General features: G+C 38.7%; 1 protein-coding gene and 1 long non-coding RNA gene across 2 annotated transcripts; one reads left to right on the top strand and one right to left on the bottom strand.

Annotated features, from left to right (window-relative positions):
• Positions 1-23,007: 23,007 nt before the first annotated feature.
• On the top strand, positions 23,008-128,803 carry LOC309797859 (uncharacterized protein; the record flags this gene model as incomplete). Its single annotated transcript, XM_082646252.1, has 6 exons — positions 23,008-23,184; positions 70,030-71,124; positions 71,883-71,938; positions 121,790-122,011; positions 123,528-123,616; positions 127,190-128,803. 4 exons carry the CDS (start codon positions 23,008-23,010, stop codon positions 121,857-121,859), a joined length of 1,398 nt encoding a protein of 465 aa, XP_082502378.1. The 3' UTR covers positions 121,860-122,011; positions 123,528-123,616; positions 127,190-128,803.
• On the bottom strand, positions 55,311-70,246 carry LOC309797860. The gene is made up of 3 exons (XR_014292829.1): positions 70,180-70,246; positions 62,648-62,772; positions 55,311-55,435 (listed from the first exon to the last, which is right to left on the bottom strand). It is a non-coding gene; the product is annotated as an uncharacterized lncRNA (long non-coding RNA).
• Positions 128,804-137,067: the final 8,264 nt, after the last annotated feature.

Below are 137,067 nucleotides of genomic sequence, written 5' to 3'. Positions count from 1 at the left end.
TCTTCTTTTCAAAGTGTACTTCATGTTTCCAAAGTCAAACGAAAACCTCAGCTCTCTTTTTCCATGTCTAAAGGCTCACTAAAGTTAGAGGTATATTAAATGTATATTAACACTAAATACTGACTGTTGGGCACAATAAAGAGAATTAGCTAATACATAATTAAGATATACTTCTGCTTACAATCACAGGAATATGTCAGTTGTTAATATTTACTTTAACCCTCCCATTTAGCTTCTGAGAATGTACATCCTACACACACACATACACACACACATACACTCATTTATGCACTATATGTATTATATCATTTTTATTGACCCTAAGAAACATAATTTCCCACATTATCTCCTTTCTGATATTTTAATGCTTCTTATCATCAGTGGAGTCTTACATTTGCAGGCAGATGGGTAGGCAGTAAGAATAATGTAGTTGTCATTTCCTGACATTTGGCTTATATTTTCCACTTTGCATACACACCAAAGTATGTATTAAATATAAGTATATTCTTTGAATTTTATTTTATTTATTTTTTATACAGCAGGTTCTTATTAGTTATCCATTTTATACATTTTAGTGTATATATGTCAACCGCAGTCTCTCAATTCATCACACCACCACCCGATGCCACTTTCCCCCCTTGGTGTCCATATGTTTGTTCTCTACATCTGTGTCTCTATTTCTGCCCTGCAAAGCAGTTCATCTGTACCATTTCTCTAGGTTCCACATATATGCATTAATATACGATATTTGTTTTTCTCTTTCTGACTTAATTCACTCTGTATGACAGTCTCTAGGTCCATCCACGTCTCTACAAATGACCCAGTTTCATTCCTTTTTATGGCTGAGTAATATTCCGTTGGGTATATGTACCACATCTTCTTTATCCATTCGTCTCTCAAAAGGCATTTAGGTTGCTTCCATGACCTGGCTATTGTAAATAGTGCTGCAATGAACATTGGGGTGCATGTGTCTTTTTGAATTATGGTTTTCTCTGGGTATATGCCCAGTAGTGGGATTGCTGGGTCATATGGTAATTCTATTTTTAGTTTTTTAAGGAACCTCCATACTGTTCTCCATAGTGGCTGTATCAATTTACATTCCCAGCAACAGTGCAAGAGGGTTCCCTTTTCACCACACCCTCTCCATCATTTGTAGTTTTTAGATTTTCTGTAGATTTCTGATGATGCGCATTCTAACTGGTGTGAGGTGATACCTCATTGTAGTTTTGATTTGCGTTTCTCTAATAATTAGTGATGTTGAGCAGCTTTTCATGTGCTTCTTGGCCATCTGTATGTCTTTAGGTTCGATATTATACACAATAAATACATATACTCATTTGACCTTGAATTCATTTCCAAGAATATTTCCTTTCAACTCAATTTCATTGAAAAGTGGTTTGTACTCATTCTCTCCATTTCCTCCCTTCCCATTCATGGTTCAAGTTGTTTGACTTTTATTCCCACTATTGGATAACACTTTCCAGTAAAATGTAACCAATGACTTCTGGATATTTAGTTCTTACTCTTTGTATCTTTCCTGAATTTCAAACCTTTGACTATTTTCCTTAATTCTATCCAGTATTAGTTACCATTGTTTCCCAGTCTTGTAAGGAAGACTGCAATGTCTTCCTTCAGACACTTACATCTTATGATTCCACACAGTTCTGTCTTCAGATTTCTTCTCATTCAACTTCTACTCACTTCCTCTTAATTTATCTAACAATATGGTTTCAAAAATCACCTGTTTGTCAATAACTCCCAAATCAATACAGTCTTCTCAGACTTTTCTCTTGAGACTCAAAATATATGTATCCAACATTTTATTATGTGTTCCCCTGATAATCTCATACCCATATCAAACTCCAAATATCTAATAATGAATCATAACTATTCATTTACTTAATCATTTTAAAAGATTTTGCTAGGAAATATGCTTTGGTCTTCATATTCAAACAGTATTTCATCCTAACTTCTATTATTTTATTTGTACCATAATCAGCATAGTTTCTTGAATTAAGAATTGGGATCATAGGCAAGACTTTACTTCCTCATGTCCTCACATTAAATTAATAGATAATTAACAAGGACCTACTATATAGCACAGGGAACTCTACTCAATACTCTTAATAACCTATATGGGAAAAGACTCTGAAAAATAATAGGTATATGTATATGTAAACCTGAATCACTTTGCTGTACACCTGAAACTAACACAACATTGTAAATTAACTATACTCCAGTATATAATAAAAATTAAAAAAATATGTTTAGGATCAGCAAATTCTGCCTTCTAATTATATCTCTGATCCTCTCTCTCTGTTCATTCCTGTTGTCTATTAATTTAGATGTTTTCTAACATAGTTCACCTTTGGAAAGGCCCCCCTCGCAGTGTTCTTTCTGACATTTATTCTTTAACCATCCTTCAGATTGCTTCAAAAGTGATAGTTTGGAAGAAAGAAAACCTGATTATTATTTTCTTAATTAATTAATTTATTTGGCTGTGTCGGGTCTCGGTTGTGGCATGCGGGATCTTTGCTGCGGCACACAGGTCCTTCATTGCCATGCACGTGCTCTCTAGTTGTGGCACGTGGGCTCAGTAGTTGCAGTGCATTGACTCTCTAGTTGTAGTATGGCAGCTTAGTTGCCCAGCAGCATGTGAGATCCTAGTTCCCCGACCAGGGATCAAACCCTTGTCCCCTGCATTGGAAGGTGGACTCCCAACCATTGGACCACCAGGGAAATCCCCAAAGCCTGATTATTTTTTTCTCTTAATTAAATCCCCTTAATAGCTCCCTGTTCCCTTCCAGAAAAAGTGTAAACAACCTAGCATGTTTCTTAGCAAGTTTGATGAGTATAATACAATAGCGTTGTCTATGTTCACTATGCTGTGCATTAGATTTCTAGGGCCTATTTACTACTTATTGCAAATTTGCATCCTTAAACAACATCTGTCCTATCCCCCACCCTCATCCCCTGGTAACCACCATTTTACTCTCTATTTTTACTAGGTTGGCATTTTTCGATTCCACATATAAGTGATAACATACATTATTTGTCTTTCTCTCTCTGCCTAGATCTTAATTATTGCAGCCACTAAAAATAAATGGAAGTTTTATGACATGATAAAGAAGCTAATTATTGCTACAATGGCAATCGTATTACAATATATATGTATCACATTAATGTGTTGTACAGCTAAATTTGCACAATGTTATACATCAAATAGATTTCAATTTAAAAAATAAACAACCTAGCTGCTATAACCTGGCCCTGGTTATATCACCAAGATTATCTCCAGCTATACTTTACATTCACAATGAATTATTCAACAGCTCTACTCTTTTCTAACTGCCCACTACTATCACCTACCCTTTCCTAATAGTCATTACCTTTTATTTGCTTCCTGGAAAACTCCCATTCATCTTCAAAATACAGGTCATAAATGACTAAAGAAGATGTTCTCTGATGCTTTTACTGTTATATTAAAGAAATTCCACGGTTTGTTTGCACATCTGTCTTTCCAACTAGCCTGTGCATTTCTTGAGGAAAAAAAAAAAGTTTCTTCATTTATCTCTATGTCTGCATTGCTGTGCACAAGGCCCAGAACTTAATAGGAGCTCCATCCATGTTTATTAAATGATGAGTGAGAAAATAGTGAATAAATATATGGATAAAATTAAAAATGAATAAATGAATACCTTTATAAAATTAAAGTTAAGAATAACTCTGTTTGTTTTGAGCCTGACTTCTTTATGTACTGGGTTAAGATATATCCCAGGCATTAGCTTCAGTGATGTTTTCAGTCTATAACTGTTATACCTTAATCTGTCTCTTTCCTATTCTGTACTAAGTTGCAGTGTTATTAGAAAAACTTGGTTGAGAATATCAAGGAGAGGAGGACATTACAAAGCAAGTTAAATATTCTGAAAGAAGTCTTTTAAGGTAAGGTTCATGATTGTCTAGAAAGATTTAATGAATGAAACATAAGGAGTCTATGGACTTCTTGAAATTGTACACAGAAGGTGAACTGCATATGTGAGGAAAGAATCCAAAGACAAAACAAAATTAGGAATTGTGTCCCAAAGGAAGCGTACAAGTATGGCTCTAGAAATTCGTCTACTAAATCAAATCAATAAGCTAAAACCTGAAAATTTCACCAAAATCTGTTCTGATTATTAATACTACAGAGAAAAATACTCTGAAACTTCCTTGACTAACATAATTTAATACTGGCTTTCACATTGTGTGAATTAATAGGGCTCCGATGGACAGTTCTTGCTTCGAGTTCTTGATGCAGTTGCCATACAATAGGGGCAGGTTAGAGTCAGATGAAGGCTTACCTGGTCTGTTCATCCAATGCGGAGTACTCACTTGGCTAGGAGACTCGAAGATCAGCTGTCAAGCAGAGCATCCAGAGAGCCTTTCCGTGTGACTGGGGTTTCTCACAGCATGATGGCTGGCTTCAGCATAAAAGCATCCCATGTACAAACGTCCCAAGACAGGATACAGAAGCTGCCAAACAAGCTAAGGATACACCTGAAATAAGCAAAGCATCCTTTCCCACTGTATTCTATTGGTCAAGGCCATAAGAGGACCCTCCTAATAGTTTGTTCTTAAAAAAAAAAAAAGAAAGGAGAAATAGAGTCTATCTTATGATGGAGGAGGGGCAACATCACATTGCAGAGCAGAGTGTGAGATGGGAGATATTGCCTTGGCAATCCATGGAAAATAAAATCTTCCATGCTGTTTACCAAGAAGAAAGACTTCAGGAAAAGTAAATGAGGATTTTGGAAAGCTTATTGATGCCTTACAGTGGTTATTTACACTGAGACAGGTGCAAAGAAAGAGGAAGGCAAAATAATGAAGAGTAATTTAATGTGAGGTGAGAAGAAAATCAAAATACTCAGTCTTACAAGCACTATTAAGGATCTTGCATCTTATCAAAAATTAATGGTAATCTATTCTAAGAGTTTTAATCAGGTTGATGAAATTAATATGTATATTTCCAATAATTGTGCAAAGTTTCTGTGAATCAGTTATGTTATCCTTGTGACAACTGTGTCAGAGAAGTATTAAAATTAAGACCCTTTTACAAATGAGGAGATTGAGGTTCAGTTACACTAAAAACAAAACAAACAAAGCAAAACAAAAAAAATTGCTCAAAGTTATGAATTTAATAAATGTCAGAGCTGGCATATGAGTGAGTCCTGGACAGATGGCTGCAGCACGGGATCACTGAGTGACCAAGCTAGAATTGTTGTACACAACACTTGAGTTTGCTTTCCCTAACCACACCTCAAATTAAAACAAAGATAAAGTCTTATTAGTCAGAAAAGGAAATGCTGGGATGGTGAATCATCTCTAGCTCTGAGATGGGGAAATGCCTCAAGCAAGAGTTAAAACCTTAATAGGCCCTCTAGTTCCCAGTTCATATATTGTCTCCTGGAATAAACTTTTATAACCATGAAGAAGCTATTTAAAACCTTCATTAGGATGCTTCAGCATCTCATCACCAAGGATAAATAAAAGCAAATTAACCTGAAGTAGGAGTGAGTAATCTCTTGAATAGAATAGTGCTTTGCTCCAGACACAAGTATTGCTGTACATAAAGTGCTGAACAAGAGGAAGATTACAGGATATCCATAGTGGCAGCACAGCTTGGAGCAAAACAGAGCTAAAGCAACACTTCTGTCTTTGTGAAGGTGCCAGCAGGAATCCACCAGTGGTAGGACTTGCTAAATTTAGATATAGAGCTAACAGAAGACCAATCTGAATTTAGGAATATGGTCAATTTATGAAGACAGAGGCCCTGACTTTAGTGCACGGTAACAGAGATCATACAAGCCATCCTGGAACCAGTGCCCTAGAAATGTCAGGGCAGGGAGAAGGAGAGCCTAAAACATGCACTGCCCTTGATTGGAGGATTCTCAATATAGACAATCTCTGGATTGTTTGCTTTGGTGTTTGTGATGCTAAAACTCAGCCTCTGTGCACCGGTGCTGAATCAAATCTCTGAGAAAGAGTTTTGGGTGAAGTAGGAAAGAATAGCTTTATTTCTTTGTCAGGCAAAGGGGGACACAGTGGGCTAATGCCCTCAAAACTGTATGTCCCAACCCCGGGAGGATTTGGTGAGGAGTTTTTTTTTGTTTGTTTGTTTTGTTTTTTGTTTTTTTTTTTTGCATTTGTAACCTATATTTGAAAGAGAGTTTCTAGAATCACAGCACAATTACGACAATACATTTGATAGCATCGTTATCGTAAATAAACACAAAGAGTCTAAAATATGGCAATGCCACCAGAAGGGAAAATGACGTTCAATTCACCCTCCATCCAGCCCTTTTGAGAAAATTACACCAAAAATCTGTCATATTTTCAGTTCAGAAATAAATTTTAGAAACTGTAAAACAAATTTCAGGAAGTTATGACGTTGTTTGAAAAGGCAGAGTTGCAGTTATTCTTCAATACGCTCAGACTCCTGTGTGGATTCTAACACGGAAGGCACTTTGTCACTGAGGCAGGTCCATTAGGGAGATGAGGTGTCCACAGGGTCCATTTCCCAGCCCACATTGTGGCACCAGGGAGCAAAACACCGTGAAACAGTAGCTGAGCCTCAGATCACAAAATGTTCAACAGGCATGCTCGGCAGCTGTTCATTTCCCATGGGTATGCCATCCAAGTACGACAATAACCAACTCTGACCAAATAAACACATCACGCCTGGGGCCATTATGACTCAAGACTGGACGGCTGGAGTTGAACTAGAACCATAAGACAAAAGGTGATGCTTGCATGGTTGGAGCTGGGTTGGGTTAGCATAGTTCGCATTTGTTTTCCTTCTGTGTTTATTTCATGTATTTGTTTTGTGTGTATGGTTAACAATTACAGAGTTCACTCTACCAAACATATATATCAGTAACTGCAAGCTAAAGGAATGTAACGAAAATGTACGCATGCTGCAATTATGATAATACCACAACCCAATGAGTAAACGCAAAGCAGTGGGTGTAAATACAAGCACAGAAATGTCCCATGCTCTGGTGAGGAGTTTTATAGCAATGGTTCAAGGGCAGGGTTGCTGATAAGGATCAGGGTGTGAGAGGGGCCTGCATTCCTCTAATCTGGCCTCAGCTGGTCTCCTGGTGAGCTTCTGTTGCATGGTTTTGTTGCCAGGGAAGCTTACTTTCTAGAGTGATCATTAGCTTACAGGGGTCTCCCATACTTTTTTCTTTAATTAGAATCCCCTGTGGGATTAACTATTTAATCACCTCCTTTGTCCCTTTACTCTGTCACTATCGATTTTGCCTGTAAATGTAAGATCAGAACTCGGGAGGTAGCGTAAATGAAGGTCCATCTCTAAATCAGCCCAGCTCCTTTTTCAAGGTATAGATGCACAGGTAGTTCACCTAAGGACTACGGAATTAGAAGTTAGTGATGTGACAAGCCATATGTATTCTGGTAAACTTCCCCTAGATGACACTGAAGGTTAAATGCTTGGTTAGAATTACAGCTTTTAAGATGTCAAAAGGTTGAGGATTTAACTTTGGCCATCAGATATAAGCACGTTAAAACAATAATAGGCTCTATTCTTTATTTTTAATTTTTTTAGTTTTTTAAAAAATTATGATACATCATGTTAGTGAGTTTTAGTGAGTGTATGGGGGATACAATTTTATAAGCAGTAATGTGAAATTATAAAACTATTGTAGAAGATATTGTGGCATTATGCATCAAAATGCTTAAAATATTTATACAACACTGACTCACTAATTTTACTTTGACAAGAATATTACTAGGTTTTAATCATACAAGAAATACAAAATTGCTTTTCAATAATAACAATATGGTAAAGCCTCTATGTTTCAGTCAAGGCAACTATGTTTCTTAGAATATCCACAGTTCCTTTCCATTATGGAAATAAGAGCAGATGTTGTACCTTATTTATCTTTGTAATCCTTTTGTAATTCCTTGGAACAAGATATTTCCTGAGTGAATGAAAATAATAACTACATCTGATTCCTTAGATTAGGAAAGTTATATGTCAAAGTGGTTTACATATTTTCTTTCGCAGAGGTTTATCATGTATATTTTATTTTTGAATTAAAAAATAGGCTCCCTGTTTTTAAAAATGAATACCTGCAGTGATGTTTGAAATGAATTTTCAATAGTAGTTTATATTTTCTCTCTTGCATATATTACTTGTACAACTTTGGGCCTAAGAATAAATTCTCATCAACGCCTGAATATGTCATATGCCAAGGATGTTTACTCTCCAAGCAATCACTGAATTGAGCCAACTTTTCTGTTTGATTATTTGTTTTTTAATTAGCCTGGTTGATATATTGTCAACAACCTCCTGCCTCTTGGAAATGGCTTAGTGAGTTCATTTGGTTTTTATCTTAGAAGTTAAAATTTTCCAAAATTACTTAGGGATTAATTAGTTAGTTATTTTTTAATTAAAAATTTGCTGTTGATTTTTGGGATAGTGTAGGAGAGTTCTTAGCTGCTTGAGGCCACATCCAGAATGGTGATGGAATTTGATTTGCCCAAAGGAGTGCAATTTGGGTACGTATGTGTCTTTTTTGATGGTTTGTGAGTTCATGAGCAATGAGACAAAAAAAGAGGATGAAAACAAAGTAGCCCTGCCAAATCTTCTGCTTTAATTATTTTTATATCCAGTCTAAATGTTTATTTGAATAATCTTTCGAGACATTTTCAAATGAACATAAAAACATATAATTCAGCAGGAGATATCATATCCCTACATTGTGCTGATGTAGGAAATAATCCCAAAACACACACACACACACACACACACACACTCACACACACATGCAACTCTCTCAGAGTTGAAGGCAGGCTGACAAGTTACCTGAGATTGACTGCCATTTTTGTGACTGCTTGAAACAGAAATGGATCAATGGACAACATTTCAGAGAGGTAGTTTTCATCTCTGCAAAAGAAATATCTCCCAACATGCAAAGCTGTAGAGAAGGGAAATGTGCATTATTGGGAAGTGACCACTGCTGATTGGAAATTTGTGCAATTAATCTTTAAAATTATGTGCAGTAAATTTCACTCTTGGGGTAGTCAGATGTGTGTTTTGACAAATGTGGTATTGCTATGTTTGTTATTTTTTAGCCATGGTAACGCATATGCAGTGATGACCCTGGGTTATAATTTGCATTTCTCTAATGACTAATGACATGGAAGTTGAGCAACTTTTCAGGTCCTTATTTACTGTTCATATATATTCTTTGGTCGAGTTTCTATTCAGATACTTTGCCTGCTTTTTAATTAGGTTGTTTGCTTTCTTATTGTTGAGTTTTGAGAATTAAGTATTCTGGATACTTTTTACAAGTCTTTTCTCAAATATGTCATTTACAAATATCATCTCCCAATCTGCTGCTTTTTTTTAAAAAATATGTTTAACAATACACTTCACAGAGCCAAAATTTTCATTCTGATAAAGCCAAATTTATCATTTTTTTCTTCCGTGGATAGGTTTAACTGATATATCTAAGACCTTTTTACTTATCCCAAATTCACAAAGATTTTTCTCCTATGTTTTCTACCAGACATTTTATAAATTTATGTTCATAGTGAGGTTTGTGATCCAATTTTAATTTTTGAATAAATTCAAGGTTCATTAATTTTTTTAGCATGCAGACCTTCCATTTTACAGCCCTTAAAAAAAGACACTTCTTATTCTATTGACTTGTCTTTATACCTTTGTCAAAAATCAGCTGATTATATTTCTGTGGGTCTATTTCTGGACCCTCTACTCTGTTCCACTCATATATGTATATTTTCCTTGACAATCCCCCACTGTCTTGACTGTTTGATTACTGCAGCTTCATCATAGCTCATAAATCAGGTAGTGTGAATCCTCTTTTCTTTTTGAATAAATTATCTTTTCTAAATTTATTTTTATTTTATTTTATTTTTTTTGGCTGTGTCGGGTCTCAGTTGTGGCATGTGAGATCTTCATTGAGGCATGCAGGATCTTTTCCTTCTGGCACAAGTTCTCTTTGTTGCCGTGTGCAGGTTTTTCTCTAGTTGTGGTGTGCAGGTTTTGTCTCTCTAGTTGTGGTACACGGGCTCCTGAGCACATGGGCTCTGTAGTTTGCAGCATGCGGGCTCTCTTGTTGAGGCACACGAGCTCAGTAGTTGTGGCGCATGGACTTAGTTGTCCCTCAGCATGTGGGATCTTAGTTCCCCTACTGGGGATCAGACCCACATCACCTGCATTGGAAGGCAGATTCTTTACCACTGGACCACCAGGGAAGTCCCTTGAATAAATTATCTTAGTTAGTCTTATTTCTTTGTGTTTCCATATACATTTCAGTATTAACTTGTTGTGGTCTACAAAAAGTTCTGCTACATTTTATTAGAATTGCATTGAAACTATAGATTTATTTAGAGAAAATTGACGTCTTATTAACATAGAGTCATTCAATTATGAACACAGCACATCTCTCTATTAAATGGAGTTCTTTGGTTTCTTTCATCAATGTTTTGTAGTTTTCAGTGTACAAGTCTTGTACATATTTGATTGCTCTTTACCTGTTTGCTTCATTTTTCTGTGCTATAATAAGTGATACTCCTTCTTTAATGTCAAATTATAAACGTTCGCTGCTGGTATATAGATACGATTGGATGTTATACTTTGCAACTTTACTGATTTACTTATTAGTTCTAGGAATTATCTTTAGAGTCCTTTGTATTTTCTATGTGAATAATCATGTCAACTGTAAATATTCAGTTTTATTTCTCCCTTTATTTCCTATATACCTTTTATTTTATTTTTTCTTGTAATATTCTTCTGGTTATAAATTTCAGTATAATGTTTTATAGGAGTGCTGATAGAGGACATCCTTACTTTGTTCCTGATCTTTGGAGAAAACATTCTATCTTTCACCGTTAATTAAATTATCTGTATTTTTGTAGATACTATTTATCAGGTTAAGGAAGTTTTCTTCTATCCCTAGCTTGTTGTTGGTATTTATAATGAAGTTTATTGAATTTTGTCAAATATGGTTCCTGTATCTATTGAGATGATATAATTTTTCTTCTTTGCTTTATTGATTTGGTGACTTACACTAATTGATTTTTCAATGTTGAACCAGCCTTGCATTCCTGAGGTAAACCCTACACTAATTGATTTTTCAATGTTGAACCAGCCTTGCATTCCTAAGGTAAACCCTCAGTCTTAGCCAAAATGAGTCAAAGATTTAGTGAAAAAAAATATTCTAAAATAGAGACATGAGTCAAAGACCTACCCCTATTTGAACAGTTGTGATTATGGACAGTACAATCAAAGAAATGAAAGAAATTAAATAAGAAGATATACAAAGGACAACCAGAAAAAAATCTCATTTCTTATCACTTGTAAAATTTTGTTTAGTTTTTTCACTCCATATGTCTTCTAAGTCTACATATAAGTTAAGATCACACTAACTACTCTTGCATATATCTCAAGCACACACGTGTGCGGGAGCAGACACACACACACAAAACCCTAAAATATAAATGTTTCTAAATATGAGAGGCATTTACTTTGTTTCCTTACAAAATTAAAACTGCTGTTTATTGCCAGTAGTCATAGCTCTCCTGATTAGTGATATAATACCTCAGTGTTCAACCTTAAGCTCTGCCATACTGAATGCTTGGCTTCTAGGGTCACTCTGCCTTTCAGCAGCAGGCTGGCAAAAGGCAAACAGAATGGAAGGGCACATGTAGAAAGTCTTTATGTGATGGGCCTGAGAGAGACAAGTGTTCTGCCCTTTGCTTCCCAATGGATAGCACTTAGTCACGTGACCTTACTTCACAGTAAACTGGTTTAAATGTATGTCTAGGAAAAAATAACAGGCAGGTTGAATTGGTCTCTCTCATAGCCACTGATGATTTCATAGTTGATTGTGAATATTCATATCTAGTAACCATATTTATAAAAACATAATGTAAATTTGGGGGGTAGTTCTTTGTTTCTAAAAACAGCATCCTTCAAACACACACATCAATAGTGTTAAAAAAAAGTAAAGCTTCCATTTTTAACATGAAATTCTGAATAATGTTTGAAGCAATATCAACTTATATTTATGAGTTATATACTTATACATACTTATGCATTACTTTAAAAGAATATTTATTTATTTATGTATTTATTTATTTATTTATTTATGGCTGTGTTCGGTCTTCGTTGCTGTGCGTGGGCTTCCTCTAGTTGCAGCAAGCGAGCACTACTCTTCGTTGTGGTGCACGGGCTTCTCATTGCGGCGGCTTCTCTTTGGTGCAGAGCACAGGCTCTAGGTGCACGGGCTTCAGTAGTTGTGGCACATGGGCTCAGTAGTTGTGGCTCGGGGGCTCTAGAGTGTAGGCTCAATAGTTGTGGCACACGGGCTTAGCTGCTCCGTAGCATGTGGGATCCCTTACGGCCGCTCCATGAGTCACTCTCCCGCCGAGCCCAGGAGGGAGGGGGCATCAGTCACAGACCCTAAGGCCTCAGCAGCATTTTGAAACAGCCTATGCATTACTTTTCTTGTATGAAAATGCTTAAATTTTTCTTTATAATTGCATAGTTTAAAAAACTAACATAGAATGATTGCCTCTTTCATACATTTAAACATTTATTTTCTCATATGTGAGGATATAAAACATGTACATATACATTTGGTATATTCTTCAAAACGCCATATATGTAAATATAGCAGGACATATAAAATATTAGTTTTTATGCTTGATTATTTTTGCTCAGTGTTGTAATTTTTTTTTTTTAAGAAGATGTCGGGGGTAGGAGTTTATTAAGTTATTTATTTATTTTTGCTGTGTTGGGTCTTCGTTTTTGTGCGAGGGCTTTCTCCAGTCGTGGCAAGCGGGGGCCACTCTTCATCGCAGTGCGCGGGCCTCTCACTATCGCGGCCTCTCTTGTTGCGGAGCACAGGCTCCAGACGCGCAGGGTCAGCAGCTGTGGCTCACAGGCCTAGTTGCTCCGCGGCATGTGGGATCCTCCCAGACCAGGGCTCGAACCCGAGTCCCCTGCGTTAGCAGGCAGATTCTCAACCGCTGAGCCACCAGGGAAGCCCCAGTGTTGTAATTTTTGGAAGTAAATTTTAAAGGGTAGTATAATTCAGAATAAAATATAATTTTGAGATTTTATTTTATTTTTATATAATATCAATCAACAGGCTGATGATAATATATTCACACCTGTCCATGTACAGTTTTACAAAGTTTTAACCATTAACATGAATTCATTTCTTTAAGACTAAGTAACACGGAAAATGATTCCCAATTTTTTTCAAAGTACTTTGGGTCCTTCACTCCTATTGTCAAATAAGAAAGAACTAGAAAAAGTACCAAAGATAAGAATGAGTGGAAGTATGGTTTAGTGATGAAATTTAGTAAACTAGAAAAAAAAACCCTCAAAACAAAGATTTAAATATTCAGATATACTGAATAATTGAGCTATTACTAATATTACTATAATATAAATTAAATTGCATAAACTTATGCTTAGTGGAACTAAGTGATTATTTTCTAAATCATAACTCAGATAAAATATTCGGCCTCTAAGATGAGCCTAACATATTTGTAGGCAGTGCTCCTAGGGAAAAAAATAAAATAGCATCATTTTCAAATTATACATCATGCAAGATTGGATTTTAATGTGCTTCAGAATACCTCAACAATGATACCAAATGCAGCAATGCTATGGTAAAAATGTTATGTTAACAGGCATCCTATTTGTGCTTCATAATAAAATAATATTTACATTGAGATTTGAATTTTATTATGTTGGTGTTTTATTTACACTTTGAGTTGTAACATTAATAACACTAGGTTAAATCAAGTCTAGCCTAATTTCATTTTTTACAAACTTGCTTCTATATACATTTGCATAATTCTAGCAAACAGTAATCACAGTAATTCAGCTCCCTATAACCTCCTCTAACCATGTCATTCATAATTGCAGAAAATAGAAATTAACCTTTCTGAAAGCTGAATAGCATAATACTCTTTGCTGTCATGGAAAAGGTAGCAGGTGTGGCCGTGGGCTGCAGTCATTTGTCAAGTAAACCATAATGGTGGCATCAAGACAAAAATTATGCTAACGTAAAAGTAATGCTTCTCAACACTATTATTAGCACTCTGTACCAGCAGAATGATAATGAGACTTAAATCACTTCTGAGTTTCCAAATTATTTTTTTCATATGGTAGAGTGTTCCTTAGATTCTTTTTTAGATGCTGTGCATGCAGAAGTAAACACACTGAAGGTGCTTAACAAACTGTAACTGGGTTGAATGTAACCTAAAGCTCAGTTATAATTAGCTAATATTAATATAGTCTCTCACATGATGTTTACTAATTTTTTATAAATGTAACAGTTTTCAGTATTTATGTTACTTAGAAGTTTACTAACACATTAGGGTCTCTTCTCTCCTTTACACACAAGTTTTAAGTTTCTCAGTAAACGACATAAAAAAATATTGTCTTCTTCCTTGTGACTCAAATTTACAACCTGAGTTTGAGGCCTGAAGCTGCCCTAGCAATGTGAACTTCAGAAAGTAAATTAATCTCTCTTGATGTTTGGTTTCTTTATATGTTAAAAAAACAAAATAGTAACCACTCATTGTCATTGTAAGGGTCGATAGTATTATGTGTATAAAATCACTTAGTGGATTTTAAAGCACAATATGTCATTAAGATACAAGTGTTACTTAATATTGCTTGACAACATTTAAAATCCTCTAAATTAAGTAAGTCAATGTTGGGAGAAAATAGGCAATCTATCATTTGAAGATTCCAAATATTGAAGTCTAACTGGTTTTGTATTTTTCTGGCTAGATCTGACACCCGATAAATCAAAAGGATATCAAGTAGCAGAATAATCTGGTTAAGTGCAGAAGCCTCCTCTGTACCACTTTTACTTGGCAAGAGATTAGGCTGAGGATAAGCAACATCACAAACAAAATTAAAATGTCTGTGGCAGGCATATGAGCCCCATGATGAGGAAGCTGTAGAGGAGACAAGTGTCTTCCTCCATCACAGAGCTAAACATGGAAACAACTGGGATTTTCACACTGACTACTTGACTGCCCAAGGCCATGTTCATCATTTCTAAGCAGATGGGGTGCAACTTCTCAGCAACCATGAATCTATTAAATTATATTCAACAAAATTTCTGTGGTAAAATAAAGATGGCCACAAAGTTTTTGAGACTCTTTCTATTGAAAGGGGGATTCTAATTCTTCTCCCATTGAATCTGAACAGGTTTCTTAACTCATTTGTCTTACAAAATTAGGCAGTGGTCCAGATTTGGTCTACAGATCATACTTTTTTTTTTTTTTTTTTGCGGTATGCGGGCCTCTCACTGTTGTGGCCTCTCCCGTTGCGGAGCACAGGCTCCGGATGCGCAGGCCCAGCGGCCATGGCTCACGGGCCCAGCCGCTCCGCGGCATATGGGATCCTCCCAGACCGGGGCACGAACCCGTATCCCCTGCATCGGCAGGCGGACTCTCAACCACTGCGCCACCAGGGAGGCCCCAGATCATACTTTTTGACCCCTGATAAGAGTGGGTTGGGTTTAGCCTGTAAGTAAAAACTGAGTGGTTCTGTATGCTATAGTACTCTTTACTGAAGCCTTAGAGAATCCCAACAAGTACTTCACATTTTCCAAGTGACCTTTAAGATACTCCTACTTTTTAGTTATTTTAGGAACATACACTAAAGCCCATACACTAGGTTACATTCAATGCTTGTCGATAGACATCTGACGAACAGCCATAAGATTTCCTAAGTTGCAAGCATTGTGTTTTATTCCTGCACAAAGTACCCATTTTCATGGAGACATACAACCCAGTCATTTGTATTTCTACTAAAATACAATAATCATGGAAAGAAATGAGCCAATTATGTTTAGGTTACACAGATAGAGGAGTGAAGTGGGGAGTGAGAAAATGAGAAGAATCAATGATGTCTCCTAGCTTTCAGACTTCATCAACTGGGTGACTTGCAGTATCACTTAGAGATGGAGAATACTGGTGTGATGATTGTAAACACAGCCACCCTTTTCCATTTCTCCCCTCAAGAGGTGGAATCTATCACCCAGTCCTTAAGTCTCGTTCGACCATGTGACTTGAGGCCAATGGAACATTAGCTAACGTCACACCACAGAGACCTGAAAAGTACTTGTGAATTTTAATTTGCTCTCTTAAGAACTTAGAACCCTCCTGCTATCCTGAGAACAATTCCAGAATACCCTGTACACATGAAGAGAGGACCAAGTGGGTAGTCATTCCAACCAACTCCTTTATGAAACATCCACGGTGGCTGACCTGCCAGCTGGCAGACACATGAACCAATCAGAACAGACCAGAACTCTCCAGTAGGGTCAAAACCCATTGCCAAACTGCAGAATTGTGAGCTAAATGACTAGTTGTTGTTTTAAACCACAGTTATTTGGGGTTTGTATTAGTTACCTTTCATGTAACAAAGTGCAACAAACTTAGTAACTTAGTAACTTAAAGCACCATACATTTCTTATTTCAGTTTTCACTGTTCAGGAGTCAGGGCATGGCTTAGCTGGGTCCTTTGCTAGGGGTCTCTCAAGGTTGAAATTGTATCAGTAAGGCTCTGCTTTTATCTAGAAGTTTGAGTGGAGAAGAATGTACTTTGAAACACACTCAGGTTGTTGGCAGAATTAGTTTCCTCGCGGTGGCAGGACAGAGGATTCATCTTTTTGCCAGCTTTAGGCTGGAGGCTGCCCTCCACCACCAGAGGTTGCCCACAGTTCCTTGCCATATGGGCTTTGCCAACATGGCTGTTTCCTTACTCGGCCAGCAAAGAGCATCTCTGGAGCGAATCTGCCAGCAAGACCAAGGCTTCCTTAAATAACATCCTTTTGTTTCTGAATCAGAATTTCCAACGACTGGGACTCCCCTGGTGGCGCAGTGGTTAAGAATCCTCCTGCCAATGCAGGGGACACGAGTTAAGGCCCTGGTCCAGGAAGGTGCCACATGCCATGGAGCAACTAAGCCCGTGTGCCACAACTACTGAACCTGTGATCTAGAGCCCATGAGCCACAACTACTGAAGCCCACGTGCCACAGCTACTGAAGCCTGGGCGCCTAGAGCCCCTGCTCCACAACAAGAGAAGCCACCGCAAGGAGAAGCCGACGCACTGCAACGAAGAGTAGCCCCCACTCGCTGCAACTAGAGAAAGCCCTCACGCAGCAATGAAGACCCAACACAGCCATAAATAAATAAATAAATAAATAAATAAATAAATAAATAAAATCCTCAGGGAAGTGACACAACATCACCCTTGCCATATTCTGTTGGTTAGCAAGTCACAGATTCTACCTACACTCAGGGCAGGAGATTATACAAGGTCACGAATAGCTGGAGTCTATCCACCACAAGGTCATTTGTTACACAGGAGAAGTTAACCGATATGACCAGGTATGAAGACATTATGATTTTTGTGCTTAAAAGACAAGGTTCTGTGGGCTTCCCTGGTGGTGCAGTGGTTGAGAGTCCGCCTGCCGATGCAGGGGACACGGGTTCGTGCCCCGGTCCGGGAAGATACCACATGCCTCGGAACATCTGGGCCCGTGAGCCATGGCCGCTAAGCCTGCGTGTCCGGAGCCTGTGCTCTGCAACGGGAGAGGCCACAACAGTGAGAGGCCTGCGCACTGCAAAAAAAAAAAGAGTAGGTTCTATAGCTAGACTGCCTGATTTTATATCCTAGGTCTGCCACTTAGCTATGTGATATGAGACAATCCATCTAACTTCATCCCTAACCACATAAACAATTTCTATTTTAACAATGTAGATTTTTGACCTATGGGACTTATTAATAACAACTAAACAAGTCATAACCATACCAATACCTTTTACTCATATCATATTAATAACAAGAAAAAGAAAATTGGAATAAGATGTATCTATCACAACTTTATACCCAAACACAACTTCCCAGTAAGAAAAAAAAAAAAAAATCTGTCAGCATCAGCACTGTGGAAAACAGCAAAATGCAAATCTGCCTTAGGAAGCTTTTAGTGACTTAAATATTGAAGCCACTGAAACATTAATTTGAATTTAGGATTCATGCTACAGTGATTTTACTGTACTGTGTAGTTGGCTAGGACTTCCCACCTGTTCTTCCACAAAACTGAAAGTACGAAACAACTGAAATTTAAGTAGGCTTTTACTTAAACTTTCTCATTTGTAACATCTAAAAAGGCAGGATGTAACAGCTAAGAGGATAAACTTTCCATTTGGATGTTAACAAAGTAATTCCTTTAAACTTTATTCTTCTGTTTTAAATGGAAAATACTGTCTATAAACGCTCTCCTATTGCACATATTATTTACCCATATGATTTTTAATATATATTACCAACATGATTGGCATGTGATATTGCAATTTAGGCTGAGCATTAAGTGGCATATATAAAATAACATAAAAATAAGACATTTTATTCTTGCATTTTTATTTTTATTTATTTATTTTTTATTATTTTTTTAAACCACCTAATTTCCCTTTCACATTTTTATTTAGCAGGTTATTGAAAAGAAAAAAAAAAGCTTTCATTTTAAAGTCCAAGAACCCTGGAGGTTTTTTTTTTGTTTTTGTTTCTGTTTTTAGTTTCTGCTTTATAACAAAGTGAATCAGTCATACATATACATCTGTTCCCACATCCCTTCCCTCATGCATCTCCCTCCCTCCCACCCTCCCCATCCCACCCCTCCAGGCGGTCACAAAGCACCGAGCTGATCTCCCTGTGCTCTGTGGCTGCTTCCCACTATCTATCTACCTTACGTTTGGTACTGTATATATGTCCATGCCTCTCTTTCGCTTTGTCACAGCTTACCCTTCCCCCTTCCCATATCCTCAAGTCCATTCTCAAGTAGGTCTGTGTCTTTATTCCTGTTTTACCCCTAGGCTCTTCATGACATTTTTTTTAAATTCCGTATATATGTGTTAGCATACGGTATTTGTCTTTCTCTTTCTTACTTACTTCACTCTGTATGACAGACTCTAGGTCTATCCACCTCATTACAAATAGCTCAGTTTCGTTTCTTTTTATGGCTGAGTAATATTCCATTGTATATATGTGCCACATCTTCTTTATCCATTCATCCGACGATGGACACTTAGGTTGTTTCCAGCTCCGGGCTATTGTGAATAGAGCTGCAATGAACATTTTGGTCCATGTCTCTTTTTGAATTATGGTTTTCTCAGGGTATATGCCTAGTAGTGGGATTGCTGGGTCATATGGTAGTTCTATTTTTAGTTTTTTAAGGAACCTCCGTACTGTTCTCCATAGTGGCTGTACCAATTCACGTTCCCACCAGCAGTGCAAGAGTGTTCCCTTTTCTCCACACCCTCTCCAGCATTTATTGTTTCTAGATTTCTTGATGATGGCCATTCTGACCGGTGTGAGATGATATCTCATTGTAGTTTTGATTTGCATTTCTCTAATGATTAATGATGTTGAGCATTCTTTCATGTGTTTGTTGGCAGTCTGTATATCTTCTTTGGAGAAATGCCTATTTAAGTCTTCTGCCCATTTTTGGATTGGGTTGTTTGTTTTTTTGCTATTGAGCTGCATGAGCTGTTTATAAATTTTGGAGATTAATCCTTTGTCAGTTGCTTCATTTGCAAATATTTTCTCCCATTCTGAGGGTTGTCTTTTGGTCTTGTTTATGGTTTCCTTTGCTGGGCAAAAGCTTTGAAGTTTCATTAGGTCCCATTTGTTTATCTTTGTTTTTATTTCCATTTCTCTAGGAGGTGGGTCCAAAAGGATCTTGCTGTGATTTATGTCATAGAGTGTTCTACCTATGTTTTCCTCTAAGAGTTTGATAGTTTCTGGCCTTACATTTAAGTCTTTAATCCATTTGGAGCTTATTTTTGTGTATGGTGTTAGGGAATGATCTAATCTCAAACTTTTACATGTCCCTGTCCAGTTTTCCCAGCACCACTTATTGAGGAGGCTGTCCTTTCTCCACTGTACATTCCTGCCTCCTTTATCAAAGATAAGTTGGCCATATGTGCATGGGTTTATCTCTGGGCTTTCTATCCTGATCCACTGATCTATCTTTCTGTTTTTATGCCAGTACCACACTGTCTTAATTACTGTAGCTTTGTAGTATAGTCTGAAGTCAGGGAGCCTGATTCCTCCAGCTCCGTTTTTCGTTCTCAAGATTGCTTTGGCTATTCGGGGTCTTTTGTTTTTCCAAACAAATTTTGAAATTTTTTGTTCTAGTTCTGTGAAAAATGCCAGTGGTAGTTTGATAGGGATTGCATTGAATCTGTAGATTGCTTTGGGTAGTAGAGTCATTTTCACAATATTGATTCTTCCAATCCAGGAGCATGGTATATCTCTCCATCTATTTGTATCATCTTTAATTTCTTTCATCAGTGTCTTATAATTTTCTGCATACAGGTCTTTTGTCTCCTTAGGTAGGTTTATTCCTAGATATTTTATTCTTTTTGTTGCAATGGTAAATGGGAGTGTTTTCTTGATTTCATTTTCAGATTTTTCATCATTAGTGTACAGGAATGCCAGAGATTTCTGTGCATTAATTTTGTATCCTGCTACTTTACCAAATTCATTGATTAGCTCTAGTAGTTTTCTGGTAGCATCTTTAGGATTCTCTATGTATAGTATCATGTCATCTGCAAACAGTGACAGCTTTACTTCTTCTTTTCCAATTCGGATTCCTTTTATTTCCTTTTCTTCTCTGATTGCTGTGGCTAGAACTTCCAAAACTAGGTTTAAACTTTCGGATACCTCAAGAGTATATTAAAATAAGCCTGACATTTCATGACTTGAGAGGAATAATTGACTCATTATCTATGAACAAAACCGGGGAAAACATAACTACATTGTTTTAATTTATTAATGGCAAGTGTGTGGCATCATAGCTTTAGAAATCCTTGATCCCCTACAAATTTTTGTATATGGAATTCTTACATAGTTCTTGATCTTTTCTGAAGCAAAATATATTTTTCTTTATTGTCTTAGGCTACTTGCTGATTCAGAAAAATCACTGCATATTCATTGCCCTACACTCTTTTAATGGTTCATTGCCATTACTTAGAATATGTGTTAATGAAAAGATGTTATGAAGAGTATCTGAAATTTAACTTATTTAACTGAGAAAAAAAAAAGCAAATAAGCCTTTTAGGTCATTGCAAACTTGTGAGTTGGAAACAGTAACTTGTAGAATCATTAGGATGCTAAGATGGAAGAAAGAGAGAAAGAAAAGCCCTGAGTATTGAGCATAATGATCTGCACCTGTTTTCAATCATGACTTTCTGTGGAAGCATCGACCGCATTGGAATAAAGATTTCAGTGTTTGCACAGCTGGAATACAATGCTACTTTCCAGATAGTGGAAAGTCATTAAGGGCATATAAATAGACCACACTATGATTTTGGAAGATTGAACTATGAAATTTACTGAGGGGTAGGATTGTTTAAAAAATGTTTGGTTTGTTCAGAACTCCTTTTCTTAAATAGCCTAAAAATAAATACAGAGAGGATCGTGTTATTGCCAGTCTGGGATTGATTTACATGAAGTCTATAAATACAAGAGTGATTACCATCTAATGTGGGAGCTATCGCTTCTGTCCAAAAATAAGCCCCTCTCTATGGCTCCAAAGGGTAGAAATTCTGCTACCAGGGGAACAGACTTGATTTTCCACTTATCTTTTAATGACTTCCTGCAGGCAAAAACCGGGAGCCAAAATCCTACTGACATCTGTTTGTTGGTATGGGTCTTGTTTAGAACCCCAGTACTAAGTAATTATTCATTTTTTCTTGGCATTAGGATTGCATAGCTCACAATGTTTCACAACATGTAAGCTGTAATAAATAAAGGAATAAACAAAACTCTTCTCCTAAGTGCTCATTTATATAAAGCATCAGCAAAACAAACCGGAAAGCTTATACCATTTATTGCTAGATTGGCACTGTTTACAGTTCACATTTATCATTAACAAATGGAAGAAAAGGAAACTGCTAGCTTTTTCATCTTAAACCAGGTCTGATATTTTAATGATCAAGGAAAACTTCATGTTGAAATTTATGCTATTGTGTAAGTCATCCTGTGGAGTATTTTCTTTTATCCTTAGTATTTATTTTTAAGGCACTATGACTTCACTGACTTAGAAAAATGTGGATTTAAGCCTGAACCTGACCTTAGAGATATTAGGAAAATCTCTTAACCCTTCTAAGCATCTTTACTCCCATACTACATGGAGATAACAATATTTATTTCATAAGAGCATAGTGGAAAATAATTTAACAGACATAGGGTATATGACATCACTATCTTAGTAATGCTTTATTTTCTCCCTAAACTCTTCTGCTACTTGCTTTGAAGTATTTAATTTTAAGCACAAAGCGATGCTGACCAAGTTGTTTCGCATGGAAAGACAGCCCTCGTCAATTCAATTTAAAGATAGGTAAGTTGTGAGCCAACCACATAATAGAACTATTAGTATGGCACTTACCAAAGTGAGAAAGATCCAAATGGGGCCCATGTTTGCGGGAAGCTAAAGAATGTCCCCAGGAAATCAGGACCTAATTTCCACAACCTGTGAATATCACCTTATATGACGAAAAATATGTGATGATTTCTAAGGATTTTGAGATGGGACATGATGCCCGGTGATGCATTGCCTTAGTGTAGGCCTTAAATGCAGTCACACATGTTCTTATAAGAAAGAAGCAGGGGCGGGGCTTCCCTGGTGGCGCAGTGGTTGAGAGTCTGCCTGCCGATGCAGGGGACACAGGTTCATGCTCCGGTCCGGGAGGATCCCACATGCCGTGGAGCGGCTGGGCCCGTGAGGCATGGCCACTGAGCCTGCGCGTCCGGAGCCTGTGCTCCGCAGTGGGAGAGGCCACAACAGTGGGGGGCCCGCGTACCGCAAAAAAAAAAAAAAAGAAGCATGGGGTGGGTGAACATAGAAGAGGAGAAGGCACACAGAAGATGGTATGTCCCTGGAAGCAGGTGTGGGAGTGAAGTGGATGCAAGTTAAGGAAAGCTGGCAGCCACCTGAAGCTGGAAGAGGAAGCGGATTCTCCCCTGGGGCCTCCCAAAGGAACACCACCCTGCTGAAACCTGGATTTCCAGACGATGACACTGAATTTGGACATCCTGTGCCCAGCACTGTGAGAGAGTACATTTCTTTTGTTTTACATCATCAAGCTTGTGGTCATTCATTACAGGAATCTCCATGACTACTAGTACAATGCTGCTGATTGTTTAGAAGTAAGTGGACTGACTCACAAATGATCCATGATGCAGGAGGAGGTAAACACCAGACACATAACACATGTGCTAGAGGACCAGGATGGAGTCATCACACATGTGATATCTGAGGGGCACTGAAGGTTGTAGAGTGTTCATAGGAATGACAAAGAATGGGAAAAGAACATTCCACATGTATTACATACATGAGGCAAAAAAAGATGACTGAAAAGTCAGATAAGCAGTAGTTGGTGCTGATCCTTTCTTAAATGTGAACTTCCTCTGCTGAGATGGAGGAACCATGTGGGGAGAAATTTAATTTTGAAACCCAGTAGTAAAGAACACAGGCAAACAGCTCTTGGGATTGGAGTGAGCTACTTGCATGGGTACGTGTCTGAGCAAATATCCATACACTAAAGAAATACAGTTGTTAAGTGTTCTTCACTTACATATCTGAACCCTAATGCATTACACAGACATCTTCATAATTCTCTTCGTGTAAAAATATACCTGCCCTAAAAGAGGAAAGTAACTAGTCTGGTCCAAGGTGCACTGTAGGGTACAAAATGAAGTGAGGTGCATGTTGAAGAAAGAGACATATCCCTTAGCAAAATCTGGTTAAGAGTCCCAAACACTCGTTAGTGAAAAGAAATTAAAGGAGCCTCAAAATGACGTTAATTTTAGATGTGTATGTTAACAGGTTTTTTTTTTTGATGGTCTAGCTATGTGGTGGATATGAATGGGTCATCAGATTAAATTAAATGTTAAGTACATTATATTTATTTAATTGTTTTGTGTATGGTTCATGTATCTGAAGTGAAATTTTATGTTGTTTTTCCCTGAGTTAAAATACCCATTCAGGTATTTTGGTAAAGAACAGTATTTCTAAGGGAATAAGACATATAGCCAATATTTTGAATCCCAGCCTATGAAAATTAGGTAGGTAGGTATTACCATTTTAATAAAAATGTCCGAACCACTTTCATGTCTTTCTAAATTTGGAGGAGTTTACTCACGCAGAGGAAGAATACCTGCCACAATATCAAGACATGAATAGTCATGGCCTTTTGGGAAAAGTGGAAAGAGTTACCAGTGTTTGGAATGTTGGCTTAGTGGCCAAAGTAACAATAGAAAAGGCTCAGCAGGGGATTTGCAGAAATATTGAGAAGATCTTCTATGGGGAGCAGAAGAGTTTAGAGGCAATGTAACTAGGATGCAATGAAGGAGAAAATCTGGAGCCAGAGTAACCATGGAAGATAAAGGAAACTCAACTAGGAAATGATTTTAGACAAGAGAAAATGCAGGCCTGAACTAAAATTACAGCGATGTCACAAAAACAACATCTAACGACTCAGTACATAGGGTTCATTCTGAGCACCCCACGAAATGACAAAATGAGGCAACAAATTCATATCCTCCTTTCTTCCCTCAATATACTTTCTGATCTGATTATTGTGACAGTGCTTTGACTATGTCAAGTATTTATTATGCCATTGCATTTATGTTTAATATTTAATATGCAGTAATACACAAAGGAACAGAACTCTGAATGATAATCTGTGCAGAGAAGCAAAAGTAAAGCTTTTACTGTTCTCATCAAGTTTGTGAGCTGTCTGAAATGAGTCCATGTTTTTCAGATAATCTTGACTCCTGCAGTAGTTAGCAGACATCAAAAATTGCATTTCAATATAAACCAGTCTGGGTTAAAAGGAAACTTCTGCCAGTTAAAAAATCAGTCATACTGATACACATATAAGTGGGAAGAGTTACTTAAATTTGTGTGATTATTAACTTATCACCAGGGAATAGAGTTTTACATAAAACAAATATTGGGTTGGCCAAAAAGTTCATTCAGCTTCTCCCAGAACAGCTTACCAAAACCCGAATGAAGTTTTTGGCCAAACCAATACAAAAAGAACCTTGATCCAAGACTGAATGAGGAACAAATAGAAAAGATGAACAGACCAATCACAAGTACTGACATTGAAACTGTGATTTTAAAAAGTCCAACAAACAAAAGTCCAGGATCAGCTGTCTTTACAGGCAAATTCTATCAAACATTTAGAGAGGAGTTAACACCTATCCTTCTGAAACCATTCCAAAAAATTGCAGACGAAGGAACACTCTCAATTCATTCTGTGAGGTCACCATCACCCTGCTACCAAAACCAGAGAAAGATACCACCAAAAAAATTACAGGCCAATATCATTGATGAACATAGATGCAAAAATCATCAACAAAATACTAGCAAACCAAATCCAACAATACATTAAAAGGATCATACACCATGATCAAGTGGGATTTATCCCACAGATGCAAGGATTCTTCAGTATCTGCAAATCAATCAGTGTGAACCACTACATTAACAAACTGAAAAATAAAAATTATATAATATCTCAATAGATACAGAGAAAGCTTTTGATGAATTTCAACACCATTTATGATAAAAATTCTCCAGAAAGGGGGCATAGATGGGCACTACCTCAATATAATAAAGGCCAAATATGACAAACACACAGATAACATCATACTTGAGGGTGAAAAGCTGAAAGCATTTCATCTAAGATCAGGAACAAGACAAGGATGTCCACTCTTGCCACTTTTATTCAACATAGTTTTGGAAGTCCTAGTCACAGTAATCAGAGGAAAAAAAAAAGGAATACAAACTGGAAAAGAAGAAGTAAAATTGTCACTGTTTGCACATGACACTATACATAGAAAATCCTAAAGATGCCATCAGGAAACTACTAGAGCTCATTAATGAATTTGATAAAGTTTCAGGATAAAAAATTAATGCACAGAAATCTCTGGCATTCCTATACACTAAAAATGAAATATCAGAAAGAAAAATTGAGGAAACAATCCCATTTGTCATAGCATCAAAAAGAATAAAATACCTAGGAATAAACCTGGCTAGGGGGACAAAAGACCTGTGCTCTAAAGACTGTAAGATGCTGATGAAAGAAATCAAAGATGACACAAACAGATGGAAAGATATACCATGTTCTTGTATTGAAAGAGTCAATATTGTCAAAATGACTATACTTCCCAAGGCAATCTACAAATTGAATGCAAACAAAATCAAATTACCAATGGGATCTTTCACAGAACTAGAACAAAAAACTTTAGTATTTGTATGAAACACAAAAGATCCTCAATAACCAAATCAATCCTGAGAAAGAAAAATGGAGCTGGAGGAATCAGACTCCCTGATTTCAGGCTATATTACAAAGCTACAGTAATCAAAACAGTATGGTAGTGGCAAAGAAACAGAAATATAGATCAATGGAACAGGAGAGAAAGCCCAGAAATATACCCACACACCTATGGTTAATTAATCTATGACAAAGGTGGCAAGAATATAAAATGGAGAAAAGACAGTCTTCAATAAGTGGTGCTGGGAAAATTGGACAGCTACATGAAAAAGAATGAAATTATAATATTCTCTAACACCATGCACAAAAATAAATGCAAAATGGATTAAAGACTTAAATGTAAGGCCTGAAATTATAAAATGCCTAGAAGCAAACACAGGCAGAACACTCTTTCGCATAAATTGCAGCAGTATCTTTTTGGATTCTTCTCCTAGAGTAATGGAAATAAAAACAAAAATAAACAAATGAGACCTAATTAAACTTAAAAGCTTTTGCACAGCAAAGGAAACCAGAAGCAAAATGAAAAGACAACCAACAGAATGGGAGAAAATATTTGCAAAGGGACAAACAAGGGATTAGTCTCCAAAATATACAAACAGCTCATGCAGCTCTATATCAAAAAAAAAAAAAACAATCAAAAAATACACAGAAGACCTAAATAGGCATTTCTCCAAAGAATTCATACAGATGGCCAAAAAGCACATGAAAATATGCTCAACATTGCTAATTATTAGAGAAATGCAAATCAAAACTACAATGAGGTAGGTATCACTGTACATGGGTCAGGATGGCTATCATCAAAATGTCTACAAACAATAAATGCTGGAGAGGGTGTGGAGAAAAGGAAGCCCTCCTACATTGTTGGTGGGAATGTAAATTGGTAAAACTACTATGGAGAACAGTATCGAGGTTCCTTTAAAAACTAAAAACTGAACTACCATATGATCTAGCAATCCCACTCCTGGGCATATATTCAGAGAAAACCCTAATTCGAAAAGATACATGCACCCCAGTGTTCACTGCAGTACTATTTACAGTAGCCAAGACATCAAAGCAACCTAAGTGTTCACTGACAGATGAATGAAGCAACCTAATTGTTCACTGACAGATATGTGGTACATATATGCAATGGAATATTACTCCGCCATAAAAAAGAGTAAAATAATGCCATTTGCAGCAACATGGATGGACCTAGAGATTATCATACTAAGTTAAGTAAGTCAGGCAAAGAAAAATATGTTATAACTTATATGTAGAACCTAAAAAAATGATACAAATGAACTTATCTGCAAAACAGAAACAGACTCACAGGCTTTGAAAACAAATTTATGGTTACCAAAGGGGAAACATAGTGGGAGGGATAAATTAGGAGTTTGGGATTAACATATACACACTACTATATATAAAATAGGTAATGAACAAGGGCCTACTCTATAGCACAGGAGCTCTACTCAATATTCTCTAATAACCTCTATGGGAAAAGAATCTGAAAAATAATGTACATGTGTGTATGTATAACTGAATCACTTGCTGTACATCTGAAACTAACACAACTATACTCCAATATAAAATAAAAAATTAAATTTAAAAAACTTGATTTTTGATCTGGAACAATAATAATAAACAAGCAAACAAAAGTGTGAGGTTTTCTTCCCAAAATAGCAGTGTTTTACAGAATAAAATTATTTTTTCTGAATTTTAAAATGTTCTATTGATTTTAATATATGGCATATGCAGTAGCTACATAACACTCAATTCATTAAAATTAGATGAGACTGCTACCAATCACAGTAACTGGCAGAAAAAGCAATTGGTTTTGGAAGTTAAAATTATTGCCTAAAAGAAGCTATGTGTAAGTTATTTTGAATAACTATTGAGGCAAAAGAATTTAAAATTACTTTTCATGTGCTACAAAAGTACTAGATAGAAGAGTTTGTATTTATTGGTTTTGGCTAATAATAATTTCTTTATCCTTATGGAAAAGAATTTAAAATTTCTCAGCCGATGAAAAAGTGTGGAGTTTATTTTTCAGTTTAAAATATTTGTATAACTATATAACTATATTTCTCCACCAACTTTAAAAATAATATATTGAAATTAGATTAGCAGTTTCTATATTAGATTTTTTTACACTTTTTAAAATATGATAGTAGTTTTCAAATACTTATCTTATTATTCTATAATTATATTAATATATGAGAGTGTCCATAAAGTAGATCAAGTGTGAGTTAAGATTAGAAGCTATCTTCAGGTTTAACTGTCTCAGAGACTATTACAGTAAGTCCCTACATACGAACCTTAAAGTTGCAAACTTTCAAAGATGCGAACGTGTCCAGAGAAAGGATGAAGAGTGACAAGAGGAAGAAGAAGTAACTGAAGAACTGAAGAGATTCACGACGCAGGAAATAACAAGGGGACTTTCTTTATTTGAGGAGGCACTGTTAGTTTCTGAGGCACAGGACCCAAAGGTAGAATGGTACACAAAGGTTGCAGCAGCCTTTCAGAATGCAATCCAGTGCTACCGTGTCATCTATGATGAGAAAAAAAGAGCTACTACCCAGACATCGCTGGATCTTTTTTTCAAGAGGGTACTATGTTACTATGATAATTTTCAAGGTACTATACTGTAAGATTAAAAATGTTTTCTTTTTTTGTTTGTTTTTTTTTTAATTTATAATTTGTGTGAAAAGTATTATAAACCTATTACAGTACAGCACTATATATCCGATTGTGTTAGTTGGGTACCCAGGCTAACTTTGTGGGATTTACAAACAAACTGGATTTATGAACGTGCTCTTAGAATGGAACTCATTCATATATAGGAGACTTACTGTATAAGCAACTTTCTAGTGACAGTGAAAACTACATTAGTGGTTTTAACAATGTACTTTAAATATAAATATTAAAGGATGATGTCTAATATTAGGAATGAAGATTTCACAATTGAAATGGCATCTGTGGAAGAGAAGTAAGAGTCACCGTCTTTCAAGTCCACTTTGAGAGAACTTTACATATACAATGTATCCTTAAAGCCAACAACTGCCTACTTTTCCAGGTACTCTCAGGGTTTAGCATATTTTATGTTACATCAAATTTGCTGGAAAAAAGTATTTAAGAAAAGAATAAATGAGCATTAAGCCAGTCACTTTTCCCCAGCAAAGAATGTATTTCCCAGGGAGTTGCTGTCCCAATAAGAAAAGAGGCAGGATTAGACTCCGGATTGGTGTGCTCTGCCAGGCAGTATCGTATTTCATAATTATAGGCGAGCCAACTGATAATAACGTGAAATGGAAAAGTTCTGGTCACAACATCTCCTACATACGTTTTTTTCCCTAAGCATTGTCAGTAAATTAGGGGGAAATGAATGAGTGTTCAGGGTTTTAAAAAGGTTCATGTCGCTATAGGAATTAAGTATGATTTACATATCAATTATAACTTGGATATTACAATAACTTTTGGTTGACCTTTGCCTTTTGCTAAACACTTATGTTTTCTTTTACCTGTGGACTTTTAAAAATATTATTAGAGAGGTTGTTTCAGCACCTTATGTTCATCAAAGTAAGAATTTATGTACCAAAGATGGCTAGAAGATGAGGCTATGTACTTAACAGTTGTCACAGCAACTCCTTAACATAACACATATTATTTTTCCATATTTTGACTCAAAATAATTTTATGTTTTCTTTTTGGCATCACAACAGCCAATTGTTTGGATTATTTAGAGAAATGATCATATTACTTTATAAATTGTATTGAAGGTGAATATTTACATTGTCTGAGCCACTGTTGGAGAAGAGGAAATTTCCCCCTTTACCCTCTTGAGGTCTTGTGGCTGGACTAATAATAAAATTGACACAAGACAGATTAACAGGAGAAAAGGAAACACATTTTAATCATGCCCACAGAGGTCTCATAGAAATGGGACCTAAGAAGTGACCAAAGCAGGTAGCTTTTATCTTTTTAGACAAAGAAACAATAAATTTGTAAGAATTGACAGGACAAAGAAATGCAGGTGTTGGGTGTTTAATTAGTGAAGAATCTAAATGTAGTTTGGGCTTGGAGTAGTAAATTAAGGAAGTCACAGGGTTTGTTTTTATGGGCTCCTTGGCCCTGAATTCCCTGTCTCTGGTGATAAGGATGTCCTCTTACCTCCAGATGCAGGAAGTGCACTTTTCACGTGAGAGTTTTATTTTTTGCTTTCAAGGAGACAGAAATAAGGGTCAGGGTGTCCCTCTTGCCTTGGCCATTTCTTAAGTAGATTTAATTTAAAGTAATCAATATGCCATTGAAGCACATTTTGGGGTGGCCAACCCTGGAACCCAACACCACCTATTTTTTTTTAAACAAGTATGCATTAATCAGCTATACTTTGACTCTCGGAATCTGATTCCTGGAGGTAGGACTTGGAAACTACATTTTAATTTACTACCTGAGATTCAGAACTGCTGCTATTGGAGCATCTCAGGCCCACTTCACACCTACCCATGATTTTGAGAAGGAAGAAAACCTTGACCATGATTCAAGGACACAATTATTACACTGTGGTAAGGAGGCTAATGGGATAAGTGAAGGAATTCTAAATAGATTTAAACTAAGACAAGCAATCTCTTGGCCTCTCCTCTGAGATGTCTTCCGCTTTCAAATTGATTCCTCTTTGTATTGGATCTTTTTTCTTCATCTTCTCATGCAACCCATACAATAAAACAAGTCTCATGATACCTATCACTTTGAAAGGATTTCCTTCCACTGAGTTGTGTAGTTTGTAGCAAAACCAAGTGGGGCCCATAAGAGGAGAAGGCTTAGACTGCAAAATAAATTCTTTTCTAGAATTTATTCTAGAGAAATGTTTTAATTTTGGTTGGGTTTATCTTACTATCATTACTCACCACTCTTTCATTTACACACTCAGTTAGTTAACAAGTATTTATTGAGTTGTTACCATATTCCAGGCAGTGTCTAGGCACTGTTGGACAGGCCCTAAAAGTGGTCAAAGAACCTATTCTCATAGGGATTATCCCATCGAGGTAGTGGACAAATTATAAGTAGATACACAATATTTCAGTACTTAACATACCTATGAGGAAAAAAATAAGCAGGTCTTTAGGGATTGGAATTTAAGAAATTTTGAAATGTAAAAGAGCAAATCATGAAACTATTCAGGAAAAGACCAGTCCAAGCAGAAGCCACAATATTTAAGATGCGTCTGCAGATAGAGTGTTTGGTCAGAAAAGATCAGTTAAGGGGCCAGTGTGGCTGAACTAGAGAGAAAAAGGGAAGGATGACATGAAATGATGCCAAAGATAGCTTGAGGAACAGACCATATGTGGCCTTTGAGGTCAGCATGCAACATAGAGTTTGGCTTTATTCTTAATGATGTGAGAACCCTCTGGAATTACCATGTCAGAATAGAGAGACACCACACCAAAATCAAGTTAAAAATGCTCGGTCAGACTCCAGCATATGTAGAAAGAATCATTGCTTTATCCAGCCCAGCTTACCACACTTAATGTGCATTTTCAAATAGTTTAATTAGTCAGCTGAATGTCAAAGTTATAGCTTGTAATAAATATCATTTCCTTGTCTAAAGGTCTTCTTTGATAAAGAAATATAAATCATCTTGTACTTGACAAAAGGAAAATAATTCCAGTCTTAACGCTTGGCCATTGTATTAGTGAGCTTTTCAGCTGGAAACAGAATCAAACCCAGATGTTACTAGAGTCTTCAATGAAGATAGCATTTACAGAAGTGTAAAAATATTATAATGAAACAAACAAAAAACCAAAATATTGATGAACCCAAAGAACAGCAATGACAGTAAGCCATTATCTCTCCTGGGGCTGAAGGGGTCAAGGAGCCAGGGGAGTGGTGAGGCCATGAAAGAAGAGGTGCTGCCTGAGCAGTGTGCTGGAACATAGCCACTACCTGAGGATGGCTCAGAGGCACGAGAAAGCATAGAGGAACAGACCTAGCTCCTATCACCCACTACTCCTGTGATTTCTCTCATTGGTGGATTTATGGTGCTTTACCTAAATCACCTCTTAAAAACTTAGGTACCTATCCCCCTGCTCTTATTCTTTTAGAAGAAACATTTTTTTGGAGCTTTGTTGAAACTTTGTACACTTTCTATTTAATTATTTTTCTCAAAAATGTTTTCTTCTGTCCACTTTTTAGACCCAGGTTGCTTTTCATTTTGCAACTTTTTCAGGTGATACTTTATTTCTAAGGTATACATTTAACATTACAAATTCCTTAAAAATGTTGTTTTACTTTTTCAGACAAGACTTGATATGCATTATTTTGTTATCAATTAGAATCTTTTCTTAATACACTTGTGTATTTCTTAATATCTAAAAATGTGAGGTGAGGGGTATTTTACTTGTAGTTTGCCATTGATTTGTAATATAATTGCATTGTATTTTTAAAATATCTTAATTTCACTTCTGAAAGGTTTTGTGATTTGCTTTTGGGTTTAATATATTTGTAAATGCAATGCTTACAGTGCTTATAAATGCACTATATATGCTTAAAAAATAATGTAGGGCCTAGAGTTACTTACTGACCTAATTTTGTCCACTTTCTGCTTTTTAAAGTTATCTATTTTTATATAAAATAATCATTTTATTTTTCTAACGATAAATACAATTTATAGTGCAAGAATATATTTTATAGTATCTACTTTAAAAAGACCTTATTTCTATCCAAAGAAAGTTGAATAAAGTAGATATTTATTAAAATAAGGCAAATTCTCCTACTGTCCCATAAGCACATCTCACCAAGTTATAAACTAGTTTTTAGAGCAGCTTCAAATTAAAGAAGAGTGAAAATATTTGAATGTACTGAAGTAGATTCAACCAGCGTTTACTTCCTCCCTACCAAAATGTTTATTTACCACACAGCAGTGAGAGAATTTCTTTAAAATACAGGATACCCTGTTCTTCTGAATTTTAGAAAATGAATAAAGTATGTCCCATGTAATATTTGGGACATGTTTTATTTCACATTCATTCATTGTTTATCTGAAGTTCAAATTTAACTGGGCATCATGTGTTTTTTGTTTGCTGAATATAGATGTTTCTCTTCTGCTCAAAATTCTCCAATGGCTTTCCAATCTCATACAGAGTAAAAGCCAAAGTAAAAACCAGTTTTAGACACGACAACACAAGCTCTGACCTGGACTAATTCTCTGATCTCATTTCCTATAATAATATCCAGCATTGCTCCAAAATACCTGCAGTGGCCTTCTTGCTTTCCCTGGACAACACAGAACTTCTGCCCCAGGGCCTTGCTATTCCCATCCTCAGTTTCTTCAGGTGCTTGTTCAAATGGGTCACCTTTTGAGAGAGTCCCTCCCTGACCAGCTTATGTCAAACAGCAACAATTTCCACATGCCCTGTTCCTTGCACTCATCTTTCTTTGGGATACTTATCACCATCTGATGTTATCTAATTTTGTTTTCTGACTCTCTCCCAAATAAATACATTTAAGCTCTACAAAGCCAAAGACTTTGTTTTACTCACTATTGTATACAAGATGCCTAGAACTGTACCAACATGTGGTAGGGACTCAGTATATTTTTGCAAATGGAATAAATGGGATAAACCATTGCTTATCCAGAAGGTAACAGAGTTGTTTTCATTCATAATATTATTCTCCAGTGTACCCTCATAGCAAACATTGTGTATACAAGTCAAATGAATTTTATGTAGAGTATCAAGGTGATTTAAATGATCATTTCAACCCAAATTGTATTTAGCCTTCAATTAGAAAGATTAATATTTAGATGAGAGAGACATCATCTATTTTCATGCCCTCTTATGCTTTACTTAAAAATTATTGAAGCAAATAAGTAGGAGACATTAAAATTAATGATGTTATCATATTACTAGATATAGTGTTGAAAGCAATTAAGATTTTTATGATTTGGCTTTAAATTTACCTATGCAATTATTTTGACTCTTCTCAATATTTTTATAAAATGGTACCTAAACTTTTATGTTTTTATAAAAAATATGATTGCAAACATTGCATGTGTTTCTTTTAAAAATTTGATGTATTAAAGAATAATAAAATACTAAAAAGTCAGATATGCATATAACTCTACCCCTACAAATAATCAAAACTAGCCACGCAAGTCCAGTGATACTCGATGATTATGTTTCTAGAAGCTGCTCTGAGATCCGGATTGGAGCTCATTCAGATCACTCTCTCATGCTAAGGTATAGTTTGTAAAGAATGATATAGTGCCAGAGTGGTTGCACTCAGGGACTTAAAACCTCAGCTGTAACCTCAGTGCCAGCCCCCTACATAAACAGTCAGACCATTGTGTTTATCCATGGATGCCACAAAGGCCTCCACTTCCCTCCAGATGCTTTCCTCTTAAGAACCTGGAGAATTATCTTTCCAGAGGACATGAATTAGAAGCTTTCCATCCCATTATGGAGGTTCCAAAAATATTGAGGGAAAAGAGGTCCTGAGCCTAATTGTTTTCTTCCTAAAAAGCTCCTTGAGCATGTTGGCAAAGGTGCCTATAGTTCAGTGCTCAGCACTCCCGATCCAAGCGTATTTAGAGAGACTAGCGCCTTCACTGGCCTACAAATGTATTGTTAGTTTGTTCTACAGGGAAATGAGTGGTTACTTGCTTTACATTTGCACAGCTATAAAAAAGGCCATTCAGCAGTTAACTCTGTGTAAGGAAAGGGTGGGCCTTGCTCTGGTCTGCTCTTTACGCAGAAACGGTGTCTCTCTCCTGTTGTTCCCTTACATCATTATGACAAAATAACTGAGAAGACCTGGAAACAGAACTTTATTTTAATTTTAATTTTATTTAAAATTTTTTTTGGCTGCACCGTGCATCTTGCGGGATCTTACTTCCTCCACCAGGGATCGAACCCGTGCCCCCTGCAGTGGAAGTGCAGAGTCCTAACCACTGGACCACCAGGGAAGTCCCCAGAGCTTTATTTTTTTAAATAGCTACTACATTTTGATATCTTAATTCAAATATTCTTAACATTAACTCTAACACTTGGTTGAAAATATGTGTATGAGAGTAAAGATTAAGGTTTAGATCAGGCTTACTAACAAAGCAGAGACTAAAATATGTTGAAAATATTTCTTTAAATTTCATGCAATTCAATGATCATAATTACTACAAAGCTGCATACACTATGAAAGAGAAAAACCAAAATTGTCTCTTAACACAGAGACTCCTCCCAACTATAGCTAATATTTATTCTAAACAAAATTGTTATTGAAAACTTTAAGTTGCTTGGAATTTTATAAGATGCCTCCAACGAGCATCAGACTGGAATGGCTGTATTTTATTTCATCTGTGCCTCTTTGTTTTTGGTGGAAAAGGCCTTTGAATTATTCTGATTTGAAGATGAACCCAGTGGCTTAAATTCTTACAATATTTCTGAAGGTACAAACAAATTATGTTATTTCAAGTTAAAGCAGTAGAGTCATTTCCAAGTTCTCCCTCATAATGAGTTTATTTCAGAGAGAGAGCACAAAGAAATAAGAAAACAAAAGCATTTTTCAGGAATTACAGATGCAGGCTTTACCAACAACTTCAGTTCAGGTATCAAATTGGGGCTCCTGTCCTGGTGACACCCCCATCTTACCAACCCAGCTCTCTCCTCCGTCTGTCTCTCTCCCCTCCTCCTAGGCTCAGTACCGATTCTACTTCCTTGCTTCTGGGCTTTCTCTCTGGGTATTATATTTGAAACTCCCAATCAGAGAGGATGTGGTTAAACTGTTTTGTCACTATCAAATTGAGACCATCCCTATCGGGTAAGTGTGTGTTTGGGCTCGACATTATCACACTAATATATATATATATAATAGATAACTAATAAGGAGCTACTGTATAGCACAGAACTCAGTTCTCATCATTTCTGTCTCCTCGATGCCTAGTATGTGCTTCACATATAGTTGACACAATAAATGTTTGTCAGAGAAGTTAGTTTCAATATAATTATTATGAGGTTCAAAGTAGACTAGAAACCTGTATAAACAAATACAGACATAACTGAATACAACAATTGTGTTAGACCAGAGAATGGGCAGAAAGAAGACTTTAATAAAACATTTTAAAATCGAGATATAATTGACATATAACATTATAGATTTGTGTCAAGTGTACAACATAATGGTTAGATCTTTGTATATATTGTAAAATGGTCACCACAATGAGTCTAGTTGACGTCCATCTTCATACATAGTTACAATTTCTTTCCTTATGATGAGAACATTTAGAATCTACTCTCTTAGCAGCTTTCAAATATTCAGTAGCGTATTATTAACTATAGTCACCATGTTGTATGTTGCATCCCCTTGACTTATTTATTTTATAACTGCAAGTTTGTGCCTCTTGACCCCCTTCACCCATTTCACCCCCTGTCAACCTGCCTCTGGCGACCACCAATCTGTTCTCTGCATCTATGAGCTCAGTTTTGTGTGTGTGTGGGGGGGGGTATTTTACTTTATTTTTATAGACTTCACATATAAGTGAGATTATGGAGTATTTGTCTTTTTCTGTCTGACTTACTTCACTTGACCTAATGCCCTCAAAGTCCATCCATGCTGTTGCAAATGGCAAGATATCCTTTTCTTATGGCTGAATTAGAGTCCATTGTATGTGTATATATATATATATATATATATATGCCAACACAGTTTTCTAGTGAAGGAAAACATTTTCATTAACAGAAGAAGTTCATTGCAGTCAATAATTATTATAACATCAGTAAGAAAATGTTGATTTGACAAGTAACATACATTTTTGTATTTGTAAAAATTTTAACAAATTAATTTTTACTTTTATGTAAGTGCAAATTGATAATGCCTATGGTACAGTGGGTCTCTTTCTAAACCAGACCCTTATACAGTAGATGCCATTTTGACAGGCTGGTGTACTGTGACTTAACCGTCCCTGGACTTACGTGCCTTTGAAATCTGAAGGAGTCCTTGAGCATTTTTTATAAGACCAAGATCTTCCTTGGTTCCCTTCTAAGATGGTGGGGTGGCAGTGCAGTTTTCCCAGTTCTTATGGGGCCTTTCCAATATTGCACAGAAACAGATCTCACTAAGAGAATGTTAAGGAAACCCATGCTTTAAAATGTCTCGGCACAATACAATAATTTTTAATCAAATAATATGTCAGGGCTTCCCTGGTGGCGCAGTGGTTGAGAGTCCACCTGCCGATGCAGGGGACACGGGTTCGTGCCGCGGTCCGGGAAGATCCCACGTGCCGCAGAGCGGCTGGTCCCGTGAGCCATGGCCGCTGAGCCTGTGCGTCCGGAGCCTGTGCTCCGCAACGGGAGAGGCCACAACAGTGAGAGGCCCGCGTACCACAAAAAAAAAAAGAAAGAAAATAATAAAATAATAAAATAAAATGCCTTAAAATATGATAAAATAATGTATCCTAATATACTAATCAATATAAATTTCCTTATAGTATATATCCTATTACTAACAATGAATTTAAGTCTTAATGATTATGTATTTCTTCCAGCAATTTGTTCTAAATTGTATTCTGAATAAAAATCCAGCTTCAAAGAACAGTGGTTAGTTAACTAACTTCTGAAATTCTTAAAGATCTCAATTAGCATCTCCCCTTATTCCAAAGTAAATACATAGAGATAGGCATTTAAAACCTAATGTAGAAAAAAATAATTTTTTGACATATATAAAATCAGTGAATGAATCCAAAGCAGTCCAAATTGATGAAAAGCAAACTGGCATAAACAGTAATTACATTTCAGGCAATGTTCTGCAAGGCATGTTCAGCTTCTGAAGAATAGAGCAGCTGCTTGTAAAATGTGACAATCTCTTCCACTTAAGAGAGGAGCAGAAAAGTCTCATAAAAGCAGAAAATCACATGAATGGAATAAGTGTTTATTCTTTTAAATCTATGGATGGATAATAAACTTTAACTTGAATAAGCAGGAAAAAATGTAATACTGGTTTCTACATGAATATTATAGAATGTTAGTATTTTCATTATTTCTTCTTATAAATTTTCAGATATAGCACAAATCATTCAGATATTTTAGAAACTGTAAACTCTATGTTTTATGCTATCTGTCACAAAATGTAATCTCAGAGTAGCCGATATTCAACATAAAATCTGAAACCATTCCTGATACAGCTCCATAGGTAATGCTCACAAATCGTTAAACTGATTTTCAGATTAAATCTGCTACAACAGTTTCAAAATTAAGTACCATATCTGAAATCTTAGCACATCTTTTATTTGAACTCAAACTACTTCAAACTGAGTCAGTTTTCTCTGATTAAAGCCTTGGCAACCACCAATGAGAGCTTGCTTTTAACATGTCAGTTCACAGACTTCAAGAATTCTACTTTTTCTAAAGTTCACTCAGGAGTTAGCAAATAATTTTCAGATTTCAATTCAGGGGAGAAATGGTACCCAGAGGACCTATTTAAGGATGACAACTTTCCCCCCTATTCACTACTCCCTGTTGAAAAACTTGTAAATATAAAAATTACAAACAAGTATGATTCAGAGGAGTTTATCAAACTGGATTTGACTAACCCATCTAGTCTTCTGATGCCAAGATAAAGTAAGGGTGCCACCACCAAAATAAAGTAGCCTAGCATAAGTTTCTCATAATTTCTGGTATTTCCCCTTTTTGCAGAAAAAAACAGTAATTTCCTACACCATTTTAAAGTGCAACTAACAGAGTGAGGAAACTTGCTTAAAATTCAGCATCGGAATCTAAACACTTGACTCTAAGGAGGATTCCCCATGATGGTTATTCAGAATTTATTTACTTTTTTACTTATAAAACATGAATAACAGCTTTCTTGTAAGGCAGAAAACACAAAAAACAAATTTAAATAGGATGTTTTGTAAAATCAGAGATAACTACAAGGATGGAAATGGGCAAGTACAGTTTTTCAGTATAACACCATCAGGTCAAAATGATAGCCTCAATTATCAAAAGGGTGCCGCTTCTACATTTTATTTAAGAAAGCAAGGAGGCACACACTAAATGATTTAGAAATGTTTCAAAAATTGCTAATTTTTAGACTGTTATCAGCGGGAAATGGGCAGAAGTATTTACAACAGCAACAAACAAGAATGTTACTTCATCCTTACGGTTGCTTTTTAAATGAGCAGTGATTCCCTGTGGGAGATACCTTATTGGAAAAGTTTGTGTTCTTAAGTAACCTATGGGATATTTAGGTCGTAAAGAGCATTGCTTTAGTGCACTTGAACCAGACTAATAATAAGAAATAATATCAATAACATATTACTCCCTTAGATCATTAATTTAGTCACTAGTCAACTGTAAATTGGGTTGATTTCTCCCACTTTGTAGAAGTACTTGAACCAAGAGATGAATAATTTCCTGGAATGGATTAAGTTAATTAAAATATCTCTTTTTGGTAATTTGGCATTTAAAATATAAAGCAGTGAAATTCAAACAAGTAGAGCTCAAATTGTGAGTAAGATACCCAATATATTTTCCAGTTTAAATAGATTTAGTCATAGTAGAAAGAGAAAAAAATGTCCTTTTTCCTACTTCCTTTCTCTACCTGCCATTACAACTGCTGGTCTCCAGTTTGGCTCCAAAAGAAGCTGCCAGTTCACAGTGGCAAGTTAATCAAGGCAATCTGATGAATATATAAACACAGAACACAAGTGTACCTTTGTACCACTAGCCAGGGCTTTAACTTTTAAGCACATTGTGGGTAAATTTAAGAGTGCCTGATTTTCAAAACTTAGAACCCAGGAAGGCAGAATCAGTGACTCAACACTTTAGTAACATTCATCAGCCCATAGAGTTACAAAATTTTTTTTCTTGTGATGAGAACTTATTTATTTATAAAATTATGATCTCCTGATATCTCAAAACAGAGGAGTCATAATATCAAGATTAATAACTGTCTCAGGGTATATTCTCTGTTCATCAAAAGAAGAATATTTGTAGCTACATGTTTTTCTTTTGGAAGCAAATGTTCCAAGTAAGATTCTTTTTTTAAATTAATTTTTACTGGCGTATAGTTGATTTACAATGTTGTGTTAGTTTCTACTGTGCAGCAAAGTGAATCAGTTATACATATACATATATCCACTCTTTTAGTCTATTCCCATATAGGTCATTACAGAGTATTGAATAGAGTCGGATTCATGCTTTGTACATATTGAAGGAAAGAAGATTCTGCATTGCTTTAAAAATTCAGTGAAACCTAAGTAACAATAACTTTAAGAATTACACATTCTAAAGTGAAAATAGTTTTTGACCTTCTACAACGTTGTCAGATTTTCTGTATCAGGAAGAGATCATTCTTCTCAGCAGGGTACCATATATATTGCAAAGTGCAGTGTCCAAATAATTTTTTAGAAAACAATTTTGTCAAATTATGTGCTTAGCCCTCAAATTAGCCCTTTGAGATGGAAAAAACTTTGGCTTATGAGTTAACCCTTCGTTCACTTGGATTCTACATCAAAAGTGAATGTGGAAAAGAGTGAGAATAATAGAACTTCATAAAATTCTGAGAAGCCAAATGAATTTCTTCAGTGTGGAAAGTATCTTGAAAAGAACAAAGCACTACAAAATAGCTTCACTTTGTGACGATGATCACTAATAATAATTAAAAAAAGTGTTTTCTTCATGATTTTTACTATTGCAAGACATGGCCAATTTTCAGAACTTTAACAGTTACAAGACTATCTGAAAATATCAAGATGTTTAAAAGGAACAATTCACTTCACTACAGCCAACACGTAATGATCAGGCTCCCAAGAATCGGCGTCGTGAATTAAATCATATTTAACACAAAATAAAGGTAACAAGAGATACATCAAGTAAGATAAAACAACTTTCAAGTTTTTTTTTTCATATTGCAGTAACATAAGCAATTAAAAATTTTAGGAACTATATATAAATTTACATATGCAATAACAAAATGATTCATTGCAATGTTGTATTTAAACTCTGATGGTATTAAGAACATAATATCCCAATTTACCTAGACTTATAGAGGCCTTTAAGAAAACATGTTTGCCTTCATCCATGATGTCACAGAATTCATGCTCTCTGACCTAGTAGACATTCTTATATTTTATTAAGTGTATATTATTTGAGCAGTCATCAGTTTTCTTTTGAATGTGTTTAATTTAATGTACATATTTATGTGGCAGGCAGCCTCTAAGTTGATCCCTGATGATCCCAGGCACCTGGTATGGTATGGGTTCGTTGTACTGACCAGAACAGAAAAGAGTAGAATATGGTGCAAGTGATGGGGTGTCACTTCTGAGATTATGTTACAAAAAGACTGTAGCTTCTGCCTTGGGTGTTCTCTCTTACTCTCTTGCTTGCTCTGAAGGAAGTCAGCTGCCGTGCTGTGAGTTGCCCTGCTGAGTAGCTGCCCCGGCTGAGTACAAGGGTTGGAGTGCTGATCAAGGAAAAGACAGTCAAACACTTGACTAGTATGCTCCCAAAGGTACTTCATCAAGGTCATGGAGAGCAAGAAAAGACTTAAAAATCATCATCGAGGAGCCTGAGAAGACATGGTGACTAAATGCCATGTGATATCCTGGATTTGATACTAGAATAGAAAAAGGGCTTTAGCGGAAAAACTGCTGAAATCCAAAGAAAGTGTACAGTGTAGTTTAGAGTAATAGGCCAATGTTCCCACTTGAGTTTTGACAAAGGTACCATGGTTATGGAAAAAAATAGCATTTGGGGAAATTTGATAAAGTGTAAATAGGAACACTGTACATATTGTCTTTGCTACTTCCCTGTAAATCTGAGTATACATTATGTGTTATACCTATAATACATACTGCATATAACATAAAATTAGAAAGAGAGAACACTTGGACAATTAAGGTTTATTAAATGTCAGCTACTTATCAATTTTAAGAGAATGCTATAACTGTCCTTAATAAAATGTACTTTATGTCTCTTAAAGATTAATTCGTGAAATGTTCTTCCATAGGGATTTCTCCATTTTAATTTGAACTATGATAACTGATTTTAGTCCTGGGATAAATCTGCTTCAACTCTATGTACTTTTAAATAGTTTTTATATGTAGAAGCTCATTTTATCTTAAAAGTACCTTGTTATATCAGCAGCAGATGTTTTAATAAGTCCATTTTAAATATAATAAAACTGAGGCCAAGAGATTTATAAGAAATAAAGACCTTTATGTGCATCCTCCTATTTCAGTATTCTCTTCTCTATGGCAGTGACTTAGGAGTTCTCTTCTTTAAAGCCTAGGGCTATACATGGGGTACAGAGACACTGATAAGCATGTTTTGTGTCTCTGATTACCCCTGATTATAATGTAGATGTATCATGAAACTTTGCTTTTAGATGATTGATGCATTTCAAGATGACTAGGATTAAAAGAGTTTGTTTAGTATTTTACTGAAATTTAAAATAAATACATGCTTAATTAGCTTCTGTCAGCTACAGGATTGGAACTGTAAGTATATTTTGTGTAAGTATTCATAAAGATTTTTGACAGAGAACCATCCCTTTGAGTCCTACCTAACTTTCAGCACAGACTTAAATGATGATATTGTTTATTCATGTTTCATTCATTCTTTATACTTCACTGCCTTTAAATATGCAGGGAATCACGGAGTTGAATTGTCTTGATAGACTTATACTAATTGCCCTATTGCAGATTTGTTGAGTATGGATACATATACAAATAGGATGCTGTTGGGGAGTTTAACTATAATTAACAGTGGGTTATTATACTATATGGCATATAAATAGAGAAAATATGCTAAATATTATATTATAATATATTAAATAATCCTTATATGCATATATATATATATATCTGAAATGCAAATATATCCATATATATTATATATAGTATATATGAAATTGATAATTGATGCTGATAAATATCAATTGTATAGCTTGCTATAGATTTGTATAGTAAAATACAAATTTCCATAAAATGTGTGCTCTTATACTCATTACTTTGGAATAAATTTCACATTTTCTTTTATGCTCAGAAGTAAAGGAAAAATATTGATACAAAAATCTAAAGATACTCATTTCATTTTGTTTGAAATCATATTATCTTATTCAAGAAAATGTCATAGATAAAGGATATGCAATTTTTCATGGTCCTTAGTATTCTAACAAAAAGAAAGGTAAGTAAGGCTCCTTGATACTCAATAGTGAATAGATTCAGAAGAATGAAAATACTGAACAGGTCATGAGGCGTGACTTGGGATCTAACCTATACATAGTACTGACTCCTAACTACAGTATCCATGAAACACTTTGTATATGTCATGATCAAGTTCAGACAGAGACCCCTTTGTCACTCATAATTCAAGGATTATTTAGAATTGTGTTGGGAGATCCCTGAGACAGAAGATTTTTGATATGCATGGTGGTTAAAGTAGTTCTGAAAAAAGTGTGTGGGAAAGGAGATAACAAAAAGTTAAAGAATATTTTTTATAAAATATTTTAAGCATACCATTTCATTTCAGATTTCAGAATTAGAGAATATTATTAGAATAAAACTGAAATCCCAAACAACTAAAAGCAGTATAAAAAGGTCAAAAAAAGAATGTTTTGATCAATAAATCAAAAGTTTTTAGTGTATATTAGAGAATAACTTTGAAGCATAATTGGTCAAATTGCAATAGGCAAGTTTTTGGGTCTGTTTTCAAGCTCAGATACAAAGTTCTGAGTAATTCCAAATGAATTAACCAGTTAGTTAGGAACTATGAGGATCAGCATGAATGCTTCACATGTTTCCTGTACAAATATAGTTCAGAAGCTTGGATAAGAGAGATTCAGAGAGAAATAAAATAATTACCTGTCTTTATGATACTACTGACAAGGATATAAAGCTTTATATACTTATAAATAATTTGCCCAAAGCCCAAAACATAATAATTGCTAAAGTCACTTCAAGAAAAATAAGGAACTCTAAATCATTTAACTTTCAAAAAATATAGGTCATCTAAGTAAGCGTAAAAGACAGTGTGATGGAATAAAACAAATGTGAGAGAGTCGGAGGGGGTGGGGAGGTGTGTGAATTTCAGACTGAAATTTGACTTTTAGAGTTTGATTTTTAGTTTCTCTACTTATTTATGTGGCACTAGGAAAAGTATTTACTTTCTTTGGGACACAGGTTTTTCCTCTCTAAAATAGTATTGAGAATACTACTTTGTAATATTGTTGTAGGCATTCATGTTAGATGTAAAGTCCCTTGCTCAGTGCTTTCTCACATAGAAAGACTTGATAAATGCTATCAATTATTTTGAACATAGAAAATTACTGGAAAAAAAACTAAATAGTAAACTTAGGAGATTTTCAATTCTTAAACACTCAATTATGTAATCATTTGCATTTAGGAAAATCTTGCTTATGATTGATTTATCTCCTCAATGACCAGGGAGATAATTTAGAAAGCCATAAATAATATTCTTTTGTCAAATATTTTCTGAATGTTTCATACCCATAGGAAATATAAATACTAAGGCAAGATAAAGTACAAGACGTGTCACATGGCAAAACTGCATATGGTTACTATCTACACTTAGGTACTCATAAGTTCCATAGTAATTTAGAATTTTTAAAGATGGTTTCACTATATGTGTAGAATGATCACATAGTACAGTTCTGATATGCTTCTATTCTTCCTTTTGCTTCCCTCACCCACATATACGCTATTGCAGTCTTATAAATAATATTTCACTCTGAACACCCCAAGTTATTTCACAACTTGTGCCTTTAATTATGCTCTTCCCTTGGCCAGGGATTCCTGTCTTTACTATAGACTGTAAGCTACAAATGCGCCAGAATTGTCCTCTCCTTTGTAGGGCTCTACGTTCGCTATATGTCTAATAGTTGTATCATAAAATGAATGTCCCTCCAGAGAATCCCTCCTGATTTCTCAAGACTCGTCTCAAGACAAGGTTAAACGTCTTCACTGCCAAATCCTTCTCTCCTACATTTTTACAGCTCACTGTAGAATTATATACCTTATCCTTTGAGCTTTTAAAACATCCCATGTTTGCAACTAGTATAAAATTTAAGATCGACAGAATCTATTCAGAAGTGAGGATAGAAAGGGAGAAACATCATTAACCTCTTAGAACTCTCTCTAAAATAATTTTTAGTGATACACACAGCAGTTCTCAGATTCATAATTCTGTAGCCCTGAAGATGTAGTACTGTGTTGTTGACCTGTCTTTAATAAATCATGATCCTCCTTGAATTAAAGCCCATGTAAGGTAAATTATAAAAATATACCAGAATGTTTCTACATAGCTTTTGATGAAACCACACTTTTATAATAAATTGTAATAATTTAAATAGACCAGTTACTGTAGAATGCAAACAATAAAAACAGAATTATTACCCATGGAGTTTGAGCACTGCCATCTCCAAGTATCACAGATTTTCATGATTTTTTTAAAAAAGAAAATACCACCTAGTGTCCATCAACAGATGAATGGATAAAGATGTGGCACATATATACAATGGAATATTACTCAGCTGTAAAAAGAAATGAAATTGAGTTATTTGCAATGAGGTGGATGGACCTAGAGTCTGTCATACAGAGTGAAGTAAGTCAGAAAGAGAAAAACAAATATCGTATGCTAACACATATATATAGAATCTAAAAAACAAACAAACAAAAAAACTGGTCATGAAGAACCTAGGGGCAAGACGGGAATAAAGACACAGACCTACTAGAGAATGGACTTGAGGACACGGGGAGGGGGAAGGGTAAGCTGGGACAACATGAGAGAGCGGCATGGACATATATACACTACCAAATGTAAAATAGATAGCTAGTAGGAAGCAGCTGCATAGCACAGGGAGATCAGCTTGGTGCTTTGTGACCACCTAGAGGCGTGGGATAGGGAGGGTGGGAGGGAGGGAGACGCCAGAGGGAAGGGATATGGGGATATGAGTTTATGTATAACTGATTCACTTTGTTATAAAGCAGAAACTAACTCACCATTGCAAAGCAATTATACTCCAATAAAGATGTTAAAAAGAAAAAAGAAAAATAAAAAAGAAAATACATAGCCAGTTAATGATTGCAAGTTGAGTTATTAGTAGGAAAAAGAAAATCCAGAGATTATAGAAATTCATCTAGTGAAAGGAAAATAGCAAAATAACGAAATTAACTAACTTACAATGTAATAGCAAACAGCTTAAAGTTTATTTTAAGCAGAATTTAAAACAGAACAACAAATCTCCATGTTTTCTGTTTTTCTAGAAGTGTCATTAAAAAAACATAACTTAATGCTTTTCTAGGTATTGAAAATGGGTCAAAAGTAGTTCTTTTGAAATTTATGGACATCACACATTGTGCAAATAGACCTGCTATTCCCCACTTGAGAGTAGAAAATGGAAGTAAAAATTCCTGGCTCTTGAAATCCTCTCATTCATTCTCTGGTTTTGTTCTTGACTGCATTAGCAACACGTCCCAGTTTATTATCGTCAGCTTCTATTTTTAAGATCATGTTGGTCAGAGTTTGTCACCGTTGGTCTCGGGGTTTTCTAAAGTGATTTACATCATATTTTCTTCCCTCCTCTGACTTTTATGGTTGTCTCACTCTCTCACTGTGACTTTTCCAGCCTGTGTAGGAAACAGCCTCCAAATAGTTTGAGAAGTTGTACTTCTAGAGGATTAGTGGGTCATCATAGCCATGTTTTCCTTCTTTGCCTGAAATTATATTTTTGACTGTAAACCTGTGGACATGGTGATAGGGATGACAGGAGAGAAGAGCCAATATTTATCAAAAACTGTCTGTGATACACACGACTTTTCCTTGGAGCCTCTCTTGATTTTCCATGTGAAAACAGCTTTTCTTTTATGGAAGTGAATATTATAGTTTGAACACTGTAGCAAATCCCAGATCTGTTCAATTCAATAAGGTCCTAAGCTTGGCTGTTTCTGAATAATTTTTTATTTAGTCCACTGGTGCACAAACTTTACACCATTACAGCAATTTCCCTTACTGTTTAAAACACTAAACTTTAACTATCAGCTAGTGTCCTATACCTTATATATTTTCTATAATTGATGCTATATGCTGTAAGTATTAAAATATAGAGTCAGCCAATTGGATAACAGTGTTACCTTCGTTTAGTATTTCTTTTTTTACTTCAGTTTTGATTTTTTTTGTTTTTGCTTTTTCTTTCCATCTCAAATTTTCTATTTGTTTTTGTTTTGTTTTGTTTTGTTTGTGATGGGTATTATGGCTTTGATGCTAATAGATAAAACTGGAATGGACTTGATATTGATAACTACAAATGATTTTATGCTTGCCATGAGCTAAATTTAGCCAAGCTGATTGATCATGGATATCAACTAGTTACGAGAAGACAATAATTGGTAAACACAAATAACTTTTAAATCAAGTCCTAAATTATTATACCACTGTAATCGTTAGCAAAAGACTATGTTCTCCAAGTCAATCATTCATTCATTTATTCATTCATTTTTTCATTGAATAAACATGCTTTGAGCGATTTGACCAGTCACTGTGTCTTTGAGTAATGGCCTGAAAAGAATTTTATTTCACTCATTTATCTCTACCCTAAATTTAGTATTTTAATATGTGCAAAGTTTAGAATAGCAATTTCTTATTTTTATATGAAATGCCTAAATATTTAGGGTTTCATTAAGTAAGGGTTTACTACAATACACGATAGGCACTCCTAGTTTACATCACTTATTTTTTTTTTTACAGAAGATGTTGGGCGTAGGAGTTTATTAATTAATTAATTTATTTTCGCTGTGTTGGGTCTCCGTTTCTGTGCGAGGGCTTTCTCTAGTTGTGGCAAACGGGGGCCACTCTTCATCGTGGTGCATGGGCCTCTCACTATCTCAGCCTCTCTTGTTGCGGAGCACAGGTTCCAGATGCGCAGGCTCAGTAGTTGTGGCTCACGGGCCTAGTTGCACCGCGGCATGTGGGATCCTCCCAGACCAGGGCTCGAACCCGTGTCCCCTGCATTAGCAGGCAGATTCTCAACCACTGCGCCACCAGGGAAGCCCGTTTGCATCACTTTTGTGTTGCCATAGTATTAACCTAATAATCTAGACGTTTTTAAACTCATTAGACTTAAATTAAGTCCCCCAAACTAATCAGCTATTTCTTATTTGTACTCATAGCTTATATTCAGGCAGTCTTACTCACGTTATATCCATTAATCTAATTTTTCTTTAATGATACTTTTATTCTTGATTTTTAACTCTGAAATTTTCTTATAAATATAGAAGTTTTGACAGGAAACCAGAAGAAAATTTAAATATCTGCAATCTCATGTACTAGACGTAAAACACATCTGTATAGATGCCCAGCATATGTTAGTATTTTGCTTACTCATAAAAATTTATTCTGCCAGGCAAAACAGTGAACATTTAGATGCATCCCTTTATGAGAATTTCACTACCCATAAATAAGCATATATATATAAAATTAAAAATTGGCATCCTCTTACATGTAGATAATCTGATGTCTACGTCTTAGTATTAACATTATAATAATATAATTAATATATAATGTTATTATAATATATAGTATATATGATATAATAATATAATGATTGTGAGCACTTTCCAATTCACTAAACATTCTTTGAAAAGATTTCATTATCACCATAATACTAGTGTCCTGTACTCTAAGTGCATCTGTCCAAATTTTATTACAATTTTTATATAAAAACCTTTGCAGTTATCTTTGTCCACAGTTCTGATTATTTCCTAGTTTTGTCTACGATAATATATTGGGTTAAAAGTGTAACTTTAAAAGCTTTGGTAGGTATTGTAAGAATAATTTCAAGTTATTCCTATTGTTTGTGCCACACTGAACACTGTTTCCTTTCTCACATTTCATGATACAACAGTAAAATGCTTATAAGTTTCCCATATATCTTGCTATGTTTTTTCTTTGGATTTTTCCCTCCTTAAATTTTATTCAATAATCAAAATTTAATTCAAGAGTTACTCCAGAAAACTTTACTTAACATCCCCAGGCTGGGCGAGATGGTCTTTATTGACTCTCATAATAGTCTGTGCATATCCCAAAGTAAGACTTGTGTATCTGTGCGTATTTGTGTCTCACTTAAGAATGATGATCATATCTCTCTTTGTAGCGCCTGTGACCAGCACAATGCCTGGCCCATGGTTGACATCAAATAATTTTTTTAATTAAATAATCATCTGACTGATATACTATTCAATCAATAAATTTGATTCTCACAACAAACTTTTCATGTGGGCAAGTACTATTTTCCACTTCATATTGAGCAAAGAAATATAAAATGCATTACTTTCCTGGAGTCAGACAACTAGAAAATGTATGCAGTGTGTTTCTGGAGCCAGAAACAGACTTTATGAATCCTATTATACTATTATATTAATTTTCTCAAATGTGACACAGGAAATCTATGATGGAAATAGCCAAAAGAACTGGAAAATCAGCTTGACAGTTAGGAAGTGTTAGGTTACAATAAATATCATTATTTTTGCCCATATGATATTAATAGTGGATTTATATTACCTTTTCCATCGTTTTTTATTTCCACATTTTAAATGTCTTTGTAATAAAAAATAACATGAACTGACTGTCATTAAATAATGTATGACATGATAAATCATTCTTAGTAATTTTTCATATAGGAATCTATTTAAAGACAGAGGATATGAGACTTACAGTGTGATTTATAAACGTGCATCATTAAAATATTTGAAATATGTTTTTTCAAAAACATCTGGTAAACATTTTATGTAAAATTGTCCTTTTTCTTTTAACTTGGCCTCAGCTAGAGGAGTATATCTAGGAAGTCCATTTTTTTCCCACCACAATAACCTACATTGCTTTAAAACAGCATTCTTTATCGGTAAAATGGCAGAGTAGAGATAGCATGAGCTTTGGAATCAAACATACCATATGTTTGAGCCCCAGGTCACCCCACTTCAGGATGTATGATGTTAGGAAACTTATTTCACTTTCTGATCCTCATTGTAAAATGGAAATAGAAATAAATGTCCTGATAATAAACATCAGAGTCATATATTGTGAATATTCAGTATATGTAAGTTTCACTTTGTTTCCATCTCTCTAGGAGGAAAGATGGTGTTGCTGGACAAAAGGCTGGGGAAATAAATGTTGGGTCTTTTAGACCCCATATAATGAGTTTTCCTTCAGATGGTAATCAGATTTACAATAGAAGATTCTAGGGCCTTAATTTTGCTATGAATATGTAAGGTTGGTTTGACCTTTGAATAAGTGTGATTGATTGGTTGTGGTATAAAGCAGTGAATTAGCTTGGCCTGTTTAGAGGCAGCTGATAAAATCCACAGCTTTACCGAGTTTGCCTCACAAAGTTGCTTGTCTTCCAAACTGACTACTGGCCGAAAAGTTCTCTCTCTTCTGACTAGGGAAAGAGTAGTTCTTGGCAACTGAAGTGAGCTGCAGGCTGCTAAAATGAGTTCCAATTATTCTATAGTTTGTTGAGATTTCATGGGGCCAAAAAATAATATCATATAGGCTTACCGAAGCCCAAACACACTGAGATAAACACAGTAGTAAACTAAATATCAGTGTTATTACTCAAAAACAGGATTGGAGGATGTGGTGAAGATAAGGAGTCCCAACGGGCTTCCGCATCTTTCTCTCAGAATTAGACTTGCTCACGGAGTCACTGGCAGTCCTGGGAAATCACCGACCACTTCTCACAACGGCAAACAGCCGACTTCAAGGCCATGAGCAGACCAGAATGTTCCCAGTCTGCAGGCTGGCAGAGCCACAGGAATGAGAGCAGAGAACGGCTTTAGGAAGGTCAATTCCTTCTACCGGTTTCTGCAACCAGGTAAGTTATTTTTCTTTCCTTAGGAAGGAGTTTCCGAGAGGTGTGAACTGAGGCAAAGAGTATTATAGTAAAGCAATAGTTCTCGCAATGTGGTCCCCAGATAAGCAGCATCAACATCACTGGGAACTTAATGGAAAGGGAATTTCTCAGGTCCTGCCTCAAACCTATGGAATTAGAGACTCAGGATACAGAACCCAGCAATCTGTTTTTTGTTTGTTTGTTTTTTGCAGTACGCGGGTCTCACACTGCTGTGGCCTCTCCTGTTGAGGAGCACAGGCTCCGGACGCGCAGGCTCAGCGGCCATGGCTCACAGGCCCAGCCGCTCAGCGGCATGTGGGATCCTCCCAGACCGGGGCACGAACCCGTGTCCCCTGCATCGGCAGACGTACTCTCAACCACTGCGCCACCAGGGAAGCCCCAGCAATCTGTATTTTAACAAGTTAGACAGGTGCTTCTGAGATGTTAAAGTTTGAGAACCATTGAATAGAGGAAGTCTCCTGTGCTAATTTCCTATTTATTTCTCTATAACAAATTACCACCAATTTAACAGCTTATAACAACACCTATTCAATATCTGATGCTCCACAGGTCAGAAGTCTAGGTGGACTTAACTGTTTTCTTTTCTATGGGATTCAAAAGGCCAAAATGAAGGTGTGAACCAGGCCAGCATCTTATGTGGAGGATCTGTGGGTTGGGGGCAGGTATCTGATTCCAAATTCAGTTGGGTTTTTAACAAAATCCAATTCCTTGCTGTTCGTTTCCTACAGCCTGAGGTCCTCATTCTGTTGCAGGCTGTTGGCTGAGGATTCCTCTCTGCTCATAGGACCAGCGCTCAGGTCCTTCCCATCTTACCTCTTCCATCTGAAAAGCTGACAGTGGAATATCCTCTCATGCCAAAATTTTCTCACACTTCCAATCTCTTTGATTTCTCCTTCTGTTACCAGCCAAAGGAAACTCCTTGCTTTTAAAGAGCCCATGTGATTAGATTACATCAACCTGAATATCTGGTACCTTTTATTTCTGCATTTTAAAATAATTTTCTGCATTTCTCAAACTTTCTATAATCAACATATTTATCTTCTAATAAAAAAAAAACACAAATTCTTGTTTTGGAACAGAGTTTGGTCTTACTTTGTATAATTTTTAATTGGGCATTTAAATGAACAAAACCTTATTATTCCTGTGTAGCAAGAGAAAACTGATAATTTTGTAGATGCCCATCACATGAACTACTACTTAGATGCATGAAAATGTCCCACTATCCAGGGCTTGTTGAGAGACAAATATTTCAGATACTTAATTTCTTAGCACCCACCTGGAGATAGACAGTTGCACCGAACTTAGGCTCACGTTATCAGATGCCCTGCCCTAGATATTATATCCAAATATCTAACATTTTTAAAGCTAATTATGGAGAGATAGAATAGATATTTCACTCTGGCAACACAGTATTAACAGCAACATCTAGTCTCCAAATAATCAGATGTAACAGCAACTCCCCAATTTTCTCCCCAAAGTGTGACAGTTTTAGAAAAGTAATATCAAAGAATTTCTGTAGAACCAGTTCAATGAACAGGGATTTTACTACCATTATGACTATGTGAAAATCATTTCTCCAAATATAACACCTAAAAACTCTTCACAAGATTTTTATAAATTGCCTGAAAATACTTTTCAGTAACCATAGCCATTCTAGTGAAGAGTGGAAATTCTGGAAAACAGAAAGGACAAGATGGTGAAACCCAAAATACATCAAACTCTGATGATACTAACATCCATATTAGCAAATCAGTCCCTATAGAGTAATTTCAGATGCTTATCAAAGAATGGAGTTATTTAATATCACAAATTTTATTTAAAATAGGATATTAAATATTAGAATTGTTCAAATGAGCCTGTAATTATTGAATTAAAGTCTAACTTCAAAAGTCACAAGCAATCAGAGTATTTCTATAGCTAGTTCTCACATTTTTTTCTTTTTTCCCCGTTAATGGTAACTTTTACATTTTATTTTTCACTGAACTCTCTGTCTCCCCTGTTGGAAGCCACTGACTCTGTCCTATCTCTTCTCCTGCAAGTACAATTTGGTCTAAAAATGCCTCGAGTATTTGTTGATGTAAAGTCAACTTTACTGAAATTTCTTCTTAATATGAAGTAAATGAAATTTGGAAAAAAGTACCCTGGATTTAGGTTTTCTTTGTCTTCACACTGAGCTGTGTAATATTAATTGGGATGCCTTACCTGTCAAATTTTACTCCGTCATAAAATGGGAATTAAAACAGCCATTCCACAAGCTCACTGTAATATTAAATATATATGTCAAATGTTTTTGTACGATAAAACAATTTTTGCCTACAACAGACTCCTATTTGCCATTGTGTTATTTGATTTTAAATGACTTTGACTAACCGAGTGGACAGCAATTGCTTATTTAAACCTGAGTAATAATCCTAAGACTTAAATATTGTGCTTTCCTATTTAGGAGTGAATGATGAAGAACCACACTAGTTTATCAGGATTCAATTCACAGGGTTCATTTACCTTACAGTTTTAAAATTGCAGCCTTTTCGCCATACTGAACACCAAATAGGAAATGTTCTTAAATAAATTATTTAGATCTCTAAAGAAGTTTCATGTCAATTCTTAGAATATTTGTAAAAGAAAAGAACCGACTATCTGAACTGAATTGTTCACCTCCTGATATGTCTTTATGAATAGGTTAAATCTTCATTTTTAACCTTCTTAGAGATATCTTTACCTCCGTTTAATATTAAATAGATGTAAGATGTATTATTCCTACAATTTTAGCATGGTTACAGTTTTTAAAACAAAACTATAATTCTCTGGTCTGGAAACATGAATAAATTGTGAAAACACTTCTTTTACATGACCATAGTTACATTCAAGAAGTTAGCTTTATATATATATTTTTTAAATTTTTGCTTCATTCATCATAATTGTTTTAACAAATAATATTATTGACAAATATCTATTTCCTATAAGGTGACTACAGGTTGCAGTATTAGCTGACCTAATAGCATTTTGAACTCAGAGAGTTGTCCCATATTATTCTAGATCAAGTGAAATCATATTTCTAAGTATCCACACACCACTCCTAGATGAAAAGCACATTATCACAGTTCTATCTACGAGTGAACAGGATTCTGTTCCTACTGTTTGGAATAGACCTCCTGCAGTTAATGATTCTACACAGGCATTAATCACATCCTCTATCAAGTAGCCTAATGATGCTGAGGAGGTGGAATCATTATGATGCTAAATTATATTTTGCCTGACAGGGAATGAAAATTCTCTTTTAGTAATTATTAAAGACATTGGTAATAAGAACAAGAAAATGACATGTCAGAAGTATTATTTTAATTTTTCTTTAGAGAAAAAGAAATTATTTACAAAAAGCGAGCTGTCCTTTTCATCACTTTTCCCTTATTTCTTGTCAAGTTATTACATTGTCTATGTTACCAAAGTTACCTGTCCTGTTTGAAATATGTTGGAGTATTATACTTTTCTTACACTAAGCATCACTTGTAAAACTTAACTGGGTCATATCCTCGTAACAAAGGAATATTTTACTGTTTTATATATGTGAAAGGCTTTCAGAGCTACAAAGCCCTGTATAACTCGTCTGGAACTCACTGCCAATTTTAAATTTTACCTCACAAGTAACTGAAGGCTGGTTATAAAAAAAATAACAACCAAGAGAAATAAATTAACTAAAATAGTCTTCAGAAGAATGTTATTCAGAAGAGGATGAATACTGCAGATTAAGAGTTCTGGGAGATAATTATAAGTGGGAATTAGCAATAGGTTGTCTTTGCTTTAAAGTGAAAGAATAGTAAAGCTTCTATTTTAAAATCCAATTAATTATGGGAGGATGGTAGAGTTTTATGTCTTCCTTTTTTTCCCCTACATCCAATATACAATCATTTACCAACCCTTGTTAATCTTACTGCTTTTCATCCTTCAAATCATCCACATAGTCCTCTCCACCAAAACAAGAACAACGCAGTTTATCTCTATCATCTCTGATCTTTATTCATTCATCCTCCTCCTAGTGACATGTCCACCTTCATCCGTGCTCTCTTTCCGATGTCCTTCCATTCTCCAAAGATATCTTCTGAAACACAGGACTCATCTTGCCACTCTCCTGATTAGAAATTCAACATGACAGTTAATTTTATATGTCAGCCTTCTAGGATATAGTGCTCAACTGTTTAGTCAAACAATAATCTAGATCTTGCTGTGAATGTCTACTTAAAGATGTGTTTAACATCTAAATCAGGAGACTTTGAGTAAAGCAGTTTATCCTCCATAGCCTGGGTGGGATTCATCCCATCAGTTGAAGGCAAAGACAGATTTCCTGAAGAAAAGCAATTCTCAAGACTTTAATATAGAAAACTTGCCTGCAATCACAGGATTAAAAAGAACAACTTCTCTTTGAAAAAGAACTTTTCCAATTTCTTAAATCTATGTTTTAAATGGCAAAAGAACCACATGTTCATTGTAATAAGTCTGAAAATATAGACTATATATATATATATGTAAAATACAAATAGCATCCCCATCTCCTACAACAAAGTTATACATGTTAGTAATGTGTTCTGCAGGGTTCCATACCTTTCCTCTAGTATATTTTCAATGTTGCACTCTGTAATTAGATTTGTGATTGTCCAGATTGTGACTGGTAGATCATTTCCAGATCATTTGCTACATTTTTACAGCAATCAATACTCGCAGAATTAGTACTTGTACAGTAGTATTCGTGATAGTCGAAATATTTCTAAGATGATAATTTTCTAAGAGGATGGTGTTGATAAGTAGTAGCAATAATCACAGGTCCATAGGTCCTAGTGAGCAGAAATTTTCTGATGCCAACAGCAATCATCCAAGACTGTGGCTAAGTATGTCATGTGGTGCCTTTTTGCAACTAGAAACTGAACCGGCAGATGATCCAGAAGAATACTTGGAATCTTTTCTATATAATAAATGATAATTTCTTGAAAAGCCCTGTCATTCTCTTCTGAAATGGAGTAATACAATTTTTGAAAATTATTAACTCAAGAAAATACTTTGGACACTCAATAAATTATCCATTTAGCCAAGTGATTTTTGAAACTCTATCACAAATGAGAAGGTTTGGACTACTAGAGAAATCAAAGATGAGATTTAGAATAAAATATATATTAGATGCTCAATAAATGAATTTTGATGTCATGAATAAATGTATATGGACCAGAATAATGAGTAAAGACTTTAGCTATCATGTCATCAAAATCATAACTTTTATTTTGAAGGTATAAGCAAGAAACGAATACTTGCTAGCTTAAAAAAAATCAGAGATGGAGGCAAAATGGGAAACGCATTAGTTAGGGTTTAGTTTCGTGATATATATCAAAATAAAAATGACTGTTGGGTTGAATTTTTACCAAGTATATTAATTTCTAAGGTGGCTGTAACAAAATGCCACAAATGACAGAAATTGTATTCCCTCATGGTCTGGAGCCTAGAAGTCTGAAATCAAGGTGTCAGCAGAGCCATGCTTCTTCCGAAGGCTCTAGGGACAATCTGTTCTATGCCTCTCTCCCAGCTTCTGGTTGTTGCTGACAATTCTTGGCATTTCTATCTGTATCACTCCAGTCACTGCCTCTGACATCACACGGCCTATTTGCCTCTGTTTGTGTCTGTATCTCTGTGTTCGAATTTCCCTCTTCTTATAAAGACACCAGCCATTAGACTTAGGGCCCATGCTAATTCAGTATGACCTCATCTTAACTAATCACATCTGCAAAGACCCTTGCAAACAAGGTCACATTCACAGATCCTGCACGGACATGAATTTTGGGGGCACACTGTTCAGTGCAGCACCCCAAGTCTACCTTGTAAATAGACAGTGGTTTTCAACTGGACTCTATTACCAAAGTTCCTTTTAGGAGCATTTTGTTGTCAATAACGTTTCTTTACAACATAAACTAGGTATATTTTAAAACTGTTGAAACTCTTTTTCTGTTTCTTATGTTTAAATGCTTTCCTCTGTTAATTCAAGTGAGGTTTATTCATCACAAGTAAATCGAAGACATATTATTTGTTAATTTTAAGTTACTAGTTATATAAGGATTATGTGTGTGTGTGTGTGTGTGTGTGTGTGTGTGATTTCTTTTCTTTTTAGTGTCTTTATGGTAACTCTTAGACAATAACTCATGTCCTCCTTTCTTTGTAAGTAGATAATTTTGTTCAAATTGCAGCCTCATTTTCCCCCAAAGCTTTTTAATACTACATCATCTTCAGATGATTTGAGTATTTTTCTTCTTTTATATTGATCCATCTTTAAAATAATGTGCTTTTCAGAGTGCTGGAAACCATGACTTCTACCGCAGCCCTACATTTTCTATGACTGATAATGGATGTGCAGTTGGGAATAACTTTTTAAAAAGATTTGAAGCTACTGTCTCTTATTATTATTGCTTTTTTTCTCATTCTATTTCTAGAGAGAGGAAGCTGGAGTGTGTTAACGCAAACTTATTTTTACTGATTTTAGTAAGATGACAGAAGTAATACTTAGAGAGTCTCATAGTCTTGTCTGTGGCATTTTTAACAAAATGTTCAATAGTAATACATTAATTTCTTTTGGAAAATGTAAAGGCTTTTAAATGTCTAACTGATCTTAAACTAAAATTCTTACTTCATTATTACTGTATGAAAATAAAAGACCCTTTTTCATTTTAGGTATTTTTCTGTATACCCAGTAGTTATTTTAATTTTTTAAAATGTCTTAAAATGCATGTCTTTTTATGGCTTGATAGCTTATTTCCCTTTAGTGCTGAACAATATTCCATTGTTTAGATATACCACAGTTTATTTATCTAGTCACCTACTGAAGGACATCTTGGCTGCTTTCAAATTTTAGCTATTATGAATAAAGTTACTATAAACATCTGTGTGCAGGTTTTTGTGTGGACATACATTTTCATCTCTTTTGGATAAATACCAAGCAGTGCAATTGCAGGATTTAATGGTAAGAATATGTTTAGTGTTGTCAGAAACAACAATTTTGCAAAATTTTTAATTTTAATGAAGTCCATGGATTGTGCCTTTGGTGCTGTATCTAAAAAGTCATCGCCATAACCAAGGTCATCTTGGTTTTCTCCTATTCATATTCTAGAAGTTTAATGGTTTTGCATTTCATATTTAGGTCTATGATCTACTTTGGGTTGTTTCGTTAAGGGTGTAAGTTTTGTGTCTATATTCATTTTCTTGCATGAGAATGTCCAGTTGCTGCAATATCATTTGTTGAATAGATACACTACTGTTTCAAGTGGAGAGAAATTATTTTAGTTATAAATATAATTGTAAGCATTCACTGTTTATTTGTGATTTGGTAAAAATATTTCTCTTAACTAGTTGGGAAACACAGGGTCTAACTATGCCACTCATGGTGAAACCTTTCTACTTACCCTATTTTCCAGCTTCCGTGTTTATAATGAATTACATAATCTCCAATCTCCTAAGAATCTTTGTCTCTAAAATTCTTTGAACATGAAGTATCAGATTTGAATTGATTCATACAAGTACTTAGGAAGACTCAATTATTGGAAACTTAAAATATCCTTTAGCATAGTGTAGACACAACCTTAGAATCAGTGGGACATATTTTAGGGAAAAGTGAAGAAGCCCTCAGTGAAAAGATGGTTCATTTAGTTCTACTTCTGCCTTTTTCTTGCATTTTCCTATTGTATTTCGGTTTATTCCCCTCTGTCAATATTCTAATTTGAAAATTATCTTAGCAATGGTGAAATACAAATCACCACTGTTTTTATTACTTACAAGGACTATTTGAGACATCTATGTAAAATATTCAGGTAATTAACATAGAATTTTGAGGCTCATAAAAAATCACTACACTCAACAGAACTTCCTGACATCACATAATAGATTGATTTTTAATGTAGTGTAATGTTTAGTCTCAGTGAGTGAGATTTCTGACTATAATTAGCTTTGATGGCTCAGAAAAAATATTATCTATGGTGATTGATGATACTCTAGCTATGTATGTGAGAGTCAATAATTAAATTACATTCAGAACATAGAGGTATTTATGTCATTTTATTTGTGCTTCATGAATTTACTGTCCTTATCTCAGAATTCTTCAGTAATGTTTTGGCCACTCCAATTTTATTTCCATGGATTTATATAAAATTTTTACTTGCTATTAATTATTTGGAAAATTTCAAGTCTGAGGTGCAGTGCTGCTTTACATATACGTTTTTTGCTAGAATATTTCCAAATGACTATTCTGATTAAGGGCTATTTTACAAAACGTTTTCTATTGCAAACAATCTTGTTATTTTTTTTCCTCTGAGACCGTGATAATGTCAGTGCTAATTTAATAAACTAGTAACTTGATCCTTCTAATTTCCTTGATTCATGCTGTAGAAGCCTCTGCCTAATAGAGAAATCATACAATTTGTTATCTTGGTTGACTCTACATTCCAGATGCTGAAATAATGAGCTCAGGATATTTCAAATTTATCTGAAAACAGTTTATATAATCTCCCTTAGTTAAAGAAGCTACGAGCAGGATAGAATGATTAAATTATGATATTCCAAAATATAGATATGCTCCTGTCTTCTCCTTCCCAGATTTCTTTTCCTATGTCTCCTTTTCAATTCTAAGAAAAGGACACCACACAAATTTTGCATGACATGTAGAGTCCTCACTGAGCTGACCTCACAGGTGTTTCCATCGAATCCTAGAATATGTGTCAAGCTCATCTCACACTAGATCAACAACCTCCAACAGTCTATGTACTTTCACATTCTAATGCCCTTACTTATGCTTTGCTTTGTAGTCATAACAGGGTAATATGTGTTCTAGTTCCCCTTCTTCTCCAAGAAAATGGTAACACTGTACTTTTCTGCTCCATTTGAAGAGTGATGTGGAAATAGGATATAGCTTGACCAGTTAAACATGAGCAGAAGTCAATTGCAGGAAGGAGATGTAAGACCTAGTGAATTAATATTTATACCCTCTCCCTGTGCCATAAGGATCTTAGATGCATGGGTGTGAAGATGAGTCTCCATCAGCGTAAATCCTAAGTGTCTACAACGGGCAGAGCTTCTGCATCAGTCAGCCTTCTGGCAGGAAAGAAAATTCAACTCACTGGGTTCAAAGAAGATAATGTAATGAAGGTACGACTTGGAGAAGCGGGGCCAGGGTTAAGGGGAATCACCATAGATGTCAAGGCCCCCAGAGGTAAGGGGGGGAAAAGAACATTCCAAGTAGAGGAGGTAGCAGGTACAAATGAAAGGGAGAGGGGGCACTGAGCATGGGTTTTCAGCACTAAAGCAAATTAAAAAACTACAGAGATTGAGCGTGAGATAATCATGAAATGAGAAAGAAAAGTAATACTAATACTATGGTAAATTCATGTCTAATTGAGTGAAAGCCACTGCTCAAAGTATTTGATCTGTGTTAGCTTATTCGAGTTTTTAAATGATTATATGAAGTAGGTACAAGTAATAACTTCTCTGAGAACTGAGGCTCAGAGAAGGAAACATCTTGTATAGTTCAGCCGGTTAAAGTGTGAAGGTGTTTAGGTTTGAACCCAGGCAGTGTAGCTCCACAACTCTTGTCTATAACAACTACACTACACCCGCTCACACAGCTGGGTGAAAGATCGTGCAAGACTTGTGTGGCAAATGAAGGATTTCTTTTTCCCTTCCTCCTAAGAGAAATAGGAATCCACTGTAGGGTTTTAAAGGATAACCTGAACATATGTGATTTCTAAAATGGCTATTCTTTTTGTAGTGTGGAGAACTGGATGGAGAGCAAAAGGTACACGTTAGTGAAACTATTTAGATAGAATCAGTATTAGTCTAAGCAAGAAATGGTGGTTTTTGGCTTAGAGTGAAAGTGGTACTGATGTTGAAAAATATGAATGCCTTTGAGACAGATTTAGAGAGTAAACTTGAAAGATCCCAATGTGAATTATATACAGAAGAGAGGATTAAGGACAAGCATTAAGGACAATGCCTATGTTACTGTCTTATTCAACTGGATTTACTATGGGGTTGTTCATTAAAATGAAAATAGTGAAGAAAAAAAACAGCAAAAGAGAGAGATGAGTTTGGTTTAGGACTGGCTGACTTGGAGTTGGCTTTTATTTATCCATATGTAGATACTGATTAAGCAACTTTTGGTGATGTCTGATTCTCACTAGGGCTACTAATTTGGAGCCTATTTTTCTAGAGATGACATTCACAGCAATAAACGTGGATCAGATTACCAGGACAGAGAATGCAGAGTGAAAAAAAAATGGGGTCTCAGACCAGGTCTTAATTGCTCCGACATGTAACAGCTCAGGAGAAGAGGTAGGATTTTAGCGAAGAAGAGGTAGATCCCCAGCAAAGAAGAATATGAGAAAACACTATAAATAGTGCTGAGAAGAGTACAAAGATGAACATAACCAGATACTTAGGATAGAAAGCAGGATGAAGAGCTGTCAGTGAAACCAAGAAGAGATTGTTTGAAAAGAAAGGCCACAGTGTTGAAAGTTGCTAACAGTTCAAGCAGTTAGAAAAATAAACGAATGGCTCTTGGTGTCAGATATGACCTTAAAAACCAGTTATTCCAAATTTATTGTTGTTAGTGGGATCCAAAGAAATTGAGGAATATGAAATATGTATTTTATGCCATGTTATACATAGTGGCCATCATTATTTTCTCATTTAATTATCTAAAACAGTTAAAGTGCTTATATAATCACATCAGGAGGCATATATTGTCCTTTATTAGGAAAAATTATCCACAATTTGCAAATAAGACAAAGGGAATGTGGTATGTCCTTTCAATGTCATGCAGGGGCATTGCTTAAAAGAATCACCCAAAGATTATGTAATTCTCCAGGAAAATGTACTTGAGTTAGATTTAGCTCTTTACTATTTGATTAGTGCCCAGACACCACTGTAAAGCCACGTCTTAGTTTACAGGTTTCTCACCAGCAAAAAAGAAAAGAAAAAAAAAACAACATAAACCCAAATTTATGATTTTATTGCCCCAGAGAATTTTAATTAGTGTCATGTCTTTCATGGTATTATTTTTGTTATTTCTTATTCCACTATTTATAAATGCCTTAAAGTGTTCTTTGAACCAGCTCTACTATCTCTCTGCCCCCCCAATAATGAAATAATTTTTAGTTACATTTATATTTGTATAAGTAAGATAATTTTTAAATTATACTTTCGCATAATCAATTGGTTTACTAGATTAAATCACTGTTTTACTGTAGCAAATAGCCCAGTGGTAGCCTGAAAATTATTGGTTCACTACAGATTATGTGATGAAATATCAAAAAAAGCTTACCTGAGGGCTTCCCTGGTGGCGCAGTGGTTGGGAGTCCACCTGCCGATGCAGGGGACACGGGTTCGTGCCCCAGTCCGGGAAGATCCCACATGCCGCAGAGCGGCTGGTCCCGTGAGCCATGGCCGCTGAGCCTGTGCGTCCGGAGCCTGTGCTCCGCAACGGGAGAGGCCACAGCAGTGAGAGGCCCGCGTACAGCAAAAAAAATAAATAAAAAAATAAAACAACTTACCTGAAAATATTTTTCTAGAAGTTACACTTTATTATGCATAGTAGGATAACAAAATCGAACTATTTCCTTCTCAGACTGAGACGGCAGCACACTAAATGCCAGTTGTTCCCACATCCCAAGTTGAATTGTGATTCGACTATTTGAAACGGAGTAAAAAGCAAACTTTTTTTTTTAAATCTAAAGCTTCTCAACTACATAGAGACAACAAAAGTGTCAGGATTTAGAGATTAAGAGAAGATTTTAAGGGAGAGTTCTTGAAGTGCTGTGAGTCCCAATCGCAGTCCTCAAGGAAACAAAGTGGAAGGTACTTCCCTCTTCATATAATGTGAAAAAATAACAAGTTTAAGAAGACCACTCAGATAGCTTACTATGGCCCCCCCTTGAGCTTGAGGCGCACAGTGTATTCTTGTCTGACTCATATCCTCCTAAGGAACAAAAGACTGGATAGCTAGGTGATATTAGGTCAGATCAAGGACAGAGGTGTCTGAGTTGAAATCAGCCTTCTGACAGTTTCTTCACGCTGCCACTCTGGAGGCTAGAGGCTTCCAATGATTAGAGCAACATGAGCGCTGTAAATATCCTCTCTCAAAATCGCACAACCAGGTGAGATGTTACAGTGAAAGCAAGGCTTAGACCAAATTCTATCACTCGTAGAAAAATGAATTGGCAAATAGACCCCAGACAGTCCTGAGCTGTACTGTTGCAGCCATATTCAGTCCTATATCCCATAAGTTCATCGCTATTCAGTTCTACATTTAGTACCTTTTCCTCTAGTACGATGACAGATTCCTTCATATCATGGTGGCACCGAAGGAATAAACACCTGGGCTAAAACCCCCACTTGGGAAAATGTTACACCTTGAGTTCTCTAGAACTTGTCCAAAGGCCAAGTATCTGTACAAATTTGCTAGTCAATAAACATATCTCAACCACTACCCGTTTAGCAAATACGTACATATTTGTAAATTCCCTTAGGCTGTTTAACAAGTCCTCTATTGCAGATTGAGGCAATGATAGTTCAATCGTTTTTAGTTGAAATCTACCTCTTTATGATTTTTCCAGGGGTTCCTTATTTCTCTCAGTAGAAATCGAAAGTTCCTAATTTTCAAATGCTGACTCGCTACCCTTAGGGTGAATATTCCTGATTAAAGTATTTCAAGTGTCAACCAAATACCTAGAGGGTATAATACAAATATGTATTCCCTAAATGTCACACATGTGATGATGAGTTATTTTTAAATAAATTACTGACATTATAAGACCTAAATTTCTATAGGGTTTCCTGGCAATGGATTGGGTAGGCTGTTTGCATAGGACAAGATATAGGCAATGGCTAAAACTAACCATCCGGAATAGAGTTGCTCTTGGTAACCCTAAAGGGAACCACGTGTGAGAAATTCCCAGTGATGGGGCAGTGGGCTCGGAAGAACCCACGCACCATAAGAGAAAGTGTCAGCTTTAAGCATCTACCAGGCACACACAACATTATTAATCTAGTAAGAGCTTTCATGCCACACTCCAACAACTAGTGTGGATTGAAAACTTCTCTCTTGATGGGGGATGGGTGGAATTTCAACTTTAAATGAAATTCATAATGTTGAAATTAATACAGTGGATTGAACAAAATAATTATTGAACTGAGACTGTGTGTGGAGCTGGAAGTTACTGGTGGATTCTTGTTACCTGAAAGTGACCATGGCAGGTATGGGATGTGCACTGCTTTTCACCCAAGGAAGCAAAGGCAAAACAAGTCTCACAGCACAGGGGGAATGGACAGTGGAGGATAAAAATAAGGCTCCTTTATATATCCTCTCAGTGAGTCCCATTCTTCAGTATAATGATCCCTGTCATTCAGATGATTCAGAGTGAGGCACCTTTGAAATAAACTTATTTTTTTATCACTCAGTCTTTTATAGCATAACCATAATGAGTTAAAGGGAGATTCTCTTCCTGTAAGAGTGAGAAAAGGAAAGAAAGATAAAGTAAGTGAGGGAAACTGAAGACACCATCCTGCCTCGTATGTTTTAGGACATTTTATCTGCAGTTGTTCAAAATTTCAGATTTAAGATGATGTATCAACTTGTTGGCTGAATAATGTCATTCAATAAGCCTGCCCCTAGCTACCTATTGCATGTAGGTTTTCTCTGGGCTATAATTCCTCTCTCATAATCTCTAAAATGACCATTCTAAGTGCTTTTGGCTTAAAAGACTATATTCCAGAAAAAATATAATTGGAGAAAGGATTGCAGATGGGGTAGGAATTTGAATAATGTTATAATTTCTATATATTTAATTACCTTTTCTTTTTGCATCAGCTCCAATCTTCCACTATTTAACATCATTATGTTCACTTATCATGTACATTTCTGTGCAAATTATCAAATGTGCCAATCAAATTATGGGGAAAAAATTGTCAACTAATTTTAGAGTAAAATAAATGATTTATAAAATATTATACTTAACGTATGATCCTTGATAAATTAACATTAGTTTTTACTATCCTCAGTGATTCTTTTGTTCACATAACATAGAACTACCTAGAGTGACCTGATTCTGCCATGGAACTAAGAGAATCATTAGATTTTAGAGGATGAATGATGGCTGTAGGGAGACACAGTTGACTGGCTAAGCTGCTCAGATGTTCACACTACCTCCCAATAGGTGAAAAATTGTGCCCTGGAGTTATCACGTCAGAGCTGCCTAATGCCATCCTGACGCTGTCATAAACCAGTGTCATCAATGATCAAGTTTCCCTCAGTTAAGTATAAAACCCCCAGCTCCCCTCCATAAGCTTACTGAGTCTCACTGTACTCTCTCGCTTTGATATCTGTGATGAATTTAAAACCTTATAATCAGTAGAAAAGTGTGGTTTTGGTTGAGTGAAACAAGTTATAACTAGAGCTGAGTATAAATGCTGTTATACTCAGGATAGCTATCAGTAATACATGAACTATAAATGCACACATGTTTCCTTTGAGATCAACTCAAGGAAGAAAGGAAAAATGTAAATAACCAGATGATGTAATCTCCAAACAGTGCATCCTCAATTAAAATGAATATAGTACATAGCTTACCTTCAGTATAAAAGGATAATCAAGTTCCCTTAAGGAAGACTGCATGTCAACAAAAGCAAAAATTAAAATTGCAAACAGAATGAGCTTTCTCATGAATTTGTAAGATATAAAGGGAATGTGTGTGTGAGTGTGTGGTTGAGAAATATTAAAGGAAAAAGAAGAATCTGTGACCTTCTTGTTTTCCTTTCTAAAAAGAATATATTCAGAAAGTTCTGAAGGTTCTGCACTTTAAAAATAGATTGATAGAAAGAACTAGTAATACTCCCAGTTATAGGAAATGTAATTTTTAGGAACTTCCCAGCAGGAACATAATAAGTAGGCGAAAACTTGCAAAAAATACAGAGAGTCAGTCTTGAGGATTAGTAATCATGTGATTTTTCCATGAAGACTTTGAGCTGCTGAAATGAGAAGGTTTGTATTTGTTGTAAATAAAACAAGTAAGTACTTATATTAAAACTTGAGAGAAAAATCACTTTTTCTTACAGCCTAGTAAGTTGCAATCAATAGTCTGCTTGCCTAATTGAAATATTTTTACCAATTTATCTGCAATTACCAAAGAAATATCATGTAGAGGTAATTACGTGCTGTTCTCACTTTTTGAAAAATATGTTTTATCAAATAGTGCTTGTATGTATCAATTGACCCTGCACAAATTCAAAGGGAATCTGGAGAAACTACTGAGGGAAATGCATTGTACTTTGCAGCTCCATTTCAAAGTTATAGAGAGTTAAGGATCCAGCTGCTAGTTATAAAACAGTTATGTGCATCTATTTGTCTGACATTTATTATTTTAGCAATATTTCTGTGTAGAAGCAATATCTCTATATTTAAAAGATACATTATTTTACTTTTATTAACTAAGGTCTTTACTCCTTTTTTTTGGTTAATTATAAGCCTTGTCCTTTAGATCCATATAGTTTCATAGTTTATTGGCAAGCACAGAAGACAACATTATTATGGGTAATATTTATTGAGCATTTGCCAGGTGCTATGTGAAGGACTTTACATGAACTAGCTTATTTAATCTACAAAACAAATCTTGGAAGTAGATATTTTGTTATCATCTTAGTTTTTCCAATGAAAAGAAATAAGGCACAGAGAGGTTAAGGCATGCTGTTGGTTGCAGAGCAGGCTGGGAGCAGAGCTAGACTTTGAAGTTAGTAGTTTTCTCTGAAGCCTGATGCCTGACCACAGTGTCATGTTTCCTCTGTTACAAAATACTCAGCCAAATAAAAGGAGAAGAATGTTTCTTATCAACAGTCAGCCTTTCAGGCAAAATCACCAGCGGCTTACAAAAGATGATATTATTTAACATAAATATGTAAAAATTACTACAAAGCAAAATGTTTCAAGTACCTTAGGAAAAAAAAAAAGGACAAGAGTATAAATAAAAAATTTCTGTAGATGTACCATATACTGAGATAATGCCGAAAGCTCACTAATGGTGTGCTCATAAAGCATTGTTTTAAAACACAATGCATGGAGAACTTAACACATTAGGAGGTTATTGTTCCTTGGACTTGATGGCTGAGGGTAGGGCGGGAGGGTGACTTTATCCACAGGCAAACCATTGTTTTCCAAAGACTACAGAATTATTTGTTTCCATGTTATGGCATATAATTATTTTTAAACAAAAATACTCTATTTTTAATCCTGTGTTTGAAAAATGTTGGCACATTTTAGGACTTGAATGCTTTGCAAACATTGGAGAAGTAAGTGTGAGAGCACCTCTCTGTGGTGGGAAGTTATTACTGTTTTAAAAAGAGAAAAACGTTTTTAAAAAAGACTTTTTCAGGAGCTGACAATTATTTTGTGTCTTTTCCAAGCCGTTTGTCTTTCTCCTGACTGCAAAGTTATCCCTCTTTTTCTCTGTTAAGTATTGCTAGCAAATAAGTAACATTTAGGGTGTTATGCTACTTCTGACTTTCAAAGAAAAAGGCACAGCATAATTCTGGATCTTTAGGAAAGTTAAGGATAAGTTAATGACATCATATTTCTTTCTTCTATATTTCTAAGAAAGAATGTATTAATATTCATTTCCAGAATACAAAGGGAATATTTCAGTATAGGTCCCCCAGAAGAAGCAGAACTACTAAGAAATGAGGCCCATCTGTCTGTCTTCTCTCCCTGACTTCATGTCCTGTGGACTCCAAGCTCCAGGATCAGACACAGGCAACAGTCTGACCTAGACAATTGTGTAAGGCTGAATTCTTAGGACTGTGTCTGATCCTGGAGCTTGGGGGTCACAAAGTAGGCCGCGAGGGAGAGAATATGGATGTAAAGTAAAGTAGCAACAGTCCGGAACCCATACACCAAAAAAAAAAAAAAAAAAAAAAAAGCTAGAGGCCACGAAAACAGAATGAAACCTATGTGAGCCCTTATTGCCTCTGACCTTGACTGTGTAGTTTTCCTGCAGAAGTCAAGCCCCTTCCTCATGGAACTAAATACCCACACTGGTCCCAGAGTAGAAGAAGCTGAAGGAAGGCCCAGTGGAAGGTGGGCAATGGCAGACCTGGCCACTGTCTCTCACCAATGAGATGAGCCAGCAGACCAGTGAGGACATAAGATGACTGCTGCTTCATTTCCCCTCCAGTCCCCTGTAGGAAACTCTGCTATATCCCACCCTAACCAGAGACATACAGAAAAGGAATGCTGGAAAGTGTGGTAAGGCCTAGCCAAGTGGCCACATCAAAAGGCCACCATAGCTCACCCCTTGTCAACCCATGCAAATCTCCTTAAACTGTATTGCTCTCCAAATATTGAAAACAGCCAAGTCGTGCTTCCACCTAACATGGTACAAATATCCCAGGTCCAACTGAAAACAGATGAATCCCTTCCTCAGAAGGGATACAAAGTCCCTTTTTTGTCTTTGCATGCTAGTCATTTTCTATTAATTCGTTCATACTCTCTCATTGATATCCTGCAGCTTAAATACAGAGATATAGTTATGTGGCAGTGGGTCCATTCTCATGGAATTAATTAGTCTAACCATGGTTTTCCTTACAGAGCCACAGATGTAATGGTGGAATGGTCTAAGGGAGACTCAGTTATGGTGCCAGCTAGATGGCAATACCTTTCAGGGCTGAGGTGATATCTCCAGAGTGTTCTGTATGATCACCATTCCTTCACATATAGTGCTATATCTCCCAGAGTCAGAGTTCCTGGGTCAGGGAATCAAGGGAGGAAAATGGGAGAGGCTCCTCCACTATCACTGCAAGTGATCCACTAGCAAAATATTTGCTTCTCATCTCCATGATGTTAAGTCCAGTGAGATCTTAGTACCAAGGAAAATAATGCTTCTGCCAGGGAACCTGACAGTACTTTCATTGAAATAGAAGTTGAGAGTTTGACCTAGCCAGATGGGACTTCTGAATTAACAGGCAAAGACTGGGGTTTCTGCACTAGTTGGAGAGATCCTTCTATCAAGATGAAATTGGGTTGCTACCAAATAATGTGGGTAAAGGAGGGTCTGTATGGAATGCAGAAGATCCTCCAGGGTGCCTTTTAATACTTTCATTTCCTATGATTAAAGTCAGTGGAAAACTATCATAATTCAGGTTGGGCTGCTATGGTCCAGTTCCTTCAGGAATAAAGGTTTGGGTAAGTTTAGCAGGCAAGAATCTATGACCAACAGGAGTGCTTGCTGAGGGTATAGGGTGTACAGGATGGTAGTGGAAGAAGCTTGTTATACATACCAGCTATGATCATGTGATCAGCTGGAGAAACACAGGCTGTAATAGTTATGAGTACTTCTTCCTTATTTTGATATGAATATGTTTGTGTGTATGTGTGTGTGATAAATCTCCCCCCTCCCACATACACACATCACATCACACATTTTTTTTCTTTTTGTTCTCCTCTTTCTCATACTCTAATCATGTAAAATAAGATATGTTAATAATATCTAACTCTATATAACACAAAGAGCTATAAATGAGAATCCATAAAAAGTAGTATTTTATTGGCAAATATAAATGATGAAGAAAATTGAATGTTGACGATTTAGCCTATAAAAGAGAAAGCTAAAGGAACTATGTTTTGAAGAAGATGTAAAATTTCTTCTAAAGTGAATCTAAAAGAAAAAAAAGGAAATAGAAAGGAGGAAGGAAACTCGGTCCAAGCGGGGGAGGGGAGGACAAGGGGCGAGGGGGACGCCACCCAAGTGGTCTGGGGTTCGAACCCAGATAGGCGAAACGCGCCGGGAATCGGCTGGGGAAACTCGGGCAAACCTTTTTGGGGAATCACCGCTCCGACACCCCACCGCCCAGGCGCTGCAACGGAGGGTGAGCGGAGGCTGGGGGAGCTCAAACTTGCGAGAGCTGGAGGCGGCGGCGGGCGGGCGGCTGGCTGTCGCCCGAGCGCTGCGCCTGCGGGGGGAGGGGAGGCGGCTGCTGGGAGGGAGGGAGGGAGGCCGGGCGGGCGGGCGGGCGAGAGGGCGGAGGGAGGGGGAGGAGGAAGAGGAGGGAACCAGGGAGGGGGGACGCGTTGGGATCGCGGCGTGCGGCGGCAGACGGAGCCTGGGCTCCCAGCGGCGAGGGGAGGCAGGGCTACGCTCCTTGCTGAACGCGGACCGAACTCGGCGGCAGCGGGGAAGACGCGCCGGAGCCCAGACCGCGACCGAGAGCGGGAGCGAGGCGGCAGCGGCGGCGGAGGGGGAGCCCGCGAGCTGCCGGGCGGGGAGCCCAAGCCGCGCTGTCGCCGCGCAGGGAAGACTTGGCCAACACACTCACACACACATACACACCCAGCCCGAGCGGGCGCTCGCGGCTAATCGTCAGCATGGCGCTGGGGGAGGATCGCGCGGGGCTGTCGCCACCTGCCCGGAGGCTTTGAGCCCGCCCCCGCCCCCACCCGGCCCAGAGCCCACCCCTCGGCGTGGCCGACCCCGAGGGCAGCCGGCTGGCAGCAGACGGCGAGGGAGGCGAGCGAGCGCGGCGCCGCGAGCGGGTTGCGGGCAGCGGGGGACGGCAAACTTTGCTGTTCGCCGCGCTTCCCCGGCCCGGCCCCTTCTCCCATCGCCAACGTCGCCACCCCACTTTCCTCCAACCCCGCACACCTCTCCCCACCCACCCCACCACCCGTCGCTCCTCCTCGCCGCCTCGACTCTGCTCCGGGGAAAACTTCAAAGCGCCGGATCGCAGGCTCCCTGCTTACTCCCCGGCTGGGGATTTCAGGTCAGTGTCCGGAACACCTTTCCCCGCGGAGGCCGCGCGGGCTGGCGGGCGTGCGTGCGGCGGGCTGCAGTCGGCCCCCTCCCTCGGGGCCCAGACTAGCGGCGGGTGGCTCCTCTGACTCTCTGGCGTACCCCTCGAAGCTTGTGCCTCGCGCTTCACTTTGGCTGCTTTGCTCGCTTTCGTTTTTATTTCCTAGCTGTAAGTTATTAAAAATGCAGCCAACCTAAGCGGCCCGGCGTGGGCTTCGGGGAGGGAGGGGCGCGGCGGGGGTGGGGGGCTGCCGCCCCCCTGGGGGCTGAGAGGAGAGCAGGGAGTTCGCGGATTGGAAGTTTGCAGGCAGTGTGTGTCTGTGTGCGCGGGAGCGCGGTCGTCGCTGAGTGCCGCGAGTCGGGCGGGGGGGGGGCGGGGGGGTGAGCTGGGCTGGAAGCTGGGAAGCTCGGCTCGGCATTAGCTTGCTAGCAGGAAGGGGAGGGCGGCGGGTTCCCGTCTGCTTTCTTTTTCGACTCGGGAAAGAACTGTAAAAACCTCCAGCCGCCGCTGCCTCGTCTCACCTCTCCGGGGGCAGCTCGTTCTTGCTCGTGGAACGACGGCGTGTGCGTGCGCGAGGGTGTGTGTGGCGGGCGCCCCGGGCCGAGCCGAGCTCGAGCTGCCGCCGCTGCCGCGCGACTCGGGAGGGGAGTCCCGGTTTTCTGGTTTTTTTTTGGCTTTTTTTGGATTGCTCCAAAGCGTGAATCACATGGATTTAAAAAAAATACTAGGAAATCGAGCAGAGCGAGGGGTTCCGACTCGGCCCGCCCGCCAGCCAGCCAGTCAGGTCAGACGCTTTGTTTTGTAAATGTTCTTTAAAAATTTTAATGTGCCACCCTGGTCCACCCGCACCGTCCCCGCGACGTCGTGGGGTTGGTTTTAAGTTTAAGATCTACCCCCAGGGGTGGGGGTAGATCGTGCGGGGGCGGGGGCGGGGGCGGCGGCGGGCGGGGGGGCGAGACCTGGGTCCTCCTCTGGGTAGCGTGGAGTCTGGTGGAAAGCCCTGTAGGGCGTGTGCGAGTCTGCGGCCGGAGGAAGTTGGTCCCACTCGGAGGGCGTGCGGCGCAGAGGCTGAGGGCGAAGAGGAACTTGCGCACCCGGGCGCGATCCTCGGCCGAGGCGGGGAGAGCGAGGCGCCGCTGCGCCGCGGGGCCCGCGCTCGGAGCAGGCGGGCGGCTGCGCTGCAGAGCCTCCGCCAACTAGGGGGCTCGGGGCGGCGGCGACGTGCTCCTGCTGTTGACCAAGCAAGCCCCGGGGCGCCGTGTGCGGAGTAGGCTTCCCTACTTCCCGAGTAGGCTTCCCGACGGGCTTCCCGCCGCCTGCACTCTCGAGTGGGCACGTCCCCGGGTCCCTGAGACGGCTGAGCCTGGCCGCGTGTAGGCCGAAGCCGGGGCGAGGCTTAATTTGCAGTTAATGAATCTTTTCCAGAAAGTCCGCGATCTCCAGCTAGAGGCTGTGAGTGCCCGCGCGCGAGGGCGCGCGCCGCCGGCGTCTAAAGGGTTGGGGGGCCTCCCTGGTGGCGCAGTGGTTGAGAGTCCGCCTGCCGATGCAGGGGATACGGGTTCGTGCCCCGGTCTGGGAGGATCCCATATGCCGCGGAGCGGCTGGGCCCGTGAGCCATGGCCGCTGGGCCTGTGCGTCCGGAGCCTGTGCTCCGCAACGGGAGAGGCCACAACAGTGAGAGGCCCGTGTACTGCAAAAAAAAAAAAAAAAAAAAAAAAAAAAAAAAAAAAAAAAAAAATAAAGGGTTGGGGGGTTGCGGGGATGGAAGAGCGAAGGAGGGGGGACGGTTATGTGTATTTAAAAACAAACCTTAAAAAAAGAAACCAGCGCGCTTCAAATAGGTATTCGTACAGCCTCTTGTGTCTAGAGTAGACAGCTCAGGGTTTTAGCTGGGTTTTTTTGTTTGTTTGTTTCTTTTTTGAGAGAAGGCCAGAGGAGGGGTAGTGGTATTTGATTCTAGGGGTAGTCTCTGGAGAAAAATCCTTAAAATGACTTGGGAATAAAAACGAGGAGGAAATGGCCCACCCCAGAAGGTGGTGGGTGGTGAACGCAGACAGACTTGGGTATTTGTAGCCATCTGACACTTCCTGTGGCACTGGAAACGGACACCGCGGGCCGAAATCAATCCTTACGAGGTGTTGGATTCGGTTTGGCCAACAAAATTGCTTGTGTGGAAGTCATTTTAATTGTCGGCCTCCGAGACTCCTGTACGTGGACACTTGGAAAATACATTTGCTTCTCGACCCTTCCCACTCCACCCCCGACCTGTTATCTGGTCTGGGCTTTGCAGTGTTGGTTCCCGTGTTTATTTTGGGCATGATTTCACCGCGAGGAGGAAGCGGGGAGATGGCGGTGATTAATATGCCGTCCAGGTTTAACCCGAGGCTGGCCTTTAGTGTGCGGGTTTACGCCGCCACTCACCGGGATTGCCTGGGGTAGTGGCGGGGGGCGCGCGGGGTTCGGGCGCCAGGCGCTCCGCGGGCAGGTCGGGGTTAGGGCTCGGACGGCCCCAGCGCTGTCCTTTGAGGCGCTGTCACCAGTAGGTGACTGAGAGTTAATTAGGAAGTGTTCTCCGGATCAATGGGCCGCACAGCTCATTAGCGATTCTCTCCAGCCCTTTGCAGGGCCGGCCGGGCCTGTGCCTCCCACAGAGGCCGGGGCCCCGCGGCCCGGGCTGCGGAGAGCGCCTCTGGGAAGTGGGGAGGGATGGGCGGCGAGGGGCGACCGGGAGGCGAGTGTAACTTGGCCGGGCGGCGCGTTGCGTGCGGCGCCTCGAGGCCCGCGCAGCCCGCTCTTTCTTCCTGCTCTCGGTCGCCTCGACTGTCTTTAACTCGCTCCCGCTCGCGTCGCTGCCTGGCTGCTCCTCCCCGCCTCCCTCGCCTATCTCTTGTTCTCTAAGCACGACGCCTGTGCTCCCCGCCCAGTTTGGGATTAGACAAGATAAAAATAGGACTGCCCAGCGCACAGAGCTGTGACTGTGCCCCGGCAGCCGGGCTGGCGGGAGCGCTGTGGGCCGGACCCGCTGTGCGCTCGGGGCAGCCCGAGCCCGTAGAGTCCCACCCCGACCCTGCAGGCGCGGTCACGCTCCAGCGTTCTGTCCACCGGGAACCGTGCGGGCAGGGGGACCTGGGTAGGGTCTCCGCGCTCTCGCGGGTGTTGTTGGTGTGCCTGTGATAGATGGGTCTAGACAGGCATGCAGGCTCCCTCCCGGCTGAAGGACGGGAAGGGGCGGGGCGGGCCGCGGAGGCGGCGGCAGACTCCCGTGAGCGAGCGAGCCTTCGGGCCCAGCGACCAGGGTGGAGGGAAGGCTGCGAGGGTTTCTCTTAACCCTTTAAAGACGATAGGGAGAGTGGGGGTGGGGAGTGTAGTAGAAATTCCTGGAGGCAAAGTAGCTCCCTGGGGAGAGGAGGCGGGAGTCTGGGCTTGGGGTTTTCCTTTCTCTTCTGTGTATGCAGTCTCACATCCTGGTACATTGGGCTCGATTCTTCGACGAACCAAACGCAGCTGCTAGGTGATCTAATTTGACCCGATACTTCTCAATGGGGAAGGTGTGAACACACACAGTGGGCACCCTCACTTAAGGAACTGAGTTGGGGAGATGCAGAGGTTAGACCTTACCGTTCCCAGCGGCCCAGTATGTGAAGGTCTGCTCAGAGCTTTAGTCAGTGGGGCCTCTGACCGAGAGTGTTGCCTACCAAAGACCCAAGCCTGAAATGCCTGGCCAGTGCGTACAGGTATGCGTCGGAGAGAGCAAAGGGGTCCTTGAGTTGTCTATGTAAATAAAAACACTTTTAACCATGAACTTGTGGAGAGTTCAAATAAGATATGTGCAGGGAGGCAGCCTCCAAACAGGAGTTGGACAGTGATGTGTACAAGATCGATCATTTGTATACACATCCGTGGGGTCAACATTGAATGGGTCTAAAAATTGAATACAACTCCGCAGGCATTGGTCTCGTTCTTTCCCTGAGGTAGAAGTTGTTGGGTGGGTTACCCTATAGAGAAATGAATCATTAGTCACACTCCTCTCTCCTTCCCCCTCCTCTTCCTTTTAGGGTTTGGAGTCTTAGGGGATCCTCTAGTTACATTAAACTGCAAACCCATATTGGTCTGGGAACGAGCCCCATTATAGACAAAGCAAGAATGTAAGTCGTGGGGAGGTGTACGTGTTAGACAGGAATGCACAGATTAAGATGTGCGCCTGAATGACATGTGCTGAGACAAATCAAGACACTTGGGCTCTGGTGCCCACATGGAACAAGAGATACAGAAGAGAGAAAGAACTGGCCGCGAGGAATGTAAACATGGGTATGCAAATACTGAGACCTAGAGCGAGATTCTAGGAGAAAATCCCAGACTTTGTTGAGCTGGAAACTGGAGCAGAATTTCTGTAAGTTCGTTCGAGAGACAAAAGCCCATTTAAAGGTGTGAAGAGGGTCACTTGGAAACACAAAAAGCATTCACGTGCATACATCCATGCTTAGATACACAGGCTGAATGACAAAAACCCCTCCATGCCTGATGAAGATTTTCCTGCCCGGTGAGACAGAGCAGGGCACGGAAGTGTGGGCCACACAACCACATTCGCACACTCATTCACTGGGAAATACTGTGTCTTCGGCTAGAGGGAAACTGAGGGCGACGGTGCCTAGCTAAGGGTGGATGGCCCTTGGTTACTAAGATTGCTTCTGGTTATAGTTTCTTCCCACCTAGAGTGGGGAAGAGAGTATGTCTTGAGCAGGTAGGAGGATTTCTGAAAGATTTTTGAGTTCTGGACCCTGAGAGGATGGATGGTGGAGGAAAAAGAGGAGTAGCTTTGCATTCTGGGTCGGAAGCAAGGGATGTTGCGCTCCTCTAAGCCCTGTTTGCTAAGGTGGCGCAGGGCCTAGTGAACTGAGAGAGACTGAACCGAAAGAAGTGCGAAGCTCGGCCTCTGGGCGGAATCAAGGGGAGGTATGCTTTCTTTCCCTTTTTTTCCCCCTTGAGGAGACCGCGCGGGGACGGCCAGCGTAGGGAGGATTAGCAGGCGCCTCTGTGACCCCAGACGCGGGCGTAAACTCGGCTTGGGTTTGGTTTGCCCGCGGCGTCGATTTGCCGCGGCCCCTCTTTGTCTGAGCCCAGCCGGGAATTCCAGCTTTTATTGGGAAGACCGCACTCGGCTGGAGCCCGCGCTGGGTCGGGCACGACAGCCGGGCCCGCGGGGCTGGGCAGGAGGCTCGCCGGCCTCCGAGCCGCCCAAACCCCAGGATGGTCCTCGGGAGTGCCCAGCAGCCCCGGCAATGCCACCTCGGTGGTTTCCTCGAGGGCGGCGGGCCCGGCAGACCCAGCCCGGCGGGGCGGGGGGCCTCACTTGGGCCGCCGTACCGCCCCTCTCCCCCTGGCCCCACCGCTCCCCCCGCCAGCCCGAGGCCCAAAGGAGCTCTGAAGGCCCTTTGTTAAGCTCCAGGGTCACACCCGTGCCCCGGGGGCCGCGCGGGGGCGGGAGGACCTTCTCCTGGCTGGAGGCCTCCAGCCCTCGGCTCACACGGTTCGGGCCTGGAGGGGCCTCGCCCAGTCAGGAGGCCCGGCCCGACCGGGCTGCCTCGCCCGAGTGTACGGCCGGCAGGATTCCGTCTGTTTGCAAGGCTGGCTGCGCTGCCGGGGCCTAGATGGTGGCGCTGGCTTGAGAAGCAGCCGGGGCAGGAGTGGAAGGTCTTCTCAGGCCACCCCCGTGGCAGCCAAGCCGCCTGTGCCCCGAGCACTTGGCCGTGGACGTCTCCCAACCTCCAGCCCGGCCCGACGGCTTTCGCTGGTTGCCCCCCATGTGTTCCTCCGGAAGGGATAGCTGACTTTCTGTTGGATGGGAATTAACCAACGAACTTTTCCCCCCGCAACGTTTCTGTAGAAGGCCCCCTTTCCCAGCGCAGGCTCATTTCCGCCGGCCCCTAGTCGAGGGTGTTGGAAATGGGGGGGGGGGCGTCCCCGCACTTTGTTATTTCTTAGAACCATGTCTCCCCGGCCAGCCATCGCCCCTCAGCACCCATGGGCTCCGGCGCCCCGTGATTAGACTAGCGGGGAAGTCCGCTAGGAGAAGATCCTCACAGCATAAAATAGAATTTGATCTAAAAGACAGTTTCCAGTATAATCTCATTATGCATCACAGACTCCCGGTGTTATTTTGTGGAAGGCGGACAATGATCAATTTATATTGACCCGGGGCTGGGTGAGCTTTTAGATGGTAATTGCCAAATTGATGTGCATGCAAAAAGGAGACCTGCTAAAATTAAAGACCGGAAGCTAAATGAAACTAAATTTCTTGTCTAGGTGCAAACCAGAGGAACTACTCGGGGGAAGAGGGTGAGTCAGGTCAGGGTGCCAGGGGCAAGAGCAGGTGAGAGGCCCAAGAGCTCCGGGAGGTCACAGATTTGGGAGCGATCTTTGCCCTGGTGATTTCAAAACGTGAGGAGGGGGCTTGTATAGGGTATGGGGACCCAGCAGGGAAAAGTTATAAACAGGCACTATTGCATTGAAGGCACTGGGATCTTTTAATGCTAGTAGTAACTGCGAGGGGGGAGGAGAGGTTTATAGGGTTATAGGGGTCTTCCTGCACCATTTCCGGCACCCCCCATTTCTATTGTTCTACCCGAGCGCTCATAACCGTGCCAAGGGCACCCAAATTCTTGCATCTGAAGAGTTAAATTTTTTTTTTAAAGACAGGTCTTAAACTTCCCCCGCCCCCCCTGCCCCCGCGTCTGGTCTTTCGAAGAGAGCGAGAGTAGGGGGCGGTTCTGCATGCCGCTGCGGGCAGGCCTGGACCTTTGGAGGCTGCGGGAGTTCCTCCCCGGACGCAGCAGCAGCCCCGGACTCGGCCGGACGCCGATCGCTTTGGGAAGCGGCTCGCTCCAGGTGGCCCAAGTGGCGGGGGCGGGGGAGGGTCTGCCGGGGCCAGGGACTCACGGTGCCCGGGGGCGGGGGTCACCTCCCTGGAGGTTGGAAGGGCCTGCACGGAGGGTGTGGAGGCGGGAAGGCGGGGGCTGGAAATCCTGTCCCAATCGGCGGTGATGGCCAAGGCCGGAAAGTTTAAAAAAGAGAGAAAGCCACTGGCTGCGAGCCAGGGGCTGCCGGGCTGCCGGGCCGCCGGGGCGTGTTTGGCTGACTAGAGGGGTGAGGACCCGGCTCCGCCATCGCCTCGGTCCCTCCCGCTGCGGAGGCCCTGGCCTGCCCCAGGCGCTCCTGGAGCCATTTCACACATCCGGAGCCTCGGCCACTGGAGGAGCCACCCGCCCGGGGCCGGGAAGCCGCAGGGGCGGCTGAGTGTCCGGCGCTCCTGCCCGTTCCCCTTCCCCTTCCCACCGAGCTGAGCTGGAGACGGCCCTCGGTCGTGGAGCCTGTGGCGTCTGTGGCATCGGGTGTGGATGGTTCCCGGAGCTTCTGAAAGCCCGGGGCAGAGCAGGAAATTGAAGATGGGGTGGGGAGGGGATGTTGAGCGCTGACCCTGCGCTGCTGGGATGAGAAGTTGGGGAGAGGAGAGATAACCCCAACCTCCGGCTTGTCTCGGGACTTGGCTTTTTGTGGGGACCCCCAGGAGTCCAGGAGGGTCCAGCATCTTGCAAGCCGCTTCCCCCTCAGTTGCCTCCCCAGCCCACTTTGGTTCCTGAGTTTTTCATTAAAGTCCTAGGAAAGGTAGATGTAGGCAGTCTTTCCAAAGGGCTTTTGCTCTGTCTAGATAATTTGATTTATTGCTTTATGTGGCAAGCCTTCTTCTAGTTCCAGGTGTCAGCACTTTTTATAGAGACCTAAGAGTAGCACCCACCTCCCACTGCCTGTTCTGGGCTCCTGGAGGAGGGGAAAGTGGAGCCTTGTTGGGAACCCCTGGCCTCACACCAGGGTGTTCCAGTGTAGGGAGATGGGTAGGATGTTGGCAGAAATTTCGAAAGCCTTCACATGGACCAAGAGATTTCTGGGTGTAGGAGAAACTAGGGTGCGGGCTCCTTGTGGACCGAATTTCATACGTGTTAAGTGCTATCCTTTTACTCTGTATTGGAGTACAAGGGCTAAGGAAGGCTTCCGAACTTCTTGGGGATTCTGGATGGCACAATTTGACCAATAATTGGCTCCTCTCCTCAACTCCAGGACTGAGTTTGACCGTGGCCCATTTTTACTAGCTGTGTGACCTTGGGGGCAGGTTATTTATGGCCTCTGAGCCTCAGTAAGTTTCTTCATTTGTAAGACTGGGAATAATTTTCCACCTTTAGGATCAAAGAATACTTGGCACATAGTAGGCCTGGAGGATTAGTAATTGCTTTGAATGACTGGTCAGATTCCTATAGGTTGCTTCTCCGTTCCCTGCTGCCCCTGAGATGCCAGCCGCCCCCCCCCCAACCAAGACCTGCGTAGGCCAGTGTCTGGGGACCAAACTGCAGGTTAAGCTCCCCTCCAAGGGTATTCCTGAGGCTATTCCTCCAGGTCTGCCTCCGTGGGTTCCTCTTTCCCTTTGTTACAGTTCTTTGCATTCTGGGCTTTAAAGGAATCCATATGAAAAGGCTGGGATTTTTTTTTCTCCCCCTAAGTGGGATCATTTATATGGTTAGGAATTGATTCCAGAACCGGTATCTAGGTGCTCTTTGGCAAGTCCTCCCGTCATTCTTTCGGGGAGAGGGAACAGCAGCGGCTGGAGGGGAGAGACCTGGTGGGTCTGGCCCGCTGCAGAGGCCGGAGGTGCTGTGGTTTGTCTGATAGGGATTAAGTCTGGATGTTATGAGGTCTCAGTGTGGTTTTCAATAAAAGTCTGTCAGGGATTGCTTCTTTTCTATCGATATGTATTTTAAAAAATTACTAGCATGAGAAGAAAACCAGACCTGTATGGATCCAGGCCGGTAGTAAGCTACTGTGATCAGGTTTCCTACTAGACTCCCAGAGGGGAAGTCAGCATTTGATTGAAGCTACACTTGGTTCTTGACTCTCTGGGGATGCCTGCTCTGAAATAGGAGCCCTCCCTTTCTCTCCTCCCCGCAACCCCCCTTTTCCCTTCTTCCCCTAAAAGCCTTTGTGCTGAAAGAGCTTCAGTAGGCATGAGTCCCTGGTACCTCTCTAAAGAATGCCTTTCAGCCTTTGCTGACATTGTTTTGTGAACAGTGGGTTTTACCAGGCCAGCAGTTTTCCCCCATCTTAGCTCACTATTTTAGAGGTTCGAGTATGCCCAGGATGCGCCCAACTGCAGTGCTTTCCAGTGTGTGTAGCCAGGGCCTTGCCTGTAATCTGAAGACACCTTAACCTTTGCCCTAGGTGCCCCCCCCCCGGGGGTGGGGGTGGTGAAGGTGGGGAGAGCAAGGACAGGGGATCGTTGTTGAGTGTCTGTTTGTTTTCTCCAGCCACAGAGGCAGAAGGGTGGAGTGGGGTGAGGCTGAGAGTACGTTCCAGCCTTGGGTCTGATTTAAAACTTGGTTTAATTGGAGAAACTCTTAGGCATTTAACAGTTCTGTACAAATGCAAACTTGAAATAGCTCTAGGCCTACGTCAATTAGGAAAGAATAAATGAAGTACAGAGATGTCCAAACTATGTAAATCCTAGAGTTGTCTGCCCTCCCATAAACACATGACAAGTGCCAAGGCATTTCCAGTCAAAACACCCATGGAACCAGCAGCCTCCATCCTTTGTATTTATTATTTTATTAACAGCATTTTACACAGCATTTAACAAGCACAGCCTGCCTGCTTTCCACCACGGCTCTCAGCAGACTGAGGGGTGGAAAACAGATGGGGGTGGCGAGGAGTGGTCTCTAGAAGAGACTTCTAAGCTGGAGAGATCTCTTCAGATGGGCAAGGAAAAGGAACATTTGGGGTTCCTTTCTCCTGGCCCCAAAGGGAAGACAAAAGTAATGCTTTGGAGGAAGAAATCCCCTCTCCCTTCTCCGGAGGAAAGTTGTGCAGATGTGGTCTGTCTAGTCTCCACTTGGATTCCAGAAGGTGTGAAGCAGGGTCTGCTTTCCCAACACTCTGCCCATCAGTTATTGGTGCTTTTCAAAGAATAAGTGTATGTCTGCTATCAGTATTCTATATCCTGGTGGAAAGTTTATAACGAAAACTAATGCCTTTCTTAAGTCATAAAATGAGCCTTGTATGATTATTTAATTAAAATCTATTTAAGGACCGATTAGGCATGTAATTTGCGCTAATAATGACGATTATGGAAATGTTCGACTTAACCAAAAATCATTAAAAGGAGACATTTTGGTCAGTGGGGCGACCAGGAAGGATTCAGGGAGTTGGACGGTTTTCCGAAACACACGAGGCTTTGGGCTGCAGAAAGTGCCGGGCTGCCTAGCCTCTGGGACCACGGTAGAGAGGGCTGCAGGACCCCAGGCCTGGCCGGGGCAGGCCGACCCACACTTTGCTGAGCAGAGAAACCGACCCTGGGAGTCTGAACAACCTTTATTCCCAGCTGAGGAAATGGGGGAGGGGGCCTGGGAGGAGGAAACTCTGGGAGAGCTGATGAACCGCACAGAACTCTGCGCGAAATGGCTGTGTTCTCTTGCTTTAACAATCAGCAGCGACACACGCATTGCTGCCTCGGCTAGCCTTGGCTGGAGCCTGGAGGGGTGGGGGGAGGGGGGTCTCTTGTTCCGGAGAAACCTGCCAGCTGCTGGGCTTGGTGCGAAGGCAGACACAATGCTGCTGTTGTTGGTTTGATCTCTAACTGGATTGTTAGTCTGGCTTTAACTGTGTGGTAAGGGGGGAGTGTGAAGGCTGTTTACAGCGAGTGCAAATAATGTGACAGCTGTTGGCGCACGAGCAGCGCTGTGCCTCCTCGGCGCTCACACAAAGCGCGCACTATGCAGGCCCGCGGAGAGCTGCAGAGGTGGCCGCCCCTTGCTGGCCCGGGAGCCCTCGGATGCGCTGCGAGAGAGCCCTCGGCGGCGGCACCCGCCCCCCGCGACACGCATCTTTCTGGCTCCTGGGATCGTGGTGGACGTGCGCGCTGGTTGGTGTGTTGTGGTTTAGGGAACTTGTTAGGCAGAGGTGGCAGGAGAAGGCCTGCGGGGTCATGAGTGTCAACTGTCTGGAGGGGTTTGGCCGGGATCTGTTGACCTGGGGCCTCAGTGGCTTGTGACCGGGTTGTTAAGATTTGGGAAAATAACTTTCCGCCCTAAAGCAAGCCTGTTGGAAAGAATGTATTATTAACTGAAGGCTTTCTGGAAATTGCAGAGGCTCTGAAGGCCGTTGTTCTTCCTCTGAAATGGCCCTGTTATTCAGACAAGTTCAAGAGACGGGCGGCCGCTGTGTTCTATGCCCTCGGCCCTGTTTCCTGGATTGGAAACACAAGTGGGTAGGTTCAGGACCCGAAGGGGGGGTGAATGGGGGTGGGGAGGGGTGCAAGTCGGCTTTTGATCACCCGCCTCCCTTTGCCTTCCCGGTTTTTAAGAGCGCGCTTGCCTTTCAGCTGCAGGACCAACGGTGCTGTCTTGAGGTCTGCCCACAGCGCCACCCACTCTGTGACTTAATCAACTAAATGCCCAGAGCCCGGCCTTCTCTTGAGTTCCTGGTCCTCTGCCAGGCACTGCGGGGAGGCGCCAGGGTGGGAGGGAGAACAGTTGGTGGGTGGCAGCAATACCCCGCTGGGCCGGTCCAAGCTGGCAGGCTCAGGATGGTCCTCAGGTTGGTCCAGAAGATGGGCCTGCCCCAGGGCTGTCCTGGGGCAAGCTGGGTGTAAACACCACTCCCCCCAACCTCAAGGTTGAAGGCTTCCGCAGCCCTGGCCCCCGGGCTTTGGAGGATCATTTAGAGCTGACTTAACTCTATATCGTGCCCTTCTGTGTGACTTCGGCCCCTGAGTGTACAGCTTGCAGGATATCTGCAAATTATGGGTCCACCTCCGCCCCACCCTGCCCCCAGGTCTACTCTCTGGGTTATAATGTGGACTTCTACATCTAGTTGGGTTCCCTAGAGGGGAGCTGGGAGATGCTTCTGGAATGATACATGAACTTCGGTGCCAGTTCTATAAACTCGTCTCTTTTTATGACGTGTGCCATTTTCTGTAGGAATGTTGCTTGCAAAACGAGTTTCGCCTTGGAGGAAAGGCGGAAAGATAGACAAGCCTGCAACGCCAAAGCGCTGGCAGTCTTTCCCTCCTTCCAGCTCTCTTAAAGCAGCCGGGCTGCATTTCCAGGATTAGACTCGTGCTTGTGAAGAGGGACTCTGGTTGGCTTTTTTTTCCCCCCGAAGCAAATGCAAATCAGAGAAAAATAATTTTCTTTCAACGATATGCAACGTATTGGTCACTTGTTATCGTGCTCCGAGGCAGGCCTCATTTGCGCGTCTGCCAGCTCGCTCACATCTGCTCGGCGCTGTTTGGGGCATTTTAACCTTGGTGGTGTCGTGTCTGGTCCCACGGATCAAGGAGGAGTAATTAAGCTCTGAACAGCTAGAAGAATTCACGGGCCCCCACGTCTACCGCAGTTTTCCCACAGCTTTGTTTGGGGTGTTCCGGGTTCCAAGATGAACAGACGTGGGGTTCCTATTGTTCCTCGTAAAGAAAGTGGGAGCCCCTGTCCTCCTCTGACCCTCATCCCCAGCCTTCCCAGGACTCCCAGGCTGCACACAATCAGCAGGGAAGCCGGGTGCAGATCACAGGACCCTGTGTTTTATGCATCTTTTATTCGTAAAAAGTTCCTTTGTGCTTCCTGTGTGTACTAATGATAGCTGTCGTTAATAGCTTTCTGGTATAGCTTGTTCCTTGTGGGGGGAGGAGTTTGCAGTGAGTTCACTTTATTTCTACAAAGCCCTGATGGAGGCTGCAGTGCAGTGACACCCCCTCTAGAGTCGTGGTCTATGGATCGTTTATTCTGGATTTGTTTCCAGGTTGTGTAGACTCCAAGTGGGATCCCAGCCTGTAGGGACCAGACCCGGGCGGGTGTGGAGGGTGGGTGGGCGGGGAGGAGTGGAGTCAGGTCGATTAATTGCATTCAACCTCGGTTTCCTGTCCTGGGCTGCTGCCTCCTGTTGAGGGACACCAGCTTCCAAATGGGGCCCCCTCTTGCATACACGCGTGGTTGTGTGTGGCACAACCGTGAAAGAAAGCGAAAGGAACAAAAAGCCGAGGCCTGGCGTCGGGGGCGGGGGCGGGTTGGCGGGGGGAAGGGGAAGTGTCTGAGGTTGGTCCAAGAGCTGACGGGGGGCCACGGCTCTGCTTTTGGGAAAGGGGGTGTGTGGCGGGCAGCCCCGGTTTGGCAGCGGCTCTCCCGGTCGATCCTTGCTGGTGCCTCCTCCCCAAGCCCCCGAGCCCCCTTTTACAGTTGGCTACACCTGGCTTGCATCTTTGAATCGGGGAAGGTGGGGGAGGCGTCCACGGAGAGAACACTCCAGACTGGCCGAAGGGAGCGCAGGACGATGGGCCGGAGCGGTCTCCAGTCAGTGCCCACTCCCCTGGGGCGCGCCGCCGCACATCCTGGGTTCTCCGTGCGCCCACCCAAAGTTGCTTTTTGTCAGAGATTCGGCGGCAGGCGCCTGGGAAGGGGGATCCCAGAGGAGCGCGCGGGCGGGGTGAGCTGGGGTCGGGGGCTGGCCGAGAGAGCCGGGGGTCCTGGAAGGTCGGGCGGGGGGTGCGTGTGCGGGGTCGGCCCCGCGCGCGCGGACCTGGCGTAGGAGGGGCGAGGAGCCTGCGGCAGCGCGGGTGTGTGTGATGGGAGAGAAAATCCCTTTGTTGCCGACCGATCCGTGCTCGGGGCTGAGGCGGGGGAGGGGGCGAGGGGACGCCCCTCCCCCACTCGCCGCCGCCGCTGCGGGCCAAGTTCACTCCCGACTGACCCGAGTGGCTCGCGGCGCTATCCTGGCGCCCTGGGAGGAGGCAGGGAAGGTTCTGGTTGCTCAAAAGGTCAGGGCCAGCCACGTGAGTTTCCCGTCCCCCACCCCGTCACACCCGCACTCCTGCTCCGCAGCTCTGTTACTAATGCAAAACTTGGGTCGTGAGTGGGGACGCCTCTGGAGGCGGCGACAGCCATGACTTGGAGTGTGCCAAGAGACAGAGCCTGGGCAGGCTGGATCACTCCTCCCACCCCCCACCCCCCCCAGCACCCATGCCCGGCTGCAGGACCCAGTCGGGCGACCTCCTTCAGCCACACCCCAGGAAGCCTGCGACCCTCCCCCCGACGTGGGGGCATCCTTGGGGTTCCCCTCTCCCCAGTGCTACACATACTGGGGAAAACATCCCAGGAGGACTTGCCCCAACGCTGCACACCCTGGACCGCTTTTTCTCATCTCCCACCTCCTCGCGGCCCCCAGTGCTAAAATAGGAACTTCTTCATCCCTCCCTTCCTTGACGCCAGTAGAGAAGTGCCTGTGTGTGACTCAGTCTGCGCTTGGAGCAGTCCCAGGAAGGGCTCCCGTGCCATCAGTTTTGGGCTTCCATGAAAGCCACACACTCTGCAGAAGGTCACCTCTCCCTGGCCCCCTCTGTGTCCCTGCCTCAGCCTTCCCTCTGCCGCAAGGAAACTATGTAGCCATTCTGGGGTTTGTTTGTTACGTAGAATGTTTAGTGGAGTCAGATGCTGTTTAATGGGTTAGATGTGGCCTGCACCAGCTATTGCCAGGCAGAACTCAAGTCCATAGTGCAGTTTAATCCTCTGGAAAACACGGTGCCAAAGATTTACAGATGAGGGGGCCAAAGTTGAAGAGGTCCGGCCACCTGCCCAGAGACACACCGTGGATGAGAGTGGGAGCCGGGAGGCTGTGGTGACTGCGCGCGCGCGCGCGCGCGCGCGCGTGTCCTCCACAGAGAACCAGCCATGCCCGTGCAGTGAGAGACACCCCTTCCCCGAAGAGGTCCCCAGCCTACGGAGGACCGTGGCACATGGCATGCTGGCTGGGAGCCCTGCCGTCTGCCCGGCCTTCTGAGCCGGAAGCTCCCCAAAACCCGTCCAGGTCTTCTTGGTCACTAACTGGATAAGTGCCTGATGCGGCATGGGGTGCCTAGAGAGTGAGGCCCTAGGAAGGGGCACCGTTAGTATTGGAGTGGAGTTGGGATGGTTTGGTGGCGCTGCTTCCCATTCCGTCGCTGTCACTTGACAAGCGTGCTGTGCAGACTTGAACCAATCCATCAGCGCCTCAAGGGCGGAGGCAGTGGAAAGTGGCCCGGTGCCAGGAGGAGCTGGGGTGGAGAGAAAGGAGAGGTGGCAGGAGTGGCCTGGTGCTGCCTTCCTCCCTGCGCTCACGCCAGCCTCTCACTGCCACTGCTCCTTCCTTTGCAATCTGTTTGTTGCCTGCCAAGGGAAGTCGCCTTTAAAGAAAAAAAAACAAACGTTCTCTCCTTCTCCTCATTCCATAATGGTGTCTTCATGGCAGGAATCGGCAGAACGGTGGTGGGTGCAGCTGGGGACCCGTGTGCCCCCTCGTGTCTTTTCACAGAGGGCCAAGGTGCCCTCACTCAGGGATGCCGAGGTTGGGGGGACAGCTCCTAATCTTGGTCCCTCTGACCTCTTTCTGCCAATCAGGCTCTTCTCCCCAGCGTCCAGGCCAAGCTCGGATGCTAATCATAACTCTTGGCTCCCGGACCAGATGACTGCACAAGTCTGTCGAGGGAGACTCAGGCTCTCCTGTGCTTGGCCCTAGGGCCAGACCGAAAGCCGGAGACCACGCGGCGAGTCTGCGTTTTGCAAGCCGGGTCTCTCCCAGAACTGGGTGTTCAGCGGGCAGCCACCACAATTCCTGGTCTGTTCTTCAGAAACCAGACCCTCCTCCATCTCCCCGGCTGACCCCTTCTCTTGGCCACCTTCCCTCTTCATCCCTATCCCACATCCTTGCCCCCTTCTCTCCACTGCTGGAAAAAAGGGTTATAACCCAGAGCCAAGGTGTAGCTTAGCAGCTCCCACTGGAAACAGGTTGGTGCTTGTAAAGTGCTTTTCATGACTGACTTCACACATCTTGGCACTTCCAGAAGCATCACCCACCTGTGGAAGAAAAGGGGGGGGTCGTTGAGAAATAGGGGCAGATGAGCCTCTTATATACAGCAGCAAAGCGCCTGCTCTGTCTGTCATCTAAATCACGTCATTTGCCCCCTGCAGCGTGACCCACAGCCAAGGGTGAGGGAAGTCACTTTTGAAGAACTTTTCCTTGGAGGTTAAAAAAAAAAGAAGAAGAAGAAAGTAAGAAAGACCCCCAACTATTTCAATAGCCGCTTCTAGAAGAGGAATGGGGTGAGTGTGGCGGTGTCTCTGACCCTATCTCTGTGTCCCTTGTGCCCAAGATCCCCTTAGTTAGTTCTACATCCCAGAGAGATGGGGGGTGGGCCCGTTTCTCAGTGATGGTGGGGTGTACGCAGTACGGCCTTTGCCCAGGATGAGGGTGTTCCTGCCCAGGATTTGGGCTGTCGCTCTGGAGAAGGGCCTCACGCCAGGCAGGGCCCCCGGCTCCTTGGCCCTTTCCGCTCAGGTCCATCTTTGGCCTGGAACCTGAAGAGTTAACAGTCTTTAGCTCGTTGCAATGAAATTATGGCTGGCAGTGGCGCCGCTGTTTGTTCAACAGACCTCCAGTTTTAAACAGTTCACAAAAAGTTCATGGGGCAGCTAAAGATTATAAGTGTGTGTGTGGGTGTGTGTGGGTGTGTGTGTGTGGGTGTGTGTAGTCAGCAGGATCCAGTACTGAGCCTTGCCCCTCCTCCTCTTGTTTCTTCACGGCCAGCCCCCCGCCCCGCCCCCACTCCCGTGACACTGGACCACGCTCGGGGCCTCAACCCTCCATCTGACCCTGTGCACGTAAGAACACTTCATCCTGGCACTGGGTGTTATTTCTCTGTGCGGCGTTAATATTGAAAACCCCACCAGACAAGACCTGGAAGGGCGGGGAGAGGCTTTGAAAGCACCCCGTGGTCCCAGGTGTCTCTAAACTGCATTCCCCTGTCATGCTAAGTCCAGGCCGCCCTTTCTAAAGAAAAGCCCTTTCAAGGGAAGGGGGCTGCTGGCCCTTTTTGAGGGGAGGGGAGAGGGCTCAGTAGGATGATTGTGGCAGCGGCCTTTCTGTTTCCTCAGTCAGGTGCTCAGAGGTCCTTGTCCCAAGGTGACAACTAAAGGAGACATGTAAGAGGCAGCTTGTGTAAGTTTTGAAGACTGGAGCACCAGAAGATTGGGGCTTCGAGGGCACACATGCTTCGTCCCTCATCCTTTTCTTAAGGGTTTGGTGGAGTGACCCTTTGGCTTCTGGTATAATGTCCAAATTTCATCATGACACCCAGCCAGGGGGTGGCATGGTGTGGTCCTCCCGCTGCAGCCACGGCCAGGACACTTGCACCGAGGAATGTTGCTCCTCCACCTTTTAGATGAGGCTTCCCTGGACATCTTCCTTTTGGTCTTCCTTTTGTTAGAAGGGGCTGCAGGGGTTAGGGAGGGGACACTTTGTTGAACGTGCCTTCTGGTCGGCCCTGCACTAGTGGTGGCCTGCCCCCACCTTGATTTGTATGTTCGAAACACGGAAGAACAGCCCGTGAGCCCCCCACAGGACCTTCCTTGATGCCCAAGTCCATCTGAGTCCACCTTTTCGGGGCACTGTGGCCAGCCACTGGAAATGCCCCAGTCTGTCTGAAGAAAGGGACGCTTCCTAAAGAAATAGCTTCTCTAGAATCCCACCAGGCCGGACACAACTGGGAGATCCCTGCCTCTCCTCCAGCTTCATCGTTGAGCTCTAACTCCGCGCCGTGTGTCTGCGGCGTGGGGCTCTTGATGAACAGACGGTGTTCTCTTCTGTATAGGGGCCGACGGGGATGCTGGTGGACAAAAGCCTGTGTTAGGACAAACAAATGCAGAGGGATAGCCTGGCTGGCTTTGGGATTCATAACATATCTTTGGGCTCATAACATATCTAACAAGATATAGCAATCTTTTTTGATTTTTTTGAAGTTTAAACAGATAGTGTACTCTGCATGAATTTTGTCTTTGAAATGAATCATTCTACTGTGGGATTTATGATGCTATAGAACTAGTTTACGAAGAAAGTGTAGTAGGCTTCACATATCTCCATATCTTATATTGATGGCATTTAAATTCTAATACCAAACTGTTATTGTTTCATAAACTAGGAGAAAATTGCGCTGATAACAAGCAGGAGAAGCTGGCAGAACCAATAGATTTTCTACTCTTTCTTTCTATTGTTTGTAAGCCTAGTTACCCTAGTTGACCAGTTAATGACAACACATAATGAAATTTTCCTGGCTGCTAATTAATTAGCTCTAATTTCACTAGTTTTGTTACTGGTAAGGCTTCCACTAATTCTATGTGTGAATGTCTTCTTACCCTACTCATCCTATTTTCCTCTCTGAGCTTCCTCATATGTAGAGAACCCATTTAATTGACTTAAGAGTCAGAAGAGACTTACAATCAGAGAAAAAGCAAAAAAGAATGACTATAATGCCAACTAGTATAACTATTAATTAGAACTTATGTTTTGAGGATTTTCAGACAGAAGAGGGGTAGAAATGATAATAGTTTAGTTTTAGGAAGGCTGTAGTACACAAATAGAACCCCAAATCACACCACAGATAATTTTCCAGGAATTTAATATATCTGATATACACTCAATTTGTGCCCATGAATGGTGAGCAACTGAAAGTAAAGGAGAATCACATAGTTACATTTCCGGACAAATCAGGTTATCAGAATGATGCAATAATGACAGTTTACCTCAGTCACTTCTTAGGCTTTCTTATTTACTATGCTAAATGTTAAATGAGATTCCTGAGTAAAAGCATTACAATGACTTCAGCATTGTGGGACATGAAACACAGTGAGAACTCAGAGCAGGGAAGGAAATAAGTCAGGTAAGCAGGAAAAAGAATTGAAAGAGCTGAAAGATGTATTACTTGGCTGTCAGGTGTTAGGAGAGTTTATTTGTGCTTTTTCTTAATCTTCATAACGCTCTTGTCAGAATGGTAGTAACATACCCATGTTTTTAGATGAGCGACCTTTAACTGTAGGTTGCACTTGATTGTCTGCCAGGTTTTCAAGTCTGTGATGGGGACAGTAATGTCAGAAATTTCAATCCCAGTCAAATCAAGAGCTGGTAGAAACACCATTAAGGAAGTGCATAGTTTTGACCCAAATTTAACCACATTAAAATGTTGTCCTTTCTTCTCCAGGATGATAGTCTGTATTTCAAGAAGAATTCTAATTCTTGCCCCATAACAATTTCTCTGAGTTCTTTGTGCCAACTAAAGCCTTTGATTGATTTTCGTATTAGCAAAGCCCTGGAATTCTATGCAAAATGTTATGAATAGTTATCTACCTATCTAATTATATTTAGCAAAAGGATGCAGAGCCGTTATCAGATTCTCAAAACTCAATCAGATTATCTAAGAGTTTACATTAAATGAGGTAATGAATGCCCTTTCTGGATCCAAACATTATAATATTTTTAATCCTTACCGTGGTCCCTGAAATGTCTATTATCTCTAATTATCGGTAAGGGAACTGAGGCGTCGTAAAGTCTTAAGTAAGTGAGAGGTCTGGAATTCAAATCCAGGTCAGTTTCAGTCTTGAACACCACTAATTCTATAGCCTACACTGCATTCTATACTCTTACTGTAGATAATCAATATATATTCATTTATTTCCTCTACCCCAGTTGGGGACAAAGAACATGGGTGTGTGAAAGAAAGTACAGATCAGTTTTAATGTAAATGATATAATAATAATGCTAGTCAGCAGTTACGGAATATTGATATTGTGCTAGGAGTTGAGCATTAAGTACTTTACAGGCATTCTTTTATTTAAAATCTCATATATATAATACCTACCTTAGGAAGTAGGTAATATAAATGTGCCAAGGTGATTGAAATAACGTGGTCATGTACAGGCAATGAAACTGGGAAAGAGTTTTCTGGGCTGATGGTTGAATTTTGGCCAAGACATTAAGGGGAGAAGGGATGAGCACTGGTGGGGAGACTGAAAACTTATTCATCGTAGGGAGAAAGCACTGGTGAAAGCATTGTGCTGCTTGCTTAAGAACTGTTACCCTCATAACCCCAAAACTGAGGTTTTGCTGAAAGCTGAAGGCAGATTTCTTGCAGTGTGAAAAAGAATTTACTGATATCTCTTCATCTCTTCACGTTTGAACACGACTGTTTTGCAGATTGGTTGAAATGACTCAAGTTCTCTTTCAGATCTGGACTAAATGTCTGTATCACAGCATTAGGGCCCGTGGAGCAGCATTTGCAAGCCCATACTCCCCTCCCCCCTTTTTAGTGTCTTGCGCTCCGGAAAAGCAGACAACAGCAACAGCAACATCTTATTTCCTTTTATCTATAGTTATTATTCATCTTGTCAGGAAACCCATTTGATATATTTATGCCAAAATATAAATGAGATTTCTCCAGTTTTATTGAGATTGAATTGATATATAATATTGTATCTGTCCAAGGTGTACAATGTGATGATTGATATATATATATAGTGTGAAATGACGACCACGATAAGTTTAGTTAACCTTAATTCACATAATTACAAATTTTATTTTTGTGATGAGAACTTTCAAGATCTACTCTCTTAGCAACTTTCGAACATAAAATACGGTATTGTTAACTGCAGTGACCAAGCTGTACATGACATCACCGTTACTCACTTATCTTATAACTAGAAGTTTTTACCTTTTGATCATCTTCACTCATTTTCCTCACCTCCAACCCCCAGCTCTGGCAACCATCATTCCATCCTTTCTATCATGAGTTCAGTATTTTAGATTTCACATATGAGATCCTAAAGTATTTATCTTTCTCTGTCTGACATTTCATGTAGCTTAATGCCCCCCAAATCCACCCATGTGGTCACAAGTAGCCAGATTTCCTTCTTTATCATGGCTGAATAATAGTAGGTTGTATGCACCCCATTTTCTTCATCCATTTATCCACAAAAAAACAGTGAGGTTGTTTCCATGTCTTGGCTACTGTATTGGGTTGGCCAGAAAGTTCACACAGTTAATGAATACACTGTTCAATAAAACTTGGTGAAAATGAAAAATGTGTCTTTTATTTTTACTTAAAATAAATCTTTGATAAAGCCAGCTAGGCATCCCTTTGAGTAATGACTTATATCACACTGAAATATTTTAAACATATGAACAGTAATAGCTTAAATGACAAATGTTACTAATATTGACACAATTGATCAAGGAGAATATGTTAGAATATGTTAAAATGCAGATGGACAGTGAAAGAACAAATATAACTTTTAACTAAATATTGTCTTGATATTTAGACCATTGGTTAAGAACATGATAACAGGTTTCATCCATTTCAAGAAAGCAGAATATTTGCAGATCACTTAACATTTACTAGGTATGTTAGTCTGGAAGGATATATTTCATTTACATGTGTCATTTAATTTAACCACATCCCTCTGTAATAGATAGTGTTATCCCTATTTGCAGATAGGAAACAGGCTCAGAAAGATTAAGAATGTTACCTAATTCTAGTAAGTAGCCAAACCTAAACTGATCTAATTCCGGGGCAAAGCTCCTTCTGACACATCAGTGTGGGTCTTTATCTCTTTGAGAATTGTTGAACATTAAAAACCTTCTTCCAGGTAAATGCATAAAGAAACAACATGAGCAATGATATAACAATACAAGTCTCACTAAATAATTAGTGTGTTTGGCCTTGCTTTTGCTGATAGATCTTTTGCAAAATTGCTTTTCTCTGAGATAGTGGACTTCAAATATTTTCTTTGAAGACTTTCCTAAATTATACCTATCAGAAAGCTACTTTTCTTTAAGGCTAAAGAAAAATGAAAGCTTACTTAACTACACTTAGGTGCCACGGTCATACTATGGACTCTATACCTGCCAGGATTCACGCTAAGATAGGGTGGCTCCGCAAACTGTCCATAGTACTGTGATTTCTTTCTGATACTTTGAAGTAGAAATAATTTAATAACTATTCACAAAAGAGAGAAACACTGTTTCTTGGTCCTCAGTATCATACTGCTGTAGGCTAATTCTTTCTCTCTTCTGTTGCCCCTTAGTATAGAGAGTGTGTTTTGGGGACCCTCCTTCACGATCTTCTCCAGTCCAAGAGCATCTTACATAAATCCAGGACTTCTCAAGCAGCCAGTTTTGCCAGATGGTCTTAGGGTTGGTTGGACCCATATATGTATAATCCTGAACTTCTCAAGTAAGGTCCTTATAGAGCATAATGGCTAAGAGAATTGGTGCTGATACCAGACCTGAGTCCAAATACTGCCTATGCCCCTAACTAGCTGTGTAACCTTGGAGAAATAACTTAAGCCCCTTAAAGGGATTAGATTTCTCACCCGGAAAATGGTATAATAAATGCATCTACCCCATATGGTTAGTGTGTAAATTAATGTAACTTGAGATAGTGCATGTTAAGCATTAGCACAGTGCCTGTCTCTTGTTAGTCATACCTGCTTTTATTATTAATTATTCTCTTTATATTCCCAGTTTCAGCTAGGTGCCTAACATATAATAGTTGTTCAGCAAATATTTACTGGATTGAACTAGCTCTGAAATTTAAGCATTGGGTCAACAGCAAAGTAGTCACCCCACCATCATTTCTCCCACAGAAAGGGAGAATAGATGGAAGCCAGCCATCATACTTTCTTTTCTTATTCTAAACTTCCCATCCAGGCCCAGCAATAAAATAATCTTCCTGAACCCCAACAATTTCGAGAATTTTTCAAATCACACTATTTGAAAATAGTTGGGTTTCCCTAATCTAATATGTCCCCAGACCCCAAGGTCACCAAGCTTATATTAATGAAGTCTAGTTAAGATAAATGATTACAGTTAGTAAACCAACTGCTTATGAGCTCATTGGGCTTTTTAAAATTTACTATCTGCACTTCATAGAGACACAAGTAGTTTGCTTTTGTAGGACACTCCACAGTCAAAGTAGTCTTTTAAAAAGCACAAATCAGATGCTATTATCGCACTGCTTCTAATGTCTAAAGGCTGTCTATTGTAAAGAGATGAAAATTTCAACTACTTAGCCAGGTTCACAGGGACCATGTGCTCTGGTCACTTACTACATGTTTCCCTGACCTTCATGGGGTTCGAGGCACAGTTGTCTTTTTCAGTCCCTCAGATGCAACAAGCTCTAGTTCTTGCTCTCCCAGCTTTAGATTGGCTAATCCTTCTACCCAGACCAATTTCCCTCTGATCACTAAGGTCTCGGTTCAAACGCCACCACTACTATCTTGACCAAAGAGACCTGCCTCCTCACTGCCTCTCCATCCCACTGTCCAGTCGTATTTCTGTCGCTGTACAAAATGTATTTACATGTTGACTCTGTCTTCCTCCACCACTGGACACTTGCTTAAGAGCAAGGACTTTGTAATTTTTTGCTCACCACTGAATCTTCCAAGGCTTGCAGCAGACACTGGCACATAGAAGGTGTGTAGGAAACGTGCGTCTAATAAATTAATAAATATGTGAATGGAAGAAAACTGTAAAACACTAACACAAGAATATTCTTCTTTCAAAAGAATAATGAAAAATAATTTCATTCAATAAGAGTCAATCTTAGTTACTGATACATGACTTAGTAGTTCCCATTCAATTAAAAATGTTCCATTTTTTTCCTGATACTTCACAAGTCATTAATTAAATGTTGCTCGCTTTTAAGGCCAATCTGTGAGACATTATTTAACTTGTCTACTCTAAAGTTCCGGCATTAACTCAGGCGGGGCTTCACCAAGTACTGATCATGTGACCTTGGCCTCTCATTGCCTCAGTTTTCTCATTTGTAACGTGGGTATAATAATAGGCTTATTTCATAGGCTTATGAGGAGGAAAACCTCATATATATATATGTGTGTGTGTGTATATATATGTATTTAAACAGTGTCTTAGAATAGTGTCTGGCACATGGTAAGCTTTATAGAGTATTGACTGCTGCTCCTAGTACTGTTATTATGAGAACTAACTGTTGAGAATAATCCTTCATATACTGGTTTATTCCACTGAAGATAAAGGAAACTAATAGAATATTAGAAATCAGATTAAATACAGAAAGCCAGTAAAATATACCAAGACAGAAGATGATGAGAGTGTAAAAGCATAGAAGAAAAAAAACGGTTTTAGTTTTTCTTATTCTTTTTCTTTTTTAAAGAAGGAAAGAGCCTAGAATTAGGACAAAAACTATTCATTGGCTATACTGACATGGAGGTCGCTGGTGACCGTCATAAGTAAAATTTCAGGAGAGTGGGCAAAGAGCTTACGGTGAGAGAAGTCAGATGGATGTAAATTATAGAGTAAATGGGACGTGAGGACAGGGAAACAATATATGAAGATAACAATTTTGAAAAGTTCAGACAGGAATTGGCTAAAGAAGATATGCAGGGATTAGGGGAGGAGGGAGGCTTTCATGTTACACGTATAGTTTTTAACATTTTAAGTTGGAGTTACTAGTCTAGAATGAGGTTGAATTTTGGCAAGAATCATTCGTAAGGAGTAGCTGGGTTGTAGAAAACGCAGTGCTGTGAAGTACTTGAGAAGATGAGGGAAAACGAAATGCTGTCTGTAGTGCACATGGCCTTTTAACTTTCACTCCTGTAGTAAAAGGGAATACAAAGAGCAACGCAAATGCTAATGAATTAATGGATTTGGCAGTGGACTATTTACTGACTTCTGAGTTCTTAATGAGCTATGAAGCACCTCACCAGCTCAGAGTGAAGGAAGTAGAGAGGATGGAGGGACATTTGAGGAGGGCAGGTAAAGCTTCTCAAAAAATAGTCCTTAAGGAGAATTAGAAAGAACGTACTGTAAGTCACAGCAATATTTCCAGTCTTGAAAATCCATTTGAAGCTGGTGATTATTAATTTATTGGAATACCAATTTGCCCTGCCACATGATTTTTCTCCAGCCACCTGGATATAAGTTACACAGAGTCAGAAAAGAGTGAGAGATAACAATCGAGGGAAAATACAATTAGTATTTTTTTTTACCTTTTTCCACTTCCCCGCTCCAACTCTGGGGAGCCTTCACAGACATGACTGCCCTCCCAGCCTCCAGCAGCACTCTGTTATCAAAGAATTCAAAGAAATGGAACATAGGTTTCCAACTTACTAATTTAGCAAAATCAAAAATTATATATAATGTCTTCTGTTGGCAAAGATTTTTGCAATATAATTTGGTTCCATCTTTAGACAAGTAATTTGGCAATGTCTAGCAAGATAAAAATGTTAATAGGTTTTTACACATTAATTCTAATTCTGGAAGCTTATGGCAACAAATAATTTATAATCCAGAAAATTATTATATAAAGATGCTCATTGTCATGTCATTTGTAATAACAAAAAATTGGAAACACCTTTAATTGTTAACAATAGGAAAATAGTTAAGGAAATTATATCCACTTAGTAGAAAGCTACACAGTTACTATATTATAATTACAGGATGATGGAGCAAAATAGAATAATGCTTAATAAAGAAAGAATGAAGAAAGCTGACCTAAAATTGTGTCTTCCTTATGACAGTAATTATGTAAACATATAAATATTTATTAAAACTTAAAACCAAAATAAGGTTTTAAAAGCTCTGTACCAGTAATGGGGATTTTATGTTTGTTTCAAAATATTTTTTAACATAACTCTTATAATTTTGTTTTTTCTACTCCTTTTCTTAAGAATTTCTGATTATTACCTCATTTTTCATTTCATAGTTTCAAATAAAGTCAGCAATTTTATCATCAGGGGAGATTAGACTCATTTGACAGTTCATAATTCCAAGTTATTTTGTATAAAAAGACCATATACACTTGTAGGTACTTTCAAAAAATAAGATTTTTAGAATTTTTTTTTTTTTTTGCTTAGTCTTTCCTAGTATGGAGATTAAGCAAACTACCTAAAATTGCCAGCCATTCTTTTTTCGTTTTTCTCATTTTATTCACAGAAATGATAACAAATGAGTCTGCAGTTGCCTCTGCCAATTTCTTAAATCCTCTATTATCCACATTATAAAATCATACTAATATGAATGATTCCAGTATTTTCAGAGCTCTTTAGTTATTATACTTTAGCATTCTGTATGAAGTATCTTATGTAAGTGTAAAATTTAGACTCAACTTCTGGAAGCTTTTGATTTCTTGGTTCAAAAGTGAGAGATCCTTAGTTCAGCCATATGATTAACAATTACTTGTATAGTAGGAATCTCCTAAATTATTGTTTTATGGATACCTGGCAGTTTTCTTGCCATTTCTCAGAAGTTCTCTATTAAACACATTCTCTCTCTCTCTCTCTCTCTCTCTCTCTCTCGCTCTCTCTCTCTCTCTCTCATACACACACACACACACACACACATTGTGATTAAAAGCACAGACTTTGGCATTATGAAGTCTAAGGTTCAATTTCCAGTTCTGTAGTTTCTGGGCCACCTCACTTTAGGCAAGTAACCTAATATCTCTTAACCTTGTTATTTTCATCTGTAAAATGGAGATTACAATTATATCAGACAATCCTCAAAACATCCGTAATGATTTTAGAGTTTCCGAGTCAGGTACAAGCAGGCACTCAGTAAATGGCTAGTGCTTTTATTACTTTATTATTATTTAGGTCTTGATTTTCCTTGAGTCTGTGAGTCCCCATAATGAAATGTAATTTCCAGTAGATTGAGTAACACCTGTGTTCACCAAAAATTGTAACTGAGTTCATTACTTTCTGTGCAACCCAGATTAGTTTTCTGCCTTTTTTTCTGTGCTGTATGTAGGTGTTCAATAGATTTATTTAATAAATGAGTGAATGCATGCGTGCGTAGATGAATTTTTAAATGTTTCTTTTTGAGAAGGTAGAACAGATGTGACACAGTTGAACAGATAAGAAAATAGTCCATGGAAAAAATAGCAAAGTCACGTATGTGCCCAGGGCCAGCCTAAGGAGAGCTACTTTTTTTTTTTAAGGGGAAATGTGTTGAATAGCTTATTTTAATTATTTTTAAAAGTTAAGTACAGGGACTTCCCTGGCGGTCCAGTGGTTAAGACTTCGCCTTCCAATGCAGTGGGTGTGGGTTCAATCTCTAGTCGGGGAGCTATGGTCCCACATGCCTCACAGCCAAAAAACCAAAACATAAAACAGAAGCAGTATTGTAACAAATTCAATAAAGACTTTAAAAAGTGGTCCACATCAAAAAAAAAAGTTAAGTACAAAAATTTGCTGATGATTAACATATTTAGCACCAATAAAATAATGTGAGATTAGCTGTACTAAAACAGAATGTTGAGCTACATTCACATTAAGTGACATTATATAGTCTAAATTTGTGGAAAACTTCTGAAATGGCTGATAAAAAGGAAGATGGTGAGTGATCTTTGAGCAGAAAAAGACAGAAAGAGAAATGGCCTTTTCTACATCCTATTGTGCCTCTAAGTAAAATGCTTGGTAATCTAGCTACGAAGCTATATGTCATTTGGCTTTAGGCACCTACTGTGATTTACCTTGTGAAGATCAGATTTTGCCATGGATAGGATCTGTAAATGTATCACACATTCCAGTACCATTGGCAACCACAGCTACCAAAAACTCCAATTTAAATTGATGAACCTAATATCAGATGATAGTATCATTTCCTTGTGGGTGTTTTGGGAAAAGGTGGGTAGGAAATGTATAAGAGTGAATACTTTATTAACTGAAAAAACAATTCATCATTTTGAAAACATAAAATACATTAAAGTTGTTATAGCATCAGGCATTAATATTTCACTGTACTTTAGTCATTGCCTACAATCAACATTTTCTGCCCTTTGAAAGAGAATCATGCTTGTGGTATGCATTAATCATATAAAAGATTAAACACTGAAAAGAAATTCAGCCTTTAAAGACAACTTGCTTTGATTTATTCAGTGGGTTCTTCCAAAAAGTTAATACCAAGAATTATTGCTTGTTGAATTGGAGTTACAAATTCTTTCAGAGTTACTTAGTATTTTCTGTAATATCAGTATCAAGGAAGGTAAAGCAAATTTACATATTTATTAGGAAATACAGGCACATAATCATAAAACAAGAAAACACAGCCGTTTTTATAGACTTTACTTTTTAGAAGTGTTTTAATTTTACAGAAAAATTGAGAAGATAGTGTAAAGTGTTTCCATATACACTAGACCCATTTCCCTCTATGATGATCCACTTACATTAGTATGTTACGTTGTTACAATCAATTAACAAATATTGATACATTATCATTTACTATAGCCCATACATTAGTCCAGTTCCTTAGTTTTTACCTAATGTCCTTTTTCTATTCCAGGATTTCATCCAAAGCATCACATTACATTTAGTTGCCGTGTTTCCTTAGGCTCCTCTTGGGTTTGATAGCTTCTCAGATTTTCCTTGGATGACCTTGACAATTTTGAGTACTTAGGTTTTTGTGGGATGCCTACTACTAGAATTTGTTTGATGCATTTTTCATGATAATATTGGGATTATGTGTTTTGGGGAGGAAGACCACAGAGTAGAAGGGTTATTTTGTCAGATCACATCAAGTGTACAAAGTATCAATATGCATTATGAATGCTGAGGTGGACCTTGATCACCAGACTGAGGTAGTGTTTTTCAGGTTTCTCCATAGTAAGATTACTGTTTTCCCTTTTTCATACTGTACTTTTTTGGAAGGAAGTCAATATGCTCAGCCCACAACTAAGGAATAGGGAGTTATGCTTAAGATGGAGTACTACATAAACTATTTGGAATTCCTTTGCACTGGAGATTTATCTATTCTCCTGCGTTTATGTATCCAATTATTTATTTATATCAGAAGAACTCATGGATTTTTATTTTATACTTTGGGTTATAATCGAATTCTACTTTAGTTACTTTGTTCCTCAAATTGCTCTAGTCCTGACCCTTGTGAACTCTTTTCAGTTGGCTCCTGTGCCACTCTGAGGTATCCCCATCCTATATATTTTTTTGGAACTTCCTTGCTTTCTGACACTATAAGATGGTCTTGCATATAAATCTTGTATATTTACTGCCCCAGTCCTAGAATCAGCTATTTCTTCAAGGATAACTAGGTCTTTTTAGTGGAGAACGGTATTAGACAGCAGGATCTGGGTGTGGGGTGCGCTAATTGCTGCTCAGATGTCATTGCTTCTAGATCTTCTCAGCTGACAGAGCAAAGAGATAATATGTGTGTACATTACCCATGTATATGCACATATCTGTAAGTATCTCTCTACATGACCCTGTGTATTAAGGTAATATGAAGCAATATTAAGCTAAACATGAATGTATATTGATGTTTCCAACTTTAATCTGTTACCACATAGATCATCTTAGCCTCATCTCTTGCTTATCTTTAAATTTCAACTCCAGCAAAACACTTGGCTTTTAGAAGTATGAAAATCAAATTGTAGCAACTTTGGGAAGCCACATCATCTAGCAAAATAATTCTTAAAGTGAAAGGTGTATATCATCAAATTTTAATTTACAGTCAGCAGTACTTTTTAACATCAAAAGGCCTCCAGACCTCTGCTTCCAAGAAGATGAAGTAGCCCATTTCTCCCAGGTTCTCCCACTTAAAACTAAAACCCTGAACATAACAACAAACAAACATAGGAAGACGCTGAAAGGTGGAAATGAGAAGGCAGACTTAACTAAGGACTTTGGGACTTGAGGAATGACATGGTGATGAGTCCCCTGTATTTCCTGTTGCTTCCCATACATCCTGGAGAGGGTATTACAGGACCCCCAATCAATAACCACCAACAGAACAACAGACAAAAAAGCTTCAAAAAAACCCCTACAAAACCCTGTTCCCCCTAGCCAAAGTATGAGGAAAGGGGTTGCTAAAGACAGAAGACCATTTGGGCAATAATATACACACCACTCGAGCCAAGTGCCAGTGGAATACACACACTACTCGAGCCAAGTGCCAGTGGAATATTGCACCCATCCCCTATGTCCTGTTGTTTCAGTTGGGCCAAGGTAGGATTTGATCTTCCACACCACCCCACTCCTGCCCTCCAGAAGAGCCAGCGCTCTGATTCCCCACCAGGGTTGTTTCAGTGTGGTCCAGTGGTGAGCTGAGCCTCCAACCCTTTCCATGAGCAAACAGACTTTAAAAGGTGGTGCCTGACAGGCTAGTTAACACTGGGCTGCCCTCACACAGTCGTGGGGTCCACTGGTGGGACTTAGCCTCCATCTCTCCCTGACATCAATAAGAATAGGGTGTTACAGATTGGAGGGAGTAGGCACCCCACTAACCCCCAACACATGATGTCAGTGAGACCCACTGGGGTGCTGAATCCCCATAACCATCCTGAGGCAGTAAGACAGAATGAGATGGCACAAGCAGGGCTAGTTGGCACTTCTCTTCCTCTTACCCTGGTGTCAGTGGGGCCAGCAGGTAGCTGACCCTCTACCCACACCCGGCATCAACAAGAAGGAATGAAGCGGGAGGAAGGACAGCAAACACTTCACTTCTCCCCTCCCCTGGTGTCAAGAAATCTACTGTGGAGATGAACTTCCACTCCTACTAAAAGGCAACACAATGATATTAATGTTCCCACTTTTGGGGGGAAGGTGTCAGAAGGGCCATAGGCTAGCTGAACTTCTCCTTGATCTGTCTGCAGTGAGACAATGTAAGTGCCCACTTTGGCTGGGGTATTGTCAGTAGGGCCCAATGGAAATCTGTACGTCACTCCCCAGTCCTCATACTACACCTCAAATAGGATGACTTCCTTCTAAAAAGTAATAACAAAATTAAATGGGATACAGAGTCATATAATAACTCACAATGTTTAGAATACAATTGAAAAATACTCATGACACCAAGAACCAGGAAATCACAGAATAAATGAGAAAAGACAATAAACATACACCAACACTGAGATAAAACATCTATTGATATGATCAGACAAGGATTTTAAATAAGCTGTCACTTAAATGCTTCAGTTAGCAATTATGCGTTCCTTGACAGAAATGGGAAAAATAGAAAATGTAAACAAAAAACTAGAAGTTATAACAATAAAAACAAATGAGAACAGTAGAACTGAAAAATACAACAATGAAAAGTCTTTGCTCAAGAGTAGAGTGGAGATTACAAAGCATAGAATCATGAACTTAGAAGAGATCAGTACAATGTACCATATGTACAGAGAAAAATAGACTGAGGGGTAAAGATGGGAGAAAGAACAGGATCTCAAGAACGTGTAAACAGTAACAAAAGCACTAACATTAATATCATCAAAGTTCCAGAATGAAAAAAGAGAGCAAGTAGGACTGACAAAGTATTCAAAGAAATCATGACTAAAAAGTTCCCAGTTTTTTAGAAGACATAAACACAAATTCAAGAATCTGAACAAACCCAAAGAGGAAAAACGCAAAGATATCCTTGCCAAGACGCATCATAATTAAACTTCTGAAAAGTAGAGACAAAAAAAATCTCGCAAGTGGACAGGCAAAAACAATGCATCACTTATTGAGAAACACCAATTCCAATGACAGCATATTTCTTGTCTAAAACTCTGGAGTCAGAAGCATTGACATAACATTTTTCAAGTGCTAACAGAAAAGAACACTCAGCCACAAATTCACACTTTTATCTCCACTTTCTTGTTTGACTTACATTAATGGACTACTAACTCATCTTTCTATATCCGGGACTGCCGTCACCCTTCTCCAAAAATCTAGTCACAGTATTTCCAGAGTGATCGTTCTGAAAATGAAACAAATGTTTCTTATAAAAATACCTGATTGTGTTATGAAACTTGTCTCTCTTCTAAGTTACCAGTTAAAATCCTTCAGTGGATTCCCATCTTTCTTGGAGTAAAATCTCACATCCAAACTCTCTTTGTCCTTTTGGGCTGCTGTAAGATTATATTGCAGGTTGGGTGGCTCATAAACAACAGGCATTTTTTTCTCACAGTTCTGGAGGCTGCAAGTGCAAGAATAGGGTGCCAGTATGGTCAGATGAGGGCCCTCTTTTGAGTTCCAGACTTCTCATTGCAACCTCACATGGCAGAAGAGCTTCAGGAGCTCTGCGAGTCTCTTTTGTAAGAGCACTAATACCGTAATCATTTCCCAAAGGCCCCACCTACTAATACTATCACCTCCGGAAATTAAGATTTCAACGTATAAATTTGGAGGGGAACACAAAGACTAGACCATAGCACTTACTATACATACATGGACCATTCAAGGTCTGGCTTCTAGCACCCTCTCCATTGTCTTCTTTTCTTACACTGCAGTGAGCATTTCTTTCTTTTTTTTTTTTTTTTGCGGTACGCAGGCCTCTCCCTGTTGTGGCCTCTCCCGTTGCGGAGCACAGGCTCCGGATGCGCAGGCTCAGCAGCCATGGCTCACAGGCCCAGCCGCTCTGTGGCATGTGGGATCTTCCCAGACCGGGGCACGAACCCGTGTCCCCTGCATCGGCAGGCGGACTCTCAACCACTGCACCACCAGGGAAGCCCCAGTGAGCATTTCTTATACTGATTATGAATGGAACTCCTTTCTGGACTGATCCTTAACCATTCATTTTCTGGCAAACATGAATTTATCTTCTCTTTTCCTCAAAAATTCACCCTTCCTTCATGTTACATATCCATTTCAATTGCCTTCTACAGGAAGCCCTACTGATATCCCCCATATACTACTCTCCACAGCATGCATTAAGGTCTTACCGTGTCTTCCTATAGCATTCTGTAATAATTTTTACGGTAACTATGGATTTTCTTGTTTGAGTGTCACAATACATTGAATTCTAGGTGGCACGATAATGATTTTAGTAACAATAACACTGGTGCCTAGTTTAACCCATGGCATACTTTAGGTGTTCAATAAATGTTTATTGAATGAGGGAATGAATGAATGAATGAATGGTCAATTTGAAATCTTAATCATGTTACTTTTCAAAAATCTGTTAAAAGATACCCACAGTTTTCCAGAAGATTAGGGACTTAGGATCTTCAACTTGATTTAATAGAAGAATTTTTACTCATACATCATGTTTAAATACCGCAAAGTAAAACCATTAACCCAGGAATTTAAGGTTATCCATTTGGACTTGCAAGCCAATAATTAATATATTCTGCCCCAACTGTATTAGATGGTTTCATTGATCCACTCATATCTCCCCAGCACTCATCATTCCAGTATATGCTGATAGAATCATGCTACCACCTGCAATTATCCACCTTAGGGCAGGCCAGAAGTGTACAGGACTTAATGTATCTGGGTGTAGCTTTCAACCAAGGACAGAGGGGACTGGAAGATAAATACTTCAAGTTTCTCACCGATTCTTGGGATAACTCTGAGACATGTTCTGTAGAGTTTCACAGAACTCCCCTGAAGTACTGGCAGCAGTTCCCTACAGGAGTAATTTATTCAGCAATGCACCTCTTTTGGCTTCCTTCCATGCCTCCATTCTCAATTCCCACTCCACTTCTGAGTTTTCTGGAAGCACCTCCCAGATGAACAGTTTGCATTCAAATTATTGCCTCAGGTTCTGCTTCTAGGGGAATTCAATTTATAGCCTCCTACCAATCCGGTGCTCCTTACAGAGCCATCACTGGTACAAGTACCAAGGCATGGCACATTTGTATCACTCCTCCTAAATCCTAATATTTTTAAACAGATAGGAAAGAGCATGACCTTGAAGAGAAAAATAATTTATATGAGAATAGCCAATGGATAAAGGGAAGGAGAGACAGTGCCATTTGTTTTCCATTAATGATAGTGTGAAATTTATGGGCAGATGGTCTAACAGGTGTGACTATAATTTGAGGAGCCTGCTCCCTTGGTTACAGAAGACTGCTATTGTTATTATTATGGAGGCACAACCTCATGACTTTATTGCTTCACTTGATGTAGCCTTTTCCTTTACCCTTAAATCTTTCTACATCACTGAATTGCAGCCAATAGCTTTATTTTCTCCCTATGGCTCCATCACAAAAAAGACACACATGTGCACACACACACACACACACACACACAGAGTTTTGTGTATGCCAGTGCTTGAAAAGACAAGCTCATGGTGCATGTATGCAATGGATATTGTACATTACAGGTCTCTGTGAAATAGTCTTCTGCAGGTTCCTATGTTTATTTTATGAATAATTAACTTTAGTAAAGTTAATTTCCTGAAGATCTTGATAAAGACTGAAGAAAGGAAGTAAATTTTAAAGAAAAAGACTTAGAAACTTGCCCTTTTTGCCCTCTCTTTGTATCTTAATGAACAAAGGATAACTGGGCCTTTTTTGAAGTCTTTGCTTGAGTTGAAGACACAAAATGCAACCTGTACTCTTATAATATGTTTAGTTCATGAGTACACAAACTTAGAAACCGTGAATTTCCCTGAAGTTATTATACCATTTAGAAGATGTTTGCTTGGACGTTTACTTAAAACCAAACAATTGAGGTCTATATGTCCAAATAATTTCCTTTCTCTCTTGCTGTCTCCATTTCAGTTTCCTGAGTTTCTGGGAAGGCCTTGTTTCCCCAAAGGAACGATTTCTGGTAGAAGTCTGAAGGTCTGACCCAAGAAAAATAATCCAGTATAGCCAATGAATTGAGGACAAGAAGGTTTCCAATCAGGTAGGAACATTTAATCTCATACATTACAATCACCTTAAGTAAGGTGTGCTGATAGCTGGATATGATTTAACTTCTTGGAAAAAGATGCATATATAACCTACCTCACAAGGAAGTTGGTCTCAATTCCCTTAGAGGTTGTGGTGTTTATCAGAGAGTGCCTTGGGGGAAGACGAATACAATAACAGTATGATGCTTTTTTTTTTTCATTTTTAGCTCATTGTTGCCACGTACACTTGGTGATCTTGGTGCCTGTGGTTTAATCCCAGGAGGTTAGACATGTGGAACAGCACATTAACCCTTTTTAGTATTTTCTCCCAAGACAAATCATTTTTATAGGTTGTCTCCATGGTCTTCTAGTTGCTTATCAAAATTAAGCATCAAGTCTTCTAAGTGAGCAAAGCCCCAGTCAGTGTGAGGAAATCAGCTTAGTTCTTATTGGGGCACATCTTCTTGGTCTTGGCACAAAGTGAGTTCACATAGGGAGTTAGAAGGAGGAGAATGGGGCATGCAAAAGGGGAGTTCTCTGTTCTCATTTACCTATGCATGTTGAAACTCCACTAACAGTTTTATTTTCATTAGCAATTTGTGATAAAAACTTAGGGTAAAGGGAATAATGAAGCTGTCCCATTATATGGCAGGACAAAAGATAGTAGTGACATCAAAATCAGGGCCTATCCATCTCATTTGCAGTTATCTACTCAGTGTTTAGCATGGCATTTGACCCCTCATCAGTATTCAATAAGAAGATGCGTGTTGAATGACTTAGGGATGAATTAATGAATGAAGAAAGTTAATATGGTAGAAGATGTGTTTTATCCTTGTATTTTCGTGTGTTGACTTCTATATTCCAAGACCCAGAACTGTAAGTGACACATAGAATATAATCAATAAAATTTTGTTGAAAGAATGAATGAGTCCCCACAATTCTAAGAATAATTTTAAGACCAACACAGACCCCATATCTGCCAAGGTCTATGACAGAAGTATCCAGAGATGAAAGCCTGGATCTCAGCTAGTGGTAGAGCTGACAGAATTTATCTAGTTTTAATAATTTACATCTCATCCCATTACATCTAGGCATAGTACCTACGTGAGCCATACAATTAAATGTTGACTGAAAAAAAAATGCACAACCGGAAAGTTGAGAATTATGTTTTATTTGGAGGACATACTTAGGACTTAAATCAGGAGACAGCCTCTCAGATAGCTCTGAGGGACCCTTCTGAAAAGGTAAGGGAGGGCACAGGATATTTAGGGGTTGTTGCAAAAAAAACCCCAGGTAGTTGGAACATCAAAAGATTACTGTTAATTAAAGAAACTAAGTTAAGTTAATAAATTTAGCACTTTCCTATATATGGTGAGATGCAGGAATCTGGTCTCATGGAAATCTTTCCCTTGATATGCACTTTAATTATCTAGGGCCAGTATCCTGTTTTCTCCATCCTGAATCCCCTCAGGGTGCTGATGGCTTGATGGCTGTAACATCCTTTGTTACTGATACCGCAGGCTACATTCTTTGTCCACGTAAATGACTTGAATATGGATAGTAAATCTGTGGATTTGCAAAACGTAATTCTTGGAGCATTTTTAGAAAGGCAAAGTTAAGGGCAATTTCAGAATCACTAGCAGCTAAAATTGCTGTTTATACTTTTCCACCGGTAGGTAGTAATCTGCTGTTGCTATCTTCAGTATTCCCAAGGGATAACAAAAGCCATTTAATTCAAGAAAGAAATGTAAAATTTAGCACAATGCAACTTCCACAAAACCAAACACACAAACACACACCCAACTCTCGCAGATATGAAGTAATAATCTAAAATAGAATCCTGGAACTAATTGCAAAAAAAGAGCAAATGTACTCATATTGGATAATTTTATTCTTTTATTAATGTTTGATATATATACATATATGTATTTATTAATAAAATTCAGAGTTGCTATATGGAGAAATAGCTCTGTACCAATATTGTCTTTGTATGTGTTTATCAATAATGTATGACATTGCCTCCTATGCTCCTTTTCCTTTATTCTCTTGCAGGCAGTAGATGTAGTTATCGGTTGTTTTTAAAATTTCTAGGCAGCCAAAGGACTAGTATCACTTAAATAAAGAAGGCAAATTGTCCCAAAGTAGGAACAATTTTCCTTCATTATGGAACATAAAGTCCTCATATGAAGGGGGAAGAATTTCATAGCTAAAAGCTTTCAACTACAGAAGATTTATGAGTAACTATGTATGTTGTTTCAAAGTGGACTCTCTATAATTAATGTCTAAGGGTTATCTTTGGTATACAATGGATTTTGATTTTTAAAATATTATTAGATAATATACAAAAGAATATATTTAATTGTATGTAAGTTATGATAAATAATAAAAACTCCTGAAACACACCACCGAAACTAAGAACTAGAATCAAAACTGCTGAGTCTTCTCTCTGTTCTCTACCCTGATCCCACCTTCCTGCTTTCACCCAAGAAATCACTCTGATCTTGGCTTTATGTTCAACATCCACATAATTTTTATCTGATTTTGCTTATTATTGAGATTTATAAAATTGATATCATACTTTAGTCTTCTGTGCTTGCTTTTTTTACTCAACATTATATTTCTAAGGTTCACCCACTTTACTTTAACTAGTGTTCATTCATTTGTACTACTGTATAATATTTTATTGTATAAATACAAGAAAATGTCTTTATTATTCTATTAATGATATTTGGGTTGTTTTGGGCCTATTACGGACAGTACTTCCATGAACATTTATTTTAATGTTTCCTGGTAGACATGTGCAAGATTTAACATAAGTAAAAGAGTAGACATACTAAGAGTAGAATTGCTGAGTTGTAGGGAATTCAAATATTCAACTTTAAAAAATAACGTCAAAATGTTTTCCAAAGTTATGGAATCAATTTTCATCCCTTTTGCTCTATAGCTTCACCAGTTAGAATGGCCATTCTAGTCTTTTGTTCCTTGTATTAGTCTGCTCAGGTTGTCCTAGCAAAATACCTCAGATTCAGTGGGTTAAAAAACGAGATTTATCTTCTCACAGTTCTGGAGGCTGGAAGTCCAGGATCAAGATGTTGGCAGTTTTGGGTCCTCCTGAGGCCTCTTTCCTTGACTTGCAGGTGACCACTGCTTTCTTGCTATGTCCTCACATGGCCTTTTCTCTGTGTGTATACATCCCTCGTATCTCTTCCTCTTCTTACAAGGACACCAGTCATATCAGTTAGGGCCCCACCATTATGACCTCATTTAACCATAATTATGTTTTTAAAGTCCCTGTCTCCAAACAGCCACATTGGGAGATGGGGCATCAACATACGAATTTTAGGGAACACAATTCAGTCCATAACAATTTTAATTTGTATTTCCCTAATTACTGATAGGTTGAGAATCCTTTCATTTGTTTAATAGTTGCCTATGTTTCCTATTCTATGAAAGTCCAGAGAATATCTTTTGTCCATTTTTCTACTGTTTATCTTTTTCTTACTTATTTCTATTGTTTTTTAAATACAAGCAAATAATCCTTGGTCAGCTATATATGACACAAATAAGTTACTTCATGCCTTCTCACTTTTTCAATGTTGTCTTGTGATAAATAGCGGCTCTCAATTTTAATGAAATCAAATTTATCTTTTAGCTTAGTGTCTTTTTGTTCTACTTAAAATGTCCTTCCCTAGTTTAATGCTACCCAGATATAGTATATTTTCTTCTGAAAGTTCTAGTGTATCTTTGTTTTATATTCAAGCCATTAATTCACTTACAATCGACTTGTCTGTATTATCCAATTTCTTTGTTTTCTTATGAATAATTAAGTTTTCCAGGACCATTTTGGAATGAATGGATTTTTTAGGTGTGTCTGAGCTGTTCTTGACCATTCACATAAATTTCAGAATTGGCAATCCTGTAAAACCTCTATTAAGTATTTTTATTGTAATTGTATTGACTATATAAATTAAGTTGGGGAAAATTTACATCATTATGATGAGTCTTTTCTCTCCATAAACAAGATGTACCTCTCCATTTATTTAAGACTTCTTTAATATCTTTCAATAAGGTTTTATTTTCTCCATAAATGTCTTGCACATTTTTATTTAGATTTATTCCTAGGTAGTTTTTTTTTTCCATTTTAAATAATTTTTAAGCTCTCTCTTTGTTCCTGGATTATAGAAATCCAATAGACTTTTGCATCTTGAGCTTATATCTAGCCATCTTGCTAATATTGTTTTTTAGTAAGAGAGAGGATTTTCTTAGCAAAGAGGAATAAATGTAAAATTAAATAAAAATGTTATGGGTCAGCTCTGGTCAATAGAACTTTCCATGATAATGGAAATGTTCTTAGTGCTGTCAAAAACTATAGCCATTAGTCACATATGTTTTTAAATTTTTAAATGTAAGTTCAATAAAATTAAAATTTAAGTTCCTAAGTCAAACTTGCCCACATTTCAAGTATTTAATAGCCACTTGTGACTAATGGACACTATACTGGACATTGTATCTCTAGACTATTAGACTGTGAAGCCATGGTGTCCCGGGATTTTATCTTTGTCAATGGCATAGTGAGATCTTTCATGTGACAGTTATTCTGTTATTAAAAAGAGAAGTTACTTAACCTAGTCATCCCTAACTTTTTGAAATAATCCAACATAGCTTTCACCATCCATGAATTTCTTGAATCATATTTATGTTTCTAAGCTATTTCTTGTGTCAAGTGTTCACTTTGTAGCAAGTTCATTGTCCTAAAATGGCACAAGAGGTTCCCTTATTCCTGATAAGCTGTGATTGGATGAAGAAGACCTTGTTACCCTGCCTATCTGGTTTTTATTATAATCAGATGTTAATCTGTATCAGTCTCCATATTCAAAATTCACCATCAAAATTATATGTTATTCACATGATGGTTGTCTTTATTTCATTTAGCTAGTATCATGACCTTATAAATGCAGTTTTGGTCATTTTCTCCTAAAATATCATATTTATCCATGTGGAAATACATCTCCTACTTCTTTGCCCCCTTTAAACTCTTCCTGTAATTTAATCCTCATGAGCTTTATTTCCCCTAATTTTAATTACTTAATATTTTGTAAACCATTTAAGAGATCACTGGTATGCTCTTTTTTTCAATCATCTATACATTTAAACAGTGTGTTGCAATAAGAAATAGTACTGGTAATCAGAAGACTAGAGTCCTAGTTTTACCCATAAAAATGAACTATATGTGCATTTAAATAAGGCTTGTATAAGTTTTATTCTGATTCTAAAATTGTTATGATTATTTAGAAAATTATGTTTGAAATATGACATTATTCAAAACCAATAGAGGTTTGAAATCTATTAAAAATCTACAAAGAATTCAACTATTTCACCTTTTTCCCTGATTTGATATTCAACTGTAATCCTTCATCTTTCACTTACAGCATGCTGTAGCTGCTGTTGACACAAAGACAAAATATAATGTCTAAATATTGTGTACTTGTTTTTTAAATGAAGACTTTTGTTTAAAATTGTCTTTTACATAAATTCTTGATTCCCTTTTCACAACTTTTCCATTCCCCATGCTACTGCAATCAATCACTCATGGTAGAAAATTATTCTCTTTTCTGTTTGCTAAAGCTCTTTTTAAAATACCAAGTTTCAAATGATCATCAATTCAAGAAACTTTGGAAAATGAACTTCATAATTTCCAGAATGAATATTTTGTTTCACTGGCTACCAGGACACCATCCTCTCCTAGATTTCTCCCCTCCTCACTCAGCATTCCTTGGAAGTCTCCCTTGGTGATGCCTCCCATCCCTCAAAGTCTGTTAGAATGCCCTAAGGCTCATTCCTGGCCCCCTTCACTCTCCATCTACCTTAACTACTCATGAGTTTTAATCTAGTCCCATTACTTTAATGGGAAGATGACTTATGACTCCCCAATTCATACTTCTAGCCCTAACCACTCACCTAACCTCCAGACTCCTAATTCCAATTTCCCACTAAATATCTCCAATCTATGCATAATAGACATTTCAAACTTAGCAAATAAAACTAAATATTTTGCTTTGATCCATCCATTGCACTCCAGTTTTTCCTGGCTCCATAACTCATCCAGTTGCTCAGGCCAAAAATGTTAGATTCATCCTTAAACTCTCACTTTCCCACAATTCCTATGTCCAGTCCATCAGAAATTCTTGCCAGTCTAACTTGAAAATACATCCTGAATCCACCTACCTCTCACCTTACTCTTGCCATCTTTACTTACTCCAAGCCATCATTGCTTGCCTCATCTAATGCAATAGGCAGCCTCTTCCACAACCTCCTTGCTTCTTCCCCTCTTGCCCCAATCCTTATAGTCTATAACCAATACAATAGCCAGAATAATCACAAAAAAAAACATGAATCATATCACATTATTTCCCAAAACCTGTTCCCATAACTTTAGAATAAAAATTAAACTTTTTACCTGTCCTACATGCTTTATTCAGTATTTCTTCTGCCCTACTCTCCAAGCTCGTTTACTACTACTATTCTCTCACACACACATCCAGATTTTCTTTCTGCAGTGGCTTTCCCAACATCAGGGCCTTTGCACTTGGTGTTCCCTAAAACCTGGAAGATTTTAAAAATCTGTAAGATTCCTCCAAGCAAGATCTTAGAAGGTATTTACATTTCATTTTGTAGAGACATTTGGTAGAAGACATTTTTGCAGAAGATAGATACATTTTACTTTGGCGGCTATTCACACATCTGGCAATTTCCAAGTTGGTTAAATAACAAATGTGAATTGATGAAGCTAAAATAAAATAACTGTAGTTGGTGAGACCTATGTGTTTTAAACTGTGAACTTTGAGGAATTGTAGACATGCAAACTACACCATGGTTTCAGTGTTAATGTGTGAGAATTAGCTAAGGTATTTTCCAAATACTCATTACTCTCTAAAGAGCTTCTGAGCAGGAAATCAGAACAGGGCCTGTGGACCTGAATTTTATCTAGTACCACAGTTGATTCTGTTGCAGATGGTTTTCAGTCAGCCCTTTGAGAGACACCAAGCTGGGGTATTTGCCCAGATATGATTAGCAAAGGTCATGCAAGTCACCAATGAGATACAATGGAGAATCAACAAATGACTGAAAAGAGTGACAAAAGAAGAAGAGGATCCAGTAGGACCAGTAGAGACGCTATCCCAAGCACTCTTGGCTAGAAGTTTTACAAATCCATTCATATAAATGGACTGATAGTTAACAGCCAAATGGCACTGCATATTTTTTTAAGTTGCTGAGTATTAAAGTGTATGGCTAAGCATCATAAGTTTTGTTAAATTATATTTTGGTTGCTATAAAATTAGGTGTACATTGTGTGTCATAGATGTAGGGATATAGATGTGTAAATATATGTCGTTGTTTCAGTTCTTCAGCTGATACTTCATAATGTCTTTGTAACTTCTAAATGAAGGACCTCTTCAAATATTGTTTAGAAAAAAAAGATACCTGTTCATCCCTGTCCACCTCCCTTCATCCCCTTCCTTGTCCCTTCCCTCCTTTTTTTTATATCTTTATTGGAGTATAACTGCTTTTTAGTGTTGTGATCCCTTCCCTTCTTGAACAAATTAGTCCATAAAGTGAGGTAAAATAACCCTTTGTCAGCATGGGGGAGGTGGGCATTCAAGGAGCCACATGACTTGGCATTGGGTCTCAGAGTCTGAGAAAGGGGAGAGGATGTCTGCATAAGGGAGCCTGGAGTTGACTGCTGAAGTCTGATTCGTGTGAAAGGGCATCCACATGAGGAAGTGGCCTTGGCAACCACTCTGTACAGATAGTCATAACCCGTGCCAGGTGGAGAAAATGTGTGGATGGGAAAGTGGCAGCTACAAGAATTTACTTAAATACAGGAAGATTGATCAAATAAGTAAGGATATTAACAATATGGTAATCAGTGTTATTTTAATATCTGTGGAGGGAGTTAAAATATGAAAAGGGCAAAAACTGGAATGAAAGGGTGTTGAAAGGGAATGGAGGATGTATTTTCAATATAGAGACATTATAAGAATAAACATAGACAATATGTATGCATATGTTTATGAATGTGTTTGTGAATATATGTAAGTGGTTATGAATATATGTTTTCATATGTGTGTATGTATATATGTACATAAATCCCCTAGCCCTGCCTATTGAGAATACCTGGGACCACTACTTCCCAAGAGCAATGAATACACCTAGTGTCCAGATCTTGGTTTCTAAATACAGCTCTCCAACTGAAGGAATTAAAGCTCTTTGGAGAAATGGCTGATTCTAGAACCACTATAGGGAAAATAGAAGATGACTCTAGAACATATTATTGTTTCAAGAAGTAAGGGATCAGCCATAAAAAGAAATGAAATTGAGTTATTTGTAGTGAGGTGGATGGACCTAGAGTCTGTCATACAGAGTGACATCAGAAAGAGAAAGACAAATAGCGTATGCTAACACATATATATGGAATCTAAAAAAAAAAAAATGTCATGAAGAACCGAGGGGTAAAACAGGAATAAAGACACAGACCTACTAGAGAATGGCCTTGAGGATATGGGGAGGGGGAAGGGTAAGCTGTGACAAAGCGAGAGAGAGGCATGGACCTATATACCCTACCAAACGTAAAATAGATAGCTAGTGGGAAGCAGCTGCATAGCACAGGGAGATCAGCTTGGTGCTTTGTGACCGACCACCTAGAGGGGTGGGGTAAGGAGGGTGGGAGGGAAGGAGATGCAAGAGGGAGGAGATATGAGGATGTATGTATATGTATAGCTGATTCACTTTGTTATAAAGCAGAAACTAACACCCCATTGTAAAGCAATTATACTCCAATAAAGATGTTTAAAAAAAAAAAGAAGGGAGATATCACAGAATAATTGGGAAACATCAAAGGATATAGAAGCCAAACTGAAGGGGTTTCCACTGGACAAATCTTGAACAATCTAAGCCTCAAAATTAATAATGGTAGAAACATATTATAGTCAATTGAATAAAATAGGAGTCTATGAGTTCATACTGATTTAAATAATTAAATTGAATAAATTATGTTTGATGAGGAACAGGATATTTACATAATTACAAAGTGCCTTACCACAAAAATTATTAATAATGGAGAAAAAAATAACTTTACAATGGAGAAGACTGGGTGATACACCTTAATCAAATGAGTAAAATAATATTCCAGTAAGGTTACAAGTTAAAAGTTTGCCGAAATTGTTTGATAGGAAGCAGTGAGAAGAACAGAGCTTCACCACTGTGTTATTCCTGCCAACTACACATATCCTGAATAATCATGAGACAAATACAAACAGCTAAATCCTACAAAGTAACTGATCCATATTCTTTAAAATTTTCTAGTTCATGAAATTCAAGGGAAGCCTGAGAAAATTTTCCAGATTAAAAAACTAAAGAGACAGGACAGCTAAATGCAACATGTGACACTGGGCTGATCCTTTTATTATGAAGGACATGATGGGGATAATTGACAAAACTTGAAAGGGGTCTGAGGATTAGTAGCTCTGTGGTCATGTGTCAGTGTTAATTTCCTGATTTTCATGATTATATTTGGATATATGTTTGTAGGAAATACTAGAGGATTTGGGGGAGACATTGCATTGTGTTGGCAACTACTCTCAAATGGTTTGGGAAATAAATTATTTTTATTGTCATTTCAATCTTTCTTTAATTTTCGAGATTGTTAAAAGAAGGCAAAGAAAGAGGAGAAGAGCCCTGAGTCAGGTAACCCTCCTTTTCCTGGCGACTCCCATAGTTAAAAGCTCAGTTTACAACGGTGGTCAGTTTTTCAGTCTATTTGTGCTAATTTCTGTTACTAACAACCTAGCATCTTATTTTCTATTTGAGGTTTTTGGATTTTTCCTAATTATGCTTTTGCTTTTTATTCTATCAAATGTCTATGAACTTGATAAAGTCCTCGGTATTAAAACAAAATCAGTAAGATTCATAAAAATAAAAATAAGTTCTTGGAGAAATTTATAAATTTCTACCTGCATTCAAATTGGAGTAAGTTGGCAAGAAATTTATAAGGGGAAAATACTATAAGGAGCACTCCCATTCAGAAACTCAAAATGGTTGCACGTGTTTATCCTGTAAGAGGTCTGTGATGAAACAGCAGGATGAAGGCTATATGTCCAAACTTAAATGCAATCTTTTAAATCACCTTTCATGTCAGGCCATGTGAGAACTGGGCAATTCAATAAGTAAATTAGAACAATTCTTTCAATAATTTCTTAGGTCAACACTTAGAATAATGGAAAACTTATCTTTAACTCCAAGAAATCTGGACAGTTATTAAAGCAAATGTGTTGTCCTACTGGCCTACACCTGGTTATAAACAGCAGTACGACTTCAGAAAACCCTGGACACTGAGTGGACCTTCTAAATATAGCTTTTTCTTTCTATAAAGGTGTTTTACAAGAATGCTATCTTTTGTGAAAATGTGGCCTTTATAAAGGGTACACTAAGGTGTGTGACTTTTAGACCTAGAAAAGATTTGAAATATTTTCTTAGCCTGGGAATCCAAATTTTAGAGGCATAGAAACAGAAACGCAATGAAATTAAATATTTTGCCCACCATCAAATGGCAAACAAGTAATAACGACAGAACTCAAGCCTCTGTCTTCTAAATCCATTGAATGCAGCATAAATAGATTGCAATAACTGCTGATTTTCATTGTCCTCAACACTACATTTCTTCTGTGCCTTATCCCTGTTCTTTTAAGAGGGATGACAACATTATCTGCAAACTTTATAACTATTTTTTTTTAATTTTGCTGTTTTGTAACTCACTTTTGAAAAATTCTGTTTCTATGTTGAAAATGTGTAAGGACATTTACCTTCCTTCTTGAAACAACTTTGCCTGCATTTATCACATTTTATTGTTGAACTGTTATGTAGCAATAAGTACAAAAGCGTGTCTAGTAGAGGAGATAATGCCAGAGGCAACAAGGTGTGTGTATGGGGGGGCGGGGTTAGAGTTGACATACCTTGAGATGAGGAGAGAGGGAAGAGAATAGAAATTTTATTTATTTGAAAAAATATGATGGCAAGTTAGACAATGTTTGGCTAAACTTAATACAATATAGCTTTCCTTAACTTAAATTCCGGGTTAACTTCCACTGTTTACATTGCCACAGACTAGGGAATAAACAAAGCAAAAAGATTTTTGGTACTACCGTTTTGTGTTAATTTCATAAAGATTTCTACAAGACTTTTTAAAAATAAATTGAAAAACAAAAGTCTTGTCTTTAGCTTATTTTCCCTGCATGCTTGCACTTTAGTAAGTTGATAAATGACATTTAAACTCAATAGTTATGATTAATTCTGTCCCACCATTTTTAAAAGCCCTGGGGATTGTGTGCGCGTTCATGCGCGCACTTTTACAACCAGTAAAATAAAGTTCTTGATCAAAAAATTATTATTTAGACTATTGAATAAAATCAGATATGATAGAGGGGCCAGCTGTTGGTAGGCTTAAAAGTCACCCTAGGTGATTAATTCATGCAGCAGTGTTGCAGGTCTCTCTTTAGATGAAGCATTTAGAAGTATAACCAAGCATGGCTCTAGTTTCATATCTGAAACCTGTTTTATTTAGTTATTCGGCAAGTGCTTGCTCCATGTGTTTTTATAGTCTTTGGTTGTGCTATAAAAATGTCAAAATTATGAACTAACAGATATGCAAAAGTGAAATCCTAGAAGATAGGATAAACATGAAGTCCTCTAATTATCACTCAAATAAGTTTGGTTGACACAGAACTGGGAATCAGATAAAGACATTAATAATTCATAATGCTGAAATTAAAATCTTCTAGTTACAGTACAAAAGAAATCCTAATTTGTACCACAAGGTAATGAATTCAGTACTTTTCATTTGTTAAATATTTGCTTATTACCCTGCACTGTGCATATAACACTGTTCCAAAATTTGGAGGGCAAACAGGAAAAACAGAAACTCTACCTTCAAGTTGTGTATACTGCAGTCAGTGAAATTTCTCTACTTTGAGATCTTTTAATTCCTCAGCTCATTGTAGCATTTTCTTCAGATGAATTGTTTTTTATTTGTTAAAACCAATGTTTAGCACTTGAAATAGTTTCTTCAATGTTCCTGATAGTGAAATAGAGTCAGCATGCTAATTTCCAATACTAATTATAGAGTTGATAGGAGAAATGCTCAAGATTGATAGTAAAGTGATTTCGATAATCTACAAAATGTCTTGAGGTTTCCCAGATAACAACTTGTCTCCCAGACAAAAATGCACTTATTATTTATATTCCAAGCTTATACAAATTTTTGTACTTTAATCATATAGCGATTTGACAACATCTTTTCATTCACATTTTAAGATATTTTGTTCAGTAGATTATCTCATTTTGAAACTATTGATTTATATATACATACTATGTAACTATTAGTATATATTTCTCAATGACTAGATTAGTGCTTTCTTAACTACTTAAATTTGTTTAATTCATATTGTTGTTCTTCAGCATTTCTTTTACTCACTGGAGCCTATCCTACTGACTTCAAAAAGCCTGAAAAATCTGAAAATCCCATTTAAAGTAACTGTATGGAAAATCTTTAAAATAACATACAATAATGGTAGAGAAGAAGAGTATTTAACATTGTGTTGAGATCATTCCATTAATAAAGAGATTAATCAATAATTCTAACAGTCAGACATATAATAAAAATGAAAAACAATCATAATACTGAGCAATGACATTTTCAATAAAGGGAGATATTAAATATTGTATAGGAAACTAGTATCTGCAAAGCAGATAAGTTGGCAATGATTATACATATATTTAAAATATGTTGAAACAGTCATAGACAGTTTTTCTTTTTGGCTGAAAAGAGGCATATTGCAGTGTTTAAGCACTACTTTAACTGGAATAGATATTTAGACACTATACAGAAAACACATGATTGCAGAAGAGCAGATATTAGCAGGTGTGTGAACGTGTATGTCTTTAATTAATGCATTTTCATTCATTCAAAAAGGAGAAGAATGCCAAATTTACTTTAAAGGTGGCATTGTGATATGTTAAAGTTCCATTCTTAGACTTTTGCTGCTGTTGCTGTTCCTTTAGTATTCACCAAAGAGTACCGTCCTGTCACTTATCCAAGTTAGAAATCTAGAAGCAATCCTAGGATTCTCATTATAGGGTCCCCTACCTTCATGCTCCCCGCTCAATAAGTAACAAATTCTTGGCTCTCCTATATAGGAAAGCTCTCTCCAATGTACGCCTGCTCTGTAACTCTCTGGGTCCAGCATCTCTGCCTCAGCCTCCCATTCAAGTCACTTCTAGTTCATTCTGTGCAGGGCCATTTTTAAACCTTCCTCAGTCCTAGGCAATTGCCCTTTTAGAAGCTTTACCCTAAATGTTATCAAATGCATTAATATGTGCCCAAGTCACATATCCAATATAATTTATAGATAACTATATGAAAGCTGAGTAACATTGCTGTTGTAGTAATATTAGTTGAAAAAATTAATTACACAAGTTTTGATCTCAATTTTGCAGATTTTTTTTTTCATACCCTGGAGCCATTTTTTTCAGGTGTCAAACAATTTTCTAAGTCCTTCTCAAACTCCTAGTCCCTAGTGAGTGTGCTTTTACTGTCACAGGGTTGAACAGCTCAGACAGCAAGATGTCTGAAGATGAAGACCATCACATGGATGAGTAAATCAGATACGTGGAAGATGGAATGCAAAGTGTTTGTAGAAAAAAATATACAAATCAAGGAAGAAATTGCAGTGTCAATTAATATGATGTATATCAGATGATAGTATTAAAAAGCCAGGTTAAAATAAAATAACTTAATAGTGTACATATTTGTCAGATTGTTCACTAGTGATATACTGCTCAGTGTAAGGTGAGAACCACAGATATTATCTTCTGGAAAAAAACCCTTTAAGCCCTAACAGATTCAGTTTATAAATTTCCTCTCTAATAAATGAGGAATAAAATAATTTACAATAAATTAATTATTTCCTCTTCTGAAGGTACTAATACTACAAATTCAGTCAGAAGATGGATCAAGTTTTTCGTACATTTCTCTCATTTCACATTTTTTAAATAAATGAGACTATATTTTGTCTAATGACTACCAGAACAACTATCTGGAAACTGTGCCTTCATTATATGTGAGACAGTATTTTAGGAGATATAGATGTATATTTAGATGGAGATATAAATACATAGCACATATACACAATATTTAATAAGACACAGGAAATGTGGGATAGCTCCAGACTGCTACACCCTATGTTCTGAGCTGCTCCGAAATGCAGTTCCTTTTTTTTTTTTCTTAACATCTTTATTGGAGTATAATTGCTTTACAATAGTGTGTTAGTTTCTGCTTTATAACAAAGTGAATCAGTTATACATATACACGTTCCCATATCACTTCCCTCTTGCGTCTCCCTCCCTCCCACCCTCCCTATCCCACCCCTCTAGGTGGTCACAAAGCACCCAGCTGATCTCCCTGTGCTATGTGGCTGCTTCCCACTAGCTATCTGTTCTAATGGGAGTTCTCTGGGCACAAAGAGCAGTATTTTCTGTAATGAGATTAGAAGAAAGGATTTGCTAATAATTGCTTCCATAGCAACTAAAAATCTTGGAATCCCACCTTTCAGCATTTTGAAAATCTTAAAGGGGATGTTGTCAGTAACAGAAAAATTGAAGAATGATAATGTATTCAAATTACTCATTCTTTAAATTCATCTGCCCATTCGCCTTTTAAATTGATTCATGCTTCTCAGAAAATAAAATATGCTAATCCATATATCATTTTTCCACTGCGTAGAGCAACTATATCTAAAAAAAATACTATTTTACTTTCCTTTACTATATTCCTCCACAACTTGTGTTGTATTTTCACATCTTCTTTTCATTCTGCTAGTGAGATATATATACATATATGTATATATACATATATGTATATATACACATAATATTTAGATTTTAGATATTTGCATTATGCAGGGCAATCCATAAGATGGATAGATGCTTAATATTAATACCATTGAATACAATTTTCATAATTTTATACTTTAATTATTTTTGAAAGGGTAAAGCAAGGGTAAAGCAAATTCGAAATGAAAAAAGGTGACCAAGCTGGCATTTTTCATTTCAGACTTTATATTTGGACTACTCAGTGGGACAGATTATAATAACAGAATTTTGCTTTTGCAGGGAGGTCAATCTTTGCTTCTGCATTGCCTCATCTCTTTTAATCCCATCCAGTTTATTTTTCATCTCAGAAACTATATTTTTCATCTCTAGGAACTCAATTTGGGTTATTTTTATATCCTCTATATGTCTATTTAAGATGTTGATGCTTTCCTTTAACCTTTTTGAACCTATGAAAATTAGTTATAATAACTGTTTGAATGTCTTTGTTTACTGATTGTACCATTTTTCAGTGTCTTTTCATTAATTAATTTTTCTCCTTGTTATGGGTTATATTTTCCTTTGTCTTTGCATCCCTGGTAATTCTAGATTGCATGTCAGATATTGTGAATTTTACTTTACTGGTTGCAGGGCGTTTTTGTATTTTTTTAAATATTTGTAACTTTGCTCAAAGAGGTAGTTAAGAAATAGTTTGATCATTTGGAGGCTTCCTTGTAAGCCTTATTAGGCTGCAACTGAAACAATTTAGTCTAGGGCTAATTTGGTCCCACTACTAAGGCTATACCCATTGAATACTCTGTGTATTGAATACTCTACTTGATGCTGCATGTATTAAATTATATCAAAACATATTTGTATAATCTTAAAGCAATAAATGCAACACATAAAAATATAAAAAAAATTTTAAAATTAACTTTTATTAAATAAAACAAAAATGTTTTCTTCTAGTAACTGTAGTATTTTAACATATTTAAATACTGTATCCCTATGAAATTCATTTTGTTAATAAATATGAAAAGAGAATCCACCTTTATTTTTTACAGGTGACCAGGGACTTGTTCAAACACCAACATTTAACTGTATTACATAAAACATTATGCCACTGGTTTTTATGGGTTTTCATTATAATTAACAGCTTTATACAACCGTTGTCTTGTGCTGTTTGTTGTTCAATGTCTAAAATTATTGTTTAATATATATATATTTTTACTTTTAGCAGTTTAAGCCAGGAGAGTAAATCCAGTTCCTATTACTCCATCCTGTCCAGAAGCACAGGTCTTAAGTGAAATTGAATACCAAAGAAACAGTTCCAAATTTTACAACGGATCTATCACTGGTTGTTAGCATATCTTCCCACACCCAAGACACCAAGATAACTTCTACTCACTGTTAAAGCTTTATGATGAGCAAAACTTCCACCACTGTGCTTCCTTAGCATGTGAGTATATTTTTAGTTTACTGGTTATATATATTCTCTAATTATCCATTATTTTGTCCTTCTTTTTGATTAGATATCGATATCCACATTTTCTTTTCTAATAGCTCACAGAAATTTCTCTCATTAACAACACCAATAGAAATCACAATAAAAATCGCCTTGGGGGACCAAATTTATATCACATTACCAAGTTTTTATTTTGCTCCCATAAAACTTCTGCAAAATACAACCACTATCTATCATCAGTATCATTAGAACAAAAACAAGGCATTCTAATCTCAAAAGCAAAATATTTTATTTAACTTAATAAGTTTCACATTATAAAAATTTTCTCATAGCATCATCCTTAATTCCTCAGTATTCACTAATATTGGGGGATTTTTCTTTCAGTTATTTGAGACTAAGGATGATTTTATTCATCTCTACAGCCTGGTACATATATGTACAGTGTTTGTCAAAAGGTGGATATTCAAAAAAAATCTTGACTAAATTATGGTAATTCATGTGATCAGTTCTGCAGTTCTTAAAACTTTAAATTACTTGTTAATTCTAAGAGAAAGTCAGATAATTTTTAGAAGGATTTCCAAACCATGCTAAAGTGTCAGCCTTCATTTCCTTGTCTGAGGGAAACAGGATAGAAATAGATGGTTTTAAAGTTCTCCAAGCTTCTGTGTCCTTTATACATCCACAATTTTAATCCTTATCATTTTCAAGATTTGCTAAATTATTTGAGGTGATCCATTCTCTTATTAAAGTTACATATTTTATGGCACATACTGAGCATATTAACAAATAACTTACTGATAAATGACAATGCCCATAACACCAGGTTAATCTGATTTCCATGAAATGAGCTGTAACTTCAAGAATATTAATTCATCTAATAAGGGTGATGATTTACATAATGTTGCCTAAAATATTTCTCTTGATTATTTAAGAGAGTTTTCCTAGGGGTAAATAGCTGGGAAGTCAATAGAAAAAAAATACAACCATGATTAATTTAATTCCAGTCTAAAGGACTCCATATATAATGTATTTGAGAAAACCAAGTCACTATTATAGATTCAGATAAATGGCTGTATATATGAGATATTTTTAATGTAACCCAAATTATAAGAAATAGTTTTTTGGTATAGAAGCAACCACTCTTTTACCTAAAGGAAAATATAAAATCTGAGTTCATTGTAAATTTGCCTCATTGCCCTCTGTTAGTTTGTGCCTGCCCCATCCTTAGGGGCCCAGTTAAGGACTATTGTATCATCCATACATCAGAAGAGAATGTCTGTGTTCTATGTTGATAGTCAGTCTAAACAAATATTTATACAGTTGAGATCAGAGATATAAAATGTCAGTTCCAAATCCACCCATGATGGCACATATATCAGACAGATGACAAAGGTTATAAAGGCCTGTGAAATACTTGAATCGTATTTTGCAACCCTTGAAAGAATTCAAGTCGGAGATTAGCAGAAACCAGGCTCAGTTCTGTCCATAATCCCCTTTATCTGTCTTCTAGCCAACAAAATGAAAACCTGAAGCCAAGCTGACAAATAGAGTGTGAAGGGCCTTCTACTGCATTTAAGAAAAAACTGAGACTTGCTATAGGTAAAAATTATCTTTTCTATTACTATTATTGTTGATGTTGTTGTTATTCATAGAAATAATGAAAAAAAACCTAAATAACATTATTCTGCTGGATTCTTTACTATATGTAACACAATAAATTAACTCGCTTCATATTACACTGGGCATATAACATGAAAACATGTGCAGAGAACAGAAATCAGTATCTGTAAAGACAAATTCCCCTGTGATAGAGAAATCTATTATTTTAAGTCCAGACAATTAGATCTATTAAAGTGTAAGAGTGTTTCAGTACAGTCTTGCTAAAAGTAAAGCTTAAAAGTAAATCGAAAAAAAAACTGGAAAACTGATGCCAGTTAGATACAAAATATAAGATTATGCTATGTATATGGGACAGGATAGAACTCTGAATGAGGTCACATGTAGGGAAAGCAATATTAGTGACAAATCAACTAATGTCCTTATTGAGCATAGACATTCCAAGAAGGGTGAAGAGTACTGTATAGATGTAAGACTCATAATATTCAAGTTAGTTGTAAAAGAAACAAGGTAAATGCTTTCAGTCAATACGATAGGCTGAACAGATATTGAGAATCCTTTCTTCCAATCTGAACACACAGTTTGTTATACTTGTGTTTTCTTTTATATGTTGCTTTTACATGTAGCAACATATAAAAAGCAAATGAACAAGCTTACAAAAAAGGGGGGGGGGTCCCCAGTCTCAGGATTTAAGGGGAAAAAACAAATTCAACATTAGAATAGTGAGGAGGAGTTGAAACCAAGAAATTCAAGAGGGCCCTGGAAATAATAAGCCTTGTTTTTGAGGGCTGGCTTTAAATATTCGTTGTCTTATCAGAAAACAGGTAGATGCTGGAAAACAATAGAATAATATCTTCAAAGTACTGAGGACATATAGCTGTCCAAATTAAAATTCTACACCTCATTTTAAAAAACTACTCAAGAACAAGAAGTAAAGAAATTTTCATTCCTAGACAAAGAGGAATTACCACCCACAAACTGTAACAACAACAAATGACTAAAGCAGTGGCAGCAGCTGTTGGAATTGTCTGAAGGCATTAAAAAATATTCTGATGCCTAAAGCCAATACTTTGAGATTTTTTTTTTTAACCAAAGTGATCTAGGCGGTGTTTCAATAATGGGAGCTTTAAAAAGTTCTCACATAATTCTCATGTGTTTTAGGCAAGATTGGAGACCATTGTACAAAGAATGTTCTTCAGTAAGAAAGAAAATAAGCATAAAAAGAAGTAGGAAGGTGCACTGAACAGTGACCAGCAAAGAAATTTGTAATGTTGGAATGAATCTGAATAACGGTTGAGTGTAAAAAATAATAGCCAATGGGGGTATGTACAAAGTAAAACTAAAACACTAGATAATATACTGAAATACTGAAGATCAGATTTAAAATTTGAGGGGTCCATGAACCGCTTAGGAGGAAGATGAGATAATTAGTTTTAGACTTTTTAAAGTTAGAAATATATGTCAAATTTTTCAGAAAACACTAAAAATGAATACTTCATATATGATTCATAAAAAGGTAGACCATAAAAAGAGAATGAAAAATGTGTTTAAACGAAGTTAGTACTGGGAGGGATAAAACATAGAAAAATAAAGGAGAAATAGATCAATAATCACAATACATTTGATCACAGAAATAATAAAAATAAATTTAAAAATTCCTGTTTTTGCTGCTTACAAAAGACATATATAAACTATTTTTAAGATGCAATGCAATACTTCACTCGAAATAATTAATTATATACATGATAAATGATTTTCAAGATTACATATTTGGCATGATGACATGTATACAAATTTTTAAAACTCAAAGCAATCATGTATTTTTCATGGATTCATTTGCATATAGTAAAAACTTCAAGCATGGATTCAAAATATTTATATTAAATTCATGATACCAGTTATACCTAAGAAAAGGAAAAATGGGACTGAAATGAGAATAGAGAGGAGAGAAAAGAAATGTGTGTGTATCTGTGTGTTTGTGTGTGTGTGTGTGTGTGTGTGTGTGAACACATGTACAACAGTCAAATATGTGCTTCTTTCACAGCATGATTCACTGTATTCCATCACAATATTAATAAGATTTCATACGATATGGGCATCTCTGCAGAAATTAAAATTGTCACATGCTTATGTGTATTGGGCAATGAGCTCACCTTACTATTTCCATCCATTCTTCAATTAAAATCTAGAAATGTGAATGGGCTGTTAGAATTTAGTTAGTGAGCCAATTACCTTTACGGAACATGCTAGTTATGCATAGCTTTTCCTTGGCTTAATTATGTTTTAAAATAGCAGGCATTCATTTTACGTCTTTAATTGATGGCTATCACACACAATTAGTTTGAAATTTCTTATCAATATGCTTGAAATATATTTGGTTGAATCATTGGAGTAATCTTTTTTGAACTTACCCAAAAGTATGTGTTTAGCCTTCCTAAACACAGTGGCACATTTCCAAATACAAAGTAGTTGCATTAGAATTATTCCTAATATGAAGACATTCAATATTTGTGGAAACAAATTTTCTCTTGAAAACTTAGCTTCCAGATGGAAGAAAAATAGGGGTAGAAATGTATTTAAAGGCAAATTTGAAGATGAGAAATCAAAATTCACATTCCATAGTAAAAGAAAAAGGGTTAATAATTACAGAGAGAAAGGCAAATACAATGCAAAAATTATTGGAACATATTTTGCTCAATTACAAACAAACTTACATGGTAAGTTGTAGCTTCCATTATTGCACCAATTTGTAGCATATTTTAATATTTTCATTTTGAAATGAAAAATTTAAAAAGTCATCTATTGTTTTTATAGAAAGTATCTAGAGTGGTTGAAGTGAAATAACTTTCAGAAAATGTGTTAAAATGGGGCTACAAAAGACTTAGGAGGACATAAGCTTGGTTCTTATTATTGACAGTTTGCAAATCAGCCATGGGGATACACATTATTTCCAATTTAAAATGAATGATGATTCTATATATACATATATATGCATCTTATCATATTGATTATAAACCAAGTAAAATCTCATGAAATCTAAGTATGTTTGAAAAACTTAAACCTATTTTTATGTTTTTCCAAACACTAGAAAATGAAAGCAGTTTCTGTTGTTTGTCATTTTCTTTTGGACTCTCTTGGCTTCTGGAAAATGATTATGTCAAGATATTGGAGAAGTATTCATAGGAAGCAACAGAGGCCATGAGAATAGAGACCTACACTGCTTCCTCATTAGAAAAAATAAAATAAAGATTCCTGTCTATCCATTTCAAATTACACTCAGGGATGCTTATAATATAGAATTTGAAAGTTGAATACATACTAGTTGTCAAGTAGTCAGCCCCATTGATTACTCATGCATTCCCTCCTAAGTATGTTGTTCTTAGAATTCAGAGGGGTCCTTTAATCACACCCCCCATCTTGACCACTCACATCTCCAGATTTTCCTACTTCACGGCATATTGGTGTTTAATTTATTAAACAAATATTTGTTGAACAATTACTATGCATGCTAAGCAGTGGGGATCAAAGATGAATGAATATTCATTTGTCTTTAAGGAGACACAGTCTACTGGAGAGAGGCAGAACTGTGAACAGATGACTGCATAAAGAGGCAAAGTCAAGTCTTATTTATTCAGAGGAAGAAGTCCCCATGATCAAGCAACAAGTAAAATCATTTCATTGTGCAAGACATGGATTTGTGATTGAAAATGCACAAGCATATTTATCTTATTATCCATCATAGATGATCACCTATTATAATCAGTGAGATTTCTTAATGGCACAGCATCTAGAGGAAGACGTCATGCATGAACCTGTCATATTCAGAAAGTAAGGAAGTGGCACAGTGGGAACAATTCAGGAAAGTAAATAAACATGACAGTAGATTTAAAATCTACTTTAACTGTTCTTACTATTATTAATCTATTTGGGCAAGTAGTAGTTTTCATTGATGTTAGCATTTTTTCATCCATGACTTGAAATCAGACATTAAATATTAATATTATAAAAAAATGTTACTAATTGAATTCATTCACAAATTTATAAAAATAGATCAGCACCAGAGACCTATTTATTGGAAACAAAGTAGGTAGAACAATTAAACTCATTTATAGTTCCTTCTCAACCAAAGTGGACAGAAGTTTTATATGTAGAGGTCAATCCTGGGCCAGAGGCTACTTAGTATTTTCATCAAGTCTAGGATGATAGAAAAGCATGTGGATTTAGTAATTTACAGTTCTCTTTAGTTGATAAGACTGATTAATACTTTGTCAAGATCAAAATTCAACATGACCATAATATGACCTTGACAAATTGGAGAAGTGGTTTAAAACAATGCAATTTAATAAGTCTAAGGGTCAGATGTGGGCTTTAAAGGGATTGGGAAGGAAATGGAAATTATAATAATGTAGGTGATACCATGCCAGTGAGAATGCATTTGTGTGTGTAATATAATATGTAACAAATAATATTGAGTATGACTTGAGTCAAGAATATAGCAATAGCTTTTATTTTTTTTCTCTCTCTCACCATGGCATAGTGCTTACTCACTCACAAATATTTCTAATACATTTCATCAAAATTTCATCATTAAATCCTGTATCCCTGCTGATAAAATTAAAAGTAATTCTAAGATATATAAATGAAGAGAAGGGTATAAAGGTACAAATAAGTGGGTGAATATTAATGAAATTACTTTGTATTGTGCTTTACAAATACGATTTATGCATTTATCTTGTTACTAACACATTCGTTCATTCATTCATTCATCAATCATTACATATTTATAGAACTTCTACTATGTCCCAGGCACTGCATTAGGTGCTGGTAATACAAGGTGTGGAAAAGCAAGCATTGTCCATATTTCTTAGAGCCTGCAGTCTAAAGAATAATTACTAATTGTAGTAAATATAGACAGGGTACTATGAGCCATGGAACAGGGAGCCTTTCTCACCTGGAAGGATGAGGAAAGGCATCCCTTGTGAAATGTCTTCTTAACTGATGTATGAGGGTAGGTAGCCTAAGGGGACAAGGGAGTAAAGGAGTAAGTATTTCTTGCAAAGGGGAAAGCAAGTATTAAGAATTTGAGCTTCAAAAAAGGAATGCTTCACGTTGATATTACAGTCTCAACAAATACAATTAAATTTCTGGTTGTTAATACATTGCATAAAAGTGGAGGAGTGGATTTCTGCCAAAATTAGGGCATATAGTTAGGATTAGAAGTGTGCTCTGTGATATCAGTGACTTTAACATTGCAGTGAGACTGGGAGAAAAAAACGTACAAAGAGGCTATCCTCTGGACCCAATGGCACTGATGTACATCAAGGCTTTTGCTGAAGTAGAAAATCTGCTATTGATATTGAGGTGCTCTTGAATGAAACAATGACTTCAAATAAGAGTTCCAAACTGAAACTCAGAAAGACCACCAATCTGACATGACTTAAATTTGAACTGCTTCTCAGATAGGCGATTTATACTTTGGGGTAAATGGAAACTGGGCTTGGTTTCACTAATGATATCAATGACATTTTGCTATTAAATTTGGTTTAATATTTTCATTTTACAAATCCCTAACTTCAAAAACTCTCTAAGGGAAAGTAAGGGGAAAAGGATAGGACTAACTTGTTTAGTTACATTACCTTGAATTTTAAATTTAAATTGAGCTGCGCTATCTCCACCAATGCTTGACTAGAAGCCTGCACAGTGAGTAGTTGTAATGGAGGAGATTGGCTCATTTTAATGGCCACATCTGATGGATCTCAAAGAAATTCAGGTAAAACAACTCTCTGCATAGTTCATAGTCAATTATTTATACTTGCAGAAAAATGCCAAAGCCTAGAAAACTTTAAATGGTGGATAATCAGCAACATTCACATTTTTCCTTGAGGTTTTCAGGATTGTACAAACACATTTAGGCTTTGAAAGACACGTTTTGGAACTTTACTGGAGGTATTCTAAGAAATACCTTCATGTTAAAACAATCTCCAAATATTTTAGGAATAACTAGTATCTCTCCGTAAATAATTCATGCCTTAATTAATTATTATCATTGTTAGAAATTAATACTGAAGTATTTCAGAAAAAGATGACATATTAAGAATGTGACACTGCTTCCATGTCATATAAGAGCATGAGGATATCTCTATTATGAAACTTACTGCATTTTGCTACAACATTTTTGTCTATCTTCTCTTCCAGATTACAAGCTTCTTAAAAAATAGACTGTGCACAGATCTAACTTTCTGGCCTACATTTGCAGCACTGGAGACTACTATTGAAATATTAATTCAAAGGATATTTTAGAAAACATTATAGACAGAACTCTATCATAAAAGAGCATATATAAATATAGCATATTTTCTGATGTTATTGAATCATCTTAAGTATTGGTTAATGCAAATTTCAATCTCTAAGGCACTTCTACAACATACCTGAAAAATGATCGTCATCTTGTACTTGAATGTCCTCACTGAGAAAGAAATTGCAACTCAAAATAAGTTTATTTCATTTTTAGGAAGCTCTAATTGTTAGAAAACTCACTCTTAAAATAAGTTAAAATCTCTATTCCTCAACTTCTATGCATTTTCCTGGTTTTTAAATTAGGGGCAACTTGATCTTTTTTGATTTTACAGCTCTAACATAGCTAAAGCTGGCGTTCAGGTCCTTTGCCCACTTACCTACTCTTCATAATTATTTTTATTAAAAGAAATATATTGTGGTATAATATAAAAAATATACTAACTTGAATGTACACTTTAATGAATTTTGACAAATGTAAATATTTTGTAACTCTGTTTCCATCAAGGTAGACAATTTTCCTATTACCCCCTTTTGCAGTTTTCCCTTTCCTCTTTGCAGTCACTCTCTACTCCATCTTTGATACAGGCAACTGCTGATATGTTTTCTGTCGCCATAGATTCATTTTTCCTTTTCTAGAAAGTCATATAAACAGAAACATAAAGTACATACTCTTGTGTGTCTAGCTTTTTTCTCAGCATAGTGTTTCTGAGATTCATCCTTGTTGCATTCCTCATAATTCTATCCTTCTACTGCTGTATGATATGACATTGTATGGATATACCACAACTGGTTCACCCATATAAATCTTGTTGGAGATTTTCTGATGATGGCCATTCTGACCGGTGTGAGGTGATACCTCAATGTAGTTTTGATTTGCATTTCTCTAATGATTAGTGATGTTGAGCATCCTTTCATGTGTTTGTTGGCAGTCTGTATATCTTCTTTGGAGAAATGTCTATTTAGGTCTTTTGCCCATTTTTAGATTGGGTTGTTTGTTTCTTTGATATTGAGCTGCATGAGCTGCTTCTAAATTTGGGAGATAAATCCTTTGTCAGTTGCTTCATTTGCAAATATTTTCTCCCATTCTGAGGGTTGTCTTTTCGTCTTGTTTATGGTTTCCTTTGCTGTGCAAAAAAAGCTTTTAAGTTTCATTAGGTCCCATTTGTTTATTTTTGTTTTTATTTCCATTTCTCTAGGAGGTGGGTCAAAAAGGATCTTGCTGTGATTTATGTCATAGAGTGTTCTGCCTATGTTTTCCTCTAGGAGTTTGATAGTGTCTGGCTTTACATTTAGGGCTTTAATCCATTTTGAGTTTATTTTTGTGTATGGTGTCAGGGAGTGTTCTAATTTCATACTTTTACATGTACCTGTCCAGTTTTCCCAGCACCACTTATGGAAGAGGCTGTCTTTTCTCCACTGTATATTCTTGCCTCCTTTATCAAAGATAAGGTGACCATATGTGTGTGGGGTTATCTCTGGGCTTTCTATCCTGTTCCATTGATCTATATTTCTGTTTTTGTGCCAGTACCATATAAGTGCTGGAGAGGGTGTGGAGAAAAGGGAACCCTACTGCACTGTTGGTGGGAATGTAAATTGATACAGCCACCATGGAGAACTGTATGGAGGTTCCTTGAAAAACTAAAAATAGAACTACCATACGACCCCGCAATCCCAGTACTGGGCCTATACCCTGAGAAAACCATAATTCAAAAAGAGTCATGTACCAAAATGTTCACTGCAGCTCTATTTACAATAGCTAGGACATGGAAGCAACATAAGTGTCCATCATCGGATGAATGGATAAAGAAGATGTGGCACATATATACAATGGAATATTACTTAGCCATAAAAAGAAACGAAATTGATGTATTTGTAGTGAGGTGGATGGACCTAGAGTCTGTCATACAGAGTGAAGTAAGTCAGAAAGAGAAAAACAAATACCGTATGCTAACATATATATGGAATCTAAGAAGAAAAAAAAAAAGGTCATGAAGAACCTAGGGGTAAGATGGGAATAAAGACACAGACCTACTAGAGAATGGACTTGAGGATATGGGGAGGGGGAAGAGGAAGCTGTGACAAACTGAGAGAGTGGCATGGACATATATACACTACCAAACGTAAAATAGATAGCTAGTGGGAAGCAGCCGCAGAGCACAGGGAAATCAGCTCGGTGCTTTGTGACCACCTAGAGGGGTGGGATAGGGAGGGTGGGAGGGAGGGAGATGCAAGAGGGAAGAGATATGGGAACATATGTATATGTATAACTGATTCACTTTGTTATAAAGCAGAAACTAACACACCACTGTAAAGCAATTATACTCCAATAAAGATGTTTAAAAAAAATCTTGGATATTTTGGTCATATCCAGTTTTACCTATTATGAATAATGGTGTTACACATTTTTGTGAACAAATTTGTGCGACATAAGACTTCATATCTCTTGGATAAGTATGAACTATTAGGTAATTGCTTGGTCATATGTAAATGTATATTTAACTTTAAAGCTTTCATGCTACAAGTCCATTAACAATGTATTCATGTTTCTCTAGGTCCACACCAAAACTTGATATTAACAGTTTTTTAAATTTTAGACATTATAGTGGTATGTAGTGGTATCTCATTATAATTTATACATCTTTGATGGAGCAATCTCTAAATATATATAAATTATATATACTTAATATATATGTTGTATACAATATATGTAAATATTTTAATTAATTTTTATTGGAGTATAGTTGATTTACAATGTTGTGTTAGTTTCTGCTGTACAGCAAAGTGAGTCTGTTATACATATACATATATCCACTCTTTTAGTTTCTGTTCCCATATAGATCATTACAGAGTACTGAATAGAGTTCCCTGTGCTATACAGTAGGTTCTTATTAGTTATCTATTTTATATGTAATAGTGTGTATACATATAAAAAATATAATTAGGCACTTAAAAATAAAAGGAAGACATGCAAATAGCCAATAGGCATATATTCATAGATACATATACTTTACATTTATATATATAACATATCCATAAATATATTTTTGCCATTTTCTCCCATTGGATTGTCTTTTTATTTTTGAAGTGTAAAAATTCTTTAATCTGTATATAAGTTCTTTGCCAGATATTGATATTGCAAACATTTTCCAAGTTTGATCTTTCCTGTTGATTTTCTTAATTTTGATTTTTATTCAGCAGAAATTTCCCTTTCCTCTGTGGTTGTCACTGCCTTGTCAGGGTTGGGTTCTGACCCCTAGTCGTTGGAGTAGAGGCCGTCAGATCTGTTTCTTAGCTGTGTTTCTGATCTGCGGTGTGAGGTCGGGAGGACTGGAGCACTCCCACTGGGATAGAAGCCTTTGAGTATTCCTCCTCTGGAGGTGTTCACCTGTGGGTATGCTCTGTTTTGTCTCCTTTCGCCCATTGTGTGGGCTTACAAAGTACACGGCTGTTGGTACTGCTCTCAGTCCCACCTTAACCATGGTTATGCCGGCAACTGGCCCTGGTGACTCAGGCCTCATTTTTACTAGGCCACTGGCCCAGATCCACTGAGGTCAGGTCCCAGGACTGCAGTAATTATGTACCTGGACCCACTATGTGAGATATGGAGGCAGCTCAGACTCTGGCCTGGCCAAACCCCAGCATGTATGTGCCCACAAAACCCACAGCTGCTAAAGCCTGACCTGTCTCAGCTGCAGGAGCACTTGTCCATTGGGATGTTCCCAGGTGCTGAATTTAGGAAACCATCAGAGGAAGTGTAATGCCATGATTTGCACAGCCATGAGGAGAGATTTCAGCTCTTCTTCCTTAGTTGCATGTTCCCTGGAACTCAGCTGTGGTTTCAGCCCCATCTCTGCATGTGGGCCACCCACTGGTGTCTGCTCCCAAGGCTGCTGGAGCACACGAGCTTGTCAGGCAGGAGGATGTAGAAGCGGCAATCAGGGCAGGCAGGCTGCCCAGGTGAGAGGGTGCTGGGTGGCTATGGGATGTACGAGCCTGTCAGGCAGGAGGGAGTCAAGGTGGCAAGCTGGGCAAATGGGCCACCCAAGCAGGAGAGTGCTGAGGTGATGATGGCTGGGGGCATGTGAGCCACTCTGGCAGGAGCCCTTCCTAGTGCCTGTGGAGGCAGGGGCCGGTGTGTGAGGAGAGAGGCTGCAATGGGGGCCCCGCCCTTTGTGCATCACTCAGCAGTGGCACTTTGCTTCTATGCTGGTCTGGGCTTCCTCCAGGAGCATTCCTTGTTGTGGAGCTCCTCACTCCTATCCCCTTGAGCTGTCTCCTCACAGCCAACATCATTCCCCTTCCTGGGTCTGCTCTTCAAACCCCACATTCCAACACTCAGCCCCCGTGTGCACCAGTGGTCACCAGTGGCTGGGGCATGCAGAGCTGTGGCCAGACCATCTGTGTAGGCCTCACTCTCTCCTGCCTGCCACAGACTGGCTGCTGCACTGTTCTCTGAGCCACCAAATTTCTCCTTCTGCCCCAGCTTCTCTCCCCGCTGCTTCCCCAGATGCGGGAACCTCTTCTCACCTTCAGCTCCGCTCCCCCGCCCAGGGTCACAGGTCACGTCCCACTTCATCTGCTCTTCCTTTTCCCTTCTTCTTTCTTTCGTCCTACCTGGTTACGTGGGGATCTTTCTTGTCCTTTCAGGTGCCTGAGGTCCTCTGCTAGTGTTTATCAGGCGCTCTGGGAGAATCGTTCCATTTGTAGGTGTATTCTTGATGCATTTGTGGGGAGATATGAACTCCACATCTTCCTACTCCTCCGTCTTCTTGACTGACTAATCAGCAGTTTGAGTTTTAAAAGGCCACTTTTTCCCCTTTTTTAACCTTGGTTTCAGGTTCTACCTAATTTAGCTAATTAGGCTCAGTCTCAGGTCATTGTGGTCTGTATTTACATTTCTGATTTGTACCGATTTGCAAGACAAAGACAGTTGCTTTTAATTCCCCAAAGAACTGGCCTGTCACCTAAATAATATTGAAAGAGTGATTTGCCCAACTACGTTTTCTTTAATTTGCTTTTCTGTAACAGTGAGAAGATTTCCAACTAGACTGAAATTTCAGAATTCTATAGTCTAGAACTTTATGGTTTAATTTATCATACCTTCAAAACGTGCATAAGGCATTCAACAAAGACCCTCTTTCTGAGTGCACAGATTAGACCCAGAGTAAAGTCTCCATTATTTATTTTTATTATCCCTTAAATATTAGCTGTTAGTTTTTACTTTATATTTTATAGGCTCAGGTAATCCCACTGGTTTCCTTTAGTATGTTTAATTAATATTTCCTTCATATGCCGTCTTATAATATCAAGCAGGGGAAGAATTCCCCAGTGAAACATGTCTATCCCACACAATATAATTAGGCAAAAGAGAGGTAATTATCTTATACAATGCCCATTTAAACATACCAATTTTTATAAAGACTCTGGGGTCCCCAGAGAGTGGTTGATCAAGCCAAGGGACTCAGGCACTTTTGTCAATCTTTTAACTTGATTAATTGGTCTAACTTTTGCCCCAAGTAATTGTTGGTCAGGTATCTCAGTGTAATTTTACGTGTATAAAATTTATATGTAATAAAATATACGTATTTTAAACTGGGGTAAATAGGGCAGACTTGTTTGGGTCTGGCCCTTTAATGTTGATGACAAGTAGGAGATCCCTTTGGCCCATCCAATCTTAGGTAGTATTGTATCCAATCTTTGATTTATCTCATTAATGTCTGTTTTATTTATCCCACTTTAAAATAACCATCTAAAGATTTCTTATTCATTTAGGAGAAGTCCCTTTAAAATTTTCACCTTGTTGGGAAAAAGTTTTTAGACTTTTCCTTCAGTTTTTTTCCCTGTTACTTAACCTAATTAACAATAATTATTCTAATGTTTTTATTAGCATCTGTAAGACCCATTTAGGGGAAGCAGAGACCACAAATAAGGTTTCCCAAACCAATTTTTTGGGTTTGTTTGAAACTAAAGGAGTTTTTAGGTTAACCATTATATGTCTAATTTCCCACATTTCCCCCCCATAGGAGCCAATGAAACAGCTGTTTATAATGAGAGCTCTCTAAAAATTTACCAATTTAGAAGTTTCTCCAATTTGAAGGATCCATGATCTGCCCATAAATGAGGTATACCTTAATAGTGACTCAAACCAATAAGACGCAAGAGGCTTCCCCACAAAAGAGTGTAAAGGATGCTGTCTAAATAAGATCCAGAAAGTTTACTCCCAAAAGTAGTTTAAGAAAGTAATGGTCTTTGTTGTACAGGCTGACACAATGAAGGTTAGGATGGCAAAAAGCCCCCGAGAGTTGTACAGTCAGACAAAAGCCTGCTCAGAATCCCAGTCTATTTGACTGGCTGCCAAATGTACACCATATAAGTACTTTTGGATGGTAGTGACCAAGTTCTCAAAACACACACACACACACACACACACTGAAAAATATCAGAACACTTACATTTCAAAGACACAGGAAGAGAAATGCAAGTTTCCCCTAGAAAGCCTTTTGTTTTTTTGAAGTCAGAATTCTGAAAAGATGTTTTTATCAAGCCAGCTTTTTCTAACTTAACTGCATATGCAATAAAAGAGTCCTATCTTAGTCATTTTTAGGGCAAGATTTTCTTTAAGTCCCAAGTAAGTAAGCACTTGTAAATGTAAATTTTGTATGTACATAAACCTGGCCAGGATATCCGTTGGAGGCTGGAAATCTGTTGTTCCTTTTTCTTTTGTATTGAAAGCTAAGTTCCCCATTCTGAGTTCAATTTGTGAAGATCACTTTTATTTTGACAAACTCTATTAAAGTAGCCAATTCAAGGAAGACAGGTTAGTCTTCCACCTAATTACCCAGTCCAACTTTTACTCAGTGTCTTTCACCTGAGCAAAGTCTCCCCAGTCTTTCAACTGAGGATAAACCACACAGTGTCTAAACTGAGCAAGATCTTCCCAGTGTCTTTTAAGTGAGGCTAACCCACTTGAGCAAAAGTCTTCCCAGTGTTTTTCTACTGAGGATAAGCTCTCAGTGTTTAAACTGAGTAAAAATCTTCCCAGTGTCTTTCACTGAGGATGACCCAGGTACTTCTTCTTGAAACCAAGTTTCAAGGATAACCTACTACTCAAGAGAAGAGTTTAACACCACTGAATA

Source organism: Mesoplodon mirus (genome assembly GCF_964341445.2).
Source record: "Mesoplodon mirus genome assembly, contig: HAP1_SCAFFOLD_1129, whole genome shotgun sequence".
NCBI classification, from domain to species: domain Eukaryota; kingdom Metazoa; phylum Chordata; class Mammalia; order Artiodactyla; family Ziphiidae; genus Mesoplodon; species Mesoplodon mirus.
Note: the sequence above shows the minus strand (reverse complement) of the source record. Positions and strands in the feature narration are given on the sequence as shown.